The sequence below is a fragment of the Carya illinoinensis genome, chromosome 7, assembly GCF_018687715.1.
Source record: "Carya illinoinensis cultivar Pawnee chromosome 7, C.illinoinensisPawnee_v1, whole genome shotgun sequence".
In the NCBI taxonomy this organism is placed as follows: Eukaryota; Viridiplantae; Streptophyta; class Magnoliopsida; order Fagales; family Juglandaceae; genus Carya; species Carya illinoinensis.
In genome coordinates, this window is record NC_056758.1 from 44101024 (window position 1) to 44205466 (window position 104443).

At 38.2% G+C, this 104443-nt stretch overlaps 3 protein-coding genes and 1 long non-coding RNA gene across 8 annotated transcripts; 1 reads left to right on the forward strand and 3 right to left on the reverse strand.

The window, feature by feature from the left end:
- The first annotated feature begins 1539 nt into the window (after nucleotides 1-1539).
- LOC122315899 (protein REPRESSOR OF SILENCING 3) lies at nucleotides 1540-6807 on the forward strand. Its single transcript, XM_043132197.1, has 4 exons — nucleotides 1540-1907; nucleotides 4650-4874; nucleotides 5137-5589; nucleotides 5693-6807. The coding sequence occupies exons 1-4, from the start codon at nucleotides 1698-1700 to the stop codon at nucleotides 6689-6691; spliced, it is 1887 nt and encodes a 628-aa protein (XP_042988131.1). The 5' UTR covers nucleotides 1540-1697; the 3' UTR covers nucleotides 6692-6807.
- Nucleotides 6808-8679: 1872 nt separating this feature from the next.
- Nucleotides 8680-27720, reverse strand: LOC122317361 (glucan endo-1,3-beta-glucosidase 6). The gene is made up of 2 exons (XM_043134411.1): nucleotides 26626-27720; nucleotides 8680-10008 (listed from the first exon to the last, which is right to left on the reverse strand). Exons 1-2 carry the CDS (start codon nucleotides 26955-26957, stop codon nucleotides 8892-8894), a joined length of 1449 nt encoding a protein of 482 aa, XP_042990345.1. The 5' UTR covers nucleotides 26958-27720; the 3' UTR covers nucleotides 8680-8891.
- A 5291-nt stretch (nucleotides 27721-33011) lies between these two features.
- LOC122317360 lies at nucleotides 33012-78147 on the reverse strand. 5 transcript variants are annotated; one of them, XM_043134405.1, is made up of 25 exons: nucleotides 77988-78147; nucleotides 77218-77341; nucleotides 77032-77094; nucleotides 70123-70224; nucleotides 69847-70015; nucleotides 69581-69679; nucleotides 66396-66545; nucleotides 65786-65825; nucleotides 60467-60524; nucleotides 60261-60343; nucleotides 54095-54193; nucleotides 53847-53962; nucleotides 53651-53769; nucleotides 53087-53157; nucleotides 52847-52952; nucleotides 52006-52145; nucleotides 51695-51853; nucleotides 51515-51618; nucleotides 51169-51344; nucleotides 50564-50753; nucleotides 37069-37168; nucleotides 35761-35929; nucleotides 35263-35345; nucleotides 35032-35108; nucleotides 33012-33489 (listed from the first exon to the last, which is right to left on the reverse strand). In XM_043134405.1, exons 1-25 carry the CDS (start codon nucleotides 78048-78050, stop codon nucleotides 33318-33320), a joined length of 2832 nt encoding a protein of 943 aa, XP_042990339.1. In that variant the 5' UTR covers nucleotides 78051-78147; the 3' UTR covers nucleotides 33012-33317. The 5 variants fall into 5 exon arrangements, with proteins under 5 accessions (XP_042990339.1, XP_042990341.1, XP_042990343.1 ...); XM_043134407.1 differs by lacking the exon at nucleotides 77032-77094; XM_043134409.1 differs by lacking the exon at nucleotides 66396-66545.
- Nucleotides 78148-86460: 8313 nt separating this feature from the next.
- On the reverse strand, nucleotides 86461-88778 carry LOC122317545. The gene is made up of 2 exons (XR_006244495.1): nucleotides 88638-88778; nucleotides 86461-86900 (listed from the first exon to the last, which is right to left on the reverse strand). It is a non-coding gene; the product is annotated as an uncharacterized LOC122317545 (long non-coding RNA).
- Between the last annotated feature and the right edge of the window lie 15665 nt (nucleotides 88779-104443).

The following is a 104443-nucleotide window of genomic DNA, read 5'->3' on the forward strand; positions in this document are numbered from 1 at the left end:
CGGTAAATGAGCAACTTGCCTAAGAAAGATTGAAAAACAAGATTACGACTAATAAATATATTAAGTCCTCATTTGATTATATAGATGGGATCACATTATATGAAAAATCTATGAATGATAGTTAGATAGTTTATAAATAATAATGAAATTGTTTGAGTTAATGTATTTTATAAAATTTTAAAAAATGAGAGAGTGCGATGAATTGATAGTGGCTTGATGGGAATGTGAGAATGCGATGTTGGATGGGAATGAGATTCATGGGATTTCTATGTGAAGCGTTGACTGGTCGATTTCAAATAACGCATTTCATTGGATTAAGAGAATTGTTACTATATTATCTAATTTATACTATTCATTTTGTCTTTTAATGCGCCACTACAATGTGGTGCCACATATTTTATTAAAAGATTAAAAACCTAAACATAAAAAGAGTAGAAGGAATCAAAATTTTAGTTTTTATTTTATAGTTTTAGACATCATTTTATTTTAAATATATATTTTTTGAGAGACGCTATAGACCAGAGGGGTGGAAAAGTCACTTTTACACCTTCCAATGATAAATGGACACGTCAACTTTCCATTATCCTTACCCTATACTCATATACAACTGATAAAACTCACTTATTATGTCTCCTCTCAAGTCCACGGCTCTCCGTCCTCTCTTTTTTCCCCTCAAGCCACTCTCTCTCTCTCTCAAATAGGAATGGATAATATGAGAAAGAAAAAGAAAACATATTTTTGCTGGATTCAGTTATGGCCCTTTGTTCCTAAGCCAAAACCCAAAACCTGGAAGCATTGTTATTGACTTCATAAAAAATGAATGTGAGTGATGGTACCTGAATGCAAAACTTCCTTCTAGTTTCACAATACTATAAAAAATAGAGAGTACCAAGCTCCAAATACCACCATCAATGGCCGCTCCTGATGTGATTTCTTGGCAGAAACCCAGCCGAGACAACAGGTGCAGGGGCCGAAAGCCAAAACTTTCTTCCTGTTTCACAGCCCAAAAGCAGTACTTGGATGCAAGAACTACAAATATGTCCAACACCAAAGCTCCAAAGGTTTTCAGCTATTTTTATTCAGATGTGTATTTTTGACGATGTGTCAGATGTGTATTTTTGACGATGTGTACAGATGGGAGATGCGAGTAATACCATATAGCATATTATTATTTTATTTACATCTTATTATATATAATATGACACATTTATTATATTTTTATATTAAATAGTTACCAAATCTGTTTTAAAGATATTCTCATATTTTTAATATTTTTTTTAATAACTCCCGTGACATGAAGTTGAAGTGCCACGTTGAATGGTATAAATTAAAAGCATGATACCAGTACTCTTGGATTAATATTTAGAAAAATCCAATTTAAAAGTCTCATTGACAAAATTGTTAAAGATGGAACAAATAATAAAATAAAAAAGATAACTTAACTGGAAAGAACGGCGTCGCGTTGCCGAAAAGCCTGCTTCCCTTGGAGCCCATTTTGCAGCCCAATTAACGTTAAGAGGGTCAGGCTTGAGACCCTCGTTAAGAACCGTCGGGTTTGAAGTCTAGCAAAGACGAGAGAGACAAGGGGATTGTGAATTGTGAGTTGGTGAATTCAGGGGAAAGGAAAACGGATATCGCTCAGAACATAAATTTGAAATTTGACGAAGGAGAAGCTTTCGCAACAAACCAATTATAAAATGGAAGAAGGCACAGAAATGACGAAGGAGAAGATGAGGATATTTGTGGGAGGATTGGGGGAAAGCGTGACGGGCGATGATCTGAAGAGGTTGTTCGCGTCTTCGGGAATGGCAGAGGAAGTGGTCATTGTGAGGACCAAAGGCCGCAGCTTTGCCTACGTCGACTTCTCTCCCTCTTCCATTAACTCCCTCTCCAAGCTCTTCAGCACTGTATTAATTCTTTGTTTACTCTCTCCTACTTTACATATTACATGAGTTTTACCTATAAAAGAATACATATTACTTGAATTTTTTGTTCTTCTATTTCTTGGTGGGAGTATTGTTGTTTTAGGAGAAAAAATCATTTCTTTCTTTTAAGCTAATAGATTAGCCTGGATTAGTGAATACCCGTTCGTGGATGCTTCTTTCCACTCTTTCTTTTCACTACGATTTCTAAGCTTGTCTCCAGTTGTAAATGATTTTACACGTACAGGCATTTTTACCTTTTTTAAAAGACAGTTTCTTCTTTGTCAAATTACATGTGGTTAGCACTTTACCGGGACAGCTTTGGCTTGGGCACACACAAATCTTTATTAAGAATGGTATATTTTGAGGCTTAAACTCTACAATTTGAAATAAGGCTTTGTTGAATTCGCTAAATTTTGTAAATAATCCACATGCATATTCGGCCACCTCTCATGTGATGCTCTATTAGGATTATTTATTCAGAAGACAGATACAGTGTATTTTGATGGTCAAATTCTTTTAGTTTTGAATAGGGCCTTGTTAAAGTTACTTGAAGTGCTTATAGAAGAAAAATCTGTAAAATACACCAACAACACAGCCAAAATGGGTTTGTTGAGTAAATCCCTAGGTGGTAAGGGCCTTGGTCTTGGTGGTATGCTTCATCTAGGTCTAAGGTTTGAATCCTCTTGGGTGCAAACAATTTCTTGGGGCCATCAACCAATCTAATGTGCATTTATACGAAACTCCTTGCCAAGGGCTTGTGCACCCCCAGGATTAGTCAGAACGTTGTTTTCAGACACCCGGTGCCAATAAAAAAAAGGGTTTTTTGAATATGTAAGGAAGCTCTCCATTTACACCCACAGACAAAAGGCCATGCCCTGTGTGTAGATAGAATACCGTCTCTGCCACCTATTTCCTTGTCAGATCAGGTATTGGGTATTTCCATTGTATAACCTAAAGGATTTATTAAGGAGAGAGAAAAGCACAAGCAGGAGATTTTTGTGCATGAGTGCTTTATTGGATTAAAGTAAAATTTGTAAAACCTTATAGTAGTCGGTGAAATACTTTTGGGTGGACAAAATAGAAAGTTGCACAAGCTGGGGAGAGTCGATGGCTCAATGAACAAGACAGAAAACATTATTCACCACAAACCCCATAATGCTTCTAATTGAGACTGTCAAATAACTTGTCAAAAAAAATTTGAGACTGTCAAATACTATTCTTAGTTTTGAAAATGTACATACGTTTCTGTGAGTATTTTGCCAATAGAGGGAAAGAAAAACTAGCAACATTGTTAGAAAACTGGAAGTATAATATGCTACAAGAGGGCTATTGTCCTGTTATATGGACATGAATGATATCAGGTTGTGTTGCAGTTACCTGCTATGTATTGTCTTTCAAAAATTCTGGATGCCATCCTTTTTTATAACACACTGCCACACCCATCCAATGGGGCACAACCCACCCAATTTCAATTTTAAAATGAAGCTGACCGTAGCTCATCCCTTTTCCCTCTTTCTGGATGCACTTCGCACAGCCAGTGTATATATTCATCTTTATTTGAGCAAAAAGCCAAGCAAGATAGGCCCCAGTAAACTGAGCAAGAAAGGCCCAAGAAACCTACCCTTTTACCCAAAAAATTTGATGGTACAGCACAAGTGCCAAAATCCCTTAAATGGAGATGAAAAGAAAAGTTATGCAAGTCTTGCCGAGTAGTTCCATTGTATTGGAGCTTTAGGGCGTGAGAAGAAATTGCTGGTATGGTCTGAAATTGGTTCATAGTTCCTGGCTATCAATTTGTGATTTATTTCTGGTATGGACTTTTAGCATTTATTTGTATCTCTTCTTTCTCTTCTTCCTTTGCATTTTTTAATTGCAGTTTAACATTGTTCTCTGTTTGGTTTTCAAGAAAGTTCTTCATTTCCCTGTTTTTCTCTGCCACCAAACAACAATCCCAGCAAAAAAAAAAACGAAGAAGAAGAAGAGGATTTCCAAAACGGACAATGATTGGATCTTTGAATGGTCTTTTTCTAAATCATATCTTTGTGTGGTTCCAACGAACTGATACTACAAACCCCACAAATAGATTTGCGCTTCCAGCAATTTGGCCATCAATTTCTAACATTTCTTTTTATCTCTACTTTCTCTGTTTTATTTGCATTTTCTGGAATTTTAATCAGTCTAACATGGTTCCTTGTTGAGTTGTTAAGAAAGTTCTCCATCTCCTAGCTTCTTGTTTTCAGCTACCAAACAACAATTATTTGCTTCTCTGCCAAGTACCAAAAAATTCGAATTTGTGAGACGGGCTGAAATCACCTCAACTTTGTCCCACTTTTGCCTTTGTTTTTTTTTTTTTTTTAAAGCAATGTAAGTGCTATGTCGGCAAGTGTGGTGGTGTGTTAAAATTTGGGGCTTGTATATAGAAGAACTGATTATGTTACGATATCCTTGCACCCCTTATGTTATCTTGGGAGAATAATTTTGTGTGCACAGCTTAGCACGCCCTTATAACTCTAAATAAGCTCCTTCATTATTATTTTTAATTAGCCAATGATCTTAGGACTGAATGTGATCTCCTACCCTTTTAACAAGGGAATAAGGGTCAGATCACAGGTTTAACTTTGTATTGGGTGCATCATGGGAAGCTGGATCTTCTTTTTTCCTTTTCGTTTTAATATGTACTGCATGTTATTGCCTACGTTCATCTCTTGCTTTGTAACTTTACAGTATAATGGGTGTGTCTGGAAGGGAGGGAGGCTGAGGCTTGAGAAAGCTAAAGAACATTATCTTGTTAGTTTGAAACGAGAGTGGGCAGAAAAAGCTGAACTTGCTAGTAGGAGACTTACCAACAGTTATAATGCAGATGAAGACATGGCCTCCTACGACAAGCCTAAGAAAGTCATCAATTCTGAAAGAAAGCAACTTCGGATTTACTTTCCCAACTTAAGAAAGGTGGGTTATAGGGGTTAATCATTCCCCCAAACCAACACTCCCCCCGCGGGGGGAGTGTTGGTTGTGAACTGATAGATTTATTTTGACACAAATTGTTACCATTATTTGTTTCATTTGCACTCAGCAAATATCTAATATCACATTTTTATGGATGTTAAATTTTCATCTGTCACTTGATCAAAACAACTTGGAGCAAACATGTTCATTTACACTTGCTTGAAACTGTGGCTTTGTATTGTTATATGTATTTTTTTCGGCGCAGGTGAAATTAATGCCTTTGAGTGGAACTGGCAAACACAAATACAGTTTCCAACGTGTTGAAGTAGTTCATTCTCTCCCTATCCATTTTTGTGATTGTGAAGAGCATTCCATATGTCATCCCACTGCAAAGGAAAAACAAACTTGTGATCTGGAAACCCGAAGTGATGGGATAAGTGAGGAAGAGCTTAACATAATGAATTCAGTGATGAACAAGCTCTTTGAAAGAGAAAACCTATTAGATGCTGTAGGCAGTGGAAAGGGACTGGCCAAAGGAAGAGATAATTCCATCAAATCTGTTCATATGTTGCAAGTTAATGAGAATGAAGAAGCTTCTGGAACAGATGAGGATAACCTCATAATTAATGTGATGACTAGGAGAAACAACAGGATGGGCAGCAACAACATGATGGCTTTTATAGGTGGCCAGGGAAAGGAAAGAATTTCTGAAAATAAGGTAGAGCTTTCGTTCAATTTGTAGAGGGCATTTCTTTTCTCTGTTTACTTGCACCAAATATGCCTGTACTTTCTGGCTTCATTTTTGTTTCTTGGAACCCCAGGAATCAGGATTCATACGAACTCAAACCTCTATGGATGGGCAAAATCTGAACGTGCTCAAACTGCAGAAAAATAATGTTGTACCTCCTTACAAAAAAAGGAAATCACTTTTCAATCAAGAAAGTAATGGAAATGGACCTCCGCCTGCCATCCCCAAAGGCAATGGGGAGTTGAAAACCCCTTCTGATGAGTCGGCAATACTCTTGGGAGCTCAACTGGCTGAACCAGAATCTGGTATCCAACAATCAGCAACACTTCCATCATTGTCCCGGAAGTCTTCCTGGAGAAAACTTCTCCGTGATAGGGGCAACAATTTCAGCATCTCACATATATTGCCAGGCATTAGTTCTAGTGAGGAAGAGCAACTAAAATCAAATTCCTTTGTGCCCGACTCCACTGTCAGCAAAAATGACGACTTGGTAAGTCATGGAGATCACTTGGAGAGTAAGTTGGGTGAAACAACTAAAGAGGAGCTCGTGGAAACTCAGCCTTCCAGCCATACTGCACCTTCAACTAAATCCAGTAGAGGTGCTTCATGGCTCCAGAAGTCCTCGTGGACACAGTTGGTTGGCGAAAATAAGAGTAGCTTATTCAGCATTGCACAAATTTTGCCTGATATTTCTTATGGAAAGCAAGTCATAATGGAGCTCAATGATGTGGTCATTGTTGATTCCAACGACAGCAAGCAGAAGGGTCTGGGGAAACATGATGATGGTAAATCTATTGGAGATGATTCTTTATCTTTGGAAATGGGAAAGGATGAGAGTGTCATTAGGAGTACTCTAGAGAAGAATCGACAGACTGTTTTGGGCAATAGTGAGGCTCCTTGTCGAATATCTGAGAAGAAACATGATTCAGCATCAAAGTTGGCGTCTGCTGGGAATATTAGTATAGGAGAAACATGTTCTTTTATGAGAAGTGCCACTTCCTTGAAAGAGTGGGCAAAAACCAAGGCTACCATAAGTGGATCGATCCACTCGAGAAAAAGTAGGGAGAAGTAGGTGTTTGAAGGGGACGTTTTTTGACTTCTTGGTAATCTTGAGGGAAGAATTGTACCCAGACAACATTAAGATGAGCGCCTTTTTAAATGTTTGCTTGATTGGGGTTTTACTTCGTATCCGGCCTAGTCCCCACAGTTGCTGTCGGCAATGTTGTTGCAACTTTGTACGCACTTTTGTTTCATTATTATTACCCTGTTCAAGAAAAAAGTTTTTTAGTTTTAGAGAGAGAGGCAGCCACCCAAGATTTAGGACATACTGTACGTGGAAGGGGCTCTCGGACAAAGATGAGTGTTCTCTCAAAGGACTGTTCATTGAACTCGACCCGACCCGAAAATGGTGTTTCCGATCTGACCTGAAGCAAGCCACTTCCGAATTCCCACCTTCCTACCCGTAATCGATTATTCGAATTTCCGAACTGTATTTATTTTTAGAACGGCTATTTTCGACCCGTTGGTTTTCTCCAAAACAAGATGCATCACCGTACCTCCTGCAGCATGTCCCTATAGTTTTTAAGAAATGGCAATAAATGCAACCAACTGCCCATTGATAAAAGCAAAACCAAAATAAAAAGAAAAGACTAAAAGAACATAAAAAGCAAAAGAGAGTAAATACTTTTCTTGTGGGGACTGATACTCAGGTAAGAGAAATCTTCTCGATTCGGAAGAAAGCTAGATTTGTAGACATGAAAACTTTGGTGTAAGATCTCAAGTCCCCCCCCCCCCCCAAATCCTTTCTCTCTCTTTGGTTTACCATAATATAGTCTTGATTATCCCATGATTTTGTGAAAAAATTTCATTTTCCATCCTCGTGTAGGTTTTTGGTGATATCGTCAATGGTAAAGCTACTGTCTGCCCAGGTGCTGAGATGTGTTGTGAGCATGGTTAGAGGAAACGTGCTGTTCAGCAAGCCCTTGGCTTGAACTTTTTTTTGAATAGGAATTTATGTTCAGCAAATCAGAGTTTCATTACTTGCAGCTTCCAACTTGCACTCCCACTCCCACTTCCAGAGAAGACTCCGCCGCCATTGATTCTTCCTCCGCCGATCTTGGCCTCTTTGACTCCGGTTCCTCCCCCTGGCATCTTTAGGCAGAATAGCTCTTTAGCTGAGTTGCTTCAAAACTTGCGTCTTGAGTCTAAAGGCTACTACAATTTTAGTATTCAAGAAAATGGGAAAAAAAGGGCAACTTTCGGTTATTAGGTAATACCCAACTCGTTTCGAAAAAATCAGAAATAAAATGAAAATTCCCGAAACTGTTCCGACTTATTCCGAGTTGGTTAATTTGTTTCTAGTTGGATCGAAAATTTTGGGTGGATCGATCAAGCGGTTTATTTGTACACCCCTACTCAATCATACGAAAATTATGACTTCATAACAACAGTTTGGGCATTTAGATGAGATATTTTCTCTCTCTCAAATTTTTTTATAATTTCTTTTCTCAACATTAATAATTTATTTTTTAATTTCCAATATTAAGCTTCTTCATCTAATCAATGTTATCATTATAATTTTTCTAAATTTTCAAACGAAATTTAAACTTATAAACAAAACACAAAAAATAATAATTTATTTTTTAAATTTTAAAATAAAAATAATATTAAAAAATTATATATAATTTTTATAAACTGTCAAGTAGAATATTAAAAATAATGTAATTTTTTTTTTAAAATTTTAAAATAAAAATAATATTCAAACAACATTTTAACTTTATAATATTTTTATTTAACTTAAATTATTTCCATACTATTTATAGATCATTTCATTACTATTGATAAAATTATATCTCATATCATTATTAATGGCCAATGGCAGACAATGAAAATATGAATGTGGTAATTTAACAAGTAAAATCATAGTATTTGGTGGAAGGAAAAGAATGAAAACAAGAAGAATTTTCGACGAAGAAGCCTGCGTGAACAAACTAAAACGTCTGTTGCAATCGATTTAGTTGCAATGCTAACATTGTCGCAGCAGAATTATGCGACTCCACGTTGTCCGCCACAATCCATAAGATTATGCCATGCGCGACTCAACAAATGCAGTCTGACTTCAGAAATGAATACATACGATAAAATGTTTGCCCTCTAGATACTACCGAGTTATGCCGTTTATCAGCTGCTAATCTTAGCTTCCCCTACACTGGGCTACAAAGCACATGAGAATAATTGAGGAAAAATAATGCCCCGGGAACATGAGGCCTAATTCACAGAAGTGTTAGCAAAAAGAGACCGAGGCCAGAAACCAAACTCACTGGCATTTGGAGACATCCAAGTGTCCTTTCTGCACCTCCATAATATGGTTCGATCATTATCCCAAATCTACAATCTCCAACTGTGGGGTCGGTTTTAGTGATCATCGAAAGGTTGGGAAACTTGCAGGCAGCATCAAGTTGATTATTCCTCTGGTAGTAACTGTTAAATGCATAAGAGATGTTCCCCCGAGCATCCAAATTTCCGCAAGATGTCCCATAGCCAAGGCTAGTGCAATCAGCACGTCCACAGGCATAACTCACGCTTGGTTGCACTTGTGGGTCATCAAGTTTAGCCGATGGCTTCATCACACACCACTTGCGATCCAAGAAGTCCACATTTCTTGCCGGAACCAAGGATCCTGAATTTGTGGTACCAAGGTTAAGTGGGTATTTTGGTACCCCATAATAAGTAAATACCCCCCAGTGGCGTTCAAAATTTCCTGGATCAATACTCTTAGCATCCTCATCAATCAAACTAAATAGATATGCATCGACTGTCACAGGTCTCATAGGGGTCCCTCTTCCACCCGATATATGAGACATAAAACCTTGGTTGAACCTCTGAGCATAGATTCGGTTAGCATTCCGATCTCCATCAGTCGGCCACCCAATCTCACCAACTATGATTGGCAAGTTTCCAAACCCATTTTTTTGTAGGGCCCACACAAGTGTGTCATAATTTGCATCAAACATATTGTAATAGGACGTCCCACCATCATTTATAGGTGATGCATTGCCATCAAAGAAGGCATACTCAACAGGGAAGTCGGGGTCAATGTAGAGGCTTATAAATGGGTAGATGTTCACGGTAAAGGGGCCACTATTGTCACTCAAGAACTTGACAATGGCTAGCATTAGGTCGTGGATATCAGCTCTGAAGTCACCACCGGAAGGGAGGCCAGTTGAGCTTGCATATACGTCAGCATTAAGGGGGACTGTTACCTTGACTTGGTTACTAAGACCGGCCTTTATCAGTGCAGATTGGACATTCTGCAGAGCAGGGAAAGTTGTTTTGAGGAAGCTTCCGTTGTATGTTTCCAAGAACGGTTCATTTCCAACTGCAACATACCTGTAGATTCATTTCTTTTGAATGTTGGTGAGATGGGAAGTTGTTGAGACATTTTGCAATATAAGCCCGAAGTGAAACTCCTTTATATTGGTATGGAGATTTTATTAAGCATCATTACGAAGTAAGAGTAAAAAACCAAATGAGTTCAATATGGTGTTTGAGACTTCATAGGAAGGATATATCATTACTTTTGAAACAATATTATTGCAAGAATAAGTTTCCATTCAGCAGCCACAACTCCAGGCTTCTCTTCTCCTAGGAGTTTGTTACTATTATTTCTATTTCAAACTAACAAGTATTGCTAAAACTTGTACTTCAGAAAGATAGATGTTAACTCACAACGAGTCAGCACATAAATGAGCATAAGAGAAATAACAAGATGATTAGCAGAATGGTTTATGGAGGGTTGGACATAATTTGGTTATCAAATGCTGGGAGACACGACCATGCTTTGCTGCAAAGTACAATGCTTGCAAACAAATCTAAAACCTCTCATGCTGGGTTCCTTTTTCTTCTCCTATTGACCAACAAAATTGTAAACTAAATTTCCAACTAGCCAAAGATATCCCCTTTCGTTTTTGGTTGGCATAGAAAATTTATAATTTATAAACAGTATGAATTGAGGCATATAAATCTGAAAGGCCTCGAGATGTAAAATAAAAGCTACTTGGAGGACAAACAGGCGTATTAAATAGTTAATTGAGTATTTGGGAGGCAAGACACTCATGCACACAAGGAATCATTCTAGATTGAAGAGAAAGCATCATGGCACTGATGCCAGTCTTTTCCTTTGTTCTTACTCATTTCATAAAATAAATGTTTCATAAACTTTCAACTGAATATGAAAAACAATGATCAATTTTGCTCAAAATCACAGCAATTCTTAAAGAAGTTCCATCCTATGTAGCTGTCCCTAAAAATAGCAATGGCTGCACTAGTATGTAATGTGATTTATTAATGCTGAATGGAAAGGCCAAAAAGAAGTATAAGATATTTTATGGTGGTTTATATATGATGGAGGAGAATATGGCAGATTCATTGTCAGATCGTTTTACCAAGTTCTAACGAGCCCTGGAAAGACCACGTTCCCATGGAAGAGTATATGGCAAATGCCAGACGAAAGCTCCTTCAAAAGCAGCGTTTTTTGTCTGGACAATATCATTGGACAAGATTCTCACCACAAATAATTTAAGGAAACATTGGGTAATGGTGTTGGATTGGAGTTGCATGTGTAAGAAGAATGACGAATCACAAGATCATCTACTTTTTACATTGCGAGATAGCCAGGACCACGTGGGATGCTTGTTTTGTGGGAATTGGATTGTCATGGATCATGCCTCTTTGATTGGTGGATTTCCTAGCAAGCTGGAGAGGCCTTCAAGGTAATTCACAAGTGGTAGTAATCTGGAGAATGGTTCCTATATGTATGTGTTGGTGTATTTGTCAGGAGAGAAATGATAGAAGCTTCGAAGATCGCGAGAGAACAATGGAGGAGCTTAAAGTTTTCTTTTTTAAATCATTGTTCCTATGGGCAGGGGCTATTGTTTGTAATGGGCTAAATGTCCATGATTTTCTACTTTCGATTGTAAACTCTAGTTAGGTACTTCTCATGCATACCCCTTATGTACTTGGGCTTGGCCTACTTTTAATGAATAAAACTTCTTGAAAAAAAGAAAAGAAAAAAGAATAAAGCTTCTTGATTACCTATAAAAACTTCTTCAATGATAAAAAAAAATGAATAAAACTTCTTATTTACCTATAAAAAAAATATTTATATGATGGAGGATGTCGTTATCTATAATAAAGCTTAATGGACAGAAAAAGTCATTAGCAGACTGAAAATAGTTGGGATGCTACTTAAGTTTAGATTATCGAACAAGATTAGAACTTTTAAGTTCAAGTTTGGGTGTTATTTGTTTTTCAATTTAATACAGCTCATTATTTATCATATCAATAAATTTATCATATCGATAAAAAAGAATACACCAAAAAGGTCATCCTGAAGGTATTCTCAAGAAAGAAAACTCTTTTCATGATGCAAGATACATAGAGTACGCAGCACAAGACAGAATGTCCATAGATTGAGATTCTCCACAAAATCAATTGCTATCTACTTTGATGACGATGATTAGTACCATGATACACGTTAAGAAAGTCATTCAAGAGAATGATGCATTGGGCCCAAGCACCATATGGCCTCATTAGGTTGGCTCCGATACCATTTGTAAAAACCTAGAGAAACGTTAGTCATGTCTGCACCATACTTCCAAAGAACTTCAAAGTTACAATTGAAACTCCCTAAAATCACTTATTCGCCTAGTTTCACAACCTATTTTATAATGAAGATAACTTTTAACTGAATAGCACGGGGAGGATGGTATTTGAATGAGGTGAGCGGGCTAGGTGGGGTGGGGCTTTGGAAGCACATAAAAAAGAGGATGGGATACATATTCTAGCTATACCTGATTTGACGTCGGTGATGAGCCCAAAATTAAATTCTAGCATGACATTTGGTGTGATGACAAAGCACTCAAGGAAGTTTATTCAGATTTCTTTAGTATAGCAAGAATTAAGGAAGCCTCAATTGCAGATCTATTACTATTAGATCTATCCAAGGGCAATACCAGTGGAAGTGTATTTGGAAAACAAAGGCTCCTCTCTAAAGGCAGTCTTCTTTGTTTGAACGGCTTCATAGGAAATTATCCTCACATTAGACAACCTAAGGAAATGTCAAATCATTATCATGGATTGGTGTTGTATGTACAAAAAAAGCAGGGAGTCCGTTATCATCTACTACTCCATTATGAGATTTCCATGAGCTTGTGGAATGAATACTTTGATAGGGTGGGATCAGCTTGGGTGATGCCAAGAAGGGTGATCAATCTCCTAGCATCTTGGAGAGAGGCCTTCAAGACCATTCACAGATTGCAACAATATGGAAGATTGTTCCGATATGCCTATGGCAGGTTCTAAGTTGTCAAAATGGCTTGAATACCTCATTGTGAGGATTTCTTCTCATTATAAAGGCACCAAAGTGCAATATACACGGCTAGAATTAAGCCTAGATTACAGTAAATGAAATCTGTCTATGTATGGAAACTAGCCTTCTGTACAGATTCTACGTAAATAAATATATACAAGTGTCTAAATCTAAATAAGGGAATATAGAGCATATCACGCTAACATCCCCCCTCAAATTGATGCTGGGCGGTCAAGAAGCATCAATTTGCTGACAAGAAACTGATGACGCTGTCGTGTCATAGCCTTTGTAAACACATCGGCGATCTGGAGATTAGTAGAAACATGAGGAAGTGTAATTATACGAGAGTCTAAGATTTCCCGAATGAAATGACAATCCACCTCAATATGTTTGGTACGTTCATGAAACACAGGATTGGCAGCAATCTGAATGGCACTGGTATTGTCAGCATGGAGAGGGGTAGGAGAGGACTGAACACAACCAATTTCAGCAAGAAGACCCCGAAGCCAGAGAATCTCAGAACAAGCAGCAGACATTGCACGGTATTCAGACTCGGTAGAAGATTTGGAGACACGATCCTGTTTCTTACTCTTCCAAGAGAGTAAGGAGTCACCAAGAAACATGCACCAACCTGTAACAGATCGGCGCGTATCAGGACAACCTGCCCAATCAGCATCACTGTAAGCCACAAGACGAAGAGGAGTGCCAGTAGGAAAGAACAGGCCACGACTAGGGGAACCTCGAAGATATCGAATAATACGACGAACAGCAGCCAAGTGGAGATGGCGTGGAGCCTGCATGAACTGACTCACTTGCTGAACAGCAAAGGAAATATCAGGGCGAGTAATAGTCAAATAATTCAGACTCCCCACTAACTGTCGATATAGGGTGGGGTCAGAGAGTAGATCACCCTCTTCCCGACGATACTTCGTGTTTACTTCCAGAGGAGTATCCACAGAAGAAGTATCCTGAAGACCAGCCAAAGTAATCAGATCTTGAGTGTATTTATGCTTATTCAAAAAAATGCCAGAAGGATCAGTATGGACTTCCAATCCCAAGAAGTAAGTAAGAGGACCAAGATCCTTCATATGAAAGGATGCTTGGAGATGATGCTGCAATCGGGTGATCAGAGCAGAGTCTGTCCCAGTAATAACAATATCATCAACATAAACCAGAAGAAGAACAATGCCAAGAGATGTCTTGCAGAAAAATAAAGAAGAATCATAGGCACTCTGCTTAAAAGAAAACTGAAGCAAAGTGGAGCGAAATTTGTCAAACCACGCTCGGGGAGCCTGCTTCAGCCCATACAATGATCTTTTCAATTTACAGACATCCGAGGAGGAAGAGGAGGACAAACCAGCAGGAAGGGTCATGTAGATGTCTTCTTTGAGATCACCGTGAAGAAAAGCATTTTTGACATCCATCTGATGAAGAGGCCAGCCTTGAGAGGCAGCAACCGAGAGAATGGTCCGAACTGTAGTCATCTTAGCAACCGGAGCAAAAGTCTCCTCATAGTCCACCCCATATTCTTGCCGATTACCAAGTGCAACCAACCGGGCCTTATACCGATCCAGAGTCCCATCAGAACGCAGCTTGATGGAATAAACCCATTTACAACCAATGGCTTTCACCTGAGCAGGACAAGGAACAACATCCCATGTATGATTAGCCTGAAGAGCCTGGAGTTCCTCAGCCATCGCCGTCCGCCAACAATCATGTTTCGCTGCCTCAGAGTAACCTGACGGGATGGGAATGGAGGACAAGGTAGCATGAAGAGAGGTATGAGAGAAACCATACCGGTCGGGTGGGCGAGATACTCTGGTCGAACGGCGAGGAACTATGGTAGGAGGCAGATCACCCGTAGAGGATGCATGCTGAACAGGCTCAGATGGCGGACCAGGCTCAGGAAGGGGCAAAGGAGGACGTCGTCTTTCATATACAAGTCCAGATTTGAAACGATCAGGAACAGAAACCGGATCATCAAAATTAGGCAAAGCATGTATCTCAGGTAAAGACTCAACAGAAGAAGGAAAGAAGGACTGATTCTCAAAGAACACAACATGACGAGAAATACGAAATCTGTTAGAGCATGAATCAAAGCAAACATAGCCTTTGTGAGAAGCACTATAACCCATAAAAGCGCATCGAACAGATTGAGCAGATAACTTATGTCGTTCATGAGAAGGCAAATGAACAAAGCAGACACAACCAAAAGTATGCATATCAAGATAGGTAGGATGTCGATGATACAAACGAAAATAGGGACTTTCAAAATTCAAAACACTGGATGGTAATCTATTAATTAAATAAACTGCCGTAGATAAGGCTTCGACCCAGAATTGAGGGGGAACAGAGGATTGAAGTAGTAACGTACGAACGACATCCAACAAATGTCTATTTTTCCGTTCAGCAACACCATTTTGTTGAGGTGTATACAGACAAGAACGTTGAGAAACAATGCCTTTTTGATTAAGAAAATCATGAAACTCACGAGACATGTACTCACCACCCGAATCAGACCGCAAAATTTTAATGCCAGAAGAAAACTGAGTTTCAACATAAGCAGTAAATTGTTGAAAGACAGAGAAGACCTCAGATTTTGAGCGAAGAAAATAAATCCAAGTATACTTTGTATAATCATCAATGAACGTAACAAAGTATTTATAATTTGCATGAGAGATAACGGGAGAAATGCCCCACACATCACTATGAATCAAATCAAAACAACGTTCAGCAGGAGTACTATGAGAAGGAAAAGCAAGAGACTTACTTTTGCCTAATTTACAAGTGGAACAATCAAAAGAGAGAGAAGAAAATTGATCTTTATTGCCCAACAAACCAGAGTTTATGATATGAGATAAAATAACGGAATTAGGATGACCTAACCGTTTGTGCCATACTTCACACTTATTGTTCACAGTGTTACAAGCAAATGAAAGGACATCAGGAATGGAAAAATGTAAAGGAAATAAACGTCCAACTTTAGGCCCCCTCGCGAGTATCTTGCCCGACACCTGATCCTGCACAAGACAACCATCACGAGAAAAACGAACATCACAGTTGTTATCAACTAGTTGACCCACTGAAATAAGACTAGTAGAAAGCTGAGGAGATACAAAAACATCTCGAACAGTGGAATCCATATCCCCAATAGCATGAATAGGTAACTGACTACCGTTAGCAATCTGAATGTGTGTCGATCCAGTATAAGGCCGAATATTGCTAAGTGTATCAGAAGAACTAGTCATGTGATTAGATGCACCCGAATCAACAAGCCATGAGGAAGAAAGGGAACCGTTACCTTGCAGCCCTAAGGCTGAAAAAGCTGAAAGAATCATTTGCTGAACTTTCTCAGTGGTAAGAGTAGATGAGTCATTAATAGGAGTAGAAGAAGCGGAACCCATCGTAGCCTGATAAGCATGAGCCTGGCGATTTTGGGGACGTGTAGGACAATCTTTGATAATATGTCCAGGCTTCTTACAGTAGTTGCAAGATTTTCGTGCACAATTATTAGCAATATGTCCGTATTCTTTGCAACTGAAACATTGAACAGTCCGCATGTCTCGTCCCTTGCCTTTTCCGTGAGCAGCATAAGCAACAGCAGTGGGTATCATTGTGTCGTGCTGATAAGTAGCCTGGGTGGCAAGGCGCTGCTCCTCACGAAGTAATTCCCCAAAACAAATATCCAAAGACGGCACAGGAGCACGATTCATCAAATTAGAGCGAGTGACCTCAAATTCAGGACGTAACTTCATTAAAAATTGATCGCGCTTGCTTTGCTCATGAATTTCCTGCACAACAGAGAGAGACTCTTCTGGTACCGTGGCATAAATTATGTCAGTAAATTCTCCCCAAAGATTATTAAATCCAGAAAAATAATCCTGAATGGAGAGATTGCCCTGAGTGTAACTGGCAATTTCATACTCTAACTGAGACCGTCGAGCCGTATGGTCCTGATTATACACCTTTTTCAAATATTCCCACATAGATTTAGCAGTTTTATAAGGCCTCAAATTGAGAACAATGAGAGGATCAACCGATGCTAAAATCCATGTCATCACCCTAGCATCTTTGATCTGCCACTGAGCTAATTTAGGAAGCTCAGTAGGAGCCGGATTACTCCCATCAATATGATCCCATAACTCCTTTCCCATAACAAATAAACGGAATTGAAATTCCCATGCAGAATAATTTTTACCCGTGAATTTTACGGTAAAAGACTCGGAAGACATGAGGCCCGTAAAAATAAGCAACACCGAATTAAAAAAATAATACCTGACAAACCAAAAACTGCCGACAATCCAAAGGGAATAAAGAGGCTGCCGAAAGCTGCTGCCGAGACCAAAAAAAATTACAGTGCTGCTGCCGATACCCAACCCACGAAGCCGAAATGGAAAGAGGCGGCAGAAAATCACAAACCAGAGTCACGCAAACGCAAACCAGAGTCACGCAAACACAAACCAGAAAAACACAAGCCGAAATAGAAGTCTGGAACGAGAGTCACGCAAAAGAGTGCTGAAAGCCACGAAGCCGAAATGGAAAACCCGTAACCCACAACCAGACTGCACCGAAAATCACACAGAGAGGACCGAAACACCAGAACACACGAAACCCACAGCCAAAAAACCACCCAGAGAGGACCGAAAGACAGCACAGATGCTGCCGAGAACACCAAAAACAATTGCCCGAAGGAAAAAAAATGTAAGACTAGTAACCTGCTCTTGATACCATGTCAAAATGGCTTGAATACCTCATTGTGAGGATTTCTTCTCATTATAAAGGCACCAAAGTGCAATATACACGGCTAGAATTAAGCCTAGATTACAGTAAATGAAATCTGTCTATGTATGGAAACTAGCCTTCTGTACAGATTCTACGTAAATAAATATATACAAGTGTCTAAATCTAAATAAGGGAATATAGAGCATATCACGCTAACATAAGTCAAGAGAGGAACGAGATAAATTTTAAAGATTGAGAGCGTTCAATGGATGAACTTAGAACCTTCTTCTTTAATACTTTACTCCATGTTTAAATGTAATTGATTTAATTTTTTTTGAAAGGTAAAAGAAGTTTTATTGATCCACGTAAATAAGCAAAACCCGAATACATAAGAAATATACGACGAAGAGCCTAATTACAAAACTACATGCTACTGACAGTAGCATACAAATCGTTTAGGCTCATTCCATTCTATACAATAGAAGATGCCCACAACAACAAAGTATGAAAGAAAAAGTCCCTAAAGCTGTCCAAGGGGCGTTCCCTATCCTCGAAGCAGCGGCCATTTCTTTCGTTCTATGTGTACAACATTAAGCATAGAGGTATCATCTTCCATGCTGCAGCGATCTGGCGATTGCCCCTAATCCCCCGCCAACAAGACCATAGATCTATCACCCTCTTAGGCATGACCCAAGCAATACCAAGTCTCAAGAAGATTGCATCCCACAATACCTTAACTACTTCGCAGTGAAGAAGAAGGTGATCCGTTGATTCGCCATTACATTTGCACATGTAGCACCAATCCGTTATGTAGAGTCCGCGCTTCCTTAGCTTGTTGATAGTTAAGATTTTACCATGGGAGGCCACCCATCTGAAGAAAGCTACTTTGAGAGGAACATTGCTCCTCCATATGCTCTTCCAAGGGAAGTCAATGAAGGGATAGGTCGACAAGGCTTTGTGATAAGAGCGAACTGAAAATTTCTTGTTCCCTTTCTACTCTTGGTTTCAGCGCATATAACATCCTGTAGAAATCAGTAATGTCTCCCATCTCCCAATCCTGTACAGCTCTAGTGAATCTTACAGGCCAAGTAATGGAATCAGAATTGTTGCACATATTATCCGCCTTGATCCAACGCAATCCTATAAAGAGAGGGGAAAGCGTTTTTCAAGGCCACCTCCCCACACCAAATATTGTGCCAAAATTGGATCCGCGTGCCCCTTCCCACCTCAAACCTGCAGTTGTCGAGCAAATCATCCAAACCCTTCCGGATAAATTTCCAAACTCCCACACCATGAGCTCGTCTGACTTCATTAGAACACCAATCTCCCCATACACTCCCATATTTTACCTCTAAAATGTTTCTCCAAAGAGTGTCTTCCTCCAAGTGAAAGCGCCATAACCATTTACCGAGAAGTGCCTTGTTGAAGGTTCTCAAGTTTCTTAAGCCTAGCCCTCCACAAGACAACGAGGTGCATACTTTATCCCATTTAATCAAATGGAATTTCTTTGTATCCTCTAGCCCTCCCCATAAGAAATTGCGAAAAATCTTTTCCAGTCTATTCGACACCCCTGCAGGTGCTGGAAATAAGGAAAGAAAATATGTAGGGAGGTTAGATAACGTACTCTTAATAAGGGTGATTCTCCCACCTTTAGACAAGTAAATTCTCTTTCATCCCGCCAATTTGCCTTCAATTTTCTCAATGATCCCTTCCCACATTACCTTAGAATTATGAGGGGCTCCCAAAGGGAGTCCAAGGTACTACATTGGCAATGATGTGATCTTGCATTCCATGATGGCAGCCACTTCCCCTAAGTTGTTGACCAAGCCGACGGGTACTACTTTCGACTTAGATAGGTTCACCTTAAGGCTAGTTGCTGCTTCAAATCAAAGTATGAGTGCTCTGAGAGAGCGAATTTGGTCCAAATTCGGGTCACAAAGAATCAGCGTATCATTGGCAAAAAGGAGATGGGAAACCGCCAAGGGTCCCTGATTAGAACCACCCACCGAGTAACCCGATATGAAACCCATATCCACTACCCTTTCCAACATTCTGCTTCACACTTCCGTGACGAGAATAAATAAGAGTGGGGATAAAGGATCCATTTGTCTCAAACCCCGAGAGCTGTTGAAAAAGCCTTTGGGAGTGCCATTGACCAATACGGAGAATCTGTTGACACTGACACCATCTTGCCCCAAAACCATAACTGCGAAGAATATACAACAAAAAGTCCCAGTTCACATGATCAAATGCCTTTTCCATATCCAGTTTACATAAGATACCTGGAATATCGGATTTGATTTTGCTCTCCAGGCATTCGTTAGCAATGAGGACTGAGTCTAATATTTGTCTTTCTTTCACAAAGGCATTTTGTGACTTCGAGATGATCTTCCCCATGACCGTGCTTAACCGCTTTGCTAAAACTTTAGAGATTATCTTGTAAACCCCACTTATCAAACTTATGGGCCTGAAATCCTTCACTTCCACCGACCTTGCCCTCTTGGGAATAAGTGCAATGAAAGAGACATTAAGGCTCTTCTCAAATTTCATAAAGGAGTGAAATTCCAATAAAACCTTCATTATGTCCTCTTTGACAATGTCCCAACAAGCGTGGAAGAAAGCCATTGGAAAACCATCTGGTCCTGAGGCTTTATCTTTGTTCATACCTTTTAACACACCAAACACTTATTCTTCTTCGAAGGGCCTCTCCAACCAAGCCGCACTTGTGTGTTCGATGGAATCGAAAACTAGTCCGTCCATCTTGGGTCTCCAAGAGTACTGCTCTGTCAAAAGCTTATCGTAGAAGTGGACAATATGGTCCTTAATAGCATCTCGGCCCGATATAACCTTGCCTTCATCATAAAGGACCTCTATGGTGTTGTTCCTTCTATGAGAGTTTGCAACCCTATGAAAAAACTTTGTACTTTTGTCCCCTTCCTTCAACTAAAGAGCTCGTGATTTTTGCCTCCACGAGATTTCTTCCATCAGGGTGATTTTTTTTTTTTTTGATAAGTAAAAGAAGATATATTAGAGCAAGAAAAGGGCAAGGCCCGAGTACACAGGGGGTATACAAAGAGCCTTGCTAAAGGCTAAGAGCTGCGAAGGGCAGCGTAAAGTTCAGTAAAAGAAGTGCCATTTAGTACAATAGAGGAAGCCCATAAAACTGAAGTATGGTAAAAGAAATCCCTAAAGCCTTCCGGTGAACGCTCCTTATCCTCGAAACAGCGACTATTCCTTTCGTTCTAGGTGCACCACATTAGGCAAAGAGGCACCATTTTCCAAATATCTACGACCTGCCCCTTGCCCCGGACTCCTCTCCAACACGCCAACAGATCAATCACCTTTCGAGGCATTACCCATGCCAAGCCTAGTCTTGCGAATATGTCATCCCATAAAACTGTAACTACTTCGCAGTGAAGGAGTAGATGATCCGCTGTCTCACCGTTATGTTTGCACATATAGCACCAATCCGTTAGGTAGAGGCCAAGGCTTCTCAGTTTATCAATAGTCAAAATACTCTCATGAGATGCTAGCCATACGAAGAATGCCACTTTTAAGGGGGCCTTAGTCTTCCAAATACACTTCCAAGGGAATGCAGTGGAGGGGTGTGTTGAGAGTGCCTTGTTAAAGGAATGTACTGAGAAGTGCTTATTTCCTGTGAGCGACCAAAGCATATGATCTTCACCATCAGCATGTAAATTCGACGCTTGTAGTGCGCTGTAAAAATCAGCAAAGTCTCCCAATTCCTAGTCTTGTGCATCTCGGGAGAATCTGACTGACCAATGAGTGAAAGTTGAGTTGTTGTCCAAATTGTCAGCAACTGTGGCCTCTTTATCAGACGCGATCCTGTATAGGGATGGAAAAGTGAGCTTCAAAGCAAGCTCGCCACACCAAGTGTCATGCCAGAAGCTAACTTGGTTGCCTCTTCCTACCACCATTTTGCAGTTAACAAAAAAGGCTTCTCAACCGTTGCGTATAAACTTCCACAAACCTACGCCATAGGCCCCTCTTACTGCGTTGGAACACCAACCCCCCCGTAGGCTCCATCAGGGTGATTTTTTCCAGCTTAGTGACTACAGTTAGTCTTCTTGTCCTATCCTACAATCAGTCTTCTTGTCCTATCCTCGGTTGATAGAGCCCTTTCCGTTTCTCTCTCATCAAATTGTTGCAATTTTGCAAAAAGCTTGTCCCGCTGGTCATTGATGTTCCCAAAGACTTCCAAATTCCATTTTCTAAGATCATTTTCCAACGCTTTAAGCTTCCCTGCTAGAATAAAACTAGGAGTGCCTAAGAGCTGATAGGAGGCCCACCACGAGCGAACTTTTTCGACGAACCCATCCACCTTTAACCACATGTTCTCAAACTTAAAGTATCTCCATCCCTCCTGAAGACCGTCACAATCTAGCAATATGGGAAAATGATCCGAGCAAAGCCGATGAAGCCGTTTTTGACACAGGTTGGGGAAGTGAATCTCCCAAGAATGAGAGACAACGAACCTGTCCAGCCTCGACCAGACCCTTCCATTTGACCAAGTGAAGTCTCCCCTGGCTAAAGGGAGATCCACCAAGTCTAAATCGAATAGAAGGGCTGAGAAGTTAGCCATAGCTAAGCCCATGCTAGAAGCCCCTGAGCGTTTGCTCGGAAAACGAGTGATGTTGAAATCTCCTCTTATACACCATGGAATATCCCACCATGGAATAAGCCAGCTATCTTGTCCCAAAGAAGTTTTCTGCTACTGTCGTCATTTGGCCCGTAAACTCTTGCAAATCCCCAAACAAAGTCATCATCTACATTCGAAAAAGAGCATGCTAACGAAAATTCCCCGACGAAATATTCCACAAAGTTAACTGCTCTCTTGTCCCCCATTACTAGAATGCCCCCAGCTCTCTTGGAGGTGAGGGTGGTCCAGCCTGCATAAGAGCAATTCCAAAGACTTCTGATGATGTGTCTATCAATGGATTTTAATTTCATCTCCTGTAAACATATGACATCTACTTTCCAATCCCATAATAAGTTCTTCACTTTAAGGCGCTTGTTTTTGGTCATTCAAACCATGAATATTCCATGAAAGAATTTTGGGTTTCATGGATCGCCAAGATTCACCCTATCCTTGTGTTGCCCCCTGCTCGCACTACGCTCCCGTGCATCATAATTTATGGAGCAAGCAAGTCTCTTAACCTCCCTATCCTTCTTCATCAATGATCTGGCCAGTAGGGCTGGCCTGCCTTTATTGCAATGAGAAGAGCTTGCAGTTGATCTTCATAACCCTCACAAGACATCCCTATACAATGGCTCATTTCCTTAACCTTTAGAAAAATCCAATCCGCTTGCGGATCAGCCCAAGGGACTGTTGGTGGCAACGAACACAGAGGACTGGGTGCATCACCGGGTTCATATAAATCAGTTACAGGTGTGTTTGCCCCAAGCTCTGTCCACACTAACTGTAGATCTGACCTGTAGGAAGTCCCATCATCCGATGAACCCCCATCTAGAGAAGAGTCAATAACCTCTTCCAACTCAAAACACAAGACCCTAGAGAGAGACTCAGAAAAGCCCAACAAAGGAGAAGTATCAGGAGCACCACCCGCACTGGCCCAGGTGAACAGGGAGACCTCATGTTGTTATACTTGTTGTCGACAGCAGGGATTGGCTCCAAAACAGGAGCCGGTTGGTCTCCAGCGACCATCGCCCCTTTCTGTGGCAGCGGTGAGGAGGCAATGGCTTGAGGATCGGTGGCAGTGTCCATTCTAGGTGTCTTCTCCGAGCAAAGCAGCTCAAGTGAGGTGTTAGGAAGCTGCCCACCCAACACCGAAGGTACGTCGGTGTTCGTCGGCGGCGTCTATGCCGACGAGATGACCAGTGGAAGCGCTGGGTTGCATTGAATTGGGCCGGAGTTTATAGGTGCCGAGATATCGGCCCATCTGCCCACGCGAAACAGAGTATCCCATGATTGTGAAGGTGGGCTCGCAGCACCTGGACTTGAGGCCTGTTGACAAGAGGGATTACGTGGGCTCAAAGCCTGTAGGCACGTGACAGGACTTATTGGCTCCAAGAGAACTTGGGAGCCCAAGCCCAGCCCACCCTTTGACCCACAATACATGTCCAGCCCCTTACTCCCACTAGCCTTTGCCATTAAAGATCTGTTTCGTCCCACTTTAGGAAATAATTCCTCAGAAGCACGCAAAGCTGAAATTGAAGCTGTGGTTGGCGTAGCCTCCTTGCCCAGTCCCATCACCATACTCAGTCCCAGATCAACCTTTTGCACCAATAAGGAAACTTCTTCCAGCACGCCAGAAGTTGTGCTCTAACAGCCTATAATACACCCTCTACCTCCCCCAACTTTTTGCCACTGTCAAGAGGCACCCCCTTGTCCACTGGGTAAGGACCATACTCTTCCTCCTTCATTTCAATGGCAGAGTTGCACTCTGCCTCAGTCCCAACCACCATGGCGTAAGATTTTGAGACATGGACAGACTTGCCATCCCTTCTCAAAGCTTTTTCTGGTTGCACCACCATGTGCTTAGTAGCTTTTTTTAGATTATAGGCGAAGCCCTCCCAACCACTGCCCTTTAAACCTTTGGGAATGATCACATAGCCTCTTCTCCTACCATTATTAAATTCCTCCAATAGAAGGTAGCAGCCTCTAGAATTTTTGAGAAGCTGTAAGGTAAGCATCCCATTCGCCACCCTCTGTTTTTTGAAAAAATCTTTGTGCCACCTAGTTTTGGTGGCTTCTCCCACCATTTTTACCACCCATGAAGCCGTCGGACCATTTAAGGGAAGAAACAGAGACATCCGTTTGCTTCTCTCGGTGATGTGAAAACTATTGGCACCCTCTTTCGCGAAGATGAAAGTTTTCGATTCCACTGTGAAACGTCTAAGTTCTTCCATCTTAAAAGAACCGGGGAATAGAAAAAGATAGAAAGAAGGAGATGTGAAAAGGAATAGGAAGAGAGAGGAAATCAACTCCGGCAAGGAGCGCCGGAGTGAAGGTTGTGTGCATGCATGCAGGCACAACAGGTTTTTGTATGGAGAGAAAACTCTTGAGCAATCTTCCTTTGTACAGAAAATTCTCTTGCTCTTTCCCCCTTTTCCCTCTTCCTTTTATTTTTTAAAACGTCTATTGACATTAATTGATTTAATTGCATGAACTTTCATGAATTACTTGTATCACAAGATTATTAGGAATAGCGATTATGTCCCGTGTTCTTGGGCATTTACCTATTCTTATGATTAATAAAATTTTGTTTACTGATCAAAAGAAATCTCTGGACAGATGAGATGCCGTCAGGGGTAGCATTCTTTGTCTGGTTGGCATCATTAAGGAAGCTCTTAATGACAGATAAGTTGCAGAAGATAATTGTTTTTGATAAGTAATAAACTTTATTGATCGAATGCAACTAGGCAAAGCCCATGTATACAGCGGGTATACAAAAGAGAAGTTGCAAAAGATAATTGTTTTGGCAATGGACTAGTGTTGTATGTGTAAATAGGGTGGAGAAACAATTGATCATCATCTACTTCACAGCAAGGCGGCTTGAGACTTATGAGCATTGTTGTTTCATACATTTGGGCTTGCATGGGTCATGCCCCAATGGGTGTGGATTTGATGGCTTGCTAGCGAAGTCCCCTCAAGACACACAACTTAGATGTTTGGAGGATGGTTCCGTTATGTCTGATCTGGTGTATTTGGTAGGAACATAATGCTCGAAAATTTGAAAACCGCGAGAAGATTGTGTTAGATTTAGATTTAAGAGTCATTCAATACTGTATTTTTGGATGGCATCACACAATAGCTTTTGCTCCTCTAGATTTGTAGAGTTATTAGAATTGTGTTCCTTTTCTTCATCTCGCTAGTTTTTAGATTTGTTTCCTCTGAATAAATCAATTTACCTATAAAAAAGACTGTGACCCAAAAAAGGGGAAAAAGGAAGAAGAAAAAAGTTGTAAGAGACGATTTAACAGCTCATTATGGTCAAAAGACTCAACAAATTATAGATTTAGAGTATTATGATAAAACAAGAACTCAAGTAAACCTTCAACTAGAATGTCGTTGAAAACGATACTGTCCAAGTAAAACAGATCAAACTCAAGTTCAATAATTTAAGGAAAATAAGAACTAAAGCCTAGCCCATGGAAAGTGCCTTGGTGCGAAGCAGAGTAGCCAATCAATATCTTCTGAAAATGAATAAACGTCAAAAGGTAATCTTTCAAATAAAAGGTAGGAGCTAAGAATATTAGAAGGCCTAGTTAATTCAAATTGGAAACAAAAACCGCATGTCATAATTGCAAGACATCAAAGAAATAGCAATATTTTCTACGTTAAGTCAATTTAACCTGGAGAAAATTTAGTGAACAAAGCAAACGTATCCTCTAAAAATAGACAGCAAGAAAGATCCATGAAATGCCGGCAGTCAAACCAATCACTGATTATTCCAATGCATGATATTTGACTAGCGGATAACAAATGCCATACCTATTATTGATTTATCTTTCGTCCATGGATCATTTTACGGATACCGATTTCCGTCAAACCACTAGCTGATTTACTTTCCAGACCTACTGAACAACTATAGCCATACTAGTACTTACAAGAAGTCTCAGGTTATAAAATCGCCTAGCCGTTAATTAATTAATTAATTAATTAACTAGTAATGAGGCGTTGGTACGGAGTTGCGTCAGCTGTAGAACCACATCTACAACAAGATGATATGAACAAGAAGTTCATTTACCGAGACATGAAGTTGGAAGTGGGGAAAGTTAACTTTTCAATCAATTCAATCCAAGAAAAGGCAGAAAAAAAATATTGCAGCGGAGGCAGTTAGCATAATACTAAAGCAATTACTGAAGTTGACACCTTTGGCAGAAATAATTAGGACAACGAAGAGGTGAAGAGAAGGGAGCAGTAAGCACACCTGATGTTAACATTATTAGACGTGATGTGCGTGGAGACATTTTTGGCAACCCATTTCTCAGCAGCCTTCACGCTGCTGGCCAGAGACTGAAGCATATCATTAGGAATCCCTACCATGACCTCAATCCCAGATTTACCTAGAGCTCTCAATGCCCCATAATCCGCATCGAAAAGCTTAACCTTTTGAAATCCGTTCTCTCTCAGCAGCCTCACCACTGTGTCTGGAGGCAGAGGGTGGCTTGCCTGTGTTCCCCAGTTGGCACCAATACCACTCACCGTGCATACCATTGAGCACAATGAAACCAATCCGATAGCCAACGAAAACCACCCCATGATCTTTTTCAAGTCTGCGAACCAGCTTCTACGCAAAAGACCCACGAAACCAAGGGAGTGGGAGCTCAAATTTACTGGCTATATTGAATACCCAAATGGTGCCGGAAAAGGAAATATGAGGAGCTGATCTAAGAAACATAACCAGTACACGAGAAAAACAACAGCTTTTACGGTGAATCCCACATCAAAACACAAACGTAATGGTACCCATGATTGTCACGTTGCTACAAAGAACTTCACATCGACATAACCCCACAAGGTAAGGTGGAAAAGGCACTTAGAATCCGGTTTTACAGCTCAACAGCTAGCTAAAACCCAGGCTCGGGTGAGATTATTAAAACAAATATTAAAAATTTTTGAAATATAAAAGAAAAATATATTTGGAAGTATTCAAGCTTTAGGGATAAGGTAGTGAAGTAAAATAATACAAACCTGATACGAGATTGATAATACTATAAATCAACGGAGAGATGGACTCGAAGAAATACAAGAAAGGAAAATAGACATAAAGATTAAAATGAAACTAAATGAAAATGAAAGACATGACACGAACGGGTTAAGGACCTTGTGCTGGAGTAAAACGTGAACTCGAGAATACTCGATCCTCGAAAAAGGAGACCATTCCAGGGTAAGGAGGAGAGGGAGAGCAGTGAAAAAGGCAAGCGTGTACAGAGCAAGCGAAGATGCCAGAGAACTAGACACACTGACACTCTACAGACTACAGTCTACACTTGAAGACGAAACTTTTAAAAAGGTAGGCGCACGACGGGTGTATCTCTGGGCCGAGTAACGCTATATATAAATACCACCATTTTATTATTCTTTTTAATTTTTTTATTTACTTAATAGCTAAAAAAATCACTATTAGTGAAATTATATAATTTTTTCATAATTAAAGAAATTAAAAAAATACTTAAAAAATTATAAAAATAAATAAAAATTCTAAATATACTAGAATAGTAAAAAAAAAATAAAAGAGTAATAAATTACCATCACCTTAAATATTTTGGCCACACTTGGTTTACTAAAATTTTATAAAATCTTTTAACACTTTTTCAAATCAAACCAAATATTTTTAAATGTTATAAAAAAAGTTCTATTTCAATTTTTTATCTAATTATTATTCAAACACAAAATTTAATATAAATTTTATAAACTTCAAGACAGATTAATCTTAAAAAGCTATATCAGAATAATTTTTTTAATTTGATCTATTTATTTTTACAAACTTCAATACAATGCTTATTTTAAAAACTATTTTTATTCAAAATTTTTTCTTATTTCTCATAACCTAATCTCAAATATTTCTAAATTTTTTGGTAACTAAGCATGGCCTTAATATATATATATATTTATATTTATATAACCCACTGTGGGCACCCAAGCGTAAGGGCAAACTTATATGCATGAACCCATGCCACAGGTTCAATTTCTTCTTAGATTAAATTGCGATTTAAGTGCAAAGTTATAGTGGTGGGTTGCTATACTAATTTATCCGGGAGTTTAAGTTCCTTGGCTGAGTGTTAACGACTCTGTCGTGGGGTGGTTCCCTGTCATTAAAAAAAAATTAATATATAAGATCTTTTATTGAAAATTAAAATTGATATATCACATTAAATTAGTCAATTTATAAATTTGAATGTAACATTTATCTAATCTTTTAATTAAAAAAATTATTTATAATAAGTAGGGGTGTAACAGGTCCAATCCAGTCTAGTTTTAAATAAAATTTAAGACCGAATCGATATACACCAATTTTACATTTTTTAAAACTAATTACGTAGCGATCACTCTCCTAAATCGGTACTTCGATTTTACCGGATTCCGGTCTAGTTTCTCAATTTTAATATACTATATTATAATATTATAATATAATATATAATACTATAGTAATAATATATTGTAGTATATTATAATATATAGTGATATGGTATTAGTAGAACTATTAATATGTACTATATAATATTAGTATAAGTATTAATACAATAAACTATAGTGATACAAAATTTTAAAACTTAATATTATATTAATTAGTAATTTATCATCTAATACAAAACTAGTTTATATATAATTATATATTATATATAAAAATTATATACAATATAAAAAATTAAAATATATTTGTATGAACTGGTTCGGTTTAGTTTTAGAAAAAGAAAAATCGGAACCAGACCAATTTTGACTGATTTAAAAAAAAAATAAAACTGGTACAAGACCAAACTAAACTCTGTACTCGACCAAACCTACCGGTTCGGTTTGGTCCAGTTTACTATTTTTTTTTTTTACAACCTTAGTAATAGGGGCAACATCTTAGCGAATCAGTGTCATATTTGTCACTAGAACTGTTCATTTGGGTCTTTTTTTTTGGGCCCTGTTTGGAACCCGAATAATCGAGTTTTGGCATGAAACAAACTTGGGTTGGAACCCCGATACCTGAGTTTTTTAAAAACAAACTGCTAGTATCAAAATGACGCCGTTTTGATACACTTTAGGTTACCCTCAGGCCTCTCTCTTTCTCTCTCTGAACCCTAGCCCCTAGCCTCCTTTGTCGATTGAAGTTTCGTTGCCTCGTGCTGTCATCTTCATCATGCTTCGTTATCGTCATTCTCATGCCGATTGAAGTTACTCTCTCTCTCTCTCTCTCTCTCTCTCTCTCTCTCTCTCTCTCTCTCTCTCTCTCTCTCTCTCTCTCTGTTGACATTGTTGAGCTTTTATAACTCACGAAGACATTGAGCTTTTACTATGTATCGTTTCTGGGTCTTTATGGTCTTTGTGACATTGAGCTTTTAGCATGTATCATTTGATTCTATTTATGGGTCTTTATAGTTGAGTTTATTCACCTCATCATGATCTGAGCATGCCTATTATTTTGACATTTTTGCATTGAGTGAATGTCACAAATGATTCCCAAATTTCAATCCAACAACATTAAATCTACATATTGAAAAACATCCTCGCACTTCCACCAAATTAAAGGTTAAGTTAGGTTGGTTTATAAAAGAAAGATCCCCTTGATTTTTTTAATCTTTTAGAAAAAAAAACCATTGGTATATTAGCTTTCTATTCCATTTTTCTTTATTTTTTATTTAAAGATCATATTTTATTTGCACTAAACATGTTATTTGGTTTAAAGAAATTGATATCTTAGCTCCAAGACAGTTCAATAATTTCTTTTGACAACCTAATCAAATGAAATAAACATGATCGTACATACATCTAAATCCTGCGTTATCCTTCATATAACTTAAAGCTCCACAGCTCGATCCCAACTTGGATAAGCAAACTACAATTTTGTTTAGACCAAAGAGAGATTAACTTATTAAATAGAGTAAAGGATGATGTTTATAATCAATGTACACGTTGATTTCTAGCAAAATCTCAAATGCCAACTCCTAACAGGTATTGAATCAATATTATTACTTATATGTTTGTTGTTATATAGTCAGCATTGTAAACATTTTGAAGATGGTTTTAACGTTTTCCATTCCCCCCATTAATGGGAAGAAGAAAGCACATACATGTATATATATATATTCTATTATATAAGTGGCTATCTAACTGCTATAGTAATTTTTTTTGTTTTCCGTTAACTTTTTTTTTTTCTTTTCCCCTTTAAGTCTATTAACTGTTTTCAACAATTCTGTCTGTCGCGTGCCATTTGAAATTACAAACTCAGGTAGAATTGACAATGGAGATCATCAAAATATATAGAACAAACGAGTGCATCAAAATTCTTTAAAACTCATACAAGCGCTAATATGATTGGAGCAATTGTTAGAGTTTGGGGAAAACCAAACGATGAAGCTGAAGTAAATCTAGAACAAGCAACCCATGATTGGAAGCTTTCTTACTTATCAAATAATAATAAAAAAATGATGGGAAACTTTCTTGAAAACCCCGATTATAGGTCCAGCAAGCAGATCGCTAGCGTAGGAGATGAGAAATCTTTCGAATTTCCATTGCAAATTGAAAACTTTGAGAAGTTGAAATCTAACGAGAGAAAAATAAACAAAACAAAATAGAATGAAAAATATCCCAAACCCATGAGTCAAATCAATTTCGATGAAACAATATCAACCTTCAATAACCCATCCACAAACATGCAACAAAAGAACAAAAGGCAAGGAAAGAAACCCATTGATCATAAATCTAGATACCCAGCTTTGAAATTTCTGTAAGACATTTAGAAGCCCATAAACCCATAGATTTATGATCCACATGAAAGATTGTCCAGATTATAATTAGCCATAAGAGTGGGTGAGGTTCGGGGTGAGCATGTCCTAGCACGAGAATGTTATGTGTAGGAATTGAAACCAAGGTCCCAAGATCCATGCAGTCGACGAGTCAGGCTATAACCACATCCTGCCACTCTTGCTTGAATACCCTGCAATAGAGGGAGAGATCCAAGATGAGTAGACCATCAGGCAAGTAGAGCCGAATGAGCCGCTTGAGTTAATACCCCTGGACCCGAGTCACCGTGAAGCAACAACTAGGGGTGTAACCGGTCCGGTTCGGTCCAGTTTTAGACAAAATCTAGGACTGAACCGGTAGGCACCGATTTTACATTTTTCAAAACCGATTACACACCGATTACCCTCCTAAACCGGTATTCTGGTTTTACCGGTTTCCGGTCCGGTTTTCCGGTTTTAATAAAATATATATTTATTATAAAAAAAATCTGTTTATAAAAAAAAAAAACTGCTATGTCAAAAAATTCTACTTAAAAAAAAAAACTACTATATAAAAAGACTGCTATGCAAAAAAAAAAAAAGTGCTATGTAAAAAATTTATGCTATTAGTATAGCTTTGGTATGGCTTTATATAAATTATATGCTAATATATATAATTTATATTTATCTACTAATGTCTTATGTACTTATCAAAAAAATATAAAGAGTTTTAAGTGTATTAGGCCATTAAAATTTAGTAATAATATTTGAGTGATTTTCTTTCTTTTTAAGTTCTTACTTCTTATGAATCTATGATAAAATGTTATTAATAAATAATATATATTTATAATATTACATATTTAAAGCATATGATCAATTAAATTTTTATGTTTGAGATTAAACTTTTATTTTATAAATTAAAATAACACTATCTTATATATAATTATAATTTATATTATTATATATTATATATAAAAAATTATATATAATATAAAATATATAACATATAATATTAAATAAATAAAAAAATATACACATATTAAATAGTACCGGTCCGGTCTAAAAATGGCCGGAACCGAAACCGGACCGGTTCCGGCCAGTTTTTCATTTTATGAAACCGGTTCCGGATTGGACCGATTCAAAACCGGCACAACCGATCCGGTCCGGGCCGGTCCGGGCCGGTTTTCCGGTTAAAATTTACACCGCTAGCAACAACCAGAATTGGCAACTAAATGGCTCTAAATATTTAACTCGAACTATCTCACTACTATTTACAAATTATCTTACTAATATTCACAAAATTCTTATCTCATCTCACTCCCTAAACCTTCCCTATGTTTTATCATATGAATATGCCAATATATTATTTTTACACTAACAGATATGTGTAGCAACGTGCTCGCCGGAAGATGCACAAGCAGAAACTTTGAGAAAATCTAATTCAAGTCACTTGTGATAGGATACTGTCAATTACTGCAAGAAAGATACTATTGCAGTAAATCATTGACCTACCAAAACAAACCATCTCTAAAGTTTAGATCACGTATCTTCAGATTTGATTCATCAGCTTCTATTTCACATTCACTTTTTCTCATATAAATTTTGATCGTTCCAGTTGGTTAATTTCTATACCAGTTGCCTTCATATTTATTTTTAGAGATGAGATAAGATAAGTTGAGATTATCAATTAAAATATTTTATTTTAACATTATTTTTATATTAAAATTTGAAAAAATTGAATTATTTACTTTATTTTGTATGAAAATTTAAAAAAATTATCATGATTAAGTAAGATGAGAAGGATGAGATGCTTTATGAAAATAACATCAAAAATTGTGAAGGGAGACTGCACATAAGAAACCGGGTTCTGCACGTAACTATGCAATTAGAGGTAAAATTACTGCTTCCCATTGTCAATACGAGATGTACGAATTTATTACTCAAAATGTATGCACCTATGATATAATGACATGAAACAAGGTTAAAACATGATTCAGGTCAGTGAGAATTTGAGAAAAGGGCTAGAAGTCAAACAAATCCATTCTAAATGTTGGCTGGGTGGCTATTTCACCGCATTGTATTCCTATTTTTCCCGCAGACCAACATTCGAATACAGTTTGTTTTTAAAAAATTTAGCCTTACATTCCTTCAATAACACAATGTTCTACGGTCATTACCTTTTCTCAGAAACTCAATTAATTTTAGGCTTTGGTCGTTTTGGCCTCAACACAATATAGAGGATGCCTAAAACAACCAAGAAAGCAGGAATTGTAGTCACGTCGAACACTACATGTACTTTTCTTTCCTTCATGCAATGAATTGGGTGGAGAAGGGCTATAGTTGCATTTACTTGATCAACAAACCTGTGAGAGATGAAATTCAGAAATAAGCCATCTTTACGTACAAACGAGTCAAATGCTTGCCTTTGCTATTTCAAATTCTATTTTCAAGTATGAAAGGCAATCGTTCAAATTGACTTTCTTACAAGACAACCCACAAGAATGACACCAGTTATTAATTTAGTGACAAGAAATGCTCAGAAGAGCATTAAACAAAACAGGTCTAGCGTTCTTGTTATACAACCTTGTATGACACGTATCTCTGCCCAACTGAGCAATTAGGAAGTAAATCCTACATCTCAAGGTCTAATTGAATTCGGGACTAATAAGAGATAGAAGGGAAAATTCTCATAAACAGCTTCCTTGATCATTTTTCATCATTGTCCTTCCCGTAGTTCTATCTAATATACAAACAAACTGTCCCGAAGAGATTTGAAAATAGCCCAATTTCTAATAACATAGAAAAATGTTTTTACACAAGATGCAAACAAGTATGAAACTTGATAGAGCTAGAAATCATCAGGGCATACAATTCAAGAGCCCACGGCAATTCAGGTGAAGTTCAAATTGTCGACCTTGGGTTGAAAAAATTACACCTTACCCATCTGAGGTAATTATTGTATTTAGGCTTTCTTTTCAGGGTACATGTTCTACAGTGGATTTTAAGCATTTGGGACTGGAAAAAACTATCAAAAGATAAATATGTAGGTAAGGATGAAGATCCCCTAGAATTCTTAGGAAGTTCTACCAGGTGGATTTATCCAAGTATCAACCACTATTCTCAAATTCTATGGCAAGGATTTTGCCACATCAGCAGTTATCACTTTCAAATTTACCATATTAGTATTTTTATGAGTAAAAGATTTTATTCGTTCAAACAGAATTGATCACATTGGTAATTACCATGTTTAGGACACTGAATTTGAATTTAAAGATGATACCTACCTACCTACCCTCCCTCCCTCCCTTGGGTCTCTGTCTGAATCTTTGGGTTGATTTGGTTCCCTCGTACCCTTACTTGGGATGATTTGTTTTGTTTTTGGGTTGATTTGTTTGATTTTGAGTTGATTGGGTTTTGATCGGCGGGAGATCCGGGCAATGGGCAGTGCAATCTGCCCGCCCGTTGGATAGGAGCTGAGCGCGGGGATACAAGGGCAGAGTTGAAATCTGCCACACCACCCAGGTGGGGGCAGGGTGCAGGGAAGGTGGCTACGCGCCTGTTTGGGGCAGGTAGCACCTACAAGTAACACTTACCAATATTTAAAAATGATATGAGTATATGTATTATATGGCTTGGTTTCTGAAGTCCAGGTCCTTTTAATATTGACATGTCTAGAGACCAAATAAACAAGCACCATAAACTGTTGTCATGCACTTAACGTACACTGCTCCACGAATAGTGATTGACTACTTTCTAGGGACAGCAGGAATGTTTAATTACGCGAAGCTTAAACCACACAGGCACATAAAGTTTTTTCTTTCTTTTTTTGCTCAAGGAGATTTTCATTAACCCACTATTGATGACCAATGGTAACAAGAAATTAAGGTTCAGGTTCAAGTGCCTACCCTTTCGATGCTTCCTCTAGGATATATAGCAGTCTTAGGGCATCCACATAACGCAATTCTCCAGTAACAGTTGAAACCTGAAAAGCCACATTTTTCTATACGATTGTAAAAGTGAAGAGATTAAACAAAAAATGAAATAAATATAATAATATATGACAACAAAAGAAGAAACCAGAGAAATACTAAAGGGCAGAGTAAATACTGACAGCAGAATAAGAATAAGCTACTCACCCTTCTCCACAAGCTTACAACGTAATTATATTTGCTCACTAGCTCACGCTCCTGACCCTGAAAGAGTTGAAAGGTATTTTCCACTGGTTTTTGGTTAAGTTTCTATCAATTGAAACTAGAAGAAAAGTTTTATTGCACAGTAGAAGAAAACTTAACAACTTTTAAATACATCGCTATATACTCACGTAAGTTAAAAAAAACAGAGAGGGAGAGAGAGGAGAGAGGGGCCATAACTTAAGGTAATGCAGTTGAGTACTAAATACATAAAGCTGCTGCCAGACCAGATCCAATAACATCTAACAAGGAGATCTTATATGGATTGGTAAACTAGGTTTGCCTTCCTCATCTCACCATTCTACTGAGTATTCCGACTTTTTTCAGAAAGAAAACTTCGTACTGTTCATTTGTTGCAATACTTTTTTTCATTAGATAATTTATTAATGAGCACAAAGTCACTATCCAAATACATATGGGACATACAGCTAATTGAAAGGATACTTGTATGCTCCATGACTAGAAGATGAATGGCTGAATTAACCAGTTGAATAGACTCTTCAAGCGTTGTGATGATATAGCTCCGGGCAATTGTATCAGACTGAAACTGTGATATATGCCAGCCTTGAGAAGTAACAGAAAAAGGGTTGCATCCTACCGACCATATCCAATCCTGCCAAATTGCAGACGTTTATTTTCTAAAAATAGCAGTTCAACCAAATTATGACAGGAAATGCAAACTTCCACAGACAAAACTTCCAAAAGCCTCAGCATAAATGAGTGTACACGTGCACTCCCACACATACAAAGACAAAAGCACATACCCACAGAGAGAGAGAGAGGTATAATCAAAATTTAAAACGGTAAACATACAGGAATGCCACACAGATATTAAAGCTATTAGTAATTCAAGCACCAGTCCCTAATGAGAAGGCTATACAAAAGCATGTATGGCATTTACATATTAAATCCAATCTTTTACTTATCAAAACAATATTAAACCTAACCTTTTACTTTATTCCGTATGAGTGTTTCTATTAATGCAGTGAGCATTGAGTAACACCCCCACCCCAAACCAAAATCCATTTTTAGGATACAACAAGAATTTGTATTCTCAAATTATATCAGAAGGATTTGCAGTCATTGTGGAAATCATCAAATGATTCTGTTGATACATTCGTGCAATTAAACATGTGGAACTCATCAAATGATTCTGTTGATAAATTGGCGTAATTAAACATTTTACAATCAGTAAACTAGATTTATTATCATAAACTATATTTTCCAACAAAATAGATCTTATCAAACCATGATCATGAGAAAGTGCATAAATATACTCCCTAAATATAAGTGTGTGTAGGAAGTCATGATTAGCTGATGAATTAGTAGTTGTTGTTCTTGTTTCTTTAGTACCTTTAGTGTTTCCCATACCTGTCATGTTCCTTGACAAAAGTGGAAAGAGAGGGATTCAAACCCTCGGTACGAAAAACCTGTACAAATTGAATTACAAATCGAGAGGAATCACAGATATCTGCTTCTAGCCAGAATAAGCATGCCTTTTACTTTATTACATGCGATCTTTCTCTCCACCCCCCCACACCCCCCCCGGGTGCGGGGGCCTAGATTCATTCATCTTTTCAGTGCATGCCTTAGAAAATGGAAGATCAATGCCAGCACAATAGGATCATCATACAACCTCATCATTACAGTCAGAGGGAAAACTAACTAGACCTGTCAGTGCTACTTTGATTATAAAATCATTATAAAACACAATGCATCAGTATAGTTTTCTCATAGTGACATATGACATACCTCAATAGCAGTTCCATGAGCTTGACTGTAGACAAGATGAAGAGGAAGCAAACCAGCAAGATGCTCTGAGGCAGCAGCCAATGCAGCTTTTATGGGCCTCCTGATTTTGGGGGCATAAATAAATATCATGACTGGTGATGCCTCTTGTACATAAATAACATCTGTCAATGCTAATTGTACCGGGTAAAAGTTAACTATTGGTAATATAATTGTACACCAATTATCTGGGTTAAATCAAACATCTTTTTTTTTTTTTTTGGATGTCGGGGAACCTCTCCAAGGCAGGGCCCTTCGGACCCACCCCTGCAGAGTAAACCCCCGTCCTGTGCACTGCACCCTTGAGAGTTTCCCTACACGGAACTGGTTAAATTGGTGGCTTTCCACTAGGGGGTGTGGCCCCAAAGGATTGTTTGCACCCATGAGGTGTTGAACCTTGGACCTTGAGGGGAGTGATACCCCAAGACCAAGGTTCCAATGTCGATCTTTAAAAAAAAAACAACGAATGAAATATAAATAGCCAAAAAAGGACATAAAAAAAAAAAAAAATAAGGACATATCAGATAGAAAAGGCATGTATTTAACTACAAACTGAGTCATCTTTCATAGAATAATGACAAAGGAAAAAATAAAATCCAAAATTAGCAGTCACTTATACTGTCTTTTCCATTCAAATTATAAAACTGTCCTTAGAAGCAGATTGATTGACTTTAATAGATCACAAGCTACCATTGCAAAAAACCTTGGGAGTACCACCACCTGAGCCTAAAACAATGGGGATTGTAGGATTCAAAGGACATAAAAAAAAAAAAAAAGCAATTTAATGTTGTAACAATTGTGCCAAACTAGACCTTGCCAGTAGTAGGAAAAGGTTTTACTTTCATTTTTTTATAAGATAAAATTTTATTGATTGAAAAATATGCGTAGCCCAAGTACATAGGAAGTATACATGGAGTACACCTACTGAAAAGGTTTCAATTTCATTGGTTACTTCCTGACACATTAATAAGTTAAACATAATAACAGAGCTAACATATATGGAAAAAGAAAAAAGAAAGAGAATGCCACTGTAGATATAGTAATATTTCCATAACTGTTTAGAGTTACGAAATACAAGGGTTTTGCCATTTTCTCTTTATTACTAAATTTAACTTTATCAAAAAATTTGAGAGAAAGGGGAAAAAAGAAGATATTTTCTACGAATCTGTAACGTGTCACCTAAGCATTTGAAATATACATATTCCGAAAATTTCCAAAAACATTTTAGCTAACATTATACATCAGGATGGTGAAACCAAAGAGAATAAAAAACTGAAAACCATGGAACTGCTTTGTTTTTTTTCAAGAAAAAAAATCACAAACAACATATTTCCGCTGGTTTTTCACTAAACTGGAAACAGAATAAACGTCTAAGGAAACATCATTTTTATTTGTTCTGAAAACAGGCGATTGCAAAAACCAATTTTCTGAAAACAGATTTTGAGAACAAGAATGGCAGTATTTTTTACAAATTTCAAAATAGAAAACTGTTCAGCTTTTTTCACAGGCGAAGGTAAATTTTATAAATAACAACAATATGCATAGCCCCAGTACACAGGTCATATACAAGAGAAATGCCTAGTTGGAATTAGAAACCGATACAAGGAAATCACAAAGGCTTAGTCGGTTAAAATCTTTATTGATCAGACAAAGGAACAAAGTTTTATAGAAAAATTCTTGCGTTCATCTAATGTCTGCTCACAATCTTTAAGTTTCTATCGTTCCTTTCCCTCTAGATCACCATGGTAAATAAACAAGAACCACTTTCTATACGGCTGCAAATTTGTACTACCATTTAATCCTCTCCCGGAAGCAAGAAGGTCAACTACCTATTTAGTATCTAGGCATAACCTATGCTAAACCAACTTTGCTGAACAAATCATACCACAGGGCATTTGGCAACCTCACAATGAAGTAGGAGATGGTTTCCCTTCCTTTCTGCACATACACTACCAATCCATGGCAATAACATGTCATTTCCTTAAATTATCTGTAATGAGGATCTTCACTGAATAAGCTATCCAAATGAAAATAAGCTTCTTTTCAGGCCGCCTTAGTCTCCCACATATTCTTCCAAGGGAATTCGTATCCTAAATAGTTAGGCCTGGTAGAATGAGCGAACAGTAAGCTTCCCTTTCTTAGATGGACTCCAAATAAGTTTTTCTACACCACCATTTATTTTCAGAGTACAATAGAATTTGTTTTTTATAAGTAAACGATTAAATTGATATGAATAGGCATCGCCCAAGTATACAAGATGGCATACAAAAGGTAAAACCTATTTAGGAAGAGGAAATGGAAACAAGAAATTCATGAAAATCGAGGCCACAAAAAATCTACAGCCGTGGCCCATAGAAAAAGAGTGCTGACAAAAAATAATCTAAGTTATTCTAATGAATGCTCCTTGTCTTCAAATGTCCGGTCATTTCGCTCCTTTCATATGCACCATTGAATACATATCGGAACCATTTTCCACACCACTGAGATTTGTGGGAGACCTCGTAGATTTGTCCAACTGGCCTTGAGCTCAATCATTGTGGCAGGCATCACCCAAGCTAGATCTAACTGCTGAACACTTCATTCCATAATGTTCTAGTGACCTCACAATGCAACAAGTGAGAGACATATAAAAAATGCCAGGCATAACCCTGCGTTTCTGTAAGTTATCCATTGTTAAGATCTTACCCAATGCTGCTACCCATACAAAAAATGCCACTTTGAAAGGCGCCTTATTATGCCAAATCCTTCTCCGTGGAAACTGAGTGTTCTGTAGTTGTGTGAGAGACTTATAAAAAGAATGGACCAAGAATGTACCTTTACAGGTGGGTATCCACCACATCATGTCAGCTCCTTATGTTCTTGGTATCATGGTGTATAGGAGACCAAAAAACTCCTCAATGCTGCCAATTTCACAATCTTGGGCTGCTTTGGTGAAATTCACATTCCATTGGACTAGGTCCCCAGAGAAATGCATACAATCAGCCACTGATGCATCTTTCTCATATGTAATTCTAAAAACTAAAGGTAATGAATCCTTTAGGATGTGATCTCCACACCACCAATTAGTCCAGAATTTTATTCTAGACCCATCACCCAACACCAACCGAGTGTGCCTAGCAAAAACCCCCACCCTCCTCTAATGTGCTTACATATTCTTACTCCATAAACCCTGTGAACCTCCCTAGTTTCCCCCCCCCCCCAACCAAAAAAAAAAAAAAAAAACACCACCACCTTCATATTTAAATTCAATCACCGACTTCCATAAGGTTTCCGGTTCCATGTTGTATCTCCACATCAACTTCCCAAGCAAGGCTCGATTGAAAATCTTCAACTTTCTAATACCCAACCCACCAGATGAGACTGGAGAGCATACCTTATCTCACTTGACTAGATGAAATTTGAATTCGTCTCCTAACCCACTTCATAGAAAATCACGATAAAGTTTCTCGATGCGGTATGCCACACTTGTTGAGATTGGAAATACAAATAAAAAATACGTTGGTAGATTAAAGAGAGTGCTTTTGAGTAGAGGAATCCTGCCACCTTTTGAAAGATACAATCTCTTCAAACCTGCCAATCTGTGTTCAATTTTCTCAATCACTGTATCCCAAATCGATATAGCCCTTGCAGTTGCCCCCAAGGGAAGACCAAGGTAATTCATGAGGGAGAGAGGAAACCTTACATCAAGAGTATTAACCAACTGTCGGATATTGCGAACATGAACTATTCGCACCAATTCTAATTTATCAAAATTCACTTTCAACCCTAATGTCACTTAAAAAACAAGTAATAATGCCTTCAATGATCAAATTTGGTTTTGTTTTGCCTCACAAAAAATCAGTGTATCATTTGCAAACAATAAGTAAGATATGTAAATAAAGCCCCTAGTAGGATTACCAACCGAGAAGCCATCAATAAAGCCACTGTTCACCAAGGCTAAGATCATATTGCTAAGGGCCTCTATAATGATGACAAATAGGAGTGGGGACAAAGGATTTTCTTGTCCTGACCTCAAGAGCTATTAAAGAAACCATTTGGGCTGTCATTCACCAAGACTGAAAACTTCGCCGTTGAAACACACCATCTAATCCACGAGCGCCAGTTCTCCCCAAAACCACACCTCCCAATAAAGTAGGAACTCCCAATTAAAATGATCATACGTCTTCTCCATATCTAATTTCCATAGGATCCCCAACTGAACAGATTTTAGCCTACTGTCCAGGCATTCATTGGCAATGAGAATTGAGTCCAAAATTTGCCTACCCTTCACAAATGCATTTTGGGGTTTGGTAATGATCCTCCCCAGGACCTCCCCTAGGTGATTTGTGAGCACTTTCTATATGATCTTATACATCCCATTCACAAGACTAATGAGTTGGTAATCTTTCACCTTCGATGCCCCAATCTTCTTGGGAATGAGTGCAACAAATGTGGCGTTATGGCATTTCTCAAACTTCTCAACCAAAAAAAATTCATGGAATTCTCTCATTAAATCCTCCCTCATCACATCCCAACATGTTTGAAAAAATCCCATGGAAAAACCATTTGGGCTAGGTGCTTTATCTTTGACCATTCTCCTCACCACACTGTGAACCTCCGTCTCCTTAAAGGGCCTCTCCAACCACGAGGCATGCTGTGTATCAATGGACTCAAAAGTTAGTCCATCAAGTTTTGGCCGCCATACCACGTGTTTAGTAAGCAAGTATTCAAACAATCCAGCAACATGCTCCCTAATCACGGGAGCCTCGACATAGTCCACCCCATCTATTTTCAACATCTCAATGTTGTTAGTTCTCCTGTGAGAGTTGGCCACTCTGTGGAAGAACTTTGTACTTTGGTCTCCTCATTTCAACCACAATGCTCTTGATTTTTAATGCCAAGAGATCTCCTCCAATAACATAACCCTATCTAACACTACCAATAACTTAGCCTTCCAAGAAACTTCCTTCGAGGAAAGAAGCTGAACCTCCTGCGTCCTCTCTACCTCTTGAAGCTCCTCCAACATGGACTTTTTACAGTCACCTACATCACCAAAAGATTGAGTGTTCCATAGCTTTAAATCATTCTTTAGAGTTTTCAATTTACCTGCAAAAATGAAACTAGGGGTGCCATGAATATGATAAGAAGACCACCATTGCTGGACCCTTTCCACAAAACCTTCAGTTTTCAGCCACATATTCTTGAATTTAAAATACTGACGCCCTCCTTTAATACCCCCACAATCTAATAATAATGGGAAATGATCCGAACAAAGGCGAGACAGCCTTTTTTGGCAAAGGTCCAGATAGTGGGTTTCCCAGTACGATGAAACTAAAAATCTGTCCAATCTAGACCACATGTGATTATTGGACCACATATAAGCACCTCCCATGAGAGGGATATCCACCAATCCCAAGTTGAAAATACACTCCGAGAATTCTGTCATTGCTGGTCGTAATCTGCTGTCTCCTAAACGTTAACTTGAGAACCTTATAACGTTAAAATCACCACCTATGCACCATGGTAAATTCTACCAACCATGGACTCCACAAGTTCTTCCCACAAGAATCTTCTACTGCTGTTCAGATTCAGCCCATAAATGCTAGCGAAAGCCCATACAAAATTATCATCTACACTCTTAGATGAACATGCCAATGTATACTCCCCAATAAATTCCTCCATTTTCTCTACCACCCTTATATCCCACATTACCAAAACACCTTTTGAAGCCCCATTAGACGCAAGATAGGCCCAATCCACATATGTACAGCTCTGTTAAATCCAAACAATTCTCCTTGGAATAAATTTCAGCTTAGTTTCCTATAAACACACAATATCCGCCTTCCACTCATGAAGCAGATTTTTTACCTGAAGGCGCTTATTTGCCTCGTTGAACCCTCGGACATACCAAGATACTATTTTGGGCTTCATAAATATGGAGCTTGTCCCCTCCCTTTGGCCCTTTCTTTACTTAACTTGAGCTACCCTCATAGTTTAAAGACCATGTTAGCCTCTTTAGTTCCCGCTGTTTTTTAGAACTTGATTTCTTTAACTGACCATGTCCAACTTCAATGGTTGTTAGTAAAGCCATAAATTGTTCATTGAAAGCTTTACACTCAATTCATACACAATGCTGGATTTCCTTTTCTTTATGCAACACCCAATTAGAGACACTAAACTAATCTGGCAATAGGTATTTTAGCATTATTGGGTCCCCCCCAACTCAGAGGAATCACTTGTGACAACTAGCATCCTTGAAGGCCTTGCAGATTCACCCCCCCCCAAAACCCCCCCCCCCCCCCCCCCCCCCAAAAAAAAATTGCTCCCAGGCTCTAAAAATAGCTCATGGGCTACATCCAGCGAGTAAAAACCACTCGCCGGCAAAGCTACCTACTGAATATCGAGAGAACGCTCTCCTCTGTCTGTTAGCCTTGTCTGTCCTTACTGGGACTAAGGATCAACGCTTAGTTTTGCAGTAGCCCTAGGATTAGTTTCGACTTCTTCCAGCGACGTCATTATCTCTGTCGTCTCCCCCTACTGCCTCCTGCTGGTAGAGGGGCTAGCCTCACTTCCCTCCCTGATTCTCCATACAGGCTGGGCCCCTACTTTGGTTTTGCCCTTGACAAGCCCCATGGGCTATGACCCACAGACCTAGCCATTAGTCCCTTCGGTCATAGCCTTTTGGCCCTTATAATTCGTAAGGCCCACAAAGACTTCAGCTTGCCCCACGAGTTGTGGTCTACAACCTTGTCCATGCCCTATCTCGTGGTCCAGGCTAAGGCCCACCCCTTATCTTCCTCAACGCACCGGATCAACAAATTAATTTGATCCTGTAGTGCCTCCACCTGTGCTTGCATTTTTTGTAAGGTATTGTGCACGCCTCTCTTTGGTAGGCCGACAAAGGACTTGACACAACCTCCTTCCCTCTGCATAAGTACTGTACTAGTGAGCTTAGGAGCCATTTTTGACTTCTAGTCGTTGCCATGAGTTGCCCTACTGCTAGTGACTCCACCCCTGTATTGTTCCTTGGACTGCACCAGTGCCGTCGACTACACCAAAGCCTCCCTGTATGACTGATTTTGCTTATTGGTCATCACCTTTGGTAGCCTCTATAGAATCCCACCTCCATTGTGTTTCACATCTTTTTCCTTTGAGATAAGCTCCCTCATTGCAGCTGCCATCCTCCTCCAGCCCCTCCCCTCCATGTCTTCGGGAATGAAGGTAAAGTTACACCTTCCACCATCACCATATTCCACTAGCGCCATAAATCTACAGCGAGCATTTGAGCACCTATGTGCTATGAAACTTCTATCATCTTCCCTTGACGTAACATACATCTCCTTCATCCCACCCCTCAAACATTCCTCCAATATTCTAATAAACCATTGCACCATCACTTTCCCAAGTCGTATCTCCTTCATTATGTTCCAACTCCTTTATGTAATGAGCAAAGAGCCTCCCTCTCTTATCAAAATGAAATCTTTTGATTCAATAACTAGCTTTTTCGAGCCTCCCATGATTACTCTAACTCACCTACACTCTATATTCAAACGTAAAACTCATCGGAATTTTGGGTGTAAAGAGAGCATTTTGGATGTACGAAAACCCGGATATATTCTAGTAAAATAGAATGAAAAAACCTTTTTTATTTTTTATAGTTAATAAGAGAATTTTATTACCATGAATAGGAAAAGCCCAAATACACAGGAAATACCTAATTCACACTAGAAACAAAAAGAGGCTAAAGCCAATCATGAAAATTATAGCCATTCAATACAAGAGCCTCAGCCCAAATATGCAAAGTACTAAAGAAAAAATTCCTAAGTTCTCCCATTGAGCGTTCTCTATCTTTGAAGCACCTCCCATTCCTCTCCAAACATAAGCATCACATCAAGCACAAAGGAATCATCTTCCATACGGCAGCAACACATTTTCTCCGCTCAAAACCTTTCCAACATGCAAGAAGATCCACCACTTCCTTAGGTATCACCCAATCAATACCCGTCCGACCAAAAATCTCATTCCACAAAGTCTTTGCCACCTCACAATGAAGAAAAAGATGGTCAATAGATTTACCATCTTTCTTGCACATGAAGCACCAATCAACTACACATTCCACGCTTTTTTAAGTTGTCCATGGTCAAAATTTTACCAAGAGACCAACCAACAGAAAAACACCACCTTACTAGGTACCTTCACTCTCCAAAAGCTTTTCCAAGGGTAATCATAGCCACAATGACAGGTTAACGCCTTATAAAAGGAACTATCTGAAAATCCGAAATTTCCTGCATGAACCCACAACAAACTATCCTCCCTTCCCTGGTCAATCTTCAAATTATAAAGTCTTCCAAAAAAAATCAGAAGCTATGTTCACTTCCCGATCATGCACATCTCTAACAAAATCTACATTCGATTGAAAATTATTATTCATACAAGAAAAAGAATCAGCCACTGCAGCATCTAAATCCCTAGCAATCCGAAAAAGTTAAGGGAAAACAATCTTGAGAGCTGAATCCCAATACCAGATTTCATGCCAAAAAAGTAGTGGGCACTTCCAACATATGTTGTCGGAACCGCATGCATGGAGGCCTACTGTAGATGGTTTAGCCTTTGAGGCCATTGGCCAAAATAGTAGGGTTTGGCTGGAGAGACCATTTGAGAGGAAGAGGTACATCAAGTAATCAGGAAGATGAACAAAGATAAAGCTCTAGGCCTGAATGGATTCACCATGGCTTTTTTTCAGACTTGTTGGGAGGTGGTGATAGAGGATGTAATGCTGATTTTTCAGGATTTTTTCACTCATGGCAAATTTGAAAAAAGTCAAAATGCTACTTTTATTGCTCTAGTTCCTAAAAAGGCTGGGGCAATGGAGGTACTTGGCTTTAGACCGATCAGTCTTGTGGGCAATGTGTACAAATTACTTTCAAAAGTTCTTGCTAATAGAATGAGCACAGTCATGAAGAAGATCATCTCTAAATCTCAAAATGCCTTTGTGAAAGGGAGACAAATTTTAGACTTGGTTTTGATAGCCAATGAATGCCTGGATAGTAGAATCAGGTCGGGAGTCCCAGGTATTTTATGCAAACTTGATAACGATAAGGCATATGATCATGTAAACTGAAAATTTTTTATATTTATGCTGAGTAGATGTGCTTTTTGGGAAAAGATGGAGGAAGTGAATAAGACATTGTGTGTCAACAATGCGCTTCTCGGTTTTGGTAAATGGTGATCCAATGGGATTCTTTAATAGCTCACGGAGATTGCATCGAGGAGATCCATTATCACCTCTCTTATTTGTTCTGGTAATGGAGGCTCTAAGTAGAATGGTATCGGCTGCAGTAGTGGGAGGACTTTTTTCAGGCTTTTCCGTGGGGGATACCCATGGCTCCACCATTATTTCTCATCTTTTGTTTGTAGATGACACTTTGTTATTTTGTGAGGCAGATGCAAGACATATTCAATCTTTGAAGGCTATCTTACTGTGCTTTGAAGCAATTTCCGGGTTGAAGATTAATCTTGCTAAGATGAAGATGGTTGCGGTTGGTGAGGTAAGCAATATTAGAGGGTTGGCTAATATCTTGGATTGTGTGGTTTCTCCGTTGCCTTTGAAGTATCTTGGTCTCCTGTTGGGGGCTTCTTTCAAAGCTAAGGCAATTTGGGAGGGGGTGTTAGAAAAATTTGAGTGTAGGTTGGCTGGGTGGAAAATGGTGTACTTATCAAAAGGGGGGCGGATCACACTTATCAAAAGTACTTTATCCAATCTTCCCACATACTACTTATCCTTATTTCCCCTCCCCACTAATATTGCAAGGAGGATAGAGAAATTCTAGCGAGATTTTTTATAGAAAGGTATAGGAGATGAGTCCAAGTTTCATTTGGTGGGGTGGGAGAAGGTATGTTCTACTTAGAGAGATGGTGGCTTGGGGGTGCGGAATGTGAGGGCTTTTAATAAGGCTCCATTGGGTAAATGGATGTGGCGTTATAATTATGAGATGGAAGTCTTATGGAAATGGGTGATTGACATGAAGTATGGTAGTGAACGAGGGGGTTGGTGCTCCAAAGAGGGTAGGGGGTCATATGGAGTGGGGTTATGGAAGTATATAAGGAAGGGATGGGGCTCCTTTTTCAGTAATACCTTGTTGTGTTTGAGGGATGGTAATGGGATTAGTTTTTGGACAGATGGGTGGGCGGGAGACATGGCTTTAAAAGATGCTTATCCTACAATTTTTAGTATTGCTCCAAAAATAGAAACTACGGTGGCTGATTCGAGGATAATCAATCAAGGCTCTCAGGAGTGGAATATTAGCCTTACCAGGGATGCTCATGATTAGGAAGTGAATGCTCTGGTGGAATTTTTTAACTTGCTGTATAATGTTCCTATTGTTGCCACAACTGAAGATGTGTTGGCATGGAGTCCTTCTAGAAAAGGGAAATTCTTAGTTCGCTCTTTTTATGAAGTTATTACCTTGCAAAAAAGGAACAATTTCCCTTGGAAGAATATTTGGAAAAGTAAAGCACCCACCAAGGCCGCATTCTTTGTATGGACAGCAGCTTTAGGGAAGATTATGACCATTGATAATCTTAGAAGATGTGGCCTCATAATTATGGACTGGTGTTGTTTGTGTAGAAATAGTGGTGAAACGGTGAACCACTTACTCCTACATTGTGAGTTTGCTCATGAGATATGTAATTACTTTTTCAATAGAATGGGAATAACATGGGTAATGCCAGGTAGGGTGGTTGATCTTTTAGCAAGCTGGAGAGGGATCACTGGGACACCACAGATCGCAATGGTGTGGAAGATGGCTCCAATATGTATTTTTGGTCTATTTGGAACAGAAAAAACGAGACTTTTTTAGGATCATGAACATTCCTCGGAAGAGTTCTGAAGTTTTTTCTGGAAGACTTTGCTCTTGTGGGCTATTGCTCTAGATTTTAATGGCCACAGCTTCCATGATTTCCTTGTAACTATTTCTAGCTTTTAAATAAGTGTATGCACTTGTAAACTTCCAGTATACCAGGGCTATGCCCATCCTTATATCAATAAAATAACTTATTACCTATAAAAAAAAAAAAGAAATATTTAGTGTGTCCATGTTGCTAGATCCCATGGAAGATGCAGTAAGAAAACGTTTGTCCTCTATAGTTGACATCATTTTTGTAAGAGCTTCCATAATTATGATAAAAAGTAACGAGGACAATGGATCCGTGATACCTCATATGATAAGAATAAGAGTAGGTGGTATATGAGATCCCACATTGTTTGGGAAGAAGAAGTTCTTGCTCTTTATAAGGCCCAAATGAGGCTCTAATTGTATCATTGACTAGTCAATTTAGACTATAAGCCATGTGGTTTGGGTCTTCCATTAGGGTGTTATAGGATCACTCATCTGAAACCCTAGGAGCTACTAAAGAAACCCTATGGGAAACCATTCACAAATAGCAAGAAGCATGCCAAGATCTACAATGTTATCCCCGAAGCCACATCTTCCTAGCATATAATACAGGATTTCCCAATTGACATGGTCATAGGCCTTATTCATATCTAATTCGCAAAGTAGCCCTAGTTCCCCTAAGCTGAGCCTACTATCGAGGCATGCATTGGTTATAAGCACTGAATCTACGATATGTCTACCTCTGCCGAAGGCATTTTGGGGTTTGGAATGATGTTCTCCATTAGCATACTCAATCAATTGGCAAGTACTTTAGCTAGAATCTTGTATAAATGATTCACAAAGCTTATAGGATGATAAGCTTTATGATTGACTACCCCAACAATTGCAGAATAACTGCAACAAAGGTGGCATTGAAACTTTTTACAAACTTATCTTAAGTGTGTGACTCCTGGAGTACTCTCAAAATGCCTTGCTTAATGACATCTCAGCAAAATTTTAAAAATTGCCATAGTAAATCCATCTGGAATCTGTGCTTTGTCACTAGCCATACTTCTTAGTTCTCACCACTTTGTGAACCCCGTTCTCTTCAAAAGGTCTCTAGCCACATGGCTCTCTCTTGATCTATAGTCTCAAATGCTAGTCACTCCAACTCAGGCCTCAAAGAACACCATTTGTAGAGCAAGTTTCCATAATATTGAACAACATGATCCCTTTTCTCGGGTCCTTATCATCAAGCAGCACTATTGCCACCTTAAGCCCAAAGTTTCCCTTCACATTTCTTTTAAAGCTGATCTTTAACCTGATCTAGCCCCCTTCTATCCAAGCCCAGTTCAACCCCTTCAATAAAATCATCACCTTGTCACATATGTCCAGCAACAGGTTTCTCCACCCATCAAGGTAACTGTTAATCTCTATGGAATCCACCTGGCCTCCCTTGGCATCCCATCTGGGGGGCCGATAGGGATGTCAGTCATGTTGGGTCACCAAGGTTCGGGTTGGGTTATTTGGGTTCAGATCATCAATCAATCAACCCTAACATGACCCCAATAACAAAGAGTGTTATTCGAGTTTGTGTTGGGTCACGAGTCACCCATCTTTTTTCCATTCTTCATAACTATATAAACATTTTATAATAGATTTACTTCAATTATTATATGTAATTTTCATGAGTTTTTCTTATATGTAATTTTCATGAATTCAGAGCTATACCAAGCTGTAGCATGCATCGATAATATAGATAGGACTAAGAATATATGATAGATTCAAAATATTTGACTTTTTATGAATTCGAATATATATTAGGTACTAAAAATAAGTCACTTATCTTCTAAATTTGAAAAACCAACAAATTTCTACAAACTCAAAAAGGAAACCTAGTATATTACGGCACTTGAGCTCCTTATCGATAGAGGTGATACAGACCAGAGTGAATTTTGACTATCTCACAGCAGTAAATTACATAACGTAGAGGGAGATTCTACGATTTTTTAGAATTTTAATTTTTTGGATTTTGATTTTGGAAGATTTTCAAATCTAATATTTCTTACAATACAAAAGGGATTATAAACGATTTCAAGATTTTCACTTTTCAACAATTGTAGATTTTTGGAACGAATTCAATTATCAAAGTAGATAGTTGAGATATTCTTGCCATTTCATTAATATTCTGGGTCTAACAGTCACTAAAAATTAATTCATGTATAGTTAAGACTTTGAAGATCTGTACCATGGGAAAACCTACTAAGGAAACCCTTAAAAATTAAGAGCTTAGAATATTGAGAAGTAATGGAAGAAGAGACAGTGAGAGGAGCTATTCTGCCATGAAACGCTGGAAGAAGCCATCAAGAGAGAGGGAACATGTGAAAGAGATATATAGTTTAAAAAACTGTTTTTAAAACAGGATCCAAAAATCATTTGGATGGCTTCTATAAATTTTAATGGGTTTGAACTTCAATGTTTTTCTTGTATCTTTTTCTCCTTCTAGGTAGGTGTCCCTATTCTGTGTACTTGAGTTGCACCTTTTGTGTTTTTTAATGAAGTTTTATTACTTAAAAATAAAAGAAATACATGTCTAAAATACCAACCTCAAATTCCACAAAAGTGAGTGCCCATTACAATGAAGATGACCCTCCAAAGATGAATCCTCTGACTGAACGACAATAATCATGTCAGAGAGTGCCTTTGCCTGATAATGCTTGTCAACCAACAATGGCTCACCATGAATGAACCAAAAGATTGGAACTTCAAGCGTGGATCTACTGTTGGCATGTGACCCTGAAATTTTTCAAATTGTAGCATTAGTACCAGAAATCAAACACACACACTCACACACACCAGAGGATCAAATTACATGTAACTCACCACGCACTGTTTTTCAATGGATCAACTTTTTAACAAAAACATGGAAGAGATACATGTTAAAGGGCCCACATTTCCATGTACTGGGTTGCCCCCCTCTAAGCTCTTAATAAAATGAATTTGATCAAAAGAAGAAAATGTTTGGCTCATATTTGCCACGCATCAATAAAATTACATATAAAGTCAACAACATACTCCAGGTTGCACAAAATTAACAGGATGGTTTGGTGATAAAACTAATAAAGAAATCGTATCACTGAGACAAATGTCAAAAAAATCATGTTAAATGAGCTTCAAGAGCAGATGACCATTTTAAGGCAGCAGAGAGAACCTTTGAGAGAACCATGATCATTCAGCCTCTGCAACTGATACTGGAGAATGGAAGAGTCAAGATATGTATGAATGGTTTTCCTATAAGTTCCATTAACAAGCAATAATGGGACAGCTGCTGCTCTTCGTGCCACTGAAAAGGCCATTGCCAAAGCAGGATCCTCAGACAGAGTTAGCCTACGAACATCATCCACATCAATAAAGCAGACACAGAAAAGCTTAAAGGGCCAGCAAATCTAGCACCTTCTCACCATATTAGTTCCAAAAGGCATAAATATATAACTAATGCAAAAGAAATTCCAAAAGCACATATTCAAAAAAATCAAACAACAATGATGGATGCATACACGTGCTCACTGAACATTGGTTTCTGAGAAGATAATAACAAAGAAGAAAGTCCATCCATAATGGCATTGCGATCCACAGGCAATTTTTTGATATTCCTTACTTTCTGCAACAAAAATATAAGAGTATGACAAAATTTGGTTTCACTAAAGCTTGTTTGAATTTATCAACATTAGCCATACCTCCTGTGTGATGAAAAACAATTGAAAGGATATCTTCTCATAATGATGGAAGGCCCCATCAGCAATGGAGGGTGATATAACATGTCGCATAGATCCCCACAATGTCGCACCTAAATGCGCAAGAAAAGTATCGCGTGCAACTGTGTAGTTTTGTAGCTCCTGCAAAGTTGTTAATTATTAATTCAGATAGATAGACTTCTCAGGTTGGAAAGGCACAATCCTCAAAACTAGAAAAATGCGCACATGATTGATAAGCTTTCAAATCACAAGGAAAATAACAAATGTTGTCAAAGACAGGCCACTAGGCATACCTCATAAGTATCACTGAACAAATTCCAACTCTCCATTCTCTTTAATGCCTCTATGGCCTTTCTCTTGTGACTTTCGTCATATTCTTCACCTTCAAAAGACTGGAGCTCATTTTTCAAATCCCTCATTCTCTCGTCAAGTTCTGAATTCATAAATTGCAAAAGATGCATGATTCACAAGCCACATTTGATGTGAAAGAAAAGATTTGCGAGAAAACAATCAAGTTGCACCAGATTTATTATATCATACAACAGAAACATTGCATGAAGATGGATATGAAACAAGATACATGACTTAAATAGTGGAAGATCAACTAGGTGTATCTAGACTGGCCAGAAAAGTGGAAACAAGAGCAGGGGGGTTTTTGTTGGTGAAAAAATAAAATAATATGTATTCAGATGGAATTTGGGAAAGGGATCAATACGCAAGGCTATTTTTGATATGCCTATCCTATTTAATTTACCATATTTTTTCATATTCAATATCTAATGTAAAGATTGTTTTAATAATCACCGAGCTTTTAAACCTGAAATGTTTTGACAAATGAAATAATATGATTTTGTCATTCCCAGATGCCACATAGCAGAGATACGAAAACCAAGCATGATTATGATATTATCTCTACTTCTAAGAATATCCAAAATTGCATGTAAAAGGAACGGGAACAATTTTGACTTACCAAACAGCAAAGAAGTTTATTACAAGCAAGTTAATAAAGTATCCCCTCATCCAACCCATATCCCACCCCCCCCCCCCCCCCCCCACCAAAAAACAAAAAAACCAATTTTTTCTGAAGAAAAAAAGAAGAAACTTTCCGAACTTTGCCATCACAAAGAAGATCACCTTCACAAAGAGCAAGCTTAACCTTCCTTCCCTTGCAATGTTTAAAAGCAAAAAGCTCATATATATCAATCTCCGCTAGAAGAATATCAATGGCCTGATGTTCTTTCTGCAACAATTGAATGCACAACGATTAAAACATAATACATGGGAGCCTCACAATCAGGTAAATTATTAACGTGAAGTATAAGAACTGAAAAATCTCCCAGTATTCAATTCTTATATTCACCACAAAGAACATACATCACCAAATACAGCAAACTTCTCCTGAATAGCATCTTGCAACCTATCTTCAGCCTCATCTTCAGAAAGTTCTGCATGCCACAAAAAAAGTCAAATTTAATTATAAAGGAAAACTAAACAACTTGTTTAAAGAGCTCAAACATGCATTATCTACAACAACATCTATTGCACCTTATTCTTTAGGTACTTAACCACCACTCTGACAGGATAACAGCATACCCAACAGAGTAGCATTAAAGCACCTCATTTACATAACAAGGCTCCATAAGGTTTCCGCAACATGGAGAAAAAGAATTTGTTTTATGAAGAATATACATACAAGAAAACAACCCATAACCATTACAGCCAAACAAACCATACAAGCCAACATACATTACAGTGTCTAAGACAGTCAAAGAGCATTTTTCCATTTTTCTCAGAATATTATAACATCAAACCCACAATATCATCTTTACAAACGGGCAGCATATTAATAAAAAAAAGGGGAAATTCTGACAAAAAAGGGAATCGTGCACACATCAGCACATACAAATAACAGAGCACTAATAAGAATTACAGTAGGACCTGAAACTGCACCAATTGTTTTTTCCACATTTGGTAAACTTAATTCTGTGCGCACACCTTCTCCACCAACAGCAGGTCCCCATGAGAAAGGGCCTGCACTTAAATCAATAAATGCCCACCTGATGCAGTAGATATTTCTGTCTTTATTAGCTTGTGGGAGAAAGGGGAGGAGAGAGAGGGCGAAGAGAGAATGAACCTGTCTTTTCCAATCCATGTATCTGTGAGACATTCAACATGAAAATCACTAAAATCCCTGGATTTTAATTCCTTTTCAAAAAGAAGCTTCATGTCTTCATTCTTCCCTTTCAATAACTTGAAATAAAGAGAAATTGAAAATAATTAAGAAAAAAATTAACCTCTAAAAAGCTTTCTTCTTCAACACTTCATTGGTATACACATAACATGCACACACACACACACACACACAGAGAAAGGACCATATACCTGTAAAACTTTGCTCTGAATAATATCTGCAGTATTTTTCCCTTGGTACAACCTCTCAACATTAGTCAGTGCATCTAGGCAAGTGTTGTACCATTCCCCCTGGAAATTATTATTGAGCTACGGTAGTATCTAAATTGTAATAATCGATGAAAATAAGGAAGGCTCTTAAATCCCAACAGAAAAAAGTAAGCTTGTGGTTAATTTTTTTTTAAAAGAAGCATGTTACTGATAATGATTTTACCAGGCAATTTCAACATTCGTAGGAAATTGAATTTTATATATTATCAGCCATGGAGGCAAACATTTGATAATTACAAATATAATCATATGGGCCCAAAAAATCTTTATTTTTTTTTTGAGAAAAGTAAGAAGATATATTCAAAAGAATAGGCAAAATGCCACGTTCAGTACAAAGAATGTCCTACACTACGTAGGATCAAAAGAAGTAAGAAACTCATGTAAATTCTGGCCATTAAAACTAACAGCAATAGCCCAAGTACAGAGAGTTCTAAAAAAGAAGACTTTCAGCTCCTCCCTTGATCTCTCTTTGTCCTCGAATGTCCGCTCATTGCGTTCTTGCCACACACACCACATAATGCATATCGGGATCATCTTCCAAATTGCCTTAATCTGGGTGTTGCCCCTCAAACCTGTCCAGCTAGCAAGAACCGCCACAACTGATTCCGGCATAACCCAACCCAAGTCTAATCTGCAGAAAACCTCGTTCCATAGCCCTCGAGCTACCTCACAATGTAATAAAAGATGGTCAACAGATTCTCCCCCCTTCTTGCACATACAACACCAATCTGCGATGATCACCCTTCATTTTCTCAAGTTATCCGTTGTGAGGATCTTGCCCAAAGAAGCGGACCACACAAAGAATGCCGCTTTGAGAGGCGCCTTGTGTCTCCAAAGCTTTTTCCAAGGAAACTATGAGGGTTGCCCTTGTGTTAGAGCCTTATAGAAAACACGGACTGAAAACATACCTTTTCCCGACGGTACCCACCACAACGAATCTAGAAGCTGAGCACTTGGTTTGGTTGAGTACAAGAGACTGAAAAAGGCTTCAAAAGTATCCACTTCCCAATCTTGGGCAGCCCTGCTAAAACTGATATTCCACTGAATTTGCTCCCCCATCACCACCATGACTTCCGCCCCTGATTTTTCTTTGTCGCTTGCAACCAAAAATAGTGTCGGAAATAAAACCTTAAGCGCGAAATTACCACACCAAGTGTCATACCAGAATTTGATCCTGTTCCCCTCTCCTAAACGAAGCCTCGTATAGTGAGAGAAAACCTCCCATCCCTGTCTGATATGTTTCCACAATCCCGCACCATGAGCCCCTCGCACTTCCTTAGAACACCAACCACCCCATAATTCTCCATACTTATTTTTGATCACCAACTTCCAGAGAGCTTCTGGTTCTCTGTGGTATCTCCACAACCACTTTCCAAGTAGAGCCTGATTAAAAATTCTCAGCTTTCTAATACCCAACCCCCCACTTGAGATGGGCTTACAAACCTGTTCCCACCTGACTAGATGAAACTTAAACTCCTCACCTATTCCGCCCCACAAGAAGTCCCGTTGTAGTTTCTCAATTCGAAGTGCCACCCTTGATGGAAGAGGGAACAGGGATAGAAAATATGTTGGGAGGTTAGATAGCGTACTCTTTATAAGCGTAACCCGACCCCATTTTGATAAGTACATTCTCTTCCAACCTGCTAAACGTCGCTCTACTCTCTCAATCACTGTATCCCATAACGCCACTGCTCTCGAGGGGGCCCCCAACGGAAGGCCTAGATATGTCATGGGGAGTGTAGCAGTCTTACACCCCAAAGTATACGCCAGGTGTCTTAGACGCTGTACACCACCAACAGGCACCATCTCTGATTTGTCCAGATTCACCTTCAAGCCTGAAGCTACCTCAAAGCACAGTAGGAGTGCCTTCAGAACTCTAACTTGGAGTTGGTTCGCCTCACAGAAAATTAGTGTGTCATCTGCAAACAACAAATGGGAAATGTTAATACTACCCCTTCCTGGGGTTCCAATCAAGTAACCAGTCATATGCCCATTTGCAACCAGGACTGAGATCATTCTGCTCAAAGCCTCCATTACAATGACAAAGAGTAATGGTGACAACGGATCTCCCTGTCTTAGTCCCCGAGTGCTATTGAAAAAACCTGTAGGGCTTCCATTGACTAAGACTGAGAATTTCGCCGTAGAAATGCACCATCGGATCCAAGTACGCCATCTCTCCCCAAAACCACACTTCCCCAAAATGTCAATTAGAAAGTCCCAATTAACATGATCATACGCCTTCTCCATGTCTAGCTTACATATAATCCCTGGATGACCCGCTTTTAATCTACTGTCCAAGCATTCATTGGCGATGAGCACTGCATCTAGGATCTGTCTATCCTTTACAAATGCATTTTGAGGCTTTGAAATAATCTTTCCAACGATCTGACTAAGGCGATTTGCCAGTACCTTGGATAAAATCTTATAGACCCCATTGACTAAGCTAATGGGGCGAAACTCTTGTATGTCCTCCGCTCCCGCCCTTTTTGGTATTAAGGCTATAAATGTGGCATTTAAGCTTTTCTCAAACTTTCCAAACGAATAAAACTCCTGCAGCACCTCCATTAAGTCCTCCCTTAGGATCTCCCAACAAGTTTGGAAAAAACCCATCGAGTACCCATCTGGACCCGGAGCCTTGTCTTTCGCCATTTTCCGTACCACTTCTATCACCTCTGCCTCTTCAAACGGCCTCTCCAAACGATTAGAGTCCGAAGGTCCAATGGACTCGAAAGCCAACCCCTCTAGCTTAGGCCTCCACCCCACCTGCTCAGTAAGAAGCTGTTCATAAAAACTAACCACGTGATTGTTAATCGCTTGCACATCCCTGCACTCTGACCCATCAATCTTTAGCATATCGATGTTGTTGGATCGCCTGTGAGAATTGGCAACCCTGTGGAAAAACTTAGTGCTACGGTCACCTTCCTTCAGCCATAAGGCTCTAGACTTCTGCCTCCACGAGATCTCTTCCATTAGAATGATCCTCTCGAGCTCTACAACCAAAGCTAATTTTTGGGCTTGTTCCTCCTGATTCAACGGCCTTAACTCTTGAACCCTTTCTAACTCTTGTATCTCCCACTGTTTTGTTTTCTTGAGATCCTCGATATTACCAAAGGATTGCTTATTCCAAAGCTTTAGATCTTGTTTTAAAGCCTTTAACTTTCCAGCAAAAACAAAACTAGGAGTACCCTGAAATTGGTATGAAGACCACCACTGTCCGACCCTCTCCACAAAGCCTTCAGTTTGCAGCCACATGTTTTCGAACTTAAAATGTTGCTGCCTTCTTCGAATCCCCCCACCATCCAGCATGATGGGCCAATGATCCGAGCACAACCGAGGCAATCTCTTCTGCCACGCCTCTGGATAGTGAATTTCCCATTCCGGGGAGATTAGAAATCTATCTAACCTAGACCATGTCTGATTATTCGCCCATGTATATATGCCCCCCGCTAGTGGTAAGTCCACTAGATTCAACTCAGAAATGCATTCCGAGAAATTTGACATTGCTGGACGCAATCGTCTATTTCCAAAACTCTCGCTTGAGAATCTTGTAACATTAAAATCACCGCCTATGCACCAAGGAAGATCCCACCAGCTGTGTAATCCAGCTAGTTCATCCCATAGAAGTCTTCGGTCACTATCTGCGTTGGGTCCATAAACACCTGCAAAGGCCCACATAAACCCATCGATCACGCTCCTAAAAGAACATGCCACTGAGAACAACCCCACTGCCTCCTCCAATTTCTCCACCACCCGTCGATCCCACATCACCACCACTCCTCCCGATGCTCCTTTAGCTGCCAAATACACCCAATCGACATGAACACAGCCCCATATACTATGTATAATTTTTGTATTGACTATTTTCAATTTCGTTTCCTGTAGGCAAACAATATCCGGCTTCCAACCCCGCAGTAAGTTTCTTACTTGAAGCCGCTTACCGGCATCATTTAGACCCCGGACGTTCCACGATAGAATTTTTGGTTTCATTTATTGGAGTAAGCCAGCCCCTTCCCTTTTGACCTCTCCCTACTTGAGCTACCTTCCGAATTCATGGACCATGTTAGCCTATTGAGTTCCCGCTGTTTCTTGGACCCCGTTTTCCTCTGTTGTTGATGACCCACTTCAATGGCGGTGAGTAATGCCATAAATTGCTCTTCATAACCTTCACACTTTAGACCCACCATGTCCTTTATATCATTCACTGTTTGGAACACCCAATCTGAAACACTAGATGGATCCGGGTACATGCAGTTAAGAGGGATTGGATTTTGTATCCTAAAATCCTTCTGCCCCTCCAAGATCACTCCTCCAATCTCTGAACCCCCTTCCCCTTCATGCTCAATAATCCCCTGTAAAAGCCTTTGAGAACCCTCTTCATCGGACAGAAAAAGTTCACTGACCGAATCCTCTTCTTCTCCTCCTTCACTGTGTTCCACCATTACAGTAGCACAGATTACCCCTAGGGGACTTGCCGGACCTTCCCCTTCCTCCCCAAGCCCCGTCGGCCGGTTCTGCACAGACCCCCCAAGAGTACAACCACTCGGTGATGAGGGGAGAATCACCAGAGGCTCTATCGGCGTGGTCTGAGGCTCCATAAAATCTTCCCGGCTTTTCGTCGCCGTTGGATGATCCACCGGCATGTTCTGATGCTGTCGGGGTGGAGAAGGAACCACCGACGGTGTCGTCTCATTCCTCTGCCCAGAGCTCTGCTGCTGGTTGCTCTTCATATCAACGTTGAGAGCAACTTCTGGTAGCTTCTGGTGGTCGGACGGGGTCATCGGCGCCGTCTGTTGGACGACCGGCCGATTCTGTTGCCGGCGCGACGAAGATTCTGGTAGGAGTCCGTCTCCCGACCCATGACCCGGTGGGTTACCCGTGCCCATTCCTGCCGGGTCGAGATCTTCAGCTGGGGCCCGGGCCCAGCCCAGGGCCGGCCCACCTGAAACCCATTCCAGCCCTTCCCCTTATATCCTCTGACCTTCCTATGATCCATGGGCTTTGGCCCACGACCAGCCCAGCCCGCTCCCCCCTTCCAGCCTAAGCCCCCTCCTGCCCAACTTCTCTCTCTGCCCCTAAAACTCACCGTTTCCACACCTTCTTTAAAAGCCTCGACCAGCTTCCTCACCAAGGACACCTCCTCCTGCACCATCCTCAACTGCTCCTGCATATCGCGTACCAGAGACAAAAACTCCCTCACGTCTCTGCCACACTCTGTCTCCCTAGATTGAACACTATGGGCTCTATGCACAGTACCCCCTCCTGCACCAATTAAGCCCGCTTGCGTCCCCTCCTTCAGTAGAGCTTCTCTATAGGAAATTACCTTCTCACCCCCTCTCTTCAAAGCTTCACCAGGTTTGCCATGGCTGTTTTTCACCATCTGTAAACTCTCCCTCAGCACCTCTCGTAGTTTACTCCAGCCATTACTCCCTTCCTCTTCAGGGATGATAATGCAATAGTTTCTTCCCCCATCACCATACACCGCCACCTTAACAAAACGACCACGACTATTTGAGGACCTTTGCATGATAAAACTCCTGTAACCCTCCCTCCTAGATGAAAAGAACTCGTCTCTTTTATCTGTCACACAGCCCTCCAGAGCTCCACCTAGCCATTGCGCAGTCCCCAGTCCAAACAATAATTCTTGTTTAAAACTCCTTCCTCTCTCAGTAATGCGAATCAAACCACCCTCTCTCACAACTGAAAAAAGCTTAGAATCAATCACAAACTCCCGCCTGAAACCCATCCTATCCCCCGTCAACGTAAAAATCAAATCCAGACCAAAAAATCTTTATTCTAAACAAAAACCTAAAATTGTAAGCATGGAAGTTTCCTTCCTTTTAAAAAGATGCAATTTTCTTTGCACCTCATATTAAATCCTAATTTCCTATTTCATAGAACACAAATATATCATAGGATAGACTTACTCAGGAAAACGAACTACATTAGCATTCAATAGTTTCAACTTTTTTAAGGCAAGGACAAAGACTGCAAATGCAACACATCTTTTACCCAGTTATAACTTAAAGCCCGGAACGACCTACATTAGCATTCAATATATTCAAGTAATTTAAGCACAAAGTAGACTAACCGTGTCTGCATCTTCAGTTATTGTCCAGGCAAACTTTGCCATTGGATGCTTCTCATACAAAGGTCTCTTAATCTTATTGAGAGCTGTGAATCAATTGATATTTAGCCATTTCAAGAAGAGAAGCTACCTATTCCTATGCATCTGTAAATCAATAGGAATTTCAGGTGTTTCCTACAAGTAAAATGAAAACAAGAAAGTTTCCATACCAAGAACAGTTTCAGGAACATTTCCTGACTGGAGAACTTTTGTTTGCAAACTCTTGTTCTGTACAACAAAAAATGTCAGTGCCGATTTTGTCAATAAGATAAGTGCAGCAGAAAGTTTTTTGGCAAAAATTATCTGGCCACAAAGCACCTTAAACCTATCATACTAGTTAGAAGACATGTTTGTAATTAGTATAAGGGTGTGAGGGTATAAGGGTCACTTGTATGTAGGGTATATATATGTTTGTACACATTGAATAAAGTAAGTTCTTGTCCTATCTGTTTGTACATGGTATCCAAGCGATCCCTTTTGTCGGACAATGGTTCACGAATCTAAGTTCACTGTTGTTTGAACTCTGCGGAGTGTTTTCCGGTGTAGAATCCAAGCTCACTGTGTTTGCTGTCGTCTTCCGTACAGCTCTGTTACTCGTCAACCGCCCGTGGTGGTTTGGAGTGGTTTCTGGTGCGTTTCCGATGTCATCTCTGGTACTAGGCACCAGGGGTGAACTCGCCGGCAGTTTCTATGGTTACCGGGACTTGGTCTGCATCACCGGTCTAGGAATGTTTGATTGCATGTATAAGCTGCCCAATTCTTGAGTAGGGATAACCAAAAACCTGGATAGAATTTTATTCCAATTTAGAATAAAACTGTTTGGTAACACGGATAAATTAAAACTTGTTCTGGGTTAGAATAACCTAATCCGTGTTCTTAAGGGGTTGTAGCCCGATATCGAGAAAGACCCGATACAAGTCAATATTGGCCCGATTTCGGCTAATACAGGCCGGTTCCGGCCGATACAGACCAGTTCTGTACTGGTATATGCTTATTTCGACCAATACAGATCGGCACAGAGCCGAAATTGGGTTTTTCAAGGTGTTTTTATTTTTATTTTTTATTTTATTTTGTTGCACATATGGCAACTAAGTTTGAGTCACTGCCACTTACATCAAACTTTAATATGCCTATGACTTCATTGAAATTGGATGGGAAGAACTATATGTTATGGTCAAAATCTATTACAATATTTTTGAAAGGTAAGGGACTTTCTAGCCACTTGGTTAATCCAAAATCCGACTCAAATAACCCTATATTTGCTCAATGGGAGCAAGATGATGCTCAAATCTTGTTCTCAATGTTGACCAATATTGAGCCTAACATTTGCTCTAGTTTGATTCATTTTGACATTGCCCAAGAGGTGTGGAGCCATCTCAAACATATGTATTCAAGTGCTGGGAACACAACCCGCATTTATGAGCTATGTAAGTAGTTCTTTGGGTTGGAACAAGGTACTCTGAACTTGGATTATTCTCAAGTGATGGGCATATGTGAAGAACTCAAGATGTATCAGCCTATCACTTCTAATGTTTCACGTATGCTACAACAACGTGAAGGGTTTAACGTTGTTCGGTTTCTTGTTGGTTTAAAACCTGAATACAAGTCGGTGCGGTCTCAAATTTTGGCGAGTCCACAACTTCCTTTATTTCCTGATGTGTTTTCCTTACTTCAACATGTCATGTTATCTGGGCACGGATCTTAGTTGTCTTTTGATCCGATAAGTGAGAGATCCACTTTGGTTGCCTCTTATGTTGCTCTTGGTGGGCATGGAGACCGAGGTGGTAGAGGTGCATGTGGGGGACGTGATGCCAAAGGTAATCGTACTCAAGGTCAAAAGCCTCGTAAGTGCACCCATTATGATCGCACAAACCATTCAGTAAACTATTGTTGGGATCTACATGGTAGACCATCTAGGTCTGCTAATCAGGCCATATGCCAAGATGCTAAATCACAGTCAACGAGCTCCAACCTAGCTTCAGATATGATTAGTATATTGAATGATGAGTATGAACGGTTTTTGGGTCGCACAGGAGCTTCATCTTCCACAGCCACTCTTACCCACTCAGGTATAGCATCCGCATGTCTTGTCTCATCCACTCAAGGTTCATAGATCATTGATTTAGGAGCTAATGAACATCTGGCTGGTTTGTCTTTTGCCTTATCTAAGTTTAATATTGTACCATCTCTAAAAAGTGTCACTCTTGCTAATGGTTCCCTTATTAAAGTTACAGGTATTGGATCTACTAAGCTCGCTGACTCCATACCCTTGCCATCTGTCCTATATGCTCCTAGTTTTCCTTTTAGTTTGTTGTCTATTATTAAGATTACTCAAAATCTACAATATTCAGTGACCTTTTATCTCTCTTCATGTATTTTTTAGGATCTCCAAAAGGGGAACAAGATTGATACGGGACATGAAGCTGGTGGTCTATATTACCTTGATGTTCAACAGTCACCCACTCAAGCCCTTACATCTCCCTCATTATCTGCTTTTGAATGGCACTGTCACTTGGTCACCCCCTTTCTCTTTTGAAGTGTCAAGTTAGGAATTTGGAAAATGTGTCTCCCTTCTCTTGTGAAGTATGTCAACCTAGTAAACACCATCAAGTGTCTTTTGTATCTCGTATTGAGAAATGAGTATCGAGTTCTTTTGAATTAGTTCACTCTGAAATATGGGGACCAATCACCATTGAATCAAATAAGTTTCAGTATTTTGTTAAATTTGTTGATGACTACTCTCGTGTGACATGGTTGTTTTTTATGAAGGCCAGATCTGAACTTCTTTCCATATTCCAAGTGTTCTGGAAAGAAATTAAAACTCAATTTAACAAAAAGGTTCAAGTTTTGGGTTCTGATAATGTTAGAGAATATCTATCTAGTGCCTTTGCTACTTGTTTAAGTAACAAATGAATTGTTCATCAAACATCATGTTCATATACACCCCAACAGAATGGGGTGGCTAAACGCAAAAATCATCATTTGTTAAATGTAACCCGAGCATTTTTGCTACATATGCATGAACCTAAACGATTTTGGAGTGATGGTGTTCTTACTACTTGTCATCTTATTAATCGTATGCCTTCATCAGTTCTTGATGGTTCCTCTTCTTTCTTCATCTTGTTTCCATCATCTTCACAATTTTCTCTTCCACCAAAAATCTTCGGGTGTATTTGCTTTGTTCATAACCTTGGTCAAGTCTTTGATAAACTTGACCCCCGTTCTACCAAGTGTCTTTTTGTTGGTTTTTCCCAAACTCAAAAATAATATCGCTGCTATAGTCCTATTCTTAGACGCTACTTCACGAGTGCTGATGTTACATTCTTTGAGTCCATACCCTATTTTTCAAACACATCTTCAAGAGTTGAGTGTGATCCTTTACCATTACCTACTCTTACACTATCCCCCTTATACTCACCCAACCTTACCCAACCCTCCTCAGCCCCTTCCCCAGTTCCTTTACAGGTTTACTCGCGTCTCTTGCGGCTGCCGGCTCCCGTACCCCAACCAGTCGTGTCTCCATCTTCAGATCTTGAGTTGCCTAGTACTTCAAACTCTCCACCTATTGCTCTACGCAAAGTTAATCGTTCGTGTTACTCAGCATCCAATTAGTCAATTTGTTTCATATCATACTTCATCCCCTTCATTCTCATGTTTACATCTCAACTTTCAAAACTTTCTATTCCTAAGATAGTTCAAGATGCTTTATATGATCTGGGATGCAGTACAGCTTTGGAAAATGAAATGGATGCCCTTTACCATAACCGGACATGGGATCTTGTTCCACTACGACTTAGTATACAACTTGTTGGCTATAAATGGGTATATACTATTAAATTTCATCCTGAAGGTTTTGGGGAATGTTTGAAAGCCCGCTTGGTTGCAAATGGCTATACTCAAACCTATGGCATTGACTACAAAGAGACATTCTCCCCAGTTGCCAAAACCTCTTCTATTCAAGTGTTAATCTCTCTTGCTGCTAATTTAAATTGGCCCTTATTTCAGTTGAATGTTAAAAATGTATTTCTATATGGCGACTTGCATGAGGAAGTTTATATAGAGCAACAACCTGGGTTTGTTGCTTAGGGGGAATATCGAGGTGCTGCATGCAAGTTAAAAAATGCATTATATGGTTTGAAACAATCTTCTCAAGCATGGTTTGGAAGGTTCTCTGATGTTGTATTAACATTTGGTCTTCACAGATGCCGAACAGATCACTTGGTATTTCACTTACATAGTGATGCAGGTCACATTTTGTTGGTTGTATATGTGGATGACATTGTAATTACTGGGAATGACTCTGCTGGAATTACTAGACTAAAAAAGTTTTTACATGATCAGTTTCAGAAGAAAGACTTGGGGCAAACTTAAATATTTCTTTGTACTTGATCTTCTGGAAGAAACCGGTATGTTAGATGCACAACCTATTGACACCCCTATGGATCGTAAATTCTTAAAAGAGGAAGGAGAGTCGTTTGGAGATCCAGGTAAGTATCAAAGACTTGTTGAGAAATTGAATTATCTCACTATCATTAGACCAGACATCTCTTATGCAGTGAGTGTACTGAGTCAGTTTTTACAAATGCCTAGGGTCTCACATTAGGATGCTGTAATTCATATTTTTCGTTATCTTAAGCGAGCACTTGGCCTTAGAGTACCATATCAACCAAATAGACATCTTAGGGTTGAAGTCTTTTTAGATGCTGATTGGGAAGGATCCCCTTCAGATAGAATATCTACTGCTGGTACCTTTGTAGGAGGTGACTTGGTTACCTAGAAGAGAAAGAAACAAACAGTAGTAGCTCGGTCCAGTGCAGAAGCTGAATATAGGGCAATGACTCATACTACTAGTGAGCTGACATGGTTGCAACACTTTTTTCAAGAGATTGAGTTTCCAGCTCCTATCCCTCTCCAGTTATTTTGTGATAATCATGTTGTATTGCATATTGCCTCTAATCATGTATTCCATGAAAGAACGAAACATATAGAGATTGATTGTCACGTCATTCGAAATAAGATACTAAGTGGTGACATTGTTACACCTTTTGTGAAGTCTGCCGATCAACTCGCAGATGTGTTTACTAAATCTTTGTGTTGGAGTAGGTTAAAACTTATTTGTTTTAAGCTGGGTTTATATGATAAATATATGTGTATATATATATATGCCTTAGCTTGAGGGAGAGTGTTAGAAGACATGTTTGTAATTAGTATAAGTGTGTGACGGTATAAGGGTCACTTGTATGTAGGGTATATATATGTTTGTACATAGTGAATAAAGTAAGTTCTTGGTCCTATCTGTTTGTACAATACTAACCAAAGACAACATTTATATGTTAAATGAACAACGGAAAACCTGCAAATTAATATTTTGATAAGTAAAACCTGAAAATTAATATACACATTTTATCCGATCCAGATTAATATACATATTTGAGGAATCAAAAAGAAAATAAAATGCCAACAAAGAAAATAAAAAGAAAAGAAAGTACCGCTTTAAGAAAGTCTATTTCTGACTGAGATAAACCTCTCCTGCAACATATTAATGAAAAATGGGGGAAATTAAAAAAAAAACAAATGGACGATAACAATTAAGAACTAAATAAAGAAAGAATGAGACAGTATCCAAAACAGGAAACATTGATACAGAAACTGCCAGATTTTCAAAATGACATAAACAGGTCCCATTACCATACACATTAAGATGGAAAGAATGTAGGAATGTAAGATAATGCCAGAAGCTTACAAATTTAACATCAACATGTTTCATACAATCAGACAAATATACTAACTGGGTGGAGTTTGCAAAACAGATGGTCAGTGGTGAATTATCTGTTATTACGTTATTAGGGTGCAAGGGATTTACAGTTTATAGTGTAGTAGTTTAGGGTGATCGGGGAAATCATGGTGGTCATGCAGAGTTGGGGAGACAACGGGAGGCAGGGAGAGGGCATAAACTTGGTCTGGAAATCATGTCAACCCTCTTCCAGCGCTTTGGTATAATTTTCCTACAACCGCAGGAAAAAAAATCCATGGAATATTTTACTGAAAAAAAAAGGAGCCTATAAAAAAGAAAGGACAGAATCACAGTAAGATACCCACCGATATCCATATTTAGCCCTTTTCACATTGCGCTTAGGATTCAAAATGAAAATGTTATATGCATTTTCAAGTTGGAGATATTCAACAAGGCTAGTGAAAAGAACATCCATCATGTCCACATCAACTTGCCAAAGAGCACCCCCATCATCCCTGTAAGCAAGAGTGAACGAAATTACTAAACACATCCAAAAAAATAAAAGACCAACAAACAAGGTCAATATAAATCATGTAAGTTCAACTTTTAGTGTAGAAGAAATAGAGAACAAAAGGAAGAATTTACTCATAATAAATTATTCCAAGTGGAGTTTCTTACTTTACATGCTTGAGAGATGTGGCTTTGGTACGAAAAGGTGTACTTGGATCCATCATTGTATCTCTACGGCATGTTTCTCTATATTGGTGAATGGCACGCCAAAAGGCTTCTTTAAAAGTTCACGAGGATTGAGATAAGGTGACACTCTATCTCTGCTACTCTTTGGTTTTGTAATGGAAGCCTTCAGAGATTTCAGGTGTCATGGAGGGTGGGTTCATATCTGGATTCTTAGTAGGGGAGGCAACCATTGGCTCGCTCAACATATCTCATCTATTATTCACCAATGATACCTTAATTTTTTGTGGGGTCAGCCATGATCAAATTCGAGCGTTGAGAGCTCTCTTATTATGCTCTGAAGCTGTATCAAAATTGAAGGTGAACTTGGCCAAATCAAAAGTAGTGTCAATGGGAAATGTTCCTAATGTGGAGAGTATGGCTTCCATTTTGGGATGCAAAATATCTTAGCAACGTATGAAATATCTTGGCCTCCCATTGGCAACTACATTCAAATCGAAATCTATTTGGGATGAAGTTCTAGAAAAAAAATGGAGAGAAAATTAGCTAGTTCAAAGAGGATACATTTATCCAAAGGTGATAGGGTCACCTTAATCAAAAGTAATCTTTCCAATTTGCCAACTTATTTCCTCTCATTATTCCCGCTTCCCTCCAAGGTGGCTCATCGCATGGAAAAACTCCAACAAGACTTCTTACTGGGGGGATTAATGACGAGTTTAAATTTCACTTGGTGAAATGAGCCACAATATGCTCCCCCATCAAAGGAGGTTTGGGTATCCGAAACTTGAAATCCTTTAACAAGGCCTTGCTTGGTAAATGGTTATGGAAATATCACTATGAACGGGGGGCTTTGTGGAGAATCATCATCGAATTGAAGCATGGGGAACCGTGGGGAGGATGGTGTTCTAATGAGGTGAGAGGGCCTTATGGAGTGGGGTTGTGGAAGCATATAAGAAGAGGTTGGGATGCAGATGCAAGTAATATCCGCTTTATTGTGGGTAATGGAGCCAAGGTCAAATTTGGCATGATGTATGGTGCGGTTATAGGGCACTCAAGAAAACTTATCCACAAGTTTATGGTTTAGCAAGAATGAAAGAAGCATTGATTGCATACCTATTAATCATCTCCAATGGTATTTCCCAATAATATGTCACAGTTCTCAAAGATGCACAAGATTTGAAAATTGATGTTTTTTTGGCATTCTTTGACCATGTGTATTCCACTTGTCTGTTGGGGAGAGTTGAAGACGATTTTTGTGCCCCATCTAAGAAAGGGATATTCACAGTATGCTCTTTCTACCAAGCCATGTCCACGCACAACACAAATCCATTCCCATGGAAGAGCATTTGGAAGACAAAGGCACCTCTAAAGGCAGCATTTTTTTGTATGGACGGCTTCTTTCTCTAGACAATTTGAGGAAACGCCGAACCATAGTCATGGATTGTTGTTGTATATGCAAGAAGAGCAGAAAGTCTGTTGACCATCTACAATTTCAGTGTGAGATTGCCATGACTTTATGAAATAAAGTCTTTGCTCAGTTGGGACTAGCATGGGTGATGCCGAAAAGGGTAAGCGACCTCTTAGCTTTTTGGAGAGGCATTCGGGGCAACTTTCAAATTGCATCAATATGGAAGATGGTCCCAACACGCCAATGGTGGTGTATTTGGAGGGAGAGGAATGCAAGAAATTTTGAAGATCGAGAGCGGTCAATGGATGAGCTTAGCAACATTTCACTACTTTACTACATTAGTTGATTGTAATCGATTTTCATGGCATGACCTTCCATGAATTCCTTGTATCACTAAACTAGCACACTTAGGCGTTGCTCTTGTATATGTCCCGTATACTTGTGCTCTTGCCAACTCTTTTGATCAATATAAATTTGTTTGCCGATCAAAAATAAATAAATTATTCCATATAATCCTAGAAAATAGTTTACAAAAACCAGCCACACTAATTGTGTCCAAACTCAAAACAACTAAGGTTGAAACAGCAGATATGAAACTTCTAAATATCTAATATGAAATGCCAGAAACTTATAATACAAAGACACTATGAGCTTCATAATATAAAACAACAGGAATGGAATGTCAAGACCTAAAGCAATAAGGTTACCACGGGGCCAGCCAAACAGAACATGTAAACACAATCTAGTAGAAAATGTTAAGAGCAAAACCCATAGAATAAAAAGAGCAAGGTACTAACCTTAATTCACCAAATATACTGTACATGAAAAAATGGCCATCCAAACAAAGGAATTCCAATAACCTCAAACGATCTACTTTTTATTTTTTATTGGCACCCGATGTCCAGGAACAACATCCCTACTAATCCCGGGAGTGCATAGGCTCTCGGCAAGGAGTTTGCCGCAAGTGCACCTCAGGTGATTCAAAGGAAAAATCCCTCAATTCAATAACCCATAGAGATTGCTTGCACCCAAGGGGATTTGGACCTTAGACCTAGGGGGACCATACCCGCAAGTCCAAGACCTTTACCACTTGAGCCAACCCCTAGTGGTTTCAAATGATCTACTTATAACAATATTGATAAAAAAAACCCCAACATTAAAATCAATAGTCTTTCAGTATTCACCTAGTAACATTTACTTTACTGCAACCATTACCCTGGGAGATCACCTTAACTTGATACAAATATGCTTCAAATCATTCCTATTAGAAATGAGAATATTGGAGTTATAGAACTGTAAGGAGTGACAACATCGGTACATCTAATGGCACACCTAATAGTGAAGCCACAATTTCCAGCAAAGTGAAGATAATAAGAATCTGGCCCACATGTTGAAAGAAGCACCTCAATGATTTTCTAATATAGTGATGATACCTACCAAAATGATTACCTGTTACCAGAAACATCATCTTCACGGCCAAACACATTGATAGCATGCTCAAAAATAGAGGTAACCTTTTCGCCCATTTGTATCGCATGAACAGAAAAACTGCACAGATAAATTCATCATTATACTTATAAAAAAAACCATCATTATAATGGTGGTAATATTGGTTGTTTTATGATCTCCTTTGAAGCAGGACACTATTAACTTGAAATAGTCCTAAGTTCACATTAAATGATGAAGATATAGACAAAAATATAAAAAAGCATTACTTGTAATTTATGTGGCTGACAATAGGAAGATGGTGATGTTGCACTTTATCTACATTAATTTTGTAGAATGGGGTCAGAACTTCTCCAATTTGCGGAACTCGTGTATGTTCAAAGATGTGATCAATTTTTGTGAACCACCGCTCAAGTTCTTCCGGGTGAAGCTTGAATTCTAAAGAAAAGCGACATATAGACACGATTAATGAACCCATCACACAACAATTCCAAAGAACATAAATTTCAGCATATGAAAAAAACAAGAAACAGTAATTTATGTACCTTGGTTGCCCTTCCCTTCAAATCCAATAAAAATGAAATTCACAGGGACTGGAAGATATATGGAATCAACTTCAAAAAGCTTTAGATAATTCGCAATGTTACCTGAAATACAGGTAAAGAAGATATAGTAATAGTTCAGTACTTATCACTTTCCAATTAATGCAAGTGACATAGCTTTGTAGAAATAAAGTAGACATAATTAGAAAACTACAATCTATGGGTACAAAGACTTATTCAACAATGGGCACAGCAAATTAATATCCTCTGAAGGGCATGTTATATTTCTAACTATCCCAAGTTATGGTACCTTCCCATCAATAAAGCATTTCTAACTACCTCTGAAATTGACGCATGGACCTTAAACAATGATTTACAAAAAATGACCATTTTGTCCTCTAAAAGGCATTGTGAGTTGAAACTCTTAACTTGTTGCATTAATTATGACACTAGATGGAGAAGATCAGGTAGGTGTAAAGAAAATGAAAAGCACTCAACCCGCTCTATATGAAGCCAAGAATACTATCATGGAAGGTCAAAGGCTGAACAAGCAAGATAAAAAATTGGATTCAGGAATTCACTTGGTGTGGAAGATTGATATTGTGCGCCTTCAAGAAACTAAATGGGAACTTGTAAAAAGGGCTTATTTGAGGAGTCTATGGGAATGCTGGTGCATGGATTGGTGTAAAATGGGATCAATGGGAGATTTTGGAAGTATTTTGCTAATGTCGTATGTGTAGGAGGTATAAGGAAACTACCAATCACTTGTTACTAATGGAAAGCAGCACTATGTAGGGCCTTAACTATGGAAGTTTTGAGGAAACGACACTAATGGTGATGGATTGGTGTAGCATGTGTAAGAGGTAAGAGAGAGCTAGCAATCACTTGTTACTTCATTGTGAAGTGGCTAGGGCCTTACAAGTCACAGTTTACTCTTGTTGGAACTGTATGGATGATGCCCAACAAGTGGTGAAGTTGTTGGCTGCTTGGGGAGGTAAACCAGGTGGTAAATTCAATATCTTATGTACGAAGGACAGTTACTTTGTGCTTTATGTGGAGCATATGCAAGGAAAGAAATGCCCACAATATCTTTTTGATCGGTAAACAAGATTTTATTGATCATAAGGATAGGAAAGAGCCCAAGTACACATGACATATACAAGAGCAATGCTTAAGCGTGATGTTCTAGTGATACAAGAAATTGATGAATGTTTTTTTTTTTTTGATCAGTAAACGATAGTATTAATAATAATAGGCATAGCCTAAGTACACAAGAAGGTATACAAGCGGTAAAACCTATCTAGGTGGCTATAGTAGTTACCAGAAACTCGTGTACTTTAGGCCATTAAAGTCTATAGCTAGAGACCATAGAAATAAAGTGCTGAACAAATAGATACAAAGCTCCTCAGTTGTCCTCTCCTTATCTTCAAATGTTCGTTCATTTCGCTCTTGCCAAATGCACCATACAATACAGATAGGTACCATCTTCCACATAGCTTTGACATGTAAATCTCCTCCCGGCATCGCCCAACTGGCTAATAGTTCAAGTACTGACTTCGGCATCACCCAATTTAACCCTACTCGACGGAATACTTCACACCACAAGGCTCTCGCTGTCTCACAATGTAGCAGGAGATGGTTCACTGACTCACCATCTTTCTTACACATACAGCACCAATCAGTAATGATTACCCGCCTCTTCCGCAAATTATCAGTAGTCAGAATCTTGCCCAGAGCTACTGTCCAAACGAAGAAAAGTATTTTGGGTGGCGCTTTATTCCTCCACAATCTTTTCCATGGAAACGAAACATTCGGTATAGCTGTAAGGGCCTTGTAATAAGAGCAAACCGAGAAAATACCCTTACCCGTATGTTTCCACCACAATTTGTCTTCATGCAATCTGTTCGACTTCATAGAGTACACTCGGTTGAAAAAATCAGTGAAATTGTTTACTTCCCAATCATGTGCTGCTCTACAAAAAGTGATGTTCCAGTGAACTTGATCCCCCGAGTGAACCAACAGGTCAGCGACCGAAGCTTCTTGATCCCAGGCCACTAAACATACACATGGAAAAGTGTCCTTCAGTGCCTCTTCCCCACACCAAATGTCCCTCCAAAAACTTACACATGTGCCCTCCCCCACCAAAAGTTTAGTATTATTGGCAAACATCCTCCACCCTCTTCTTATTTGCTTCCAAATCCCCACTCCATATGATCCATTCCCCTCTCTAGTACACCATCCCCCCCAAAGGTTGCCATATTTACTATGAACTACTTTCCATAGTGCTTCCAGCTCCATATTATATCTCCAAAACCATTTCCCTAGGAGAGCCCGATTGAAAATTCTCAGATTCTTTATCCCCAACCCTCCTGAAGAAATTGGTCTGCAAACCGTATCCCAGTTGATTAGATGAAACTTGAATTCATCCCCCAAACCACTCCAAAGAAAATCACGGTACAATTTTTCAATCCGTGCTGCCACAGAAGCTGGAATTGTAAAAAGAGACAGAAAATAAGTGGGTAAGTTAGAAAGAGTACTCTTTATTAGGGTCACTCGGCCTCCCTTCGACAAGTACAGTCTCTTCCATCCAGCCAATCTTCTCTCTATTTTTTCAATAACTGTATCCCAGATAGCTATGGCTCTTGAAGCCGCCCCCAAAGGTAAACCCAGATAAGTCATAGGAAGAGCGGTGACCTTACACCCCAATGTGTTAGCCAACTGTCGAGATCTACTAACATTCCCAATTGGAACTAATTCTGATTTATCAAAATTTACTCTCAAACCTGATGCTGCTTCAAAGCATAATAGTAGCGCTTTCAGAGTCCTAAGTTGTTCTTGTTCAGCCTCACAGAAAATCAGCGTGTCAAAGAAATTGATGAATGTTCATGCCACTATTTTTTTTTTTTTAATTTTTATAATTAAGAATGCTCGTGCCACTAAAATCAATTACAATCAATCAACGGAACAAAGTGTTAAAAAAGAAAGTTCTAAGATCATCCATTGACCGCTCATAGTATTCAAAGCTTCTCCCGTTCCTCTCCCTTCAAAGACACCACCATAGGCAGATTGAAACCATCTTCCAAATTGCGGCAATCTATGAAGTGCCTTGAAGGCCTCTCCACAAAGCTAGGAGATCAATCACCCTTCTTGGCATCACCCAAGCTACACCCACCCTAGCAAGTCATTCAACACGGTTGTGCCAATCTCACAATCTATTAGTAGATAGTCAACGTACTCTCCTCCATGACTATGATTCAAAATTTCCTTAAGTTGTCTATAGTGAAAATCTTACCCATGGAAGTCGTCCATACAAAAAATGTTGCTTTTAATAGGCCTTTGGGTTCCAAATACTTCCACGGGAATTGATTTGCATTTTACGTATTCAAGGATTGGTAGAAGGAGCAGAAGGTGAACTTCCCTTTCGTAGAAGGGCCCAAATATAAGGAAATACAAAAGATCATTTTATCTTTCCTCTTTTGTGGTGGTAGGAGGAGGGACAAGAGTAGGTAGTTCCTACACGTGTTAGTTCTAACATAGTACCGGCAAATAGCTATCAGCTTTGACCCTTGAAAAACTCCCAGGCCTAATGACTAGGATAAGCTAACTACATAACCATCTTGCTAGAGGCATGATCTAACATTTCTTTTACAGGGGGTACAACGACTTGGTCCAGCAATCAATCATGGTCTCGATTGGACCGTTTCCTAATTTCACCAGAATGGGAAAGCCATTTTCCGGATGTATGGCAAAAGTGTATGCCTCGTATTGGCTCGGATCATTGGCCTATTATGCTTGATTGTGGAGGTATTCGGAAAGGGCAGCGGCCGTTCAAATTTGAGAATATGTGGTTGAAAGCGGACGGCTTCATGGATAAGGTCAAACAATGGTGGTCTTCTTATCAGTTCCAAGGTACTCCTAGCTTCATCTTTGTGGGTAAATTGAAAGCTCTTAAACGAGATCTAAAAGCTTGGAATGTGGAGACCTTTGACAACGTTGGGGAATGTAAAAAAATAAAGATGGTGGAGCTTCAGGAGATTGAGAGGAGGCAAGAGCTACAACCACTTTCCCAGCAAGAACAGGTCCGGAAGTCCGGGCTGGGGGCGGAGATTGAGAGACTGTTATTACTAGAAGAAATGTATTGGCGTCAAAAGTCCAGGGCATTATGGTTGCGGGAAGGGGATCGAAGCACGAGCCTTTTCCATAGAGTCGCAAATGCACATCGAAGAAATAATAATATTGAGATGCTGAAGGTAGATGGGGTGGAGTGCAGAGACGAGCAGGTAATTCACAATCATGTTATTGATTTCTATGAGAACTTACTAACGGAGCAGGTAGGATGGAGGCCGCCACTGAATGGGATGTCCTTTGACTCCATCGGACCGGGTGACGTGGAGCGGTTGGAAAGGGAGTTTGATGAATTAGAGGTACATGGAGTAGTACGGAAAATGGCTAAGGAAAATGCGCTTAGACTAGACAGATTCTCTATGGACTTTTTTCAGGATTGTTGGGAAGTGATAAAGGAGGACCTCATACAAGTGTTCCAGGAATTTTTCAAGGCTGGAAAATTTGAAAAAAGCCTCAATAGTACTTTCTTTGCTTTGATTCCTAAAAAGACCGGGGCTATTAGTTTGGTAAATAGGGTGTACAACAAGATCATATCCAAAGTCCTAGCGACCAGATTAAGTGAGGTGATGGGGAAGATTATTACACAACCCCAAAATGCTTTCGTCAAGGGAAGACAGATACTAGACGTGGTGTTAATTGCTAATGAATGCCTTGATAGTAGATTAAAAGCCGGGAACACAGGGATCATGTGTAAACTTGACATGGAAAAAACTTATGATCATGTTAACTGGGATTTCCTACTTCATATGCTTAGGAGATGCGGTTTTGAGGATAGATGGAGAAAGTGGATCCGTTGGTGTATTTCTTCGGCAAAGTTCTCGGTGTTAGTAAATGGAGCTTTAGTGGGCTTTTTTCAGAGTACACGTGGACTGAGACAAGGGGCCCTGTTATCACCATTGTTGTTTGTTATTGTTATGGAGGCTTTAAGCAGAATGCTCTCGGCATTGGTTGATAATGGCCACCTAGCTGGTTTTTCGATTGGATCCCCAGATAGGGGTAACATAGTTATCTCTCATTTACTGTTTGTAGATGACACCCTAATTATGTGCGAAGCTAAGCAAGACCAGATGCGAGTTTTGAAGGCCTTACTTTTCTGTTTTGAGGCAGTATCCGGCTTGAAGGTAAATCTGGAAAAATCTGAATTGGTGCCAATTGGGGCAGTTCCCAATGTTCGACAGTTAGTGAGAACCCTGGGTTGCAAGATCACCTCATTCCCTTTGATCTACTTGGGACTCCCGTTAGGGAGTGCCTCGAGGGCCCTTTCGGTTTGGGATACAGTGATTGAGAAATTCGAGCGACGTTTGGCAAGATGGAAGAGAATGTATTTGTCGAAAGGTGGAAGAGTTACGTTGATTAAAAGTACACTCTCTAATTTACCCACTTATTTTTTATCTCTCTTTCCCATATCAGCAAGTGTGGCCGCCCGCGTTGAGGAGCTCCAGCGAGATTTCCTGTGGGGGGGTTTGGGGGATGAGTTTAAGTTTCACCTGGTTAAGTGGGAGCATGTTTGCTATCCTATTTCGGGGGGAGGTTTGGGAGTCAGAAAACTAAGGGATTTTAATCGTGCCTTGCTAGGCAAATGGTTATGGAGATTTTCCAAGGAATCGAAATCTCTGTGGAAATTGTTGATTGAGAAGAAATATGGGGGCCTATGGGGGGATTGGTGTACCAGCGAGGTGCGAGAGGCATATGGAGTTGGTTTATGGAAGCACATAAGAAGAGGGTGAGGGGCGTTTTGTCGCTTCACTAAATTCCATTTGGGTACGGGCTCTAGAATAAAATTTTGGAGCAATGTCTGGTGTGGAGATAGGGCCTTGAAAGTTTTGGTCCCTTTGCTCTTCTAGTTGGCAAATGCCAAGGATGTCTCGATAGCGGAAGTCATGGAGGCAGTGGAGGGACAACTATTTTGGAACGTCAATTTTAGCAGGAGGGCACAAGATTGGGAAATGAGCAATTTCGCAGACTTTTACAGCCTTGTCTACTCCGTTAGGCCAAACAGACAACAAGAGGATGCTCTATGGTGGTCCCCTGCATGTAAAGGTATTTTTACTTTGCGATCTTTTTATAAGACTCTCACCCAAGAGCCTATTATTCAGTTTCCCTGGAGAAAGATATGGCATCACAAGGACCCTCCCAAAGTGTCATTTTTTGTCTGGACAACCTCCTTAGGTAAGATACTGACCACCAACAATTTGAGGAAAATGAGGATTATTATCGCGGACTGGTGTTGCATGTGCAAAGGAGCCGGTGAGTCAGTGGAGCACCTTCTCTTGCATTGTGATATAGCAAGGAGTCTCTGGAATGAAGTCTTTGGACAACTGGATATGGCTTGGGTCATGCCAAAAACCGTGGAGGCAGCCTTGGCTTTTTGGGCAACCTTGAGAGGTCGGCAACCTATTAAAGCTATATGGAAGATGATCCCTCTTTGTATTATGTGGTGTTTATGGCAGGAGCCCAACGAAAGGACTTTTGAAGACCAGGCGAGATCGTTGGAGGAGCTTAAAGCTTTATTTTTTAGAACTTTATGTAGTTGGGCTATTGCTGTTGACTTCGATGGCATGGCCCTTCAAGAGTTCCTTGTCTCTATTGTGCTTACCTAGTTAGGGCATCTTGCCTATTTGTAATACTGGCTTTTGCCATCCGTCTTTGATTAATAAAATTTGTTTATTCATCAAAAAAAGATAGGTTGACAGCGAATGATAGGTAAATTATTACATGCATCGCAAACTCAAACAAAGGCTAATAAAAAAGTTCAGAAATATATTGATGAAAGAGACATGAAACTACCTGCCTTGGTGTAATTGAGCGCACCCATTTTGCCAAGGCTTAAAGATTCCAAGTCATTCAAATCTAATAATGGCAGATAATTTTTTTATCAGAGACAACAAACAAGACCATTCCTCAATCATATGAAAAAAAGTTCAAAGAAATACACACAAATTCAAAGAAACAAGATCTGGAGTGTGGACATACCTCCATGTATAACAGCCTCACTCCAGAAACGACTCTTCTCCTTAAGATTAAATAAAGAGAACAAAGATGACATTCCACTTCTATGAGTTTCGGGGGTGGATCCAAGTGCCACGGCTGCTAAGAACTAGTACACCACATAGATCAGCATATCATGATAGAGACAAATAAATTGAGCATCCAGATTAATTCGAAAATAATTTCTCAAATAATGTAAAATTTCTAGACCGAGGGCTTAAGCGTCGCAGATTTAATATTTCTCCAATGCAGGATAGTGTGAACGCTCGGCAAAGTATAAGAAATTAACATTGAAACTAACGAAGAGAAAGGAGTTCTCTTTCAGTGAGTGCATATTCCGAGATACGCACTCACATCTCTAGAGCAGTACGAGGCACCTCGTCGCCCTTAAAAGTAGAGGGGAGGCCGTTAGTCGTAGGCAGCTTATACAGAGTGAGGGAGGCCGAGCGTAGGGAAGGAGGGGCAGCGTGTTTAAGGGACGCCCGTCGAAGAGAATGAAGATTTATTTCTCGACATCCATAGTCACCAATCCAGCGCATTCATTCTCTACTCTAACCCCTCAAAACTATAAAAATAAAATTAAAACTAGAATCAACCAAAGGTCGCAAACAAAAGAACCCTATAATTGATTACGCTCAACCGAACAAATCGATAGTATCGATATATATTGTGCCTCCGGAGTTGGTTAAGTGTGTATATGAGAGAGAGAGAGAGAGAGAGAGAGAGAGAGAGAGAGTGAGGCTTCGGAATTTTACCAGTAAAATTGTACAGATGAACGCCGATGTCCGAGAAAAGGTAGATCCACCGTCACAACCCATTTTCGTCGTCTTCAACTACTGCTTGTTTCTTTTACGGGAATGAACAGGACAATTTGTCCTCTCAATCTCTTTGTAGGGAATAAAATTCCGATCCGGTTTGGCCGGCCAAATTTCCAACCCAAATTCTATTCCAGTAACGGGTTTTCCGACCCGGAGAATTGATTTAACACAACCCTAATTGTTAATATTACTGCCGGATACATAGTTTATGCAAGCATTATGTATTTTTTTTTTTTAAAATAGTTGATTTATTATTAAGAATTTATTTTTTTATGTGAGTTTTATATTATTTATTTTTTAAAAAAATATACGGCATTTACGTACTATATAATTGTAACAATAAAGATAGAAATAATTAATAAATCTTGTGTTATATTAGTAAGAATTGAAATTTTGATTGAATTCTAAAGTCTCTTCATAAAATTTTGATTCGACTCTAATTGGATTCGATAATACATTTTCATGCTTCATACAGGTAATACCCATTATAGAAACTAAACTCATCACCACAAAGTGTTGTGTTGCTTCATGGCTCATTAATATTTGATTGGAATCTACTTGAATATTACTTATAGAACCACTCAGTAATTCTCCTTAATCATACAACTGACTCGAATGTTTGCTCGAGTCCAATAAAATCTATAAATAAAAACTTTCAACATGGAGCGCAAATCAAGTATAACACAATAAATAATATTTTGTTTATTTTCTCAAAATCCTCCCAAATTTTATATTTCAATATGATATTCTCGACATGCTTTCAACTTATCATCATCATTTTTAGAAATGAATTCAAATGGCTATAGATTGCAGCAGCTTCTTTAATGAACATATTTGAATTTATGTAAGTTGAACTTGAAATTCTCAAGATGATATCGTAGAAAATATTAAAAAATAGTACAAAAGTCTCAACGATTTTCCAATCATCAAAAGTTGGTGGCCTTTCTCCAACCTCTTAGGATTATTAGACATATTAATCCTCTTTATTTTGCATAAAGTCAAATGTGATGCAATACTTCAAGGCCACACTTAATGTCATATATGTTGAGTTTCACATGTTTAAAACATTAAGAAAAATAAGCCCATCACTAAATATATTTTATCTATCTGCGTATTAACGTTATGTTTTGCACACCTGGGCCAGGTCACAAATGAAGATAATGGTCGTTCGATGGTTGATTGCCAAGATATTTTGATTAAAATATCTACCTAAAAGAGAGCAAAATCAAGATTGAGTTGTTCCATAAATGAGATTAAATGTCATATTTTGTGGAAAAAAGCATTGTCCTTTGCAACTATAAATTTAATTGATACTTACCTATTTGTTTATGGGCTAAACAGTTTTGTCTTATCTAAGTAAGAACGTCTGTCTGATTTTAAGTGTTTTTATCTTGATTGATTTGGCACAAGCAGATGCTCCTAGTGACCAATACCTTGATGGTAGAGGAAACCCTAACCCCACATTCCTAGTGTTTACGTTTTTAACAATTACAATTTCAGTTTTTACTCTTAAAGATTGCTTTGTGTGTTACTTGCTCCCCATCTACCACTTTTCGAGCATTAAGGTTGCAGACCCGTTTTTATGAAAACATCTTCTTAGAGTAAATCAAACACCTTGCTTCAGATGATAAATCACCAAACCATCCTACATTTTGTATAAATCCGGTGCATATGGCCCACTCTTTACTCTTGGTAGATTCCACCAAACCCACTCAACAAAGGAAACTTGTTTTACCATATACTTCTTTTCTTTAATTGCTTTCACTTGTGAACTTTGCTTGACTATGTTGATATAGCTGCCCCTGAGGAAATGACCTGGGACACTCCCATTAGATTTTAAATTCGCTTTTATGCTTGGAAGCATTATTTGGTGAGTATCGAGTTTTTGGCGCCGTTGCCGGAAACAGCTGGTGAAACATAATTTTTCTTTCAAAAGAAAAAAAAAAAGATAGAAGTTGTAAAAAGAAATCTATAAACCTCTTCACAGAGTATGTAACAGCTCTTACCCTTTGTTAATTAATTCTATGATTGTTTGTTTTGCTTTTTCCTTCTTCTTTTTTCCTTTCATTTTTACACTTGTTCTTAAACTTTCCTTTTGTAAAGAATGCATGTTTGTTTGGACCAAAGACCAAACATCACGATTAGTTAGATCTGAATCATTTTCATCTATGGAGTTTGCATCCATATCTTTTAAGTCATCATTTGAGAATCTAAGCAACATGGAGGAAAATGAGCATCATGAAGTCATGAATCAAAATAGGACATTGAGAGAGTATTTACAGTCTGTCAGGACTATTCCCCCTTTTTGCATCATTCAACATTTAAATGTAATTAATTTTAATTTTAAACTTGGGATGATTCCCTTGATCCCTCATTTTCATGGAATGGAATTTGAAAATCCATATTTGCATATTAAAGAGTTTGAAGACGTGTGCTCTACATTTATTGATATGAACCCGTATGATTGAAATCCTTTAAACCCACAATCAATTTGAAAATTCACCCAAGAAAACTAAAATCAAGCCAATGGAGAAATCTAGATGCGTTGAGGAACTCGTTTCAAGAACTTAGATTATAGAGAATCTAGATCTGTTAAAAAACTTATCTCAAGAATCCAGATTACAAGGAGGAACACTACAAAAGTTGTGATTTACCTTTGATAAGTTAAAAAATTCTTCAAGAACAAGAAGAGATAAACTCAACTCATAATGAAAATAATTCATCAAATTTCATAAAACTTCTTGAAAGTGTGGCTACAATAAGTATATAAAGCAAACCATAATTAAAACCCTAGCTGAAAATTAAAACCCTTTCTATCAAAATACCCCTTCACCGAAAATAACCCATGGAATCCCTTAGTGGTCGGCACCCCTTAGTGCCTCTAATACTAAACCATAGTTTATAAAATAACTTGCCCAAAATGCCCTTGGCTGAAAATACAAGGCCTTCCCAAAACCCTAATTCATCAAAATAAAATATATTTGGGTCAAACATCCTCAAGTCTAATTATTCTAGACTAATTCCTATGACTAATAAAATAAGTCATTTTAATGAAATAAACAAGTCAAAGACCTTCAATAACAATAGGGCCAAGTTATGTTTTCCATAACTTATATCATGTGGATGAAAATTGGATCTCTTTCTCTCAAACTCATCTTGAATGTTGAGCTCTTGCTAGACTCGTCCCGAATAGATTGTACAAATTCTTGCATTTTTTCCTTACTCTTCTTAACTCCCGATCTTGTGATTGCCTCATCTGTAACTTGCAAAGGATCTTTAAAATTTGGTCCACCTTGGTGCCTATCATTCTTCTTCACCTCAAAAAGATTCTACCTTGAATCTCCACCAACGTCAAAAGGACAAAGATCAGTAACATTAAAAATAGTATAAACATGATACTTATTTAGAAGATTGGCTCGATATGAATTATCATTAAATTTATCAAGAATTTGAAAAAAATCCATCCAAGCTGCTCCTGTCATCAATAGGTAAATGCATTAAATCTTAAGGAATAAGTAGATTAAAGTCATAATCAATTTTACAAGATGAAAAATTAGTAATAGAATGAATACTCTAATTATATGCAATCTCAATGAATAACAAATAATACTCTCACAAACGTTCAAGTAACACGTCTAAAGTCTTTTTTACACCAAAATATCCCAACAAACCACATCCATGTACAAGCAACTCATGCATAAGATTAATAGGCTCACAAAGTCTATTATCTCTAAACAAATTTCAAACTAGTCTATAACACTTACTAAACGATGCTTTCTCACATACTACACACACACTAGCAAAGTCATAATTATTAACATACAATTTTTTATTATATTCAAATTTTAATAACTTTACATATAAAAAAAAGATAAGGACATAGTTTTTTGCTAATGCATTAACAACAATATTTTCCTTTAGTTTTTTGCTAATGCATTAACAACAATATTTTCCTTACCTTGTATATATTTAATTACATAAGGAAAAATCTCAATATATTCCACCCACTTGGCATGCGTTCTAGTTAACTTACCTTATCCCTTCAAGTGCTTCAAGTATTCATGTTTTTCAAAGAAATGTCGGTTAGGAATTATCGTACCTAGCACAAAATTAATGTAATGATGTATCTCTCTAATAGGTGACAATCCATTAAGCACATCACTAGGCAACACGACCTCATATCCTTACAACAAAGAGATAACAACATTAGGTAAAGATTCGTTAAATTCGTTAGTATTAAAATTCGCTTTAGCATAAAAACTCAATTCTCTCTTTGTTTTTTCTCTCACTTTCTTCACTCTCGCTTTTCTTTTCACTCTCATTTTTATTTTCACTATCTTTTTTTCTTGAGATTTCAGCCTCACCTTCAATTTTTTTCCTTTCATTCTCTCTCTCTCTCTCTCTCTCTCTCTCTCTCTCTCATTTTTAGTCCCACTATTTCCTTTTTCTTCAATCTCACTCATACTCTTTTTTTTTCGCTCAACCTAACTTTTACTCTTTATTTTTTAATCAATCTTACTTTCACTTTTTTTTTTTAAATTTTTATCAACCCCACTTTTTAGTTTCAGTTGGTTCTCATGGACCTGTTTTATGGTTAAAGGAGCAAACTTGATTATTTTGTCACCTTTTACAAAGTTATATATGTTCTTAACCCCATCATGGATCACTCTCCTATCATACTACCACGACCTCCCCAATAAAAATATGGCCAATATGTATAGGTACTACATCACAAAGTATCTCATCCTTGTACTTTTCAATTGAAAAAGAAACTAACACTTTCTTATTTACCTTAATCTCTCCACAATCATTCAACCACTGTAACTTGTATGGTCTAGGGTGTTTCAAGGTAGGTAAATTCAATTTCTCAACTAAAGTAATGCTAGCCACATTAGTACAACTCATTCCATCAATGATTATACTACATACCTTGTTGTTAATTTGGCATCTAGTATGAAAAATGTTCTCTCTCTGCTAGTTTGTATCATCCATTTTAATTTGTGTATTGAGAGCGCGCCTGGCAACAAGAGACTCATCATACCCTTCATACTCATACCCATTCTCAATACTAGACTCATGTATTCTCTTATCTTCTACTTTACAGATTTCTAATCACTGCACCTCATTAATCTATCCTATTCCTCACTTCCCCAATGTCAAATTCAACTGTTTAAATTTTTGTTGCATGGATTGTAACACAAATAATTAATTGTCTGCCACCCCCTTCAGTGTTGAATCACTATTATGAGATATTGTAATGTGCTATAAAAAAAATGTTAGTGGTAAAAACCTCACACACTTCCTTAAGTGTTTACACTCACATAATGACACTCCGCTCGTGTTTCACTCTTAAATTGGTTTTTTTCTGATAATAAGCTCACACTTTCTTGCTTTTTACCTCAATAATTTTTCTGCTCAAGTTCTTTAAGAATTAGTTGAACTAAATCAAGATAATACAATCTTGTATTATTCCAACCAGTAATTAGATCCAATAAATAAGAATAAGAAACAACAAAGAAATAAAATGACACGAGACTCAATGAATATATAAGAGGAAAAGAGCAATTATGAGATAAGATACCAACTAGAATTATGTATACAGCCCCTTTGAATATAAGGCTTAATAAACAAATTTCTTTCTTTTCATTTTGTTGTAACTATGTAGCAATATTTGAATATGCTACATTCTTTCCTTTCTTCTTTTGTTTAATTTTTTTTTTCTTTTCTCTAATTCAATCACAAACAACAATATTCAATTGTAAAAACCAAGCAATTGAATTCAAACACACAAAAATTGACAATGAAGTAGAAGATAATCAATGAAATGACACTCCAAGCAATTAACAAACTTAGAGATGTTAGAAACTCTAGAATTTTGAAACCCTTGGATCAAGAAACACAAAACCCTAAGGTAATAAATTTCGGCAGCCCTAATGTTATTTGGCTAGCCCCTTGTTTTTTTCTATTTTTTGTGGCGCCCCTGACTCACTTTAAAATGTGTTTTAAAAGTTACTGCCAAGTATAAGAGTTGTCAAGTAGTAATAGGGAAGTTCCTAAGTTATTTCCTCAAGGAATAATTAGTTTAGATTGCAAATTCATTCACTATCGAAAATAAAAAAAAATTATTAACTAAGGCTATCTATAATGATATTCACAATGAGAATTGATCCTTTTTGGACATTATTAAAAATGCATTGTTTCCTTTTGTACAAGATGGTGAATGAGTGCTAAAAGATATGCAAGAAAAGTAAAGAAAATAATGTGTCAAATACGAGTGGGGAATAGGAAGTATTTAGCTTGCATATAAGAATTTTTGCTCCAATATACCTTAACACTACTTCAATCACTTATGTTCATTTAGTGGATTCTTGAATGTGTGCTAAATAAATTATGGTTATCCTTGCTTAAGAAGCTAAATCACATTCATCAACATCATCTAATCTAAAGTTTCCAAGAAATAAAAGGAAGATTGCGAAACTTACGTTCTAAGGGGCATTTTATCAAACACCATGTGTGCACTTTCGAAACTCAATATTTTCCATTCCCAAGAGTTTGATCTAACCCAAAAAATGATTTACACTACTTAGACTCATCAACACCAATGAATATAATCCAAAGCACAAATCCAAACAACCCAAAATAATCCAACGTAAACAAAGTAATCCAACACAGCATGAAAATAAATTCGAGGTGATTATCGCATAGATGAAACTACCAAAAATAAACTAAAATGAATCCAACACAAGTCACCACCAAAAATATTAACTAAAATGAAAGTCAACTGAAATGGAAGCAACTGAAATGAGAAACCACTCAAGGATAAATGCAATAAAACATAACATCAATCCGACAACAAGGCGATGGTTTGTGAAGAAGACGTTGTAATAAAAAATGAGGAATGGTGGGACTTGGGAGTTAGCTGAAAAATAGTCTACAACTCTCTAGCAAGAACCCCTCTGGTTTTTTTTTTGTCCTGATCTCCCTCGTTATCCCCATTTCCGTTCCCTTTAGTCCCACTTTTGCTTTTCACCAAAACGACCCCTAAATCTATGCCTTTCAAAAACTAGAGTTTCTTTTTCCTTTTATGAGAAACGTCCTCTCCTTCTGACTTATCCATGCTACTTTCCTCCTTCCAGTGGTTGTATGTCCAAGAAGGGAAAGAAAATAGGGACATGCTTTGCTGCAGCAGTCTTGGAGGAGCGTGCAGGAACTAATATGATGCTTCGGTGTGGTAAATTTGCAGGAGCTTGAGAATTGTTGTGTGAGAGTGTTTTCCGTGAGGTGCAATCTGGGTGCTTGAGTTGGTGAATTTGCAGGACCTTGCATGTGAAATGGATCTGTAAGGAACAGTTCACATTGATCAAAAAATGGGAAAGAAACTCCCATGCTGTGCATCCAACTTTGTTTAAAAGCAAGGGATGTAGTGCTTTTTTAGGGAAAAGCAATTCTTGCTTTTCCTCCTGCCATTCTATTGCGGGGTCCACGTTCGGAATTTGAGAAAGTTGTTGCGGCTTCTTTTGTCTCCAATGAAGAAAAGGTTTTCATAAGGTGAAGATGAGTCCATTTGGTAAAGTGCAATTACTATGATGGGTGCTGGTGCAGGGATGAAATGTGAGGTGAAGTTGGGTGCTTTCCGTAAGGTGCAATTACTTGCATGCGTCCAAAAGTCCAGCTTGCATGGTCCCCATTGCAGAGTCAAGTCAAAAGCTCATTCCATGTTGATTTCTTTTCTTAATTCTATGCATGGGTCCAACATCTTTTATGCATATTTTTCTTTTTTTCACATGTTTATACGTCCCAAGCTATTGGAAAATCCCAAACTAGTCAATGCTACCAACATTAATCTTTATCCCACCATTTCAAATCAAAGTATTAATATCTTGTGGACGCCAATAGAAGCACCTTATTTAAAAGTGGTAAAAAAAGAGAGGAAAATAAATAACATGAAACAAATAGGAAATAAAAAATAGTCTAAAGAGAAAAATGGAATATCAAAAATGTGTTATGTATTTGAGAAAATATTGTCTAATTAAATCATAGGTTATAAAATTCATCATAAATTATGATATTAACCAATTTAAATCACAATTCAGATTTATGCTTCTTAACCATTTTTTCATCTAAAACCAATAAAAATATCAATACAATAATTAAAATATATTGCTTCTAGATATAAAATATGCAATAAGTCAGCTCAATTAGCCCCCAGCCCCCACTTGGGATTTGATGATGACTGAGACGTTTGGACGTGTAACACAAGGCTACACACCCCTCATTCATGATAGATAATATGCAATGCTCTTAAATATTCTAGCAGTATGTCATAAACATTCAACAGAAAACAGTAAAAAGATAAAGAGAATCTAAGTAATGACATAGGCAATTGCAAAGTACATGGTACATAAAAAACTTTTACCCCAACCTCGTCTCTTCATTGACATCCATAACAAAAAGAGTTTTCAAAATATAGTAAGAGTTTGCATTTCCCAAAACATGGGACCAAAATATTTTTTGTTATATAATAAGTTCCAAAAGCATTCCCCCTTATGGGAAACGGGTCCCAACACTTAGCATCTCTTTCTCTCTTTGTTTTATTTTTTATTTTTTTTATAATTGTTCGTCGTTCACCCTCTTCTCCAAAGCTCGGTCTTTATCCTTATTATTGAGGCATCAGAACTCCTCAATGAATTGGAGGATCTTAGAGATCTCCTGATCTATAGCTTCTAGGTGCTCCAAAATAGTGGGCTCTGGCCTATTGATGCCCATCTTAGGCACGATCCTCATCGAAGGAGGGGGTGCCATTCTCTTTCTCTTGGTCATCGGCGTCACCTTCTACTTCTGTAACAACTTCTACCATTTCGGAGAAGAAATGATAGTGAAAAATTACAACAATGAGATTTCGAAAAATCTCAATAAATAATCACATAACATACCATAGTTAACACAAACATACAAGAGATATATCATGAAATGCATGTATGGACATGTACATAGCTCATAATTGAGACTGAGCTAAGACTCATGCATTGACCATTCTTAACAATTGTAATAAAGACTTAATATTTTCAGAAAACATACTTTCGTTATCATACATATCTTAGTTAATCACATGATCCATAAACATATCATATTTTATTGTATGATTCACATAATGTGATCCATATCATATCATGTAAGCACGTGGTCTTGTTCTTGTAACACTTGTGGACACATCATGGCTCCTCTATGTATCGCATGTTCCTGCTAGTTATCGCACCATCACTAGTCCGTGCACTATGATGACTACGTCTTAACATAACTTACTTATTAACTCGACAATGCTATATTGGGTTACACGCTTTGTGTACCCACTAGCGTTAGGCGCTACCCCACTCTGAAATTCTTTTAAAAGAATATATCCGAGGCACATCAATAGTTTTTTGTCGACGTAGGTGTTATCACTTAATTCTTAAACACTCCAGAGTGGACAAAGGAGTTTCATTAGGACATTCCCCCGCCTTAGCATTTTGGGTTGTGATAAAACTTTATAAAACATTACTTCATTTCCAAAAACCATTTTTGTTCTTTGAAAACACTTCTCTTTGAAATCACTTTTCCTAAATGCATGTGACATGAGAATTAAGACATGTGTGCTAGTACTTGATATATAACATATGAGATACCATGCATGAAACAACTAATCATAACATGTTTAATTCATGACATGATAACATAGAACTCATAAGATATAGAAACATAAACAAGGAACTAGGTAAACTAGCCTTGGCCGAAATATATATGCATAAGAACATGAAAAATCATCACTTAAACACGCTTCAAACTTCATCCACGATGCTTAAAAATCATGGCATAGTAAAACAACATATGAAATCACGGCATTTGAACAAGATCCAAGTCACTCAAAGTATGGTAAAACCGAATCATCATAAGTCTTAAAACATCAATATCATTTTCTTCAAAACTGAAACATGTAAGGAATCTTATCACAATTTTTCATCATAAACCAATTCATATTAGTCATTATATAATTATATTCCAAGTTCATGTAATAGTATTCAATTAAGCAAACAAGAATAACAACCAAAGTAATAGAAACAAACTAAAGATTTACATAAAAGTATACATGCATTAACCAAAAGTAAGTTGAGTGTATACTAACAAAAATCCATGGAGATGAACAAATAGCAAGCTGTAAATCGAAGTGTAATTAGTTAGAATGAAGATTCTAAAAACCCTAATCCATGAGGTTAAAGTGCGTGTGAGATTGCTAAGGCTACCACTTAAATTTAAACTCTAATAGGTCAATTGGTTTCTAGGGTTTTGAGTCAAGAAGTCTCCAATTTTCTTGTGTTCTTCTCCATAACTCAAAATAAGGTGAAAAGACAAGTAGTTGGCCAAATTCATGAAAGATTTGGACTCCTCATTATTCTGCTTACTCCAAACCCTAGGAAACCCTAGTTGGTTCATAAAGAAGTGTGAGATTGTGAGTGTTTGGTTAAAACTGAAACTATCTAAAGATTCTCATCTCTACGAATTGCTAATGTGTCATGTGTGGATGTGTACGTGAATCAAGAAAGCAAATCTCACCGTGCTCCTTCCTTGCCGAGCCACAATCTCTTCTTAAAGGTAGTTTTCCTTTATTTGGTTAGAAGGAAAGTGTGAGAAAGTGAGAAATCCTTTGAGTGCTTGTGAGAGAGAGAATGAAGAAGGTGAGAACATGAGAGGTTTGAAAATGGCAAAAGAAACCCTTGGGTGTGTAGCTCTCTCCCCTTTATATAGAACTTCCTCACAAAGTTTTATTGGTCACTTGAATCCCAATGCATGAAGGACACATGGCGTTGCCCTTCTTCCTTCCCCGTTGCCGTCCATGTCCCTTGAGTTTCATCATGATATTACCTTGGAAATGACCAAAGCTTGAGGTGGCGTGTGGGGTTTCTCCTCTCTTGGCTGAATGCCTCAAATGTCCTTTTCAAAAGTGTCTAAGTGCAATGTACCTTAGGGCAATTAGCTAACATTACTCACTAGTCTCTTCCTTTTTCCAAAATAAAATATTGCATGAATGCCACATGGCTTAGGCGCGTGGAGGCTTCTAGATGCCACCCCCTCTCTCTCTCTCCTTTCCCCATGTAGATCTTTCTTATTCCATGCACATTCCCTAGGTGACCTTCCACTTTCCAATGGCTTTTGTTGTAACCCTAGTTGACAAGTGGCATGTGAGTGTGTGCTTTGAGTGTGGTGGCCGAGATGTTAGGGTTAAGAGGGTTTTTTTTGTGCAATGTCTTTTCATCTTTCCTTCTAGAAACTCTTTGCATGTTTGACACTTGGCAAAAATCTAAGAAAACTCATGGGTGGACGTGTAATATGAGGAAACCAAAAAATTCCTCTTGCCTTTTGATTTTTCCCCACAAACCTTTCTTGGAAGTTCCTTTGGTCTTCTCTATGCGCCACTTCCCTATGCATTTTTCTCTTAGAAATTGAAAATGTGCCATTCTAGAAGATGCTAGGCATGTGGGATGGCTTGGCCTAGTGTCTCTCAGCTTTCCCTATACATCTCATCATTTCATTCTCTAGAAGCATCCTTACATGAGTGACAAGTGGCAATGTTACTAGGGTTAGGCGTGCAAGCTTTTCCTTGGGCTTTCCTAACACTCTTCTCTCCCCTTTGGCCCATTATCAACTCTAAATGCCATTAGGGTTTGAATCTTGGGCTAAAGTCCAAGTGGGCTTGGGTTTTCTCTTATGGCCGAATTACACTAAGAGTTCTTAAGGCTAAAATCCATAATTAAGCTTATAAAACCTTTTCTTCCCTTAAATCACTAGGGCCTTCTATCACTAAGGCAAGAAAATATTCCATGGCCCATGTTTCACAGTGTCGGGTCAGCACATCCTCCCCCCTAAAAAAAAATTTTTGTCCTCGAAATCAGTACCGCTACATTAACCATAACAACTGCAGTTAGATCTAGGGTTACTACCTCCTCTTGTTGCTGTTGTGGATTCTTCCAAAGATGAGGATGAGGGTGGTACTTGATTCGATTGTTCTGTTACTGAATCTTGAGAAAAATAGAATACCGCATCCAGGTCGTAGTCAAAATACATGTTCACTCGCATTTCATTTAACTTGTGCTCTATCTCTAGCTCCGTGTCCTTGACAGGTTGACCTTCTTTACGGAAATGAATGTAATTTGAAGATGTGTTCGAGATCTCATAGGGCATAAACCCAATCAAGCGTTCTTCCGTTGCATGACTTGATTCCACTTCTAGATTAAAACTTCGTAGGTTCTCCATTTCTGCTTCCTTCTAGTTGGGTAGATGTTGCCTCTCCTCATGCGGTAACGCTCATCGATTATAAAAGTTACCATGGAAGTCTATATCCAAGAAGTGAGTACGATGGTGCTCAAATTTTTTCATTTGTCTTAATTGAGCTGCCATCATTTGGTCTCTTTTCTTGATGCATTCTCTACGACGTCGTTCCCTTTGCTCTCTTAATTGTGTCATCGAAGACACTGACATTTGCGGGGTCTTTTTAGGTCACGTCATTTCTTGTTTTCAAGGGTTTGGTAGTTGCATATAGGGTTGCTACGCTTAGACTACTATTAACAACAGACAAGATTCAATCTAGAAAACAGTCATATTTATGATAGAAATCAAACAATTCATACATTCAACAAGATTTTACAGATTCTAGGATATAAACAAATGAGGGTATCTATTTTTCATAGAATCCTCTCATTCCCAAGTTGCTTCCTGAAAGTCTGGGTTGTTCTAAAGAACTTTCACTAGTGGTATCTTCCGATTTCTCAGTTCTTACTCTTTACGGTCCACAATCTGAATAGGTTGTTCCTCGTAAGATAAATTAGGTTGCAATTGAAAACTGCCAGTATCCATTATTACTGGTTACTTGTCTCCAAAACTCGTTTTCAAAGTTGAGACTTGAAACACATCGTAAATTCCTTACATTGCTATTAGTAAATCTAACTGATAAGCTACTAGATATACTCTTTCTACAATCTCAAAGGGTCCTATGTATTGGGGGCTCAATTTCCCTTTCTTTCTGAAACGTACAATGCCCTTCATTGGTTATACCTTAATATAAATTCAATCTCCCACAAAAAATTCCAAATTTCTTCGTCGATTGTTGGCGTAACTCTTTTGTTGATTCTGTGCCGCTTTCATTCTCTCTTGGATTAGAGCCACTTGCTTTTGAACTTTGTGCAAATACTCTACTATGAGCACTTTTCGTTCTCCCACTTCATTCCAATATAATGGGGATCTATACTTTCTTCCATATAAGGCTTCATATGGGGCTATTTGTATTGTGGTTTGGAAGCTATTATTATAAGCAGACTCTACTAATGACAAGTAACTTTCCCAATCACTATTGAAGCCCAAAACACATGCTCACAACATATCTTCCAATGTTTGAATCGTACGCTCAGTTTGACCATCTTTTTGAGGGTGATATGTGCTGCTGAATTTTAATTGAGTGCTTATCATCTTTTGCAGACTTTGCCAAAAATGCAAAGTAAAATGAGTATCCTGGTCTAACACTATAGTTCTTGGGACTCTATGCAATCGAACTATTTCTTTAACATAGATTCGAGAAAGCTTATCGTTAGAATTAGTATTGGCTATGGGTAGAAAATGTGCACTCTTAGTTAATTTGTCCAATATGACACATATCGAATTCTTACATGATGAGGTCGTTGGCAACCCAATTACAAAATCCATTGATACATTCTCCCATTTCCAATGGTTGTAATTCTCCTGCTGGTCTTTGGTGCTCAGTTTTACTAATTGACTGACAGAGCACTTAGCCACAAAATCTACCACATCTTTCTTAAGACCTTCCCACTAATAATGACTTTTCAAATCTAGGTACATATTGGGACTACCAGGATGCGCTGTATAAGGAGTACGATGTGCTTCTTTCAAAATATTCTCCTTTAATTCCATGACATTAATAGTCACTTTTCTCTACTTATAGAGTAGTATCTTGTTTTCCTTAATCGAAAAATGTGGAGGTCCTTCTGACTTCAAGATTTTTTTGTCTCAGTCTTTCTAGCTTATCGTCCTTATACTGCCCGTCTATAATTTCTTCCTCAGTTATTGATACAATCTCTTGCATTAGTGCCCAGTTAGAAACTCGTTGAGGGATCTCCAATCAACAAATTTCTCATGGCAGCCAAAAGAGATGTCATATCAGTCTGTGCTTTGCAAATAAGTACATCTGCCACAATGTTAGCCTTACCAGGGTGATACTTAATCTCATATTGGTAATCATTAATGGTCTCACTCCACCTTCTCTGCCTCATGGTCATGTTTTTCTGACTAAACAAATACTTGAGACTTTTGTGATCCGTGTACACCTCACATTGTTTACCATACAAGTAGTGTCTCCAGATCTTCAAAGTAAAAACTATAGTTGCCAATTCTAGGTCATGGCTAGGGTAGTTCTTCTCATGGTCCTTGAATTGCTGCGAAGCATAAACGACGACTCTTCCCTCTTGCATCAGGACACATCCTAAACCCATCTTGGACGTATCACTATAAACCACATAGGGTTTATGAGGTTCATATTTATTTTTGAAAATAAATGTGAAAATAACCTCAATTATTTGTTAAGCATTACTCATGAACTTTGATGAAAGGGAAAGCATTTTTTCATGACTGGTGTAGATATAAGCTTATTTTTGGCATTTTATTTTCTGAATTATGCAAAAAGAGCAATGTTAAAAATTTGCGCATGATTATGTGAATATGCTATGGAATTGTTTTGATTAAGAAGATGATATGATTATGTTTAGTACTTTATTTTGATAAGATGTGACTTTTGAAAAATCTTTGGCTTGATTTTCTAATTTTGAATTTGATTATGTTTCCATTTATTCAGTTACAGCCCAACCATGGATAATAATAATGGATACGGCCCAACCATGGGTAATAATAGTGGATACGGCCCAACCACGGGTTATAATAGTGGATACGACCTTGCCACAGGTTATAGTAGTAGTCTCTATTTGAGTGCACATCTTGGTGACAGAGTGATTTATGTTCTACTTGGCTATTCACAGATGCACAACCATACCACGGGGGTTATACACGGCCTCTGTTATGATATGATGTTTTGATATGATGATGATGATGATGATGATGATCATTTATACTATGCCAAAGGATATTTTTGAATGAAATTACTTTTGAATCTTCGCTCTGACATTTTGATGACATGTTCTGCTTCTGCACTCTAAAAATGAAAATATTTTATTCTGCATTCTGATCTCTGTAAATGCTCATATTTACATATTAGTATAGTTTCTTTGCTTACTAAGTTATTGATAACTCACCCCCTTATCTCTATAATATTTTTCAAATAACTTTGATACCTCAACTGGAAGTTAAGAATATGAAGTGTTAGTAAGGCTGATGATCGTAGAGGAATAAGTGCAAAAGTGCACAGTTATTTATTGAAGAGTCTTAGTTAGTAGAATTATCATTTCATGTTATTTTTATGTTTCAAGTTATGAATATGCCGAGTCTGTGGAGATTTTAGTTTATTTTATCGACGTGTTTTCTATGGTGTTTTGGTGGAGGAACATATATATTTGGCTTAAATAAATGAATTTATGTTTTAATTGGACTTTAGAGTATTTATAATTGTGATATAAGAGATGAGTTTAGGCTACATGAGCTAACTCTCTGTTCCCTCTGGGACTGGGGCCTTACAACTCCTAAAAATTCTTTTTACATTCTTTAGTTCATACATACTTAGCATTCTTTCTGGTGAGCGTTGTTAGAGGACTGGAAAGTTTGGAAAAACCTTCCAAAAAACTCCTATAATATCTTGCCAAACTGAGAAAACTATGTATCTTGTGAGCATTCGTCGGCCTTTGCTATTCTATTACTGCTTCTATCTTAGTAGGGTCCACTTCTACTCCCGCATTAGAAATGACATGTCCTAAAACTCTCACATCTTGAAGCCAAAACTCACACTTACTAAGCTTGGCATAGAGTTGATGTTCCTGCAAAATCTCCAACACTATTCGCAAATGCTTCTTATGTTCTTCATCATTTCGTGAATAGATCAATATATCATTCATGAATACTACCACGAAACTGTCTAGATACCATTGAAAAATCTGATTCATCAAATCCATAAAAGTTGTTAGAGCATTAGATAGCCTGAAAGGCATAACCAGGAACTTGAAATGCCCATAACAAGTTCGGGAAGTTGTCTTAGACACGTCTTGATCTCTGATTTTAAGCAGGTGATATCCTGATCGTAGATCGATCTTATAGAAAACTGTAGCTCCTTGCAATTGATCTAAAAGATCATCTATTCTTGGTAACGGGTATTTATTCTTAATCAAATCTTTATAATCGATACACATCCTTAGAGTTCTATCATTCTTCTTAACGAACAACACCGATGCTCCCTATGGTGATGAGCTAGGTCAGATAAAATCATTTTCCAAGAGATATTCTATTTGAACCTTAAGCTCCTTTAATTCTACTGGGGCCATTCGGTATGGTGCCTTATGCACTAGGGTTGTGGCTGGTTCAAGTTCTATTACAAATTTCGTCTTTCAATTTGGAGGTATTCTAGGCAATTAGTCGATAAAAACTTTCGAAAAATCCTCAATCATAGGAATTCCTTCAACTCCCATAGGTTCCCCCATCATGCTAATAATCATTAATAGATAAGCAGTATCTCCACTCATCAAGCTTTTCCTGACTTATCCAATGGTCATTACAGATAGATTCAATCGAAGAGTTTCCCCCATATAACAGAGCTTTTTCTTCACAGGAAAATCGAACACCACTTCCCGCTTGCGACAGTCTATCTTGGCATAATGTCTCGATATTCAGTCCATTCCTAGGGTTAAATCAACTCCCATCATATGGAAGACAATCAAATCCGTGGTCACAACTACATTCGCAACTTCCAACGGGGCAATTCTTAACTATATTCTTACACCCAATAATTTTCTTTTTTGGAATAGCCACTAACACTTTCTGAGGTATTGACTCAACCTCGAGTTGGCATTGTTGTACACAATTACTAGAGATAAATGATCTTGATGCTCAGGAATCAAACAGTGCACATATTGAATACTACTTTAATCTAATATTACCTAATAAGGTAACTACGATTACTCAACAATTTTCAAACACAGTTTTTATTAAGTGAAAGCAAGGTTAGAAATGTTACCAATAATCACTTCTGCTTCTATCGTCTTGTCAGCTTCCAAGTCTACTTCTCTTGACGTAATGGCATAAATCTTAGCTTTCGCAGGGGCCTTTGGTTTATTGCTTGGCATTGATGTCCCTCCAGGTGTATTCTGTGGACAATCCTAGATCATATGACCAATCTGGTCGCATATAAAACACGTTCCTGAGGCCAAACGACGTTATCCATTATGCCGCTTCCCTCATTGTCAACATGGCGGTGGAGTAATAAGTGCTGCTCTTCTAGTTGCTACACCCTAATCCGTGAGGTTAAAGTGCATGTGTGATTGCTAAGGCTACCACTCGAGTTTAAACTACAATAAGTCAATCAGTTTCTAGGGTTTTGAGTCAAGAAGTCTCCCATTTTCTTGTGTTCTTCTCCATAACTCAAAATAAGGTGAAAAGACAAGTAGTTGGCTGAATTCATGAAAGATTTGGACCCCTCATTATTCGGATTACTCCAAACCCTAGGAAACCCTAGTTGCTCAAGACCAAAACTATCTAGAGATTCTCATCTCTACGAATTGATAATGTGTCATGTGTGGATATGTACGTGAATCAAGAAAGCAAATCTCATTGTGCTCCTTCCTTGCTAAGCCAAAATCTCTTCTTGAATGTAGTTTTCCTTTGTTTGGTTGGAAGAAAAGTGTGAGAAAATGAGAAATCCTTTGAGTGCTTGGGAGAGAGAGAGTGAAGAAGGTGAGAACATGAGAGCTTCGAAAATGGCAAAAGAAACCCTTGGGCGTGTAGCTCTCTCCCCTTTATATAGAACTTCCTCATAAAGTCTTATTGGTCACTTGAATCACACAATGCATGAAGGACACATGGTGTTGCCCTTTTTCCTTCCCTTTTGCCATCCATGTCCCTTGAGTTTCATCATGAGATTACCTTGGAAAATACCAAAACTTGAGGTGGTGTGTGGGGTTCCTCCACTCTTGGCCGAATGCCTCAAATGTCATTTTCAAAAGTGTCTAAGTGGAATGTACCTTAAGGCAATTAGCTAAAATTACTCACTAGTCTCTTCCTCTTCCCAAAGTAAAATGTAGCATGGATGCGACATGGCTTAGGCGTGTGGAGGCTTCTAGATGCTGCCCCTCTCTCTCTTTTCCCCATAGAGATCTTTCCTATTCCATGCAGATTCCCTAGGTGACCTTCCACTTCCTAAAAGCTCTTGTTGTAACCCTAGTTGACAAGTGGCATGTGAGTACGTGCTTTGAGTGTGGTGGCCGAGATGTTAGGGTTAAGAGGGTCTTTTTGTGTAATGTCTTTTCATTTTTCCTTCTAGAAATTCCTTGCATGTTTGATACTTAACAAAAATCTAAAAAAACTCATGGGTGGGTGTGTGGTAGGAGGAAACCGAAAAATCTCTCTTGCCTTTTGGTTTTCCCCCACAAACCCTTCTTGGAAATCCCTTTGGTCTTCCCTATGCGCCACTTCTTTATGCATCTTTCTCTAGGAAATTGAAAAGGTGTTCTTCTAGAAGATGCTAGGCATGTGGGATGGCTTGGCCGAGTGTCTCTTGGTTTTCCCTATACATCTCAATATTTCATTATTCTAGAAGCATCATTGCATGAGTGACAAGTGGCAATGCTAATAGGGTTAGGCTTGCAAGCCTTCCTTGGGCTTTCCTAACACTCTTCTCTCCCCCTTGACCCATTATCAATTCTAGATACCATTAGGGTTTGAATGTTGGGCTAAAGTCCAAGTGGGCTTGGGTTTTCTCTTATGGCCGAATAACACTAAGATTTCTTAGGGCTAAAATCCATAATTGAGCTTATAAAGCCTCTTCTTCCATTAAATCACTAGGTCCCTTTATCACTAAGGCAAGAAAATAATCCATGGCTCGTGCTTCACTATGTCGGGTCATCACATTTTTTGTTTTTCTTTTGTTTTTGCAACCCTAATTAAAGAACAAGGAAACCCTAATGAAGGAATTTCGGCGGCCCCTTTGTTTTCTGCACTTTTTTTGTTTTTATTTTTAGATAAATAATGTAAGAATTAAAAGATAGAATCAAACTTGATTATAAATTGGGCTCTGATATAAATGATATGAACCCGTAGGATTGAAATCCTTTGAACTCATAATCAATTTAAAAACTCATCCAAGAAAGTTAAAATCAAGCCAATGGAAAAATCTAGACTTGTTGAAAAACTCGTTTAAAAAACCTAGATTATAGAGAATCTAGACACGTTGAAGAACTTGTCTCAAGAACCCAGATTACAAGGAGGAACCCCATAAAGGTTATGATTTACTTTTGATAAGTTCAAAAATTCATTCAAGAATAAGAAGAGATAAACTCAATTCACAATGAAAATAATTCATCAAATTTCCTAAAACTTCTTCAAAGTTTGGCTATAATGAGTATATAAAGCAAACCCTAATTAAAACTCTAGCTGAAAATTAAAACCCTTTCTCTCAAAAATACCTCTTGACCGAAAATAACCCATGGAATCCCTTAGTGGCCGGTGCCCCTTAGTGCCTTTAATACTAAACCCTAGTTTATAAAATAAGTTATCTAAATGCCCTTGGCTGAAAATACAAGGCCTTCCCAAAATCCTAATTCATCAAAATAAAACATATGTGGGCCAAGCATCCTCAAGCCCAATTATTCTTGATTAATTCTTATGACTAATAAAAGAAGTCATTTAAATGAAATAAACAAGTTCAAGGCCTTCAATAATAATAGGCTAAGTCATGTCTTCCATAGCATGTATCATGTGGATGAAAACTAGATCTCCTCATCTGAAGCTGTTGAACCCAAGGTTTCAAGTTTCATGTGATTATAAATCTACACATGGATTTTGATGATAACAAATGAATTCAAAGAATAAAGGAGTTTCAAGTTCAAGTTATTCACACAATGGAATCAAGCACATCAAAGAACCAAGCATGAGCAAGAAGGAAACAAGTTCACATTAAAGTCATAGAGTAATGTTGTAAATCTCTTAAAATTTGAAATTAGGATTAATGCTCAAAATTAATATTTTATCATAAAGCATTAAAATACATTTTCCACATGTGCATGAATATTTTTAAAAATTAAATTTGAAAATTTTGAAAGATGATTGATTGTCATCTTTTGCATGTGCATGCCTTAATTAAAGGGTTGAACTTTGAAAATATTAAAAATGATTGATTGTCATCTTTCACATGTGCATGTTTTATTTGAATATTTTCAAAAGTAATTGATGCTTTTTTAGACTTATACAAAAGGTAGATGATTTTGTTTGAAAAATTTGAAAAGTAAAGTGTGCTCATTTTGTCATATGCAAAAAGTAAAAGATTAGGTTTGAATTTTTTGAAAAGGAAAATGTGCTCATTTTGTCATATGCCAAAAGTAAAAGATTAGGTTTGATTTTTTTGAAAAAGTGAATGATGTTGTCTTTGACAATTGAAAAAGAAGAACCTTTTATTTGAATTTTTTGAAAAAGTGAATGATGTTGTCTTTGACATGTGAATCTTTTTAAATTTGAATATGAAGTCTCATATGCCTATAAATAGATCATTTGAAAGCTTCACATTTACAACACCAAGAGCATACAACATTCATTCAAAACTTTCATTCTCTCTTCTCTAAGCATTGAGCCTTAATCCTTATTCATTTTGAGAGATATAGTTTGCGCTGTATTGTTCTTATTTCACTCATTGAGGAGTCTTTTCTGATAACCTACCCACTATCAGCTCTTGTATCAGAAAAAGGGTGTGTATAACCCTTGTGTGTGTAGAAAGTATTCTACACGGGGAATAGTTGAATCACCACGTGTAAGGTGATTGCAAGTGTAGAGGGTGTTCTACACGGATCCTTTGTAGCGGTGTTGTTCAAAGGTGTAATAGGTTTCTATCTCCACCTGAAGGAGGTTGAATAGTGAATTTGGGAATCCTCAAGGGGTAGCTTGAGGCGAGGACTTAGGCAGTGGTGCCGAACCTCGTTAACATACTGAGTTTGCTTTTCTCTTACCCTTACTCTTTATATTTATTGTTATTTCATATTTTGTTTATATTTTATATTATATATTTGATTTATAATTGTTATTTTTTTTAATACAACTCAATTCACCCCCCCTCTTGTGTTAGTCATCTAGGCAACAGAAGCTCATCTTGAATGTTAGGCTCTTGTTAGACTCGTTCCAAGTAAATTGCACCAATCCTTGTATTGTTTCCTTACTCTTCTTAGCTCTCGATCTTGTGATTGTCCCATCTAAAACATGCAAAGGATCTTTAAGACTTGGTCCACCTTGGTGCCTTTCATTTATGGATAGGACATGTACTGAGGAAGTGATAAGGTTGAAATTATTTCCCTTTTCTCTTAAGGATAAAGCTGAAACATGGTCTAATCCCTTAAGGCCTCGGTCCATAGGAACTTGGCAAGAGATGCAGACTAGATTTTGGGCAAAAAGATAGTGAAACCTTTTATCAGTGCTAGAAAAGGTTTAAAGACTTGTTGAATGCTTGTCCTCATCATGGCTATGAATATTGAAGAGTCATTAGTTTTTTCTATGAAGGGTAGCAATCCAAAATGAGACAGTTTGTTGAAACATGTGCAATGGTGAGTTTTTAATAAGGAACCAGAAGAAACTGTTAAAGTCATCACAACCTTGAGGAGTGGTAAGATTTTGGATAAACTTGACCTTAGCACTGGAAACTCAGGTAAGGACCTTAACTCACAACTAGATGGTGAATTAAATGATGAAAAATTTGAAACTCCTATTTATATACCTACTCCATTTCCTCAAAGATTGATTTCCTTGCATAAAGAAAGCCAAAATTATGAGATTTTGGAAATTTTCAAATAGGTCAGAATAAACATTCCCCTTTTGGATGCCATCAAACAAATCTCTGCTTATACAAAATTTTTGAAAGATTTGTGCACTGTCAAAAGAAAGTTAAATGTTCAAAAAAAACTTTTCTCATTGAACAAGTTAGTGCCATCATTCAAAATCACATAACCCCTAACTACAAAGACCTTGGCTCACCCACTATCTCTTGCATTATAGGTAATTCCAAAATTGGTTAGGCTTTGCATGATTTAGGTTCAGGGGTAAATTTGCTACCCTATAGTGTGTATGAACAACTAGGGTTGGGTGAGTTAAAACCGACCTTTATAATTTTGTAGTTGGCTGATAGGCCCGTAAAAATTCCTAAGGGAGTTGTAGAAGATGTATTAGTACAAGTAGATTGATTTCACTATCCTGTAGACTTTGTGGTACTAGATATGAAACTGACTGCTCAAACTACTGTCACTTCTGCACCAGTGATTTTTGGAAGACCCTTTTTAGTAACTTCTAATGCCATTATAAACAGTAGCAGTGAGGTTTTAAAACTGAGTTTTGGCAACATGACTTTAGAATTGAAAAATTTTAATTTGTGCAGGCAGGTTTAAGAACTGGAGGAAGTGCAGGAAGCCAATGCTTTGGAAGCATTTTTCTCTGAAGATTTTTTATTTAATATTGATTCTTTTGAAAATTTTCTGTCAAATGATACTAATGATGTCTCTACTGTCCTTGTTGTAGGAAGCCCAAGTGACAACCAGTGGAGGCCTAAATTTGAACCTTTGCCCCCTATTTCAGAGTCAATTAAACCCTCAAGTGAGAAAAATCCAACACTGGAATTAAAAACCCTGCCAATGGAGTTGAAGTATGCTTACCTGGGTCTTGAGAATTCCTTCCCAATAATCTCATCTTAGCTCACTGTTGAGTAGGAGGGTAAGCTACTTGAGGTACTAGTGCAATAGAAGTCTACCATTGGATAGACCATTGTTGACATGAGATGTATAAACCCCCTGACTTGCTCTTATAGAATTTATTTGGAGGAAGGGGATAAACCCTCTATGGAGATGCAGAGGAGACTGAATCCTACACTAAAGGAAGTAGTAAAAAAGGAAGTCCTAAAACTGTTAGACATAGGTATGATTTACCTATAGTAGATAGTCAATGGGTAAGTCCCATTCAAGTGATACCAAAAAAATTTGGTGTCACAGTGGTAAAAAATGACAAAGGGGAATTAATACCTGCTAAAATGACAACTGGTTGGAGAATGTGCATAGACTATAGGAAGTTGAATGTAGCTTCTAGAAAAGACCATTTTCCTTTGCCTTTCCTTGACCATATCTTAGAAAAGGTGGCTAAGCATGAGTTTTGTTGTTTCTTAGATGGCTATTCTGGGTATTATCAAGTTGAAATTGCCACTAAGGACTAAGAAAAGACCACATTTACTTGCCCTTTTAGGACTTTTGCCTTTAAAAGAATGCCTTTTGGCCTATGCAATGCCCCGCATTTTAGAGATGTCTGTTAAGCATTTTCAATGACTTAATTGATTATACAATTGAAGTCTTTATGGATGAATTTTCAATATTTGAAAAAATCTTTGATTCCCATTTGACTAACCTCAAAGTTGTTTTGGCCAAGTGTGAGGAAAAACAACTACTGCTAAACTGGGAAAAGTGCCATTTCATGGTACAACAAGGAATAGTCATTGGGCACATTATGTCTGCAAGGGGTATTGAGGTTGACAAATCTAAGGTGAACTGATTTCAAACCTGCCTGTGCCTAAAAGTATAAAAGACATCATATCCTTTTTAGGCCATCCTTGTTTTTATAGGAGATTCATTAGAAATTTCAGTTTAATCGCAAAACCCCTGTGCCATTTGTTGATGCATAATGTTAAATTTACATGGATTGAAGAGTGTCAAAATGCTTTTACCCAATTGAAAACTTTCTTCACTATTGCCCCTATAATTCAACCTTCTGATTGGATATTACCCTTTAAAATAATGTGCGATGTCAGTGATTTTGTTGTTAGGGTTGCACTGGGCCAGCAAAAGAATAAATTGCCTCATGTTATATACTATGCTAGCTAAACTTTAAATAGTGCTCAAAAAAATTACTCTACCATAGAGAAGGAATTGCCAGCTATAGTATTCGCATTAGAAAAGTTTTGGATTGATTTGCTTGGTTCCCCTGTCATTATCTTTACTAACCATGCTGCACTGAAAATTTTTTTAACTAAGAAGGATGCAAAACTGAGGCTCATTAGATGGATCCTCTTGCTACAAGAGTTCAACATCACAATAAAGGATAAGAAAGGGGTGAAAAATGTTGTAGCAAATTATTTCTCGGCTTACATTGAACTCAACTATTCAAACTCCCCCAATTTCTGAATTTTTTTCCTAACATACATTTGTTTTCATCCATGCATTACCTTGGTATGTTGACTTAGTAAATTTTCTGGTGATAGGTTAAACTCTAGCCCACTGGACAACTCAGGACATCAGAAGAATGAAAGATGAGGCTAAGTTTTTCCTTTATGATGATCCTTATCTTTTTAAATATTGTTATGACCAAATAATTAGGAAATTTGTTCCTAATGATGAATTCTCTGCCATACTTACTTTTTGTCATTCTGAGGCTTGTGGTGGGCATTTTTCGACCCATAAAACTGTAGCAAAAATTTTACAAAGTGGGTTTTATTGGCCAACAATGTTCAATGACACTCACATCTTTTGCAAAATTTGTAAACCTTGGCAAAAATTGGGGGGGGGGTGTTATTAAAAAAAATGATGCCAATGCAACCCATTCTAGTTTTAGAAATCTTTGATTGTTGGGACATAGATTTTATGGAACCATTTCCCTTTTCTTTTGGATACCTCTACATTTTGCTGGCTATTGACTATGTGTCAAAATGGGTTGATGCCATACCTTCTAGAAATTGTGACCATCATATTGTTTTAAAATTTCTCAAAGAAAATATTTTTGCACGGTTTGGTATGCCTAAAACCATAATTAGTAATAATGGAACCAATTTTTGTAATAAACTTTTTGCTGTTTTGATGAAAAAGTATGGGATCCATCATAAGTTTCCACACCCTATCATCCTTAGACCAATGGTCAAGCTGAATTAGCCAATAGGGAAATAAAACATATTCATGAGAAAACTATTAACCCTAATAAAAAGGACTGGTTTGTGAGGTTGTCTAATGCGCTTTGGGCATATAAAACTGCTTATAAAAAAATTATGGGAATGTCACCATAGTTGGTCCATGGTAAGACATGTCACTTGTCAGTGGAGTTAGAGCATAAAGCGTATTGGGCTATTAAATAATTTAACTTTGACACTGACCAAGCTAGTTTAACTAAGAAATTGCAGATTGCTGAATTGAAGGAGCTAAGAAGGGATGCCTATGACAATTATAAATTGTCTAGGATCGTATGAAACACTTTCATGAAAAACATATCCAAAGGAAGTCCTTCCATCCAGACCAGTAGGTGCTACTATACAACTCTAGACTGCATTTATTTCCTAGGAAGTTAAAATCTCCTAGGAGTGATCCATAGCTGGTAAAATCTGTTTTTCCCCATGGAGTTGTGGAACTTTTTAACCCTCAGAATGACAACACCTTTAAAGTTAATGGCCAAAGACTCAAACCATTTTTTGTTTCAAACTTTTCACTTGAAGAAACCACCTTGAATTTCCTTGATCCCATTTCTTTCTTAGTTGATTAAAGCTTTCCATTACCTGAACTTGTTAACAACTTTGTTTGTTTGTTTTTCTTTTTTTGTGTTTTGTTTTTTTTTTTTTTTGTTTTTTTGGTTGCAATACTTGTTTGTGCATACTTTTTTTTGTTCGTTTCTCCTCACTCATGTAATGCCCTCACTCTACTATCTTCAATTCTACTTATGCTGCTTATTCTGCACCATTGAGAACAATGCTTATATTTAGTTGTGGGGTGGGATTCAACTTTAGTCTTACATACAGATAATCTGCATGCCATAATGAACCACCAAAATCATTGTCAATGATTGATATACAAATAGCAGAACTGAATCCGTTTTTTTGGATGCTTGATCAGACTTGATGAATTGAAAACTTGTAGGAATTTGGGTCAAGATAGGGGTTTATTTGTTTTAGCATGTCTCTTAAACTAAGAATAGTTTGTATCTCATGTAAGGGATTTTCGCTGAGTATTGCCACCACTTACACCTAGACCACTAGGAATGACACCCAATGGTTATTAAACTAATTAGACTAAGCAATTTTTTAAGTCTCTAATGAACCATATCATATTGGCTTAGGAAGAAGATTGATGAAGTACTTAATGATACTTGAGAAAAGGGACAAGCCAAGGATCTAAAAAAAAAAAAAAAGAAAAGCAGAAAAAAGAGAATCGTTT

Coding starts and splice junctions, on each gene's coding strand:
- LOC122315899 (XM_043132197.1), top strand. CDS start 1,698: ATGGAAGAAGGCACAGAAATGACGAAGGAGAAGATGAGGATATTTGTG. Junction 1,908..4,649: donor TCTCCAAGCTCTTCAGCACT/GTATTAATTCTT, acceptor GTAACTTTACAG/TATAATGGGTGTGTCTGGAA. Junction 4,875..5,136: donor ACTTTCCCAACTTAAGAAAG/GTGGGTTATAGG, acceptor TTTTCGGCGCAG/GTGAAATTAATGCCTTTGAG.
- LOC122317361 (XM_043134411.1), bottom strand. CDS start 26,957: ATGGGGTGGTTTTCGTTGGCTATCGGATTGGTTTCATTGTGCTCAATG. Junction 10,009..26,625: donor TCTAATAATGTTAACATCAG/GTGTGCTTACTG, acceptor ATGAATCTACAG/GTATGTTGCAGTTGGAAATG.
- LOC122317360 (XM_043134405.1), bottom strand. CDS start 78,050: ATGGGTTGTGACGGTGGATCTACCTTTTCTCGGACATCGGCGTTCATC. Junction 53,770..53,846: donor ACATGGATTGGAAAAGACAG/GTTCATTCTCTC, acceptor CTACTGCATCAG/GTGGGCATTTATTGATTTAA. Junction 52,953..53,086: donor AGTTTGCTGTATTTGGTGAT/GTATGTTCTTTG, acceptor CAATTGTTGCAG/AAAGAACATCAGGCCATTGA.